The sequence below is a fragment of the Bidens hawaiensis genome, unplaced genomic scaffold, assembly GCF_021521415.1.
Source record: "Bidens hawaiensis isolate Kalapana, Puna unplaced genomic scaffold, B.hawaiensis_p1.1 tig00011793_1, whole genome shotgun sequence".
NCBI lineage: Eukaryota > Viridiplantae > Streptophyta > Magnoliopsida > Asterales > Asteraceae > Bidens > Bidens hawaiensis.
This window is the reverse complement of record NW_027491937.1, coordinates 668707-788845: the sequence shown is the minus strand read 5'-3', so window position 1 is coordinate 788845 and position 120139 is coordinate 668707. Positions and strand designations below refer to the sequence as shown.

The window sequence follows — 120139 nt, the reverse complement described above, 5'->3', positions numbered from 1 at the left end:
CTTGGAACGGTATTATCATCTTATCATCTTCTCTCTAGCTATTTCTCTTAATATACACATATATTCAAGAGCAATTTAGTCTGATTCTCACGCCGGAGGGGTGGTCACAAGGAGGTACCCCCCCTGTCTCAGTGACGAGCTCACGGTGTCTGTTTTGCAGGTCATCAGAAGAATAACCATCTTGCCGGACCTAACCCTCGTGGGAAACATCTACTTAACCCCCAGATTATCCGTAATCTGCCCGGAGTCACTTAGTGTTTCTTCAGTGTATAATATTAAATTAAAGATACAAAATTAATAATCACATTAACTGGAAATTTAAATTAAACAGAATAATAAAAACTTATATATATGAATTGAGAAGTCTCGCATAATTCAAACTGAATTCACGAGTCTTTATTGTTAAAATATGTGTTGATATTTTTAATAAAAAGTAATGTATACATTAAGCAAAATTATGTTTTAGGTTTTATATTATTGTAAAAAGTCATTAATGTATGCATTATATCTTGAGATGTAACTCATGGGTCAAACCATTTTCACCAATGACCCATGGATAACATGGATTAAGGAGAAGAGAGATTAGAAGATTAATATGGAATTTTAATCTAGGAATGAATATGGTTATGACACCTAGACATCATTATTTTTGTTTATTAATATTGTAAGATGTTAATATTGACGATACGATCACATGTCCTATTCCTTGCATTTCACATCAATTGTACACATAAAATAATATATAGTGGCTACAATTCAAAGTCTAGTGTGTTGAAGTTTCAACTGAACATGTAAATAATAACAAATATATTAAATAAAATGATAACTGAAAGAAAACTTGATAAATCATATTTGGCCAATTAAATGTAGTTTTAGATTAAAAAGGAATAAATTTATAGTTAATGTCAAGAATATGGTTTTAGACATTTGATAAAGTATTAAGATGAATGGTTATGCTTAGTACTTATGGGACGTCAAGAGGTTAAGGAAGGTGATCACAGTTATGAATATGATTAAATATTTTAAATGATGTATGATATGTTACGGAATGCATGTGAAGAATGTGATGTTAAGGGGTTAATGTTGTTTTTGGCTATTTCTAAGCGTATTGAGATGTTTCTTCGGTATATCATTAGTATATGAGATCGACGTAATGAGCAAAACAATTGTGTAAGGCTGAGGGTAATGGGGGTGATCGGTGGGCGCGGCCGCCTACGTGGCTCGCGAACACCGCTACACCCCTCACGTGATCGGGGGCGCGGTTGGCCGCCGTGGCTGGGACCGCGGGGCTAACTAGCCGTTGGAGACTTGGTTGACTGGTCAACCTATCCGTTGGCCAGTCAAATTTTTTTTTTACCTATAAATACAAATCCACACTTCCTATAAAAACTCAAACCACACATTCTCTCTACCAAAACTTCTCTTTATCTCCATATTTATAAATGACATCGTCGTCATCGTCTTCGTCTTCCTATTCTACCGAAGAAGACAAACTCATTCGTCAAGCAGTTCAAATGACGATAAGTTTTTTGAGAGATCATTTCAAATGGTGAACATTTCAAACGGGTACTACCTCGTTGATGGTATTTACAACGAATGGGGGATACTTGTTCAAGCTTATGCGTCTCCAGTTTCGGACAAACGAAAGTACTTCACGAAGAAACAAGAATCGGCAAAGAAAGATATTGAAAGGGCGTTTGGAGTCCTAAAGAAAAGATGGGAAATGTTGGCGAATCCAATAAGATTTTGGATAAGGGAGAAGATAACGGAAGTCGTCATCACGTGTATAATCCTACATAACATGATACTAGAAGACGAGGGTCAAGCTATTTGTCAAAACTACCAAGGTGATATTCCAAGACAAGAATCGACGATCACCAATGAACAACGACTCGACAACATAAATATCATCAAGAGCGGTGAGTTACACGGCAACGTTCGGCATGAGTTGGTCAAGCATTTGTGGGATAGAAGACCCGATAATCTTGCATTAGACTAGTATCAACGTAATGTTTTATATTATTATTAATGTAATGTTTTATATTATTATTAATGTAATGTTTTATATTATTATTTAATGTATTATTTAAAATAATTAAATAATAAAAAACTGGATCAAACCCCTGATCACCTGGACCACTACACCCTCTGGAGCTTGGTTGATGGGCTTGATCCATGGCCATGCCATCGCCTACGTGGCGCTAATATATTAGATCACGTTGGGCTCAACCAAGCCACACTACCATTAGCCTAGGGGTGTTCAGTATTCGAATCTAACTCGAATAACTCGAAATTCGATTCGACTCGCATTCGAATTTGACGGTTCGAATTCGATTTTCAGTCATTCGAATTCGATTCGGTTCGCACTCGATTTTAGTAATCGAATTTCGAATCGAATACGAATTTATGATTATAAATTCGTATTCGATTCGAAATTCGAATTCAAACTATTCATTTTATTAGCTATTCTGAATTCGAATCGAATCGAATTTGTCGAATCTATTTCGAATTAGAATCGAATTCGAATCCAGCTTCAAAATTTCAAAATTCAAACAATTCGATTCGAATTCGTTCGAATATTCGATTCGTTGAACACCCCTATATTAGCCTAAGTTCTACACCAACTTCTCTAGCTTATAGAATTATTATTCATTGCAGTAAGTCCATTCAAGTAAGAGTTAATATTCTTGTCTTTAATAAGCACAAGAGTCGTATTCTAGTTCTTTAGTTTAACCCGTCAACTTGTCACAAAAAAACCTCTACTTTTACGGTTATAATATTATATATTTTAGACATTTTTACAAGATTATTAGTTTAAATGGAAAGAAAAAACAAGTGGCAATGATAAAAACCTTTAATCAGGTACACAATTATGATTATTTTACTTATCCTCAAAATCACAATAATTGATCTATGTCGTTTGTATGTTCTTTGAATTATTTAGAAAATAAATTTTAAAGAAAGTGACAGGCATTGCATGTTCTCTATAATTCGTCTCCTGATTATTGGCACATGAGTTTGGGATAAATTTTCGATTTTATTCTTTTTGTGGATTAATTAATTATAAAACAAATACAAATTTTAATAAATGGTATTTGTTCCATGATGATTAAGTTTTATTTAAGAGGTAAACAATATAAGTAAGCCATCGTAGGGTTGTGGGGGCGTGGCTGCGTGGTTGTGTCGCATGGTCCAAATTCCTAATAGTATCGCAGCCGTGGCCCGATGGGGACCTTCTTGCCATGGGCATATAATTTTATAAAACAAATTGTTTTCTTTAATATTACCACTATGATTAAATGTAAAACAAAAGATGTCTTTTAGTTATACTTATACGTCCGAGTTGTTAAAAATTATCACGATGCGTCTATACTAGTTATACCAAGGCGTTTAAACTTTAAACAAGTTACAACGGTGCGTCAAAGTTTTCTAAGTCCAATGCATAAACTAAATGTGTGAATACAATTAAGCATCCAAACTGTTTCAACTGTGTGTCTAAAGCTCAAATGTAATTTAACAAACTGAATCCGTTTGGTAATTTGAGTATTAATATGGTATTTAACAAACGCATACACCATTGCAGTAAAACACACACATCGCATTTTCAATACTATGCACGCTTCACATGAAAAGTTACCTTTGACTAAAACCCGACTTCTATTTATAAGAGCATCCGTAGTGCCTCGGCATCCCATGGACTATCACATCTATAACTTCAAGCTAAAATCCCATCACCTCACTGACATCACCATCTCTCTCATAATCTATATTCTTATAAGAAAATCTCCAACATGAGCCAAAACCCGAGGTCTGGATGACGTGGTATATAACACGATAACCGACACCGCGACGTTGTGAGCTCAAGTTCAAGAGCTTGAATATTTTTAAAGCAAACAAGAGGGCAGGTCACCACTCTCACATCATTTATACTTAAAATTTTAATAAATTGTTAATGTGGTTTATGAAGTTTTATACATGAATATTTTTTAATAAAGTTTGAAATCTAATATTACGATTTGTATATGTTTGAAGATGCTTGAAATTTAATTCAAGGTTAGAGAAAATGGAAATTTGATTTTGGATTTGAATAACAAAAATATGATTATAATTTATAAACTAAAAACTAAAAAGAAAGAGAAGAGTTTACCTTTGCTTTGCCAATTACCACCTATGACATAACGAAAATATTTCGTCAAACAATGACACGTCACCAAAACATGCGAATCACAACTTGACAAGTCAGCCATTTACCCAACACGTACGGACCAATTTTTTTCACTTATTCCAACATTTTATTTTTTCACTATATAACACACGCAAAAGCCATCCCATACATGCACATCGCTGTATACACTACACATTCAACATTTCAATACCTCATATTTCTCTCTCTTTTAATTTTCCATTTAACCATCGGCAAACACTCGAATTAAACCCCATGGCGTCAGCCGATCGCGTCCCGTTAATGATGCCTGCACATCATCCCATGGTTCCGAGGCGAGTTTGCGGCGATCATTGACGCGCTGTGCGGCCACCTTTCGCAATTAGAAGGCGGGAGGTGTGACTACGAGTCCGTGTTCGCTGCCATACATAGGCGTAGACTCAATTGGATCCCGATTCTCCAGATGCAGAAGTATTTTTCCATCGCTGACATTAGTGTTGAGCTCCATAACGTGATTCAGAATAAGAAGAAGACGAGGCCTGAAAATGCTGACAAAATCGTAAATGAAAATATAGCCGAAACCGAAACCATGGAGATTGCGTTTGAGTGCGATGATAATGATCGAAACGACGACGTTCAGGTTGTGGATGGTGATTGCATTAGAGATGACTTACCGAATAGTGAGGTTACAGATACAGGTAAATTCGATCTATCTTATTATTATATGCATCTATAAGACTATAACTACGTGTTTTATATAAACAAATTGTTTAGATCTGTTTTCTCTGTTTCGAATGGTATACATGATTTTGCACATACGCTATATTATGATTATTAATTTTGTAGCATCATTGATTATTATTTCAATTTAATAATATTAGTTTACAGCAACTAGGATAGATTCATCTGTTTTTTTCTTTGGAGTTTATTTGATTGAATTCTCTGTTTTCAATATATTAATTTTGAGACTTTCATGCTATTGGGTGCAAACGAGTCAAGCTGATCACGAGCTACTTGACTCGATAAAAGGCTCGAAACTAGTCGAGATTTTTTTAGGTGAAGCTCCAAATGCTCAATTAAAGCTTCTTAGTTATTGAGCCTGAGCTCGAGGAAAAGCTCGTTTTGATTCATTGAGTCTTAGAGAGACTCGTATATTTTTAAGTTTTACCTCGTTTGGACTTTTGTGGTTATATGAATTAATTTCACATTGCACCGTCGAGTTTTGTCTCATTTAAGGTACACAAGCTTGAGCCGAGTTTGAGATTGAGTTTGAAAGATGCTTATTGGCTTCTTGGTGTTTTTAAAAAGCCAATAAGTTAAAATGTGTTTGACAATTACAAAAATCTTTTTTGATTTAGCTTTATGACATGATTAAAAAGCAGTTTTTCAAAAGCCCTAAATCCTGGCTTTTTAAAAAACTAATAAGCCAATAAGCATTTTCAAACTCAATCCCAAACATGCTCAGTTTTAGGTTTTTTTTCAAAATATATATAAGTAATTTAAAAACGTATATAGATTCATTAATAATAAATGAGCCAAGCCTAAGCTTATAAAGCAACTCATGAGTTAAGCTCGAATTTTAAAAAAAGAGCTTGAATCGAGTGAACTTTGCTGTGATTTCGAGAGTAGTCTAGCTTTCAAACAAAAACAAAAACCATTTATTTTTTAATTTCACGAGTATTTCGTGTTCAATATAACCAATATTTTAGTCAAAATATTCCACCTCATTTTCGCTAATTATATAACTTCTTGCGTATATTTTATTTAAATGATTGATTTAACAATTAACATATCCACATGGTATGATAAAAAATAATATTAGCTCTAATTTTTTAACATATATTGTATTGATTGAGATTCCTTTTTAGTGTTTATGGGGTGTCATAATATCATGAAGCCTGCAAATTAGATCCGTTATAATGGATGGCATCACATGTGTCATGTTATTTTGGTGGTACCGTTAGAATTTGGTGCAAATTATATGCTCATCCCTATGTGATAACGATTCCATTGTTAACCAACTCTCCTTGTGCATTTGAATTGGACCAAGTAGTTCCTCCACTATCAATGGTCTAGAATGTACCCATAAAAGAATAATATTTGTTCCCCATGAAACTTTTAACCAAACTTTTATTAATTTCCCATTAAAGTTAATATTAGAGTAAACAGTGGTTTTCGTCTTTATGGTTTGTTTATATATGTGGTTTTAGTCCAATAGTTTCAAATTTGTGATTTTCGTCCATGTGGTTTCATTTCACTTGCAATTAAATCCGACCCCACTAACCTCCTTAAATCTTATCGTTAAACACATCAGCGTGTCCCTCCAGTGAGGGGTAGTTTTGTCCTTTTTCTCCCCAAATAATCCCCAATCTTAATTCGCAAGCCCCTCACGTGAGGAGTTGGGGTGTATCTGGAAAAAAAAGAGAGGATAACGCTGCCCCTCACGTGAGGAGCATGTTGATGGGTTTAACGACTAGACTTAACGAGGTTAGTGGAGTCGGGTTTAATTGCAAGTGAAATGAAACCACATGGACGAAAATCACAAATTTGAAACTATTGGACTAAAACTGCAGATTTAGACAAACCACATGGACGAAAACTGCAGTTTACTCTTAATATTATAATATAAAATATGTAATAATAAGATATAAATGTACCATTCAGAAGAGTTGGCGGCACAACTTGTTGCCCACGTATCTGCTCTATGTTGTAATTGAATCCTTTTATTCATTACTAATATATATATCTATGTAGAATGTATGGATGATATTGATACAGATAGAATGATATTAGTTTCATAAAAATATTGAAGATTGTTAACATATGAATATATACATATTTTTGCTGTAGGATCTCAAGAAGTTCAGTTAATAGAAGAAAACAATGATATAAGCTCAAACCAAGAAGACGACTGGGAGGCTAGGCGTGCGCAGATCAAGATGACAAAAGGGTTCGTAGCCAAGGAGTCTGTAAAAGGACATATGGCGAGTTCTTTTTTTCGCAAGTCATTTGTTGTTTTTTTTAAGCATAATGTGTGACGCATAAAATTAATGATTGATTTTTGACTAACAGGTGAATGTTGTAAGAGGTTTGAAGGTTTATGAAGACATACTTAATGATTCGGAGCTGTCTAACCTGACCGAATATGTGAATGATCTACGGGTTGCTGGTCAGAATGGTGAACTCTCAGGTGGACCCCGAATCGATTCGTGATGCTTTTATAGTTAATCTAGTTCTTTCCCTTTGGGACTGAAGTTTTGAGATAGTAAGGGATTGAACAGGTTTGACAGTTATTGCATTTCCTTATAATTATCTTAAAATGCACTATCAATCATAGTATCCAAAAGTTTTTCTAAACAACAAAACATTATATAAACTGATGCAAATACTTTTGTTAACTGTTACATTTGTCTTTTGTTTCTTAAACTAAGAGAATTAATTCTTGTTTTTGCTTAACTATGACTAGGCGAGACGTTTATCAAGTACAATCAGCAGTCGAAGGCGATTAAGAGAGAACTCATTCAATATGGAGCTCCTATTTTCGGTCAAGTAAAAGATGATGCTATAACTAAATCACAAGATAGTAAGCTTCTTTACTAAGTTAACGTTTTATATCATTGATCGTGTTTTCGGTTCATTGTAACTAATTATCGATCGATATGTGTGTAGGCCAAATCGAGCCGATCCCAGCTCCTCTTGAAGATGTCATTGACCATCTGATTCAGTTTCATCTTATTTCCGAAAACAGAAGACCAAACAGCTGCATCATAAGCTTCTTTGATGAGGTATTAACCATTTTTTGTAATGCTCTTAATTAATTAATATGTGGGTTCATATAAAGTTTACAGTTAAGACATAATATTAATGCAGGGTGAATTTTCACAACCTTTCTTGAAACCACCTCATCTGGAACAACCTATCTCCACTCTAGTTCTTTCCGAAACAACAATGGCGTTCGGACGCACTCTAGTATGTGATAATGATGGAAACTACAAAGGGCCACTCATGCTTTCTCTAAACAAAGGGTAAGTTTAGTTTATTTGATAATAAATTGTAACATATTTAAGTTGTTGATGTTAAATTTTTTAACTGCACAGATCACTTTTGGTAATGAGAGGAAACAGCGCTGACATGGCACGCCACGTCACTTGTCAATCTCCAACTAAAAGAATCAGTGTAACATTCTTTAAAGTTCGGATAGACCCGTGTGAGAACAAAGTGATAACAGTCTGGCAACCGGATGCACCAATACCAAACGGAACCGTTAAACCCTCTGATCCTACAACGGGTGCAGTCCCTAAATGGGGTGCTCTCCGTGCACCACAGCTGCTTATGTTAGCCCCGGTTCAGCCAATGGTCATGAGCCCAAGAAGGTTACCCCGTGGCGGCACTGGTGTCTTCTTACCATGGACCGTCAGGTCAAGAAAGCCCACTAAGCATCTACCTCCTCGAGCCCAACGGGATCGTCTTCTTGTAGCTGAATCACATAGGGTCGAACCCGCTTCTGATTTGGGCATTAGTGTTGCTTGAGAAGATATAAAATCTGAACCAATTTATGTTTTACCACGCGGAAGCTAGAAACTAGAGTCTACGGACATGATTAATTACACTTCATTTTATAGTTAGTTAAGTTTAAACAGTGTGAATCATATTTGTATTAGCATTAAAGAAGTTTTCACTAAGTAATATTTTCTATATTATACTCTACATATGCAGTAACTAAAATTACTAACTTGACTACAAGACGAGAGGCTAAAACAAGATCGAGGTTGAGGATTAAACACGACGTTTTCACTTGCAGATACATTCCCACACATGATTCTTTTCGCGTTCTGTTTCATAGGAAAGATCTAATAAACTTGATCTAATGCAAATTATGCAATGCGCTCATTGCAAATCAACCGAACCACTTTTTGCTCATTCGGGCTCGGTTCTGGCCTTTATGGATCAAACAATGATTCTGTTTATCGACCTGGTTTTGTCACTCTTCCAATGTATGTTTAGATGATCGGTAAAGATCATACGGGGCCCACAAGTGATCAACCGTGCAAGGTTTCCTCGAGTCTAGTCTTAACCATGGTTTACCTTTTCCGCTCCAATGAAGCAGGCTAATCGGACCGGGGTGCAAACTCCTGCACCTTCCTTGAATGTTGTCACCACCTAACCCATGTTGGTTCCATCTATGATCAATTCCTTTAATGTTCCCAGCAAAAACAAGCAAAAATGGTGGCAATGAACCCAAGTGATATATCCTTTGTTGCTTTTGCACTGCCATCCATTCTTCTACTTTGTATGAATATCCACCTTTCCTCCATTTATGAACATCTACAACCATCACTCCCGTGTTAAAATAACACGCGTTTCGCCCCCTAAATGTTTTCGATAATGCGGGATCCATCCAGAAACTATTTGTGAAGTATCGTCTAAAGTTTGCCTTGCAATACTCGGGTGCAGCGAGTACCTTACCTTCCAAGTTAACCCTCCACAACTTCTTAATGTCATCAACCATCACAATGTCCGAGTCTAAATAGATCACACGGCTCACATTCGTCGGTATCATGTCTGCTAGGTAGACTCGCGCGTAGTTCAATGGTTGGTCTAGCGCGTGACGAATGGATTTTGAAATCTTCCCACAAACCTTTTTCGAGTCAAATTTATATATCTTGAACTTAAGGTACGGGAATGTCGTTTTGATGGTGGATTGGATTTCGTCGTCGCAATGTGACCATAAGAAATGAAAAAACAGGTTTTCGGGACAAAACGAATGTTGTAAAATGGATAACACGGCTGCCACGGTCCCACGAAGGTAGTTCGAGTCAAGAGTCATTGCCACATGGACAAGTTCTTTGGTGCATTCATCCCCGTTGTGAAACACGGGTGCTTCACGAAAGAGGGGAAAAGTTTTGGAAGGTTTTCGGATGAAGCTAAGGCGGACATTGGTGGCAGCGGTGGTGGTGGTTGTGGTGGTTGCTAGTAGGATTATAATAATGGTCGAGGCGAGAGACAGGAGGCCAATGAGGAGTGAGGGAGAATTTGATCTCCGTAAGGCCATCCTGTCTTTGATATTACAAATAAAACAAAGACAGGATAATGCACGAAATCAGAATTATTAGGAGAAAATATTTGACGCAGCCAAGAAAGACTGGTTGAGAGAAACTTTAGGAGATTGTCAAATTTTTTGATATGTAGGATTTGGATCAATTGGTTTGTGAGGAAGACCATATTATTCGGAAACAATAGATTTGTGGTTCCAAAATTTCAAAATTATGACTTTCTAGCCAACAATTAAAGTTTCTTGTTTATCATTATGTTGGTTTAATTACAAGTTATTTTTAAACATATCATTTGTAGTAGTTTGGATGCATCATTATATTTGCACACTTCATGAATGGTAAAAGTTTGACAACTTGGATGCTCTGTTGTAATCAATATAAACACACTATTGTAATTAGTTAGACACAACATTGTGATTGACTAATTTTAAACCACTGTTACATGTTACAACTAATTTAGACGTACTATTACAATAATAATGCATCAACTCAGATAAAGATAATAAATCTTTTAATTTATGATATGGTTCGTATACAAAATAGTGTAGGATATAAAATTATTTGAGTTTCGAATGTTATATAAGAGTCAATTTAAATAAAAATAGAATTAAAAATATCATCATCATCATCGTACTCAGTATATCTCACCAATAGCAATGCTATGGTAGGGTCTGAGGAGGGTAAGATGTAGACAGCCTTACCTCTATCCCATAGGGATAGAGAGGCTGCTTCCGGTGAGACCCCCGGCTCGATAGTAGTTTTGAATCAAGCCTTGGACATAAGACACATAACACTCAATCATCGGGACACCGGCTGATTGGTGCATGTGCCCTTGTCTTTCGGCTATCAACGCCACCACATTAAAAATATACATTGATTTTTTATTCTGCATTCGAATGTGTAACTTATTAATTTTCTATTTATTTATTATTTTATCATCGCTTAAAAAAAATCGATCCAAGCCGGTACACAATTTTTAACTTTTATATTACTATGGTATTCTAACATTTTAAAGTATTAAAAAGCCGAATCATGTTTTCTAAAAGTATCAATAATCCCGAATTCAAACATCTAGGATACTCATTACGAAACACTTTTCCTGGCGTTATGATTAGGTGATCGACTATTAACGCCGGCTAGTGGCTACATCACGTCATGACGTTATGGCCCGAAGTTATCATTATGGGTGAAATGTTAACATAGTAATGAGGATCAAACTTTGAAATTGTGGGGCCATCAAGCTAGTGACCAATTTAAATTATTATTATTTTTTCTTTTTTTTCTTATTTCATTCACTATCCATAACTAGCTAGTTAATGACTTAAAGTTTGTTAAGAGGGTATGCCCAACCACTTTAGGGGTCTAAGACAAATGAGAAATTTGGGGTCCTTACCAACATTTGAAGAGATGAAATTACATAATTTATAATTTTTATTTTTAAAATTAAAGAGTTACTATCATGTTTTATATATAAAGTTTTAAGAATTTTAAGCTTTATTTTAAACTTTATATATCTATAAAACATCCAACTTTCTTTTATCTTTCCCAACAACGACGGTGCAAAAAAATTTATATATTTCTCAAAGAAAATACATATAGAAAATAGTGAATGGAAAATTACTATTGAGAAACAACAAAAAAAATGCATTTTGAAAGAGTTGATCTTTGTGTACTAACCTTTAAAGGATTAAAACACATGCACTTTAACCACTTCAGCAACACATGGCATAATTTTCCAATTATATATTTCTTTTTTACCTTAAGCTGTAGCTTTATCCGACATTACTATTAGGCCGACCCTACTTGTTAACTCATAACACCCTAATTAACAAGTGAATAGGGCTGACAATTTATACATGATACATGAATACACGATATGTACCTACACGACTTCAACAGGTAACAAGTAAAACCTTAATAGGTTTCGTGTACTAAACAAATAGACACGAATTTACCTGTTAATTTTCGTGTACATGTTAAGTACCTGGTTAGATTTTTATAATTAAATATATGTATAATTATAAGTTATCCTAAACGCTAAATTCCTAAAACATTCTCACTATTTGTTTCTCAGCCGTCACTACTCATCACTTACGAACATTCCCTATCCGGCCTTTGTTTCGCTAAACAGGTTGTCAAATATGTGTTTCTAAACAGCTCTTACCGTGTATACCAGGTAGTAACATGTTCGTGTTTGGGATACATGTACACGATAAGTTTTTGTGTCGTGTACATTATACACATTTCGTGTTCGTGTCTTATCATATTCGTGTTCTATCATGTACAGGTATACACAGATATGCCAACCCTACAAGTGAGTTAGTTAAAGCCCCATTATCTACGACGTAACACTTTAACTAACTCTTGCTTCTTAAACCACACCGCACAACCTTAAAATAAAATATAATAAAAATATCGCCCGAATCTAAGCGGTACATGCGTTCGAATCTTGAACCCTTGCCGACCTCGTCTTCTCTCCGATTGGGGCTTTATAATAATTAATTATTATTAGAATTATAATTACATTAATCCGTCAATTGTAGATCCACTTATTGACTTTCACTTGTCACTTCTACTACGCTACCTCAGCCAATCAATCAATCAATCAATCTCAAGGGTTTATATATAAACCTAGATTGATTGATTGATTGATTAAGTTATGTATCATCGATAGCTGACGATGGGGAGGTTTCTCGGTGGCTTTATTTTGCCCTCACTCTTAATCACAGGTATCACTTTAAACCTATATATTATATTAATTCATTCCTGCATTCCACCTGTATACCCTAAATGTTAGTGGATTTTAGATCGCTTAATGTAGTTTCAAGTTGAAATAGCATTCAGTTGATGCTTCAATGTTAACTGTTTGTTTATAAGAGGAATACATTGTTAATGGACTGTAAGTTGGACTATAAACGTTGTTTTTTTCGGTTGAAGTCGATGCATTAGGCTCGCGCTTCATTGGAAAGAACTATACTGCTAGGATTAAGCACACACAAACTGCACACGGACTCCGAAGCAAATATCTGATACTTGAATGCTAACTGTTAACTGTACTGACGATTGTTTATACCTGAATGCTTACTGTGAACTGTACTGATGATTGAAATAACAAGTCATTTGGCAATTGTTGTTTGATGATTGCTTATAGGAGGAGTACATTTTCAATGGACTGTAAGTTAGATTAGAAACTAGAGACACTGTGTTTTTTATTAGAAATAAATTAATGCATTAGGCTCATGTTAGGATTAACCACACACGGGCTGAACACAGGCATAAAAGCAAATAAATGAACGCCGATAAATGCGGTTTGGTCAACGTGACCTATGTTCACGGACGGCAACTAGGATATTCTTTTATTTCGGTGACAATCAATTACAAGTACATAGAGATCGTTATGTAGAGACCAGAATTAGTATTAATAACTTAGTGAACAAGAAAGCATGGGATAGGGCCAGCTGTTCCTTCCCTCTTCTCTTGATTGATCTAAACTCGGCCCAAAAGGCCTACGAACCTTACAGTTACTACTAGATACTTGTAAGAAACAAAATGAACTTAATATCAATAGTTCCATGGTTTCTCAATGGGAGTATTTGGATGTGCAGCTAAATTGAAGTCACAGTAATGAGCTTTTAGCGTTTAGTAAATACTGATAACAGATTATGATTTTCTCATTGCATCTTTAACGTTTTTTTTTGCTTTTGCAGCTGCTTTACTCAATTGGAGTTTGATATCTGTTGGCAATTTGCTAACTTGTCTAATTATTCTGTTCACTCCTCCAAAAAGAGGTGAGTAGTTTTTTTTTTGCCTTTTATTTATCTAAATAGTTCCAGTAAACAATATTTATTTTTCAAGTTCATAACTCATGATGCTTATGTATATCCTTTTGTTATTAGGGTTTCATGTAAGAGGGAGAACACTACTATGGTCGATTGTTATTTTTTCATTTCTTGTAATTTTTTCACAAATTGCATTTCTTATCACATGGGCCATCGAGTGTGGAAGCTGTGAGGCAGAAGTACCTTGGTGGGCAAAGCTTTTAGGATTCATGATGTGAGATTTTCAATTTTTGGTTGAAGTATTTTATTAGCATTATTCGCATGTGTCATAATAAATCTGTTATGCAGACTAATGAAGTATGCTTTTTCAGAGTCGAAACATGGAGATCACCCATAGTGATTTATCTTTTGATCTTGCAACTGTTGGCAGCAGTTATCGCTCTTATTGAACTCCACGAAAGCAGATTAGGGTTGTTTAGACAGGCGTCTAGAGTTTTTGGGAGGTTTTCATTAGCTTTTGATGGAATAGGTTAGTAACTAGATGATTTAGCTATTGGATTGTAAACAAAGGTGGCAAGATGTGTGGGTTGGGTAACGGGCCAGGTCAAGTTCAGTTGACCCGCAAACTCATATGTTCACTTTTTTTAAATATAATTAAAACTTTTAATTATGATTTCAAAAACAAATAGATTACAAGAATCCAAATTTATGAATAATAACAACTTTAGGCCTTTGTATTCATTACAATTAGTTTTCAAGCGACTTTCAGCCTGTTTGACCAGTTTCCCTTTTAGCTATATATATATATATATATATATATAGGGGTTGGATCAAATACAAATGAAATTAACGTGCTAAACGTGAGAATCAAGTAGAGTAATTATATATACAAGTAGAGTAATTATGTAATTACTCTATGAGGTAATTACATTATTACTCTACTTGTATATGTAATTACTCTACTTGATTCTCATGTTTAGCACGTTAATTTCATTTGTACGTTAACCTTCCCTTATATATATATATATATATATATATATACTTTTTGACCCATTTGAGATAAAACAACCCAATTTGACCGTTTAATAAGTAAAGGGGTTGGAATTGCCACCTGAAATTTCAAAGTATTATTTGAAGATTTCTCTAACTTTTAAGCTTTGAATTTTAAAGGTTCACATGTGAAGGTTGGTTTCTGTTTGCTATTACCCGTTGTTCAGTTGGTTGCGGGAATCAGCAATTCTTCTTGGGTTTCTTTGCCTTTTTTTGTTTGTAGCTGTTTGGCCCTTGTGGATTGGTCCTTACAAGCAACTTCCATGGCCTTTTTAGGTAAATTTGCATCATGATTTGTTAATCTTGTTATAATGAAGTTGATTCTAGTTAAGTAATTTTCATCATATTTTAACAATAGATTTTTTTTCTTTCGATATCTACCTACTTCCTTTTGCAAATCTTGTCATCACTCCTAACAATTATAAGGACAAAATCATAATTAGTTTTCGAAACACACTTAAAAATTGATTATTGTGATTCGAAGAATGAGAATCATATAATCAGGTATTCAGGTGCTTAAATTTTAAGGATGTGCGTGCCTTCAACTCATTTTTACCCTAAGCAGTTAGAAATCACTATCAAAACTATATTTTGACAAATATTATATCTGATTATTGTGATTTGATGAACCAGAATCAGATAATTAGGTACATAAAGTTCATGATAGTTACACAACTTTACATGTATGTTAATAATCAGATTTTTACAACAAGTTCTTGCCTGCTTCTCCAAAGTTGGATATATTGACTTTCAACTACCCAAAAATTAGAATAACTTCAGTTTATTCGCAAAATTTAAAACTGCAATAATCACTCTAGACACACATTTAAACACCCCTTGTAATACTTTATATAATCAAGATTTCTTGAATTGCTGTTCTGATTATTACTCACGTTTTGGCTTCCATTCATTTACAATTTGATGAAGGTGGGGAAGCCTCTTTGGTACTATGCAGGATTCAATATTTTTTTGCTATATGTGTACCAACTCCCCGTAGGGTTCCCAAAGTTCTTTAGTACAATATGTGATTTCATCGGCCTCTACAAAATACCAACAACTTTTGAATGTACACAAGTTATTTCGCGTATTTCACTGATCATATATTGCTTCATGGTAACACAAATTTTCTCCGTTACCATTTCAAATTATGTTTTAATTTTCAAGCTCGTAATATTTTAAGTTGGCTTCTTTGTTTAATGATTTAAACAGTTATCTTTTGTCAAATTTGATTTGGAAGAAATGGATTCAATCATGTCCGTGAGTGAAAGAAACTTGACTGAGCATCTTCTACCCTTAAAGAACACTTTTTTTGTTCGTGAATCAAGGTGCATACTACATATAATATGAATTTAAAACTTTTTAAGTTTTCCTCACAGTTTTCTTAAATAAATATGACTTTGATTAAGTTTTTTGATTTGATGTGATGTTATATGCAGATCCGGAGTAAGACATACCAATGTTTTGTTAAGAGGTGCCGTTTTTCGGATATTCAGCATTAACTTCTTCACATATGGTGTCCCGGTAAATATCCTTAATATACATCTGCTTATAGCAAAAGTAAAGGAAACAAAGTTGAAGACAACTAACTTTTGAGTCCTTTTTATTTTAATCCTGATCATTCTGATGTTAAATTGATGACTTAGGGGTGTTTGGATATGGGTTTTAAACTAAATTTTGCAATGATTGAGTGCTTGGGGGTAATAGTGATTAAGGTTATGATTAGGTGTAGGGACAAGTGTATATTACCTACTTACACTCTCTTTATTCTAACTGCTTATCCAATTCAATTCTGAATCTTCAAGTTACAACACTTTCAAAATGTACACCCAAACATGTATGCACATCAAAAACTAGTAAGCAGCCATATTTGTTGCTTCTTGGCCTAAATGCTGTTCTGATTTCGTGTTTAGTCAAGTATAAGTTATCTTTATGTTTATATGTTAATTTTTCAGTGATGAACTTGACAGGTTTTGCTTTGTGCTCTTTGTTTGTGGAGCTTCTATTTCGCAAGCGTATGCGCATTCGGGTTACTTGCATACGTGGGTTACATTATATTTGCTTTCCCATCTTTATTTCGGTTGCATCATCTAAACGGGCTACTCCTTGTATTCATTCTCTTATGGGCTGTCAGTACATACATATTTAATGTGGCGTTTTCTTACCTCCATTGGGATCTTGAAAAGGTAATTTATTTATTTTTTCTAATTTCATCTCCTTTTTTGTTAGAGGTGGTAATTTTGACCCGTTTACTTATGAATGGGTCTATATGGTTTGTATATTTTTTTTTTCTCAAATGGGTTAAATAAACAATTCTAAAATGGGAACGGGTTGAACATGCTAAACTGGTTGAAAGTCACCACCTCTGCTTTGTGTGATTAGAAGGATCCTAATGTCGCCTTTTGGTTTTTGTTTCTATGAATTGGCGTAATCAGGATATGGAGATTTGGGAAATGGTGGGATTATGGCATTATTCTATTCCTGGATTTTTTATACTTGCTCAATTTTGTCTTGGAGTTTTGGTTGCCCTTGGGAATCTTGTTAACAACTCTGTTTTCCTTTACATCTCCGATGAGGAGGACCGCCAAACATCAAATGGAGATACCACTCAGGAAGGTGATATTTTGTTAGATATTGTTTCATCTGGGTTTAATGCTAAAGCAATAGGTAACATCAATTTTTAATGGAGTGGTCGGGTTAAGTTTTATCTCTAGCAGGTAAAATAAAATAAAATAGCCAAAGAAGGAACGGGTCAAAGTCTAAATAGTGTATTTTGAATGCATAAAACTTCATTAGCCATTTTACTAAAAGCCTTAAATCATCATTGAAAGAAATAGTTTTTAACTTTTATAATCTTATTTGGCAAACTAGTTATTTATTTCTTTGCATGTGGTTACAGCTACAGTTACGGAAGATACAAAAGTACTGATTGTGGCTACAATTGCTTGGGGACTAAGGAAATGCTCTCGTGCTATCATGCTAGTGCTAATATTTCTCATTGCAATGAAGCCCGGTTTCATTCACGCTTTATACAGTATGAGAAATTTGGACTGTTATTAATTTGCTTATTTTTAATTAGTCTTGCATGAAAAAAAGCTCTAATTATTTTTAAACTTGTGTTTCCAGTGATATTCTTTTTCCTATATCTTTTAAGCCACAGCATCAGCAATAAAGTAAGGCATACTCTTCTTCTTTTGTGTGAACTTCATTTCGCTTTGCTGTACTCTCTTCAAATAACTCTCGTGTCTCGAGCTTTGGAGAAAAGTGGGTCCCTGTGCTTGGAAATTTTATCTCAACTTGGTGAGACTTTGATTATTTTTCGTTTTTTTTGTTACATGTACATGTGACAACATTGACCCGTTTACTTAATAATTTGGATTTTGGATGTGTTTCATCTCAAACAGCTCATATAAACATGGATATAAATAGCTGTTTTCATTCTCAGGTTTCTATGAACAAAATAGCTCGTGGGATTTTGTGGAAATAGCATTGCTTGCATGCTTCTGTGCAATTCATAAACATGGATATAATATGCTGTTTTCATTCTCAGCAATTGTGCAGCACACGCCATATCCTCCAGTTGGATTTAGCATCTTAAAAGCTGGTTTGAACAAATCAGTTTTGTTTATGATTCGGGAACTGCTAGAAACAATGATGATAATCCATCCCAAGGTTTTTTACTTTGTCCTACATTAAATTATAGCAATTTGAAGTCACATCAATTAGTTTTAACATAATATAATCATCTTTAAGATGGCAATCTAAACATCCCTGAAGCATTATCTTATTCTAACTATTTCTTGCAATAACAATCCATAAGTCCACCTAAGGGGTGTTTGGATGTGCTTGTAAACAGTGAACTGATTATTGCGATTTAAAATTACAATGATTAGTTGAGTGTTTGGGTAAACTGATTGGTAGTAAATCATTAGATATGGAATAGTTGAGTATACATGTAGCTAGAAGAGTAGCGATTATTGACATAAATGTGAAATTACCTAACTGGCTCTCTTAATATATCTTAATACAGAGAGAAAAGTGGCTTCATATCTCAGTGCAATTGGGCAGAAATTTCTCTCATTATACCGATCATTTGGAACTTACATTGCTTTTGTAACAATACTCATCACAGTTTATATGGCAAGGCCCAATTTTGTATCATTCGGATTCATTTTCCTTCTTCTATTCTGGATCACTGGTAGGCAGCTTGTTCAAAAAACCAAACGCCGCCTTTGGTATCCACTAAAGCTATACTCAATCGTGATGTTCATTCTCACATATCTTTTAAGCATTTTTCCTGCTTTTGAATTATGGGTGTCCACAAAATTCGATCTTTATACATATCTTGGATACAATCCAGAGGCCTCGTTGTTAACAAACGTTTATGAATCGTTAGCAATAATGATTGTTATGCAACTTTATAGCTATGAAAGGAGACAAAGCAGGTATAGAACATTAGAAGATCCAAACCGGATGCAATTCGGGTTTGTCGGGTTTGTTAGACGGCTTTTAATATGGCATAGTCAAAAGATATTGTTTGCTGCTATGTTTTATGCTGCTATATCTCCAATAAGTGCTTTTGGGTTTTTATATCTTCTTGGTATCGTGTTATGTTCCATTTTACCCAAAGCTTCACGTATCCCGTCAAAAACGTTTCTTGTTTACACGGCGGTTCTTGTGACGGTTGAATACTTGTTCCAGATGTTGGGTGGATTTGTGGGTTTGTTTCCGGGTGAAAAATATTACAGCTTGTCGATTTTTCTTGGGTTGAAGGTGTACGAGCCTGGGTTTTGGGGGGTGGAAGCGGGTCTGAGAGCTAAAGTGCTGGTGATTGCTGCCTGTACGCTGCAATATAACGTTTTTTATTGGCTAAAAATGATGCCTAGTTGGTTTTCTGGTATCGGTCAATGGGACGAACCATGCCCGTTGTTTTTTTCTGAAGAAGATGTGTTACGAAATGTCGATAGTAATAATGCAACGGCTAGTATTTCAAGTGGTGGGAAAACCGGGATGAGAAGCAGTAGTTCATGGCCTTCGGTTGGTGATTCGGGTACTAAAACGGATGTAACTGAGAGTAACAGTAGACGATACGTACTTGGGTACTTTTTGGGGAGTGTTAAAGAGAGCCATAAATGGAACAAAAGACGGGTTCTAGAGTTGAAGAAAGAACGATTCAGAATGCAGATAACTTCATTGAAAGTATACTTGAAGTTTTGGTTGGAAAACATGTTTATACTTTTCGGGCTCGAGATCACCATGCTTGCATTGCTTCTTACAAGTTTTGCACTTCTCAATGCAATTTCCATTCTCTATATTGCATCACTCGTCGCATGTGTGCTTTTAGGTCGCCAGTTTATACGAAAAGCATGGCCACTATTCGTGTTCTTGTTTGCTGCTGTACTTGTGCTAGAGTATTTTGCCATGAGATGCCATGATTGCTGGCGGAGTTCTGATCAATATTTTAGCTATTGCTGTGATTGCTGGCTAGGGCTCACTGTTGATGACCCGAGAGTACTCAGCAGTTACTTTCTGGTCTTCATGTTTGCATGTTTTAAGCTTCGAGCTGATCGGTTCGGTAGCTTCTCGGGCTCGTTCACATATCGCCAAATGATATCTCAACGGAAGAATTCATCCGTGTGGCGGGATCTCTCTTTTGAAACCAAGTCAATGTGGACTATTCTTGACTACTTGAGACTGTACTGTTACTGTCATCTGTTAGATCTTGTTCTCGCGTTGATTTTAATCACGGGAACGCTCGAGTACGATATTTTACACCTCGGGTATCTCGCCTTTGCTCTGATTTTCTTTCATATGAGGCTCACAATACTCAAGAAGAAGAATAATATATTTAAGTGGCTAAGGATGTACAATTTTGCTGTCATCGTTCTCTCACTGGCGTATCAGTCTCCGTTTGTGGGTGCTTTCAATGATGGGAAATGTGAAACCGTGGATTATATCTACGAGGTTATCGGGTTTTATAAGTATGATTACGGTTTCAAGATTACATCCAGGTCGGCTTTGGTTGAAATTGTCATTTTCATACTGGTGTCACTTCAATCATATATGTTTGCTTCTGAAGAATTTGATTACGTGTTTCGGTTGAAGCCGAGCAAATTGGCGCGATTGTATGCGAACAGGAAAAGAAAGCTGCTTGGAAAACTGCACAGTTACAGTACATCCGTGAAGCTGAGGAGATGAAACGACAGCGTAATTTGCAAGTTGAAAAGATGAAATCCGAGATGCTTAATTTACAAACCCAACTTCAGAGCTCTGATCCCGCGCCTGCACCAGCAGGGAGCACCGACTGTTCTCCCTTACGTGAGGGATTAAGGAGACGAAGAAGCACTGAGCCCACTGCTTTAAACCTCGATAATGAAGATGCAACTCCCAGGAAACAAAAGTCTGATGCTTTTGTTGACTCGTATTTTCCTTTCGAAAGTTTGTCGGCGGTTGCTTCACCCAAGAAAACATCGGTTTCTGAAATCACTGAGGTTGAAGAGGACGTATCAGATATGCATATTAAAAGAAAGGCACCAAAGAGAGAAGCTTCGTTGAAATCCGCTGTACAGTTGATAGGTGACAGTGTTTCTCAAGTACAAACAATTGGGAATCAAGCGGTTACGAATTTAGCAAACTTTTTCAACATTCCTCGTGAAAGTTCAGATTCCGATCCCGAGTCAGATGTTGCCGCATCTTCAAAAACTGACAAACGTGACCAAACGGAAGGTTACATGGCTTTTAATCGTTCAGTTTCTGTGGAATCTGATAAAAGTGATTCACCAAGAATACGCATTGGCCATATCTTCCAACATATATGGGCGCAAATGCGGTCTAACAATGATGTTGTATGCTATATCTGCTTTGTTCTCGTGTTCCTTTGGAATTTCAGCCTGCTTTCAATGGTGTATCTTGCAGCTCTGTTTTTGTATGCACTTTGTGTCAACACAGGACCGAGTTATACATTCTGGGTTGTAATGCTGATTTACTCTGAGTTCTATATCTTGATTCAGTACATGTATCAAATCATCATCCAACATTGCGGTTTCACAATTCAATCAGCTTTTCTCTCTGAATGGGGTTTTCCGACAAAAAAGATAACTTCATCATTCGTTATCAGCTTGTTACCTCTGTTTCTTGTGTACTTATTCACCCTAATTCAAAGCTCGATAACCGCCCAAGACAGTGAATTGGTTTCATTAACGCAATTTGGTAGTCTCATCAGGGGGATCACGTATCAGAACGAGCTTATTCTGAATCCAAACTGGAGGGAAACCACACGGAAGATCATTCAACTTGCTAAAAACTTTGCAAAGTTGATCATCAGAAACTGTACCCGATACTGGAAATCATTAACCCAAGAAGCTGAATCGCCCCCGTATTTCGTCCAGTTATCGATGGATGTTAGGTATTGGCCAAAAGACGGGATTCAACCCGAAAGAATCGAATCGAGAGTGAACCAAGTTCTTAGATTTGTTCATGATGCAAGATGTAAAGAACCAAATCCAACAAGTTGCCCTTGTCCCAGTATTATTCAAGTTCAAAGCATTGAAAGAAGTGAAGAAAATTCAAAAATTGCATTAGTGGTTTTTGAAGTGGTTTATGCTTCACCGCCGGAAGAGTGCACACTAACCGAAAGATACAAATCACTAACCCCAGCAGCCGATGTAGCAAAAGAGATAACCGAAGCACAAAATGCAAATCTGTTTGAAAAGCCGGGTTTCCATACCGGATTATTTCAGTTATCGGTGGTGGAAAACGAGAAATCGATCTTTACGCCTATACATTCGGTGCTGACTTGGCGGTTTTCTTCTTGGTTGCGATCTTCTATCAATCTGTTATAAAAAACAAAAGCGAGTTGCTTGATGTTTACCAACTTGAAGATCAGTTTCCAAAGGAGTTTGTGTTCTATCTTATGGCTATTTTCTTCTTGATCGTGGTTGATCGGATTATATATTTGTGTTCGTTTGCTACCGGAAAAGTGATATTTTACCTGTTTAACCTTATCCTTTTCACGTATTGTGTAACGGTTTATGCTTGGAATACAAAACCTTCACAACCAAATGCAGCTGGCTTTGCTCTCCGTTTAATTTATCTCACAAAAGCCATTTCGTTTGCATTGCAAGCAACACAAATACGGTCCGGTGTTCCTCATAAAAGAACGTTATACAGGCAGTTTTTAACTAGCAGTGTTTCAAGAGTTAATTATTTGGGGTATAGACTCTATCGGGCCCTACCATTTCTTTATGAGTTAAGATGTGTGCTTGATTGGTCATGCACCACCACATCTTTGACTATGTATGACTGGCTTAAGGTATGTTTTGAAAGCGATTATCTGATAATTACAGCAAAGCTATATTATATCAGTAATCAACTTTGTTTATTCGGTTTGTAGTTGGAGGACATAAATGCAAGCTTGTACTTGGTGAAATGTGATTCTGTTCTGAACAGAGCAAATCATAAACAAGGAGAAAGGCAGACACGAATGACTAAATTTTGCAATGGCATATGCTTGTTCTTTATATTGATCATTGTCATCTGGGCTCCTATGCTTGTAAGATGTTGATCATTATTGACTTTATAATAGTTAGGGGAGATTTCACATGGTTTATATTTAATTTACTTTTGTTTCTTGACAGATGTATAGTAGCGGGAATCCAACAAACATTGCGAACCCCATCAACGACGCAAGTATTCAGCTCAGCATAAAAACCGAGGGTGGAAGGTTAACATTGTATGAAACAACTCTATGTTCAATCACCCCTTGGACTGCTTTAAACTCTTCAGTTGACCTTGACCCACGCGGTTATCTTGAATCATATAATGTAAATGATATTCAACTGATTTGCTGTCAAGCAGATGCCACCAATTTGTGGCTTGTCCCAAGTGTCATTCAAGCCAGATTCAGTCAGTCAATCGATACAAACATGAGTATGAAATTCAATTGGATACTCACTCGAGATAGGCCTAAAGATAAAGAAGTCGTGATGTTTGGGCAGAATTTAGATCCGCGTGATCTGCCTGACCCGTCAGCAATTAAACAAGTTCTAGAAGGTTCTAGTAATAGTTTTAGGGTAAACGACACGTATCCTCGGTATTTTCGTGTTACAGGCTCTGGGGAGGTCAGAGTGTTTGACCAAGAGGTATATATGTTATATTATTATATGTGCTTTATCTGTATTTTTTTTTCTTGTCAGCCGTTTTACTTGATGGATATGAATTCATGATATTTTACAGGCAACTGGTGTAGATGGGGCGCTTTTTTTGAACCGTGGCGAATCACAATGGTGGTCCTTTTATGATATTAGTTTGTTGAACTCAACTGTGTGTGGAGATTTGATGGGACCCATGGCGATTGTTGTGTCAGAAGAAACGCCACGTAAGCGTTGTGTTAATATGTAGGTTTATAAAGCTGTAAGTTTTATGTGACTGACGGATATATTTTCTTTTCAGAGGTTTTCTTGGAGAGACATTGAGTAAATTCAGTATATGGGGTCTGTATATTACATTTGTGCTAGCAGTTGGTAGATTCATACGACTACAATGCTCTGATCTGAGAATGAGAATCCCATTTGAGAACCTACCTTCTTGTGACAGGTACCGGTTAAACTAACGGTGTAATGGCTCCACATCAAGTGGATCCATGTGATGCAGTTTCATGTGGGGCCATTCGCCATCGTGAATTCCTTTTGCAGCTGTAGGAAACTTATATTTTTATATGTTGGACAGGTTGATTGCGATTTGTGAGGACATATATGCTGCTAGGGCTGAAGGCGAGCTTGGAGTTGAGGAGGTGTTGTACTGGACATTGGTGAAAATATACAGGTCACCACACATGCTGCTAGAGTACACAAACCCTGACTAGCGTTAGAAAGTCAAAGTCAAAGAGGCTAACTATAGAATCGCTAACATTAAGGTAAATCCCAAGCTTTAGGCAAACATACACAAGCAAAGACAAGAGTGTATCAATCCATTTATTAATCTTGTAACATGTATGTGTATAAGTCGATAAGAGATTCCCATTGAGTGCCTTGTAACATATATAACACAATTGTTTTGATGTCAGTCAGTTAATGTTAATCAAAAGTGTATCTTAGACGAATGCTGATTTGCAACACATCTAGCGTATCAACCGTCTTTAAGTTGATTGTTAACTAAACGCAATTGGTTGGTTTGGTTTGATGTTGTAGAATCAACGCTTGGTTGGTTTGGTTTGATGTTGTAGAATCAATGCTTGGTTAGTTTGATGCTTTGATGTGATTTTGTTTATTAGAATCAATGTACTTGGATGGTTGGTTTCGCAATGTTTTGTTTGGTTTAGTAGAATCAGTACTCGGTTTGGTTTAGATCGGTTGGTTGGTTTCGGTAGAATTACCCTGATTTAATTATTTAACAAAGGAATGCACATACATAGTGATTATTGGATTAAACTAAGGATAAGCAATTAAGTGTGTTGCACACCATCTAGATACCACTTTGATTTTACTTATTCCAGTTTTAGTAAAAAGAAAAACTTCAAAATTTATGAAATGAAAAGGATTAACTTGGTTTAAACGGTTAAGCCTTTGATGAAACAAAACAAACGAAAACAAAACTGGAGGACTCATAACCTTGTTTTTAGAATGCATGAAACGCTTAATGTACAGTAAGCTAGACACGAGACGAAAGCGCTAAGCTTACGACACGAGATGAAAGCGCCAGGCACGAGATTAAGCAAGCTAGACATGAGCCGAAAGCACTAGAATCACTTGAGGCGGCTGGTGGAAAACTGCCCAGTATAGCATGCCCATAGCAAAGAAAACAAGAAACATAAATGGATTCATAATATAGTCGCAGGATCATCAAACCACATACGAGTTACCATATCCTGGTTCCTACTAACAACTCACGACTACAACCCCTTTACAACAGATTCCAGTCCAATTCGGCCGTGTCATAAACACAATGCCAAAACATACAATACCATGGGAAAAAAACATAACAGTCATTTTAGGTCATAATAAAACCTTAAAAACACACTCATAAATGATAAACCAACCAACCAACTAACCTCCGTTTTAAGCTGTTTTTTTAGGTTTCTTAGCACTCGGACTTTTCTTCTCAATATGGTCCGGAATTGTGTCAGCCATTACCTTAGGAGACGTGAAGCAGAAATCAGAAGGCGACACGTCGCTGTACTCCGGGTGTTCTTTCAGGTAGGTTATGATTCCCGGAGCTGCCCTGACCCTTGCACCATCAGGCGTGACGTACTGCACATCCATTTTAGAGTAATCTCTTCGCAAAACAATGATTCTTTGAAAACCTTTTGGGGTTTTCGGGATGTTGGGTTTATCCATGACCCATGTTCTAGAAGAATCATACTCGATATCAGCAGGAGTATCGCACACAATCCCTTCAAGTTTGTTGCAAACAAACGGATCCTCGCTTTGCTTGCTTCTGTACTCTTCAAACAGTTCCTCGGTTGCTATGGTCCTCCATTTGAAACACTCGTTACACTGAACAGCAAATGTGTCAACCGAGCTTTGAGGTGGGCCCCTTGTTTTCTGCATAAATTTTGTTCATAATTTATATCATAGACTCACATTCACACGAACATATAATGTAGGTTTGTGTTTGCTTCCAATATGTAGATTTCTTAATTCAATTGACCAAAAAAAACACACAATGACCAAAATCCACTGAAAACCATAAGTTTCGATGATAAAACATTAGAAATTGCAGATAACAGAGACATCAGAAATCTAGTTTTCAAGTCAAACATGCCATTTGCAGAGAAGCTTGAGCTCGACTAGGCTTGTTTGACTTATGAGAGCTCGAGCTTGAGCACTTTTTCTAAAGCTCAAGTTCAGCTCATGTAGCACCTTAAACCAATGTGGTAAAAGTAGGTCTACAAGGCCAGGTTCTCCCCAAGTAATCGATACAAGGTATAGCGCCGAGGCGACTTTCTTTAACTCCGCGCCTTGTTACTAAGAATCGATCAAAGGTGATCAACCTCAAGCCAGAATCAGAACTAGTCGGTCAACTTGGGCCGATTTTAACTTAAAAGTTAAAACATAACTTGTATTTCTATAATATTAAAGAACAAATCATGTTTTTAATTAATGAATAGCAATTTTTAAGAATAATTTAGTATTTACAAACGTATTTCTCTTATTTATATTGATATTCACCTACTTTTTCATAAATATTAGTAAGTTTATAATATTTGACATATATATATAATATCCAAAAATTAATATTCTTTATATTTGTCATGTCCGAGTACTCTCCGGTACACCCAACTCCCCAGTAGGCCGCCTAGGGTTCGCCTAGCGACTTTTACAACCTTACCTTAAAACAATCCAAAGCTAGACTCAAGCTCGACTCAACGAGCCTAAACGAGCTTCTCATATAAAGCTCAAGGTTTATTTGAGGCCCGGGTTAAAAAAGCTCAAACCTTTTATCGATCCGAACACGATTATCACATCTTTGTGTAGGATATACGAAAGTCATGTATACATTTAAACATATAAAAACAATTAAGTCAAACAAACAGAAGAACAATTGACAATTTCTAAAACATGAAACACAGATCGGATTTGAAAAGCCCTAAAAATCTAAATAAAATTCGTACGGAAACCCTAAAATGGCCGTACAATGCTTCTTCTTGTTTCTCAAAACCACAAAACAAAATTGACAAATGGATTTAATTAATAAATGAATTGAATGAACCTTAGCGGATGATTTGGTCGGAGTCTTGTTGGCCGCCGGTGACCCATTTTCAGAAGCCTCGTTGTTCTCTTTCTCTATCTCTTTCTCCATCATCGTCAGTAGCTCAGTTCTCCACACGTGTGCCCCTGGTCGTACTTACCTACCTATATTCTTTTTCCTTTGGACATTAGTGGTTAGGTTTCGTAACGGTAACGACAATAAACCTAAAAAAAAGTATAAGTACGTGATAGTATTGCTAACCCGAAATCTGTTTTGACCAAAACATGTTCTGGCCTGAAACTCAGCCCAAAGCAAACTTATTCTGACTTGACTTGTGAACCGATTTTTATCGAGGTCTACTTCTAACTACTCCAAGAAAATAATATATACCCATGACATAATTTGAATCTACCACCTAGTCACGGTTGGACCTGAACACCACATGATTATTCGTGAATTGAAATGAACGCGAACCGCTTAACTGGAATTCTTTTTATTTGTTTATATATAAACTCTAAAAGTACAAGTTTAAAATATAGAATAGAAAAACCCTACATGTTCTAAATGGTTACCGAGTACAGAAATCCATAAACCAAAAAATCTTGGTACCCGTACCATATAGACTGGTATGGGTACAAGTACTAAACGAATATGGGAGTTTTGGAAAAAATCTCATCCCTACTCATGATAAGATTTAAATATCGGTCTTCTCTTCAAAAAGCAGATGTCTTTACCATCAAACCAAATCATAAATGACAGACACGTAATTGGCGTAAACCTAAACACCAATTGAAATGAACACGAATTGTCTAACTAGAATTCTTCTTATTTGTTTATATGCTTATACGCTAGAATTACAAATTTAAAATAAAGAATATGAAGTATATAAAACAATCACTTTGATTTACAAATGTTGATTTGGATTTATCGTTTGACACTAATATCTTTTCAAACGTATTATAGGAAGTATATAAAACAATCTAGTGTTCCTCTTTCGGTTTGTTACAGTCACTGTCAGAATGCAAGTTTCATCCACTGATTACATTACACATACAAGTATTTAGTATATTTTGTAAGAATAATAAATGTATAATTGGTTAATATCGGCAAGCCCAACAACCTAAGTGAACTTCTTTGGTTGGGCTCAAACGATAAATAAGTTCTATCCACGGAACCAAATGATTATACATTAGGATATGGGCTTTGGACTTCGATTGTGTGTTCTTTTAGGCATTGTAATATTCTTTAATAGTGTTAGTTTTTAATTTTTTTTTTTAGTTGTTAGTTTTATTTTTTTTTGTGGCAGTTTCATAGAATAGTATTCAAGTTTAAAAAGTGTTGCAATTAGGTCACTCAACTTTAAAATTTGTTTCATTTAAGTCACTCAACTTTCAACTTTTATTAAATTAAAGGTTTTAACATGTTTTTTTAGCGTTTTTTCTTTTTTGTTTCACATAGGAAATCTTTTAATCTTTTTTTTTTTGGATGTTGACATTGAGTGACGACGTGAATAGTATTTTTATTTTTAAATTTTAATATAATTAACGTTTTTTTATTTTTTTTTAAAATATAACTACATATATTGCAAATTCCAACCCCCGCATCTTATCCTTCATTTTTTTATTGACTCACAAAAAAATCGGTGAAACTTGATATGAAGAATTAGTGACCCGATTTGTAAAAAATATGCATGAGTGACTTAATTAGAACACTTTTAAAAGTTGGTTACTATTCTTTGAGATATTCCCTTTAAGTGTATTCATTTTAATTAGAATTTAGAAAACAAATTTGAATTAAAATATTCAAATTCTAGTTGATTTAAATAAATAAATTACATGCAAAAGGTTAAATAAATAAATTAACTAATATATATGTAACAGAAATATGTAATTCGAATATTTGGGATGAGTCTGTTTGGAGCTTATGAATTGGATTCGGAAACAAAATTCGGAATTTGGATCATATGCTAACCCGAATTACAATTCATAACCGGAATTCTGTTTAGTATATTTTCCGATTTTTCAAGTCCCAATTCATCAGTCAATGACATAAAATTCTTAACTTCTATTTTACACATAAATACAAGCAAAGCTAAGAGATTCAGATTTAGACCTAGAAGTTGTTCATAACAAGATAATGTGGAAGACGGTACCTAGTCCCAAACTTTGGTTGGTATTTTCTTCTTCAAGTATTATTATTTTTAGTAGTTGCATGTATGTTAGATCAACAATAAATCAATAAATACGACTATATTGGTGGGGTTATTTTTGTCCATGAGAAAACCCAACAAGATCTTAACCTTCATGGGATTTTTTATCTATATTATTTTTTATATAGTATTAAAGAAAAAGAAAAAAAAAGATATTATTATTGTTGTTCACGGATGAACACAAAAGTTGGAGTTTGGTTTTGATGGACTTTTGGGCCCCATAGGCCATAACTAGATGGTGAATTTACGTGGGCTTCAAGATTCAATAAACAAGGTTATTAAGGTTTCCTTGATATTGAGTTGATTAATTTTTCCAGCCGTCAAAACACAAAGAATATTATTGTCGAATATTTCTTTGGAGAATACCTCTTCTGCTGTTGACCATCTATTACGAAGAGAAGTTTAGTGCTCCAGGTTTTGGTGTTTTGTGAAGATAAAAGACGTTCTAGAGACCGGGTATTTTCTCGTTGGTGTTACCTCTTACTCGTTTGTTTTATTTCGTATACTTGAAGATTGTTTGTACCAAGTATATGATGATTTGTGTATGCCTCTAGTTTTACCTAGAGAAGAACTTTGTATTGCTCATTATTGGTGATAGTGAATTTAAAGCGGCTCTAGTAGTCCCGTGGTTTTTTACTCTCGTCTTGAGAGGTTTTCCACGCTAAAATTATTGTGTCATTATTTACTTTTAGTATTTACCCTATTTGTTTGCATCCTCATTGGTTCATTCGGGTCGGGAAAAAGTTTAGCCAAACAAAGATTAGTTCCGCACTTTTGTTTACCGTTCGTGGTTAGATGGTCGTTTTTCCCAACATATATGTTACCATCCATACGTATAATAAGAGCATGATAAGATGTTTCAATTTAAACTAGAGACGTTGTAATATTTTAAGCAAATCTCATATCGTTATAATACGTTTGGGTGCCAAAAAAATATACCATGCCTTATAACGCGTTTTGGGTGCAATGAATAAGCATACTGGTGTTCATATACTTGGTAAACATTTTAACTATTTTTATATTATATAGATTATTCAAGCCTACATTCTTCCCTCCTTGATCCTGTTGATGACTCATGGGATAATTTTATTTTGCCACCTGTATTGTTTTAAGTGTTAATAATACACGTTCTTAAAGTCAATTGGGAAATGGACTGCTTAGATTAGATAGATATATAACAATCTACCTTTAATTACTTATCGAACATGTGGCGAACCTTTCCTTATTATATAAAGAAAACATGTACCCTGGCGTGAAACAAGGATTCAAAGGAGAATAATAAATTCTTACGTGTCACATAATTTCTATCCATAGATGTAATCTCTCATTTTAATATTACAATAAGATACTTATCATGTGGAATATAATGATTTAAAATATATATTCTTTTGATGAACTTGGTCCGTAACAACGAATTTAGGCATGAACCTTTGACCATTCAAGTTTTTATTTTAACACGTGTAAGAGGGGAAATTTGATGTATACCACACAATCAACCTTGAAGATTCACTCCTTTATTCTTTAGTTAGGTTATATATGTCTAATGGTCTCACATTAGTGAGTAAAAAATGTTGTTAAATAACTCAATTGACAAGTTCTTTGAATTTCACTAAAAAAAATTGAAGCCAATGAGTTCAAATGTGTTATAATCATCACTTTGTGAAATGCGTTTGGGTTCTTATGTCACAAGAACTCACTATATATATTATAAAGAGAGACGAGAAATCAGACGGATTATAAGTGATTGTAAACGCTTATAAATCATAGAAGTAAGCTTAGACGATGGTTTTGATATCAAATTTCCTCCCCTCTTTGTTTTCTTCTTCTTAAAGGAAGCACACATAATAAACTTTGTATGTCATCCACAGAGAGAAGAAATGTGTACTCTCTTTTTCAAATGATATAAAAAAAGGAAAACCAATAACAAGTTTGATCACATATACATATAATATCTAGCTGAAACACGATTTTTTATATATCAATACTATATATATGCAAATTAAAAATAAAAAAAAAACAATTGATTTTATAATGTACTTCTATATAAATTACAACACATAAAAAGTTATTAAAGCCTTAAAAGAAATAAAACTTAATAAAAATTAACATTTTTTTTCTATTTTATCCCTGTAAATACTAGAATATAAATTAATGTTTTCATATAATAATAAGGTTATGTGTAGTGGAGTGATCTTGGGCAAAAATCGTCTCAAGGTCGCCCTCCACACGCCTTGCACCACGCGACGATTTTTTTTTTTGGGGGGGGGGGGGGGGGGGGGGGTACATGTCGTCCTTCAACTTGGAAATCTAATATTATTATATATTTATTGGAGCGGTTTTAACTTTTAAGCTTTAGGCTATAAATCAATACACCCTAAAATTAAAATCGCTTACTGACGTGACATCACATGTTAAAATCGTCTCTTAATATAGTCCATTCAATACACATTACTTAATTATTATTATTATTATTAATTATTATTATTATTATTTTTTGAACGACCAACTAAGTAACGCCGAGTACTTCGTACGCGGCCCCGATTGGCCAAAGGTAGCCCGAGCCGGCCACTATTCCGGACGGACGAAGCCCCTAGTGGTCCACCCTATTGAGGGATTCACCGGATAAAACCCGACCCCCACACCCGTCTAATGGCACGATAGCGAGGAGCCGGTAAAACCAGGTGAGATCAGGACTCGAACCCTGGCAAGCCAGGGTCATCCCTCATATCTCCTATATAAGTTGATGATAGTGAAGTTGAACCCCCTAACTCTCACTAGTAAAGTGAGTGCTCTACCATTGAGTCACATCCAACTTATAATAATAATTATTATTATTATCATTATTATTATTATTATTATTATTTTCCATCATCTCATTTTTTACTAGGACTTCGGCAACGATATGATAAGTGGGGACCATGCGCCAACCAATAAAATTTCGACTATCACTAGATCCAAAAAATGGTATTCCTACCACTTATTTCCACAGGACCCACCAAACACCTCGGTTATATTCATAATAATTTTTATTTATTTATTTATATTGTGTGTATTATTCATTAAACGATCCTTTCCAAAAAGATATAGGTTTAACCGTTTAAATCATAATCTTAAATCTTAAATATATATAAAACAAACATTCATATTATCTTCTAAGTCGTCAGATTGTTTTATTTATAAATGCGAAATCTTATGCATTTGACCCGAATTCAAGGTTATGGGTTACACCAAACCCATATCGCCTTTAAATGTGTTATAACATCTCATTAAATTAAAAATTAATCTCATCAAATATTTGATATGAAAATCCTATAAAATAGAGACAAACTAAAAATTAGTATCCGACTTAAAAAAATGATATTATTTATAATTATAAAACAATTTTATAGTAAAAAAAGAAAAATAAGTGGGTCATGGGTCTCATCAAACCCTATAGCTTTTAAAAGAGTTATAACATCTCATTTATTTGTGAAACTCTTTCATCATCAAACCCTAAGTATATTATTAATTTTCTTACAATAAATAAAATTTTAAATGCAAAAAAATATATATAAATTTTGATACGTAAAATGTAAAACAAACCCCGTAATCAAACCCTAATTTTATTTCTCAATATGAATTTAGTTACACGATTCTTTTTCTTTTAAGTTTAACGTAAATGAAAAGTTCACAAAATAATATCCAAATTCTAGAAAATGAACATAAACGAATTAATATAAAAATTAAGTCGATAATTCATTCAATGTTTCATTAAATAACTAACATGACCCGACATAAATTAATCAAAATTGGTTTAGGTATATTATTAAATTCTTACAATAAATAAACTAAAATCCAAAAAAAATACATTCACAATATTAAAAACTAAAATATTAGAAACGAAAAATCAACCCACGTAATACGAGAGATAAAAACTAGTATATATATATAAACGAAACCTCTCTATTTTCTCTCAATCCACCAGATTAATTTATTTGTAAATGGTGGTTTCTCACGCATTTGACCCGAATTCACGGGTATGAGTGTCACCAAACCCAGATAGCCATTAAACAAGTTATAGCATTTCATTATATTAAAAATTAATCTCACCAAATATTTGATATGAAAATCCTATAAAATAGAATATACAAAAAAATAGTATCCGATTTTTTTTTAAAAAAATATTATTTATAATTATGAAACAATTTTATTAGGTAAAATTAGTGGATCATGGGTCTCATCAAACCCAAATATCTTTTAAACGGATTATAACATCTTATTTATTTGTGAAACTATTTCATCATCAAACCCTAAGTACATTATTAATTTCCTCACAATAAATAAAATTAAAATATATATAAATATTAGATACATAAAATGTAAAACAAACCCCGTAATCTAATTTCTCAATATGGATTTACTTACATTAGCGATTCTTTTTCTTTTAAGTTTAACTTAAATGAAAAGTTTCACAAAATAATATCCAAATTATAACAAATGAACATAAACGAATAAATATAAAAATTAAGTGAATAATTCATTAAACGTTTCATTAAAAATGAACATAACTCAACATAAATTTATCAAAATAGGTTCAGTATATTATTAACTTTTTACAATAAATAAACTAAAATCCAAAAAAAAAAATACATTCACAAATTATAAACGGAAAATTTAAACAACCCCATAATACGGGAGATAAAAACTAGTATATACATAAACAAGTAGAAAATATATTTATACACTTTATGAGTAAAATAATTCAACATTCTTTTAAAAAAAGAAACATTAAAAGTGAAAAGGAAATTGGTAAAGACTAGAGAGTCATGTAATAGAAAATGAATTTCATGAATATATCCATCATATAAAACACATACATATTTTTTTTAAATAACATTCGTCTAAACTTTATAATATTTCAATGTATTTTAATTATCAAAGTGAATTGTATTTTACAAGTTTAACTACTGACGAAATGCAATACTTGCGGAAATTCACTAAATTTAGATGTAGAAAAACCTAATCCCATAATTCTCAAACAAATGTTACAACTTACAAGTTAAGGGGTGTTTGAGATTCCTTATATTTATCTCCTTATAACTTATTGACTTTTGTAAGTTAAAATAATGTTTGGATAATGTGACCTTTTTAAGATTTTAAAGAAGGAAAAAAGAATTTTGATAAGTTAGGATATTGTAACTTATCTAAAGCTCCTTAAATAAATCAAAATGAAGTGTAAATAAGGAATCCCAAACATGACCTAAATGTTCAAACAACATAATATAATTACTTAAAGACCAATACAAACACAAACATAAAACAAACTTAATACACTAAAACAAATAGTTTACTCCTAATTTTATCAAATAAAATAGTTTTCTCCGAACATGTCAGCCTATATTTGTTAAAGAAGCTGTCACTTTTTTTGACAAAGAGCTTCGAGCGACGATTGAGGATATTGTGGTATGTGGGGGTCCGTTTTTTGGTGGTTTTCAATGGAGACTAGTCTCTCTCTCTATCCATTTTGGTGGTTTAGGGTTATATTCAGCTGAGAATGTTTCAACCTATGCTTTTGTAGCCTCGAGAACACAATCTTGGAAGTTACAAGACCACATTTTGCGTGATTGTGGTGTTGATGGGTTAGATTATGACTTTGGGTGTGCGATGGATTGTTTGCACAACTCTATTCCTGATCTTGATCTTGGCGGGTTCGCTAATAAGGACGCCCAAAATGCTTTAGCTAGTACTCTTTATAGTAAAATCGTCCAAGGTTTGGGAGAAAAGTTTGGCCTGTCCTATCGTCAGAGAGCGGTATTAAAATGTCTTCAGGTGTAAGGCCCCGTTACCGGTAGCCCTACTTTCGTGTTGGATTTACTCATAAACACAGTTCTAAATATCAGAGTTAATTAAAACATTTACGCGGAATATAAAACTTTCATAAAACATTACATAATTCATAGCTATTCTCAAACATTCTTTGTCTTTCAACATTAAAGCATTAAAATTAAAGCATCATAAGTCTTCAGATGCCAGACTCTTGTTCAATGCCACGTGTCTCCTCAAGCAAGCCGCCTCATCCTATTCACCTGCGTGCATACTAAAAGTCAGCTACGCTGAGTGAGTTATAGTTAATCATACACTATACAATACACATAAACTTATATTCTTTCATTCATACTTTCATACTTTCATCCTTTCATACTTTCATTCTTTCTTTTGTATTAACTTACCTTCATATCTTACGTTATAAAGAACATTACGCCCTACATTCCTCGAGTATTATTAGGGCTCGGTACCCTCCTTCCTCGAGTATTATTAGGGCTCGGTACCCTCCTTCCTCGAGTATTATTAGGGCTCGGTACCCTCTTTCCACGAGTATTATTAGGGCTCGGTTTCCCTCTTTTCACGAGTATTATTAGGGCTCGGTTTCCCTCTTTCCTCGAATATTAGTAGGGTTCGGTTCCCTAGTTCTCGAATATTAGTAGGGTTCGATTCCCTCTTCGTTACCATACAACCATACATCATACCTCGAGTATTATTAGGGCTCGGTACCCTTTTCGTAACCATGCAACCGTCATTTCCTTCTTTTATTAACTTTATCACGTTCATACACATAAGCATACATATCATACTTACCTTACACATAGCGTTACAACCTGACAGTACGTGCAATATCCGAAGATCGTTCACGTACCATTAAGCAATCATTCATACATATCATATCATTCACATAAGGCATACACTTACCTCTTAGGATAAGCGTATTAACAAACATATTGAGTATGCACACAGCCCCGAAAACATAACACATAAATGGGGCTAGAAACTCACCTGAACACGGTTACGTTCACCGTTAATCGTAATCCCTTTCTTCAGTTGCACACGGCTGACTGTATAACAAGTACACGTATCAAACAACTATCACTACTCATATCATCTTTCCAGTCTTAACTACTACCCACAACGAACGGGGGTCCGGGGGCAGTGCCCCTGGCAGCGGGGTCTAGGGGCGGCAGCCCCTAGCAGGGTCCAAGGGGCAGAGCCTCTGGCTGGGGTCGAGCTGCCAGGTCAGCTTGGAAAAATTTTATTTCCATTAACTGTCTTAACACATTTTTCATTAGGTTTTTAATTTATTTTCTAATCGAACTTGGCTTTAGGCGAAGTTAAACCTTAGGCGAACTTAGCTTTAGGCGAAGTTAAACCTTAGGCGAACTTAGCTTTAGGCGAAGTTGTCATCAGGCGAACTTGGCTTTAGGCGAAGTTATCAATTAGGCGAACTTAGCCGTAAGCGAAGTTATCAATTAGGCGAACTTGGCCCCAGGCGAAGTTATCGCTTTGAAGGCGAAGTTATCGCTTTGAAGGCGAAGTTGCCCAGATGCAGACGAAGTTGCCCAGACAGCCGCTGTTTGGTTTCTGTCCAGCATTTCGAGCGTTTTTAACACCCTTGCTATGGTTCAATATCACCCACTACGCTTCCCGACCATTTTCGGTCGTTTATACACTAAAAAGCTTGGATCTTTAAACTTCAAAGATCAAGAATCATACCTTTTTGAGCTTGTTTGGATCTTGTTTACTTGTTATCACAACTAATCTCTCTCTCTCTCTCTCTCTCTCTCGGATCTGCCCGGTTCTTCCCTCTTCCCGGCCGCCGGCAAAGTTGTGTGGTGTGTGTGTGTTTTGGAGTGTGTTAGAAATAAATGGAATGAAAGATATTTTGGGTTTAGGGGATATTTATATCCCTGAAATCCCATGGATCCAAGGCCCATTCTCATTTAACCCATCTCAATTAATCCAAGTCCATGGTCCGCTCCTTACTCGATATTAATTAATAACGCAAAATCACTAAACATAACTTCCTTTAATCAACATTAAAATTTTAGGATGTTACATCAGGCTCCTCATGCTCAAGACTTTTTGACTGTCACCCCCATCAAAGGGTTATGTTAGCACATATCAACAACAGAGTACCGAGCCATTCTTAAATATCGTTTATTGATCCCCCCGTTCCCAGTTGATGAGCCATGCCCAGTCTGCCGTAAAGTTTGTTTAGATAATTTTGATGAACATGCAATTTATTACAAAGAACTCCCCGAGTTTAAATATAGACATGATTTGGTCATGGATGTCATTTGTGATGTGTTAAAACAGGCGGGAATCTCAGCAAAAAAAAAGACACTCATGTGAATTTCTTGTCGGATCCGCGTGAATGAAGGTCTACTATCCGACCAACGAACATTCTTGTGTTTTGATGGGCCGGTTGGGGGGGGGGGGTGGAGCATGCTTGTGTGGACTTTACAGGGGTGTCCCCTCTTGTCGGGCTTAGAGACACTGAGTTTGTTGTTAGGCAGACTGTGCTAAATGCAGAAGCATGAAAAATTCCTAAGCACGAGAAGGCATGTGTTGAGAATCAACATGCCTTCATTCATTTTGATACATTTGGGTCCCTTACCCCCGATGCTGCTACCTTTTTAAAAATAGTTTAGCCGGTCGTGCACAGTAACTCAACGACGACGAGGAATGATAACTTTGTTTTCAGTAGGATCAGTTTTGCAATTCAAAAGGGGGTGACGGCGCAATTGTTGTTCGCTTGCCTGGCTTTCTATTATAATTGGATATTTTTTAGTTATCGAGAATAAATTGTGCAATAAAAAAAGAAGAAATAGTGAGTACCCATGTATCAACCACCAACTATAATAACAAAACTATTTTATCACCAATTCACCACAATTATTACCCTTTTCACCTGAAACTTGAACATGAATAGAGAAACACTAATTCTTTTCGAAATCCAAAGTGTCTAGAAGTTTCTTTAGTTCTTGATGCTGAAATCGTGTGCGCATATCTTTACCATTAAAAGCCAACTTCCCCAATCAAGAAAGTCCACCACTGATTCAAACATCTTCTGTCATCTGATCTCACTGAAATCCCCAAAATCTGACTTAAATTACCTTTTTTCTGTCATGCACACCATCTGTTCGACCTTTTGTCTCAACCAACTTTCTTGACTTTTCACTCTTGTTCTTTCTATCTTCCTTAACTTCACTGCAAATTAAGACTAACAGACTGATAATCTCTAAAAAAAGATCACACCCATATAATAAATTAACAACCTTTCGCTCTAATGATATCGGCTTCAGTCACTTGAAACCGATTTCAAGACTGTGAACCCATAATAAAATTTGCTTTGTTTTAAGGGATTTGAGTCATTTGACCATGAATCCTTACTACCCAGTTGTTAAGCAAGAATACCCTTGTGTTACAAGTGGTGGGATAGTGAAAGATAAGCAGCCTGTGATGGAACACTTGCCACAACCAATTGAAGGTCTACATGATACTGGACCTCCACCTTTTTTAACAAAGATATATGATATGGTGGATGATCAAAGTTTAGATCACATTGTTTCTTGGAGTAGAGGTGGTCAAAGCTTTGTTGTGTGGGATCCACATGCTTTCTCTACTAATCTTCTTCCTAGATACTTCAAGCATAACAATTTCTCTAGCTTTGTCAGACAGCTTAATACTTATGTAAGTCTCTTCTTTCAATTATTATTATTGCTAATTGTATTTAATCATCTTTTTTTTTTCTTTGAAATTGAATATGAATTTGATGTGGACTTTCTTGTTTTGGTTTGTTTGTTATATTTGATTCATGTGGTGTTAGTTAGATTCTTGATAAAATTTGTTAATTGATCTTAACACTAACAGGGCTCTCAGTTTCTCACTTTCGCACTTTCTGAAGGTCAAATATGTACATATTTATGCTACAGGTTTTTTAAAACCATTTAAAGCATCATACTTGATAATTTTATTTATTTATTTATTATTTTTTTAACAAAGTATGCAAATTGTTGCATTAAATGGTTAAAAGTTTGTAAGTATGCTTGGCCTATACAATTGCATATTTTGGTAAAATAGCATGTTGCAGTATAGATTTAGGAGTAGATTGAATTTTCTTGTGGTTTACCTGATAATAAATATATGATTACCAAGGAGAAATAATAGACTTTGACATGGTTTTGTCACTTTTAGTGGATGTATATGTGTTCTCTAATGTGGTTGAAACGAGTTAGTTTCATATTTGAGTGCAGGGTTTCAGAAAAATAGATCATGATGTATGGGAGTTTGCAAATGAAGGATTTTTAAGAGGCCACAGGCACAATCTGAAGAACATTAAACGAAGAAAGACGCCTTCTCAGCATCTGGTTCCACAACAAGCGACGCGTTCATGTGACGAGGTCGGAATTTTTGGAATCGAAAGTGAAGTTAGACGTTTAAAACGTGATAAACAGATTCTTATGACGGAATTAGTGAATCTAAGACAACAACAGCAAAATAACCGGGCCCATCTTCAAGCCATGGAGTTGAGACTACAAGGAACCGAACGGAGGCAGCAGAAAATGATGAGTTTTTTAGCAAAAGCGATGCAAAGTCCCAATTTTATCGAGAAGTTGGTTCACCATGGTAAAAGGAAGGATCTTGAAGATGTCATCATGAACAAAAGGAGACGGTTAATTGACCACGGTCAAGGGTCAATATTTATTAAAGACGAACCTAAAGAGTTTGAATTGTCTGAGCTGGATGAACTTGCTTTAGAAATTCAGGGATTTGGTAGAGCCAAAAGAAACCAGGAGGAAGTATTTAATAATCTTGATGGATTAGAAAGCGGAGAGAAAGAACTTGATGAAGAATTCTGGGAGGAGTTGTTTAATGAAGAATTCGGGATACCTGAAAAGGGTCAATAAAGTCAAAATGTGGATTTCTTGGGTTCGGACAAGAATTCCGAATGGTTCAAATATGCGTCAATAATCTCTTCATTGATCTTCATTGTGTTTAAAAACGTTTATTCTTGATCTTTGTAGTTAGGTACTTTGGATGATGATGAAGATATGAAGATCTTGGACCGATTCAAGATTACTAGTTCTGATATTGGTTGGTTGACTTTTATATGATTTTGTATAAAAAAAGAATATATGTACCTATTATCACTTAATTCAGTTTTTCTTGCCATTTACAGGATACAGATTCATGAAAAGCACTACTCTCGCCAAATTTAACCTTTTTTTCGTGTTCCATCTCCTAAGTTCTTTTTTCGTAAATATTATAAATCTAATTATTTCATATAACTTTACCTTGATTATCAGATTGGAAGCATTTACTTGGCCAGATTAATTCAAGTGCTTGTTCTGATATAATAAGGTTAATATTGTTCTTACTACCGATAAGCATCGCTAAGATTTCTTGATTTTTCATAAGCATGCTATATGCTGCCCTTAATGAAATTCATTCTTTGAAATATATCACTGTAGATTTGCACTGAAGAATACCTAACTTGAAGATTCTATGGCTGCAATATGTACATGTAGTAGTTAGTTGACTTTTGATGGCTGCTAATACTATACTTGGATATGTCAATTCAGACATAATATAAAGAACAATAATGTTGTGGGACCCATGCAAGCAATAATGCTTGGGGATTGCATCAACTATGTAAGGTCAGAAGCAAGAAGGCTTGACAACTTAAATGTAACCCTTAAATTTTTATAACAAAATAGAGAAAATCTATATTTTTTTTAATAAAAATAGAATCATAAATCAAAGAATGTATATAAAGAATTTTATTATTTTCAATACGTTACATATATATTACGCCTCGGTTATTGGTTACTTGTAATATAACAAGTCCATAAGCATAGTTATTCTGCAGGATATTTCAGCCTCAATTGGGATTGTCATGAAGCTTAAACTGACAAATAAAAGAGTAATAGACATGGTACAAGTTAGAAAGTAATGCTATATTTTTAAGTTTAAGAATTATTGGTTGCATTTTGATTGTATGGTTGTATCAACCATGTATCATTTGAACCAATCAAATTGGTTTTATATTGCATTCCAATAGATAAATGTACACTTGTCATTTTTTAAACCAGGAGCTTCTGATTTCATGATATGGTTATAGTGTGCTTCCATTTGTTCTGTAATTATTTTTAAGAAATGATAGGATGGGAAGAAAGTTGGTTCCAGTGTCACTTTCTTTAGGTGGTCCTTGTGAATATGCCAAATGATATGGTTAAATGCCTTGGCAATGTGACATTATGCAATTAATGTGAAGGCCTCTTTTACACATGTTTAAGAAGCACTTTAACAACTCATGGTGTATGACTTTGTGATTTGACTAAATATTGTAGTTGGTAACTTTTTGTAAAAATATTGTATGTTTTAAATAATTTGTCACTATTGTTTCTTGTTTTACCTTTTAAAAACTAATAAGATCGCATTTAGAAACCCCGGATTCAAATCAATAATAAAAACTAATTCCGGATTAGTAACCCCGGAATAAGATTAATTACTACTCATAATTTGTAAAAGAAGTTCATATATGATTTATGCTCATTTATTAATTCAAGTTTTAACATATAGTTTAATGTATCTTTGATTTGTAATATATCTTTTTTGAAATTATTATCACTTTGTATGGATGGGAAAAAAGTTGGTTCTAGTTTCACTTACATTAGGTGGTCCTTGTGAATAATGCCAAGATGATATGGTTAAATGCCTAGAAATGTGACATTATGCAATTAATGTGAAGGCCTCTTTTGCACATGTTAAGGTGCAGTTTAACAACTCATGGTGTGTGACTTTGTGATTTGACTATATTTTTTTAATTGAATGTTTAATATTTATTATAAATTTAAATATAAGGTTTGGTTTTTTTTTTCTTTTTTTACATTTCAGAATTTTTTTTACTTTAATTGAGTTGTATATTATAACTGTAAAAAAGCTATAACACAAAGGAAACATATAAAATAAAGCTAACAAACAATAGGATGTCACTCGTGGGCTACAAAAAATAAAAAAAAAATCCTTCTTCACATGAACATCCCACTGTGAAATTTGACAGTAAATTTTATGAATATAATTGACTAAATTTTGTCAAAATAACTGCCTTTAAAAATTGTCAACATATTTGACTTTAAAATTATCTAGCTATTTACTTTGTGTAGCACATATCACATATGTATAGTGAACAACCTATCCGAACCAGAATTTCGTTTTGGACCTATGTACAACCCGACCTGATTGTTTTCCAATGATATGTTTAGACTTTAGAGTTCACAAATCTTATTAATCAATTTGATGACTTGAGTCTTAAAAAACAAAAACTTGAGATTGTTTAACACTCAACGAATTGAGGAGTCAATACTCACATGACTTGATTAGAAAGATGTATTATTTTGGTGTTTATTGTACCATAGTTATGTTTGGCAACTTATAATTTACACTAATGCACACGTTTTATTTTCCTAATCGACATTTGAATGAGCTTTTTTTTTATTACATTCACGCTTAAGATTATTCATAAAAAAATGGATGGACATCGACATGCGACAACAACTTTATTTTATGTGGACCAATGGTCGTGCAAGGCAACACAAACATTCATCAAGTGCCACAACACGATCATTATAAGTGGTTTGGGTCATATCAGGCTCAACATACCAAACACATGTAAAGCATGGCCTATGTGTTTAACTAATTCACGACCCGTGTGAGTAACTGGATAATATTGCGTGATCAAGAGGGCAGAAATGTCTTCATGGTTGAGAGAAAAAGAATTCAGTGTATAAATTGTTGATAGAAAATAGCTTGCATTATATATGTACTTAACACGTAAATAACAAAGACATGTTGAACCGACCAACTCATGTCCAACACCTTTTATTAAAGGTGCAAACACTAGCTGACCAATTTTATGAATATCGGTTACTAATCGTAACCAATTATTGATCAAACGGTCAATATTGATATCGTGAATGAAAAACTAACTTATCTGACCGGTTAAATAACTGGATTTTATATATAAAAAATTAATTAACTACTAAAAATATATAATAAACTTACTTTATTAAACTAAAAAGGAAAATAAACGACAATATAGGTAAATAGAAAACAAAAACATAGATAAAAGAAAACAAAAACGGCAATACATTTTGTTTGATGGTATATAATCATCGATATCCGTTGTTGTCAACATGCCTTTGTCTTTAATTGTTCGCTCTGGAGCCTTTGCCTTCATTTTTGGTTTCATTGCTTTGCAAAGGAGGTTTTGTCATACGAGCAAAGTGGAGTTGGACGCGACTCTGAGGAAGACTAAAATTTAAACCAATTTGGACCCAAGTCTCAATGGTTTTTACATTTAGATATCCGTAATTATTGTTAGTCCAATTTGGACCTACTACTACTATCACCAGTGGCGGATGCACTTGATGGACGGGGGTGTAGACCCCCAGTCAGTTTTTTAGATTTAGTGTATTTTATGAGAAAATAGCCTTTAAATTCAAAGTGTCCCCCATTAATTTTTTCCCATGCCCCCATATTCCTGATCTTTCCATTCGGACCAAATTCAAGCCCAACTAACAACAAAATCATTCCCCTTCTGCTTTACCATCTTTATAGCTATTCCGGCCAATGTTTTAAAAATCGGTTCAATTCGGCCGGTTGAATCGGTTAAGCCGGATTTCGCACAACAAACCGGTATTTTGAGCCCGATATTTTTGGCCGGTTTGCTATAACATTCTACCGGCGGTTTTTCTTAAAATACCGGTTTTTACCGGCAAACCGATTTTAAGTCTGGGGAATTTTTTATATATGCGGCCCATATTTTTATAAATTACTTTTAACCCAACAAATAGTATTCAAACGTGTAAACTTTAAGACTGTTTATTAAAATTGAGTGCTTTTGTATTATTTTTTTTTAATATGGATTAACTTTTAGGTTATTTTTTATTATAGAATCATTTACATTTTGATTATTTTGGAGTTGAAGTTGCATATATTGGAAATTATAAGGAAAACTATTTAACCGGTTGTATCATTTTTTAGCTCAATCCGGTATGATTAAAAAACTGATTTTTAAAACATTGATTCCGGCTGACAGAATGAGTAAAAGTCAACATTTCAACAACTATTAACCTTGTTTTTCTATTATTATATTTGAAATTTACTGACTTACATATATTAATTGCTACATGTTCATAAATTTTCTTTCATAAATACTTATAATTGTGAGAAAATCATAACTATATCTAACAAGTTTGTATTGAACAAAGAGACAAATTTCCTTACATAGGTTTATTTTCTTTTACCATTTTTTTTAACCCTCATCTAATAAATTTTCTGGATTCGCCACTAACTATTACCACTAGCACCACCACCGCTACTACTACGTTAGTATTTCCCTTATTGACATAAGTTTAATAAAATTTCAGGGAAAATATATAAAATGATGTAACTTATCCTCAGATCTCACATCACATAGGTTATTTGAACACAATGTGCTCCTATACGACACGTATGTGTATAAAATTTTGTCATTTTATGTCGAAGAGTGTTAAGTGTTTGAAGCTGTACATATACATGCACATGTCCCCATCTTATCATGTCCCCCATCTTATATTAGTGTAGAATTGTTCACACACTTGCCAATAAAATTTGGGTGCAGGAGAGGAAAACCATTGGAAATTTCGTCGTACAAATTCTATAGTATTTATTTATTGGGGAGGCTTCAAAGGGTTCCGGCACCGAAGCGATGATGTTGAAGCAGGTTCTTCTCAGCTTCATAAGAATCAGTAATCTAGTAATCTTCTTCTTCTTTAGCTAGATCTATTTCACATAAATGTAATATATATACTGTTGTACCCATGATTTTATTGTTTAGAGTGTTATAATAATGAACTTACAGTTCTCACATGTGGGTAAATAAAAGGAATTAATCGAAAGAAAATGAGTAGCTTAAGCAAAACTGGTTTGGGTAGGTAGGTCAGAATTCAAATTGCGTTTATTTCTTTTTGGCTTAGGTTATGATTTACTAATAGGGGCCAGGCAATATTTTTTAAGTTAGAATTCATATGACTGAACTGAACAAGTATTTCTGCATGTGCACTTTGTTTGTTTGTTTCGGCAGAAAATGAACGCGCTGGTTGCGTGAGAAACTTAGAAATCAATCCATCCCCATCATCTAAGAGGAAAAGGGATTCAAGTTCTTTTGACAATGATGAGCCTGAATCGTCTAAACGGCCAAAGGATGACGTCTTCATCAATTATTCGTTTGAAGCGCTTATGCTCAACGGTTTTGCCATATCTGACCACACTGTGCTCCCTGTTGGTCACGATATGCGTTTAGAGCTGTTGAAAGATATCGAGGATGTATGTTGTTGTATTCTCCCCTCATTATGCCTCTTCTGTAAGAAGCCTCGATGAGCTGGTCAGTATTATGGACGGCTTCAACAAGTTTGATGAACGGAAAGTTGTTCCGGTATTCTATAAGGTGGAGCCATCTGATGTTAGAAGTCAAAAAGGCCCTTTCATGGCAGCTTTCCAAGCTCACCACACCAACACTAACTTAGATCCTGACAGAGTTCTAAAATGGAGACAGGCCCTAAAGAATGCAGGCCAATTGTCTGGTCTTACCTTGCAAAATGGGTAATTCTGTTTTTTGCCCTTGTCTTTAGTTATTGCTACAAATAAGTTATAGCTTTTGGTTAAAGTAACCAAAATGAAAAGATAAAAGCCCAAAATTGTTCATATATTAATGAGTTTCTCTCTGAAATTTGGCAGGGATGAGGTGAAATTTGTTTTGGACATTGTCGAAAAACTTGAGAAGATGCTGACACCACAACGGTTGCATGTTACAGACTACCCTGTTGGGATAGGATCTCGGGCTGAAGAACTCATCTCAACATTAAGTTTAGACCAGAAAGATTCTGTTTTGGTTGTTGCAGTTTCTGGATTTAGCGGGACTGGTAAGACAACTATTGTCAAAGAGGTGTTTAATAGAATTGCTCCAAGTTTCGATCTTAGTTGTTTTCTTGCGGATATCCATTACATCTGTCAAGTTCCAAATTGGAAGGTTGAGTTGCCAAAGGCGCTCATATCTTGTCTGACTCGTGAAAATAAGTTTTCAATCATGAGTAATCATAATGAAGGCGTTACAAAGATAAGGAGGCTGGTAAGTCGTCGGAAGGTTCTTTTGGTTCATGATGACGTTGATAACTTTCAGCAGTTGGAATCATTAGGTATTTTTCCTAAATGGTTCTTTGAAGGAAGTAGAATAATTGTGACAACAAGAGATAAACGGTCCCTTGGTAATATACCATATGCATCATACCATACAAAGTTGTTGAATAGAAGAGAATCTGTGAACCTCTTCACTCATCTTATGTTTGTAAGAGACGACTCAGTAAACAAAGAGTTCATAGAAGAAGTTGTGGGTCGTGCCTGAGGGATTCCCTTGGTTCTTAAGGTGTGGAGTAGCCATTTTAAACAATATGAAAGGGAACAATGGCCAAGCATATTGGAGACACTAAAAAGAATCCCGCATGGTGATGTTCAAAAGCAGCTCAAGATGAGTTATGACTCATTTACTCCAAGAGTCAAAAAGTTATTTTTGGATATTGTTTGTTTCTTTGTCTTGGAGATGGGTAAGGATAAGGATGAAGTTGTGAAGGTGCTACAAAATGCAGACTCGAGATTCTTCCCAAATAATGAAATTCAATATCTAGTTGATAGAAGACTTGTTGAAATAACACCAGACAACACATTGTTGATGCATCGTATGATTTGGGAAATGGGACTTGAAATTGTCAGACAAAAAATGATGATGAAAAAATGATGATGAGCCTGGACAACGTACTAGATTATCAGATGAAAGGAATGTGATGCGTGCATTGACAGGATGGTCGGTATGATATCTTTGTGTTCATGATATATATGTACACTTAAGTAGCATACCGAAAGTAGCTATATCTCTCTTTCCCCTTCATATTTTAACAGGAAACAAAGTCAGTTGAGAGCATTGCATTGAATTCAGAAGAGAACACGCTGGAAGTAACTGTTCAAATATGATCTTGAAACAATTTAAAAGAAAATTGAAGGGGTTAGGTGTAAGTTTAGTTTAATTAATTAGTATTTTAATGTTTAGAGTCATCTAGTTTGAATTAACTGGTAAGATAATGTTTGTATATAGATTATAATTGAAAGAAGTATTTGAGTAAGATCAGAGTTTGAATTAATTGGTAAGATAATGTTTGTATATAGATTATAATTGAGAGAAGTATTTGAGTAAGATCAATATAGTTTTTCTAGTAAAAATAGAGGGTTTAGGGTAATTGTAATGTGTGGTTTTCGTTCTTTATAATAGTATTGAAAAGAGTCGAACAAGTTGTTTAAATATCGAGTGTTTTGTGTTCAAGTTTGGGGCCAACCTTGGAGGCTTTTAGAAAGATGAGCAACCCGAGGTTGGTTAACGTTTAGTTTAATGAAGATTCTAAGATTAATAATGAAATGACTCACTTATGTTTCAAATAGTTGAAATACATGACATGTATTCATAGACAACCAAAAACAATATGAAAATAGATTATAAGCCCACACAAATAATCATACACTTACACAAAGCATAATATTCATACACAGCCAAACACATTCTAAAAATATATTATAAACCTATCCAGATAATCATACACCTACACAAAGTATAATATTCCTACATAGCCAAAAACAATGTAAAAAAAGATCAGTAACCTACACGGATCATCAGTTTCCTACACTTCAAATGGTAATATAAAAAAATGCACGATACTAACCTTTGTAGTTTGTCCCTTGTGACTAGCAAATCTAGTATAATATATAATATGTAAACATGGTAATAGATTATTATGAATGCATATGAGAAAATTAAAGATACTTTAATGCATGCATTTGTTTATTTTAATACTATAAGGAAAGAATAACCAATATATCTTTTTTCTTCAAATTAGTAAACATTTCTTTTCATTTTATTACAAAATTGCCATTATTGTTATTTACCATTGATTACACATAATCAATGGTCCAGATTTATTTCTCGTATTTCTCGCATTAAAATGACTTCTGCCTTATATATATATATATATATATATATATATATATATATATATATATATATAATGTTAACGTACAAATGAAATTAACGTGAGAATCAAGTAGAGTCTTTATATATACAAATAGAGTAATTATGTAATTACAACATAGAGTAATTACATAATTACTCTACTTGATTCTCATGTTTAGCACGTTAATTTCATTTGTATTTGATCCAAACCCTATATATATATATATATAGGGTGGGGTTATAATAAGAAGTGGAGTGTGTCTAAGAAGTGAAAGAAATAATCTGGCGTGTCAGATATGTTGATCTGACTGTGGATATGAAAAGTGTGTTTATTGTGTGGTGTGTTTTATTTTAATTGCGGTGTGTTTTATTAGATTTAATGGTGAAAACACACTTTCTACACTTCTTAGGAAAAATCTACTTCTTATTATAACCTTGCTATGTATATATAATGTTGATAAATGCCCTCTTAGAATTTAAAGGCTTCTCCACTGCTCCGCCTTCTAGCTTCTTTTGCTTATTAAATAGGCCCTGGGCGTAACTGAAAACCGAATTAAATTGCTCCACGTCAGCAGTTGATTTGGCACGGTGCTGTCTCCTTGAATACACCTTTATTTCCCTCCTGCCTCCCGGTAAAGCGCCTTGTCCTCAAGGCGAAAATTAGGGAAATGTTCTGCTAGCAAATCATGAGATTCCCGTGTAGCTTCTTCGAGGGGAAGATGACGCCATGAGATTATGAGTTCCAAGAATGGTTGGCCAGCTTCATAGACCCAATGATGAGTAATAACTAACTTGGGTTGTAGATCCATTTCTCAATTTTTTTAGTGATTGGTAAAGGAGTCATTGGTTGAGAAGAAAACGAACTGCGAGCGGGCTTAAGCATGGACACATGAAAGATTGGGTGTACTATGGCATCATGGGGTAATTCAAATTCATAAGTTGCTGATCCAACTATGCGCTTGATACGGTAAGGACCTTGGGGATAACTTCTCGTAGTTGCGTTTAGCTAAACTCTTTTGGAGGCAAGGTTGGATTTTTTAAAAACACATAATCACCAACATGGAATGATAGTTCACGTTTCTTGGAATTAGCTTAGTTGCGCATTCGATCTTGAGCTTTTTGAAGATTGGTTCGCAATAACTTCAACATATCATCCCTATCAAAAAGTTGCTGCTCCGACACAACATTCTTTGTTTCCCCAACAACATATGAAGGGAGATGAGGAGGTTTCCTGCCATAAACGACCGAAAAAGGTGTTGTGCCCGTATTTGTGTGGTAGCCGGTGTTATAGGAATGTCCTGCCCAAAATAAGTATTTACTGCTATGTATAGTTTGAAAAATGTTTATTGGCTTTTTGATTTTTTCAAAAAGCCAATAAGCTAAAATGTGTTTGGCAATCACAAAAATTCTTTTTATTTAAGTTTTTGAAAATGTTAAAAAACAGTTTTCTAAAAGTCTCAAATCATAGCTTTTCAAAATGGCTTTTTGAAAAAGTCAATAAGTCAATAAGCATTTTTCAAACTCAATCCCAAACATTATAATATTTTTTATACCTTTATCATTACCATTAGCCTATGTTTATCCTTTATTTATTACATTAAAAATCACTACATTTATTCTCTCATTTTCAATTAAATAATATTTTTTTATACTCTTATCATTACCATTTCTCTTTCCTTCACTCACAATCACTTTCAAAATATATTAAAAAATTATAGGGCATGAACGATAACTTTTTAAATATACAGAAAAATTACTGCATTTCTCTCTACTCCACTCACAACACCTTAAACCACTCCTTACATTATAAAAACTTCACTCACATACATTAATTGATTGAATGTGAATCCTCTAAGATCATTCCCATAACATCCACTATCTCTACATTCAAAATTATACTTAAAAACATTACATTTTCTCCCTTTTCAATTAAATAATACTTTTTTATAACTAATCATTACCCTTAATCTCTCTTTCAGTCACAACAACTTTCAACAGATATTAAAAAAATACAGGGGATGATCGGTAGCTTTTCAAATATACAGAAAAATCATTGCATTTCTCTCTCATCTACTCACAATCCTCTAATGCACTCCCTATATTATAAAAACACCACTCACCAAATTTGGTGGTTTGAATGTAAATGCTCTAATATCATAATAACAATCAAATACCAACATTAAAGTGGTTTTGTGTGAGCTTCTAAAACTTCTTTATTTGCTATTTGTTTGTATCTGAGAGAGAGAGAGAGAGAGAGAGAGAGAGAGTATTAAAATAAATATATATTATTTAGTTTTTTTAGATATCATTTAGTTATATTTTTTTAGCTTTTTAATATATTAACAAAAATGTTAAAATTAATATAATACCCATCACATGTCCCACATCTCCTACGACTTAACCGGATTTTTGGATGAACGTTTGATACGTTTTTTTTATATAACTTTTATTTTTATTAAAGGACAAAGATCGAAATTAACCTTATAAAAAAACCTTATTCACAATTCCTCCCTCAATATTAAAGGACCAAAGTTTGTATGTATAAAAAACTAGGTTAGTTACCCGTGTAACACACGGGTTGAAATACATAAATTTATTTAAATAATAACATAATGTCAAATACAAATGTTCAACATATATAAAAAGGTATTATACGGTAAAGTAAATTACACATTACATAATATAAAAATAAAAAGTTAGAAATTTTAATAATCTCTAAATATTTATTCGTACACAATATTTATAGTTTTGTTTGTAACTTTACTTCCTATATCAAAACTTAGTAGTTTCACATTGTTTGTGTTTTTAACTCTTGATAATGCAACGTATAACTGGCCACGAGTTAAAATAATTTGTTTAAAAAACAAAGCAACCATCTATAGCGACCGACCTTAACTTTTATTAATCTTAAATGCAAAACAAAAAATAATTGAAAATTTCATTCTTTGAAATTCATCATTTTATCTAAAGGTGTAGAAAATTTCTTTTAAAGAATAAGGGGGTGTTTGGTAGAGGGAATTGAGGGGTGAGAAATGGAATTGGAAATAATTCTCTTGTTTGTTTATGAAAGAAAGAGGTGAGAAATGGAAATAAACCATTTCCATTTCTCTGATTTTGTTTCTCTAACAAAAGAGGAGAATTGGATTTCTCGACGTTCATTTCTCCCATTTTCCTCCTTTACCGTATTCTCACTCAATCTCTCTATCTACACACTTTAATTATTCTTCCATTCGTTCACCAGATTCATTCATTCACACTACTACATATGGCGTCATTTTCCGGCGTTGGACTCCTCCACCTTCCGCCGTCATCCGTTTGCTCCGATAAAACGGCGTCGTTTGCTCAGCCGTCAGTCTCCATCAACTCGTTTGCTAAACCTAGACGAATTACTCTACGCTCATTCAAATTGAAGAGTAGTAGGTGTAACGAGGCTTTGTTGCGAGCTGGTACTGGTGGTATATTTGGCGGCAAGAGGTATCGATCGTCGTTTGTTGTTCGGTGTGATGCTTCGTCCAATGGCAGGGTAATATATTATTATTATTATACTGTTTTGCTGTTAATTGTTAATTGAATCGATGATTAGGATTGATTGGATTAAGGATATTATGTGGAGTTTAGCATAGTTAGGGAATTAGGGACTAATTAATAGTTGAATGAATGATAGAAACTGAATTTGACTTCCTTAAGACTATAATTAGGACTGGAAATGAACTGTTCGTGAATTGTTTTACGGGAAGTTTGTTTCGTTTAATGAATGAAGGAGCATGGACAAGGAATTTCGTTTGATTCATTAAACGAACGAGCATGAACAGAGCCATGTTTATTCAATTGTGTTTGTGAACATTTGATAAGGTGTTAGTTTACGTCCGTTTTTTGCTAATGTTTCTTTGTTTATGTTTGTTTATTAAAGGGTTTATATAGTTTTCATGACTTGTCTAGTCTTACCATATAAATTTAAGCAAAATTATTAACTATGAAACACAATTATATTTGAGTATTATGCGATAAGTTTATATGTAAATTAACATATGAATATGAATGTTAAGAAAAACACCAACACAAACTTGATAGCCAGACCGAACAGTTGTCATTGATCATTCTCAGTTAGCCAAATCAAAAAAAAATTATGTCTGTTCATTTGTGTTCGTGAATGAACGAACACGAGCTAAAAGTTTCGTTCGGTTAGGTGTTCGTGGATTATTTGCTTGCCCAATAAAAGCTTAATGGGACGGGCATGACCAAGACCTTGTTCAGTTTTTTACAGCCTTAAGTATAATGTATATTTAATAGAATAGGTAGATGGATAGTTGATATTTTCCATGATATACTTATTGACAATGGGACAATTGTATTCACAGATTACTCAACAAGTATTCACAGAGATGGCATGGCAAGCAATTGTGTCTTCTCCTGAAGTTGCAAAGGAGAACAAGCATCAGATTGTGGAGACTGAGCATTTAATGAAAGCTCTGCTGGAACAGAAGAACGGGCTAGCTCGTAGGATATTCTCCAAGGCTGGTGTGGATAATACACGCCTCCTAGAAGCCACTGATAAGTTCATTCAGCGCCAACCAAAGGTGATAGATACGGCGTTCTGTATTAATAATTATATGACACTTAAGCTGTTGCATGCTCTCACCTTGGTTACTTTATATGGCAGGTTATTAGTGAGTCAGCAGGCTCAGTGTTAGGGCGAGATTTGGAAGGCCTGATGCAGAGAGCTAGGGATTACAAGAAAGAGTATGGTGACTCATTTGTTTCTGTTGAGCATCTGGTGCTTGGTTTTGTGCAAGATAACCGATTTGGGAAACAGTTGTTCAAGGAGTTTCAAATCTCATTGAAAACGTTAACTAATGCAATAGAATCAATCAGAGGAAAGCAAACAGTAATAGACCAGGGTACATACAGTTTATTCATGTTTGATCATATGTTCTTGTTAATCCAAGTGATCCTAATATGTTTTTGAACTTCAGATCCTGAAGGGAAGTATGAATCATTAGAGAAGTATGGTAAAGATTTAACTGCCATGGCTAGAGAAGGAAAGCTTGACCCTGTTATTGGAAGAGATGATGAAATACGCAGATGCATCCAGATTCTCTCAAGAAGAACCAAGAACAATCCTGTGCTCATTGGTGAACCAGGTGTTGGAAAGACTGCAATTTCTGAAGGGTAAGTTACTAAGATAATACCTTTTTGTAAAACCACAAGAATCCAATGAAGACTTGAAGCCTTAATTTACTCTACTGCATTTGACAGGCTAGCTCAGAGAATAATGCAAGGTGATGTGCCTCAAAGCAGCTCATTTGATTGGTAAAGATGTGGATCTAGGACGTTCTTTTCTTGCATTGACAATAGAAGAGAAAATTGAGATGGTCGAGTTGTATACCGATGGTTCAATGGGATAGTTGTGTATGGTTGAAGTATGTTTTGTATGTGAATTGGTTTTAACTATGGTTGATGTTTTTTGCTTAAAAACTATGTTTTGTATGTGAATTGGTTTGATCAATGCATATTTTGGTTGGAATTTATGCATCTTTTTATATGTTTTTTATTTTTTAATAAATATTTGTTATGAAAAAAATACTTGTGCTAATGATAAAGTTGATATAATTCTCTGTTTATTTCCTATGTACCAAGCAAGAGAAATGATTCTCAGCTATATTTCTCTACTGAAATCTCTGTACTACCAAACAGAACAGTCAATTCTCATTCTCCAGACCAATTCCCTTTCTCTGCAATTCCATTTCTCTATTCCATTTCTCTACAATTCCATTCTCTTTACCAAACACCCCCTAAAAGTGTTAGTTCCAGTATTACTTCTGGATATGATTTTCGCTTCTATAACACGGTTATCATATTGTATTTTATTTTCACATGTATTTTTGCCTCAACATCGTCTTTCAGGACTAACCTATGACTTGACAATCATAGATTTTCAGGCCATCTAAAACATCAAGAAACTAATAGTTTCTTGTAATGTATCATTTAATGCATGATAGATACCATATGAATAATGGTAATATTTTTCATCTCCCGAAAACATGGATAACAAACATTTGCTAATTTCTTGAACGACCTCATTTTTTGATGCAAGTATATCTCGTTCACTAAATAAATCTATATATTTGAAATCTTTAATAATAGAAGGATATACAAAGACAATTTATCATCTGATTAACAGTGTGTTAATGTCTAACATTTTCATTTCTAAGGTAAGAAGTTGATTTATCCTTCTGAAAAACCAAAACATGTAGTCTATTGTTTATATATTTATGTGGAATTTTAAGATGATATACTTAACATAAATGATGAGTTGATTCAATAGTCAATTTAAAAAAGAAGCTGTAAATGTCGCTTTTTTTAACCCACCCGTGGACCGAACCATGCTTGATACTTTAACCAGTTATAAATTAACATAAACACATACATCAATAGTGAATTTGTCTTTTAAGGGTTTGAAAAGAAAAAAAACATGTAATTTAGTAAATATCATATATATTTAATAAGTTAAAGTTTATTGAATATTAAATTTTAAATTAATTTTTTTCTCTTCATCTAATAATACCATTTTTTTATAAAACCTTAATATTAATTAACTAATATAATATATTTAAAACCTTCATTTTTGTAATCATTATTTAAAATCAACGTTAATTAGTTAATTATAAAAACCTAATATTAATAACTAATACAATATATTTATATAAAAAAAATAATATATTTATGTTGGTATTAAGTTTTTAAATTAGGAAACAATTATTAAAAAGAGAAAATAAAAGATTAAAAAGAAAAAAATGAAATAAAAATTATTAATAAGAAAGAGAAATATATTTAATATGAGAGAGAGGAGGAAAAATTTTGTAAGGATCACCATGATGATGACATGTGTCACTTAAAAACCTTGTTTATTATATAGTATAGATAAAATGTTTAATTTAGACGATTTTAGAAGTGAAGTTTGATCTATCCCCTCGCCAAAAGGCGGTGTTTGAATGCCTTCGGGCTCCTCGGGCTCAGGATTTTCTGAGGGCCATCCCCATTGAAGGATTAGGGCAACGTATGTCGGGTTTGGAGTATAGGGCTATCCTTAAGTACCGGTCAATGATCCCTATGTTCCCGACTGATGAACCTTGCCCAATTTGTCGCAAGGTCTGTTTGGATTCTTTTGGTGACCATGCAGTGCATTGCAAAGAATTGTCTGGCTTTAAATACAGACATGATTTGGTTAGGGATGTTCTGTGTGATGTTCTTAAATGGGAAGGAATTTCTGCTAAAAAGGAGGCCCCTGTTAACTTTCTCACGGATCCTCTTGAAGGGAGGTCTACTTTACGATCGGCTGATATTCTTGTGTTCGGGGGGCAGGAATGTCTCCTCTTGTTGAGCTCAGGGACCGTGGGTTTGTTGTGGATCAGGCTGCGTTGAAGGCTGAATCGGGCAAAGTTGCTAAACACGAGAAAGCTTGTTTAGATAATCAACATGTCTTTCTACCATTTGCCTTTGATACATTTGGTTTTCTGGCCCCAGAGGCTGTGAAATTTTTGAGTATGGTTCTGCGCGTCGTACTCGGAACCTCTTCAGCTTCTAGGTCTCAAAGCTTCGTTTTTAGTAGGATTGGTTTTGTTATTTAAAAGGGGGTTGCGGCGCAGCTTGTTGTCTGTTTGCCTGCCACTTTATTATAATCGTCTTACAGTAATTTATAAATAATATCTTTTAAATTACTTGAAGCTTTTCCACCGATGACTTTGATCGAAGTCAAAGTCGAGTACAAAGTGACTACTGGTTCGAAGCTTTACACACAACGATTGAATTGCATCATCCGTCGTCTCATTTCATTGGTTTGCTTCTCAGAATTTGTTAAGGTAATCCGAATAACCGTTCAATCAACGGACTATGAATGTCAGTGGTCGAAGAATCTAGGGTTTTATGTTGGTAAAATGTGCCTGATTAATTAGTGCATTTGTGTTAGCAGCAAACAACTCTTAAGTGATGCTCCTTTTTAATTGCAAAGTGTGCAGAATCTACTATACTACTATTTTATGTCATTCTGTATATATTATAATAATAGTTCATCTATTGTGTATACGCAATTACAGTGAGCTTTTGAGATGGTGGTGTCATATGCATCATCATCATCATCATCAACTACAGCAAGAGTATCACAGGGTTATGATGTTTTCTTGAGCTTCCGAGGGGAGGACACACGCTCCGGTTTCATCAGCCACTTAGACAAAGCCTTAATTCAAAAGGGCATCACAACCTTCAAAGATGACAGGTTAGGCTTAGTTGTTATTAGGCAAAACCCAAACTGAAACCCAAGTCATTTCGTTTTTTTAATATACAAACCCATCGCTTTTCGGTTATTTTCAGTATCGGTTCGGTTATAATCGGGTTATTTATTTATTTTTTCAATTTTTGGGATTCCTTATTTAACCTCCTTATAAGGAGGTCAAATAAGGAATCCCAAGCACCCCCTTAGCGTAGACATTGCAAAAAGACATTTTGAAAATAAAAATGATGATTTTAAGCTTGTAAGAACTTATTAGAGTACCACATGTATATTGAATTCAAAAAACAAAAATAGGCTCGTGTTATGTGGAATCATACGAATACAAAGTTGCTAGGGTAGTAGAGTTAAAATTTCAACAAAGTTCTTAATCAAAAAACACTAAAATTAGGCTCGTGTTATGTGGAATCATACGAATACAAAGTTGCTAGGGTAGTAGAGTTAAAATTTCAACAAAGTTCTTAATCAAAAAACACTAAAATTTTAGTACCAATCTTCATTCTTCATCTTATTCATCTTCAAAGTATAGTCTCAATCTTCATCACCATCAATCGGTTCGGTTCGTTTTTTTGAAATGGATAACCGATCCGAAACCGAAAATTTGGTTTCAAAAAAACAAAAAATTTAACTATCGGTTAATGCTTTAGTTCGGTTAATTCGACTTTCTACTCACCCCTATGACAGGTCACTTGAGATTGGGAATTTTATTGCTCCTGTGCTCCTAGAAGCTATAGAAGCATCAAGATTTGCTGTAGTAATTTTATCCAGCAAATTTGCAACCTCTAAATGGTGTTTGGAGGAAATCACAAAGGTTGTGGATTGCATGGAGCGAGATAAGCTGATTGTTATTCCTGTTTTTTACCATGTGTCTCCCTCTGACGTACGCCATCAAAGAAATTGTTTCAAACAAGGCTTTGCCCATCATGAAAAAGATCCTGGAATCTCACCACAGAAGGTAGCAACATGGCGATCTGCCTTTACAAAAGTAGGGCTTATCAAAGGATTCCACGTGACACCAGACAAGTAGGTTATCTTATTAACATTTTATATTTATATATTGTTTAGTAGAGGTTATTATGAGATGCACAAATGAACTTTATGATCTGTTTTTATTATTTCCAAAATTGGATAGATGTACAGTGTCCTAATGTAATTGACATAATTCTTCCAACTTCCTGCACGAATGAATCAGAAATCGTAAGTGAAATCATAAGGAGAATCTTGCAGGACATGCGAAATGCATCGCCGGTAGATCTTAGTCTTCTTACCGAAGGTCTAGTTGGAATGGAATCTCGAGTAAATGAGGTGGTTAGAATTTTAAACATGGAGTCTAATGATGAAGTTCGGTTCATAGGGATTTGTGGGATGAATGGGATTGGGAAAACTACTTTGGCTGAAGTTGTCTTCGAGTGCATTCGCAATGCATTCCAAAAAAGTAGCTTTATCGGAAACATCAAGGACATCTCCAAGGAACATGATAGTGATTTATGCAAGTTACAACAAAAAATCCTTGATGATGTTCTAAAGGATGAAAGCATACCCGTGAGAAGTGTTAAACATGGGCAAACTCTGTTGATGACAAAGCTACGTGATTTGAAGATTATAATCGTTTTGGATGATGTGAATCATGCAGACCAGTTTATGTATTTGGCTGGTGCACGTGAATGGTTCGGGCCCGGCACCAGAATCATAGTAACAACAACAAATGCAGACTTGCTAATTGCATATAACGTAAATGAAATATTTACGTGTGAAGAATTGAATGGCAAGGAAGCTCTTGGACTCTTTACTCAGTCAGCATTTCGAGATGGACGCCCTATGCATGGTTATGAAAAGCTGTCTGATGATGTTGTGAAGTATACTGGCGGTCTTCCAATAGCTCTTACTGTTTATGGTTCTCTATTATGTGGAAAAGAGGAAAATTATTGGAAAGAGATATTGAAGAAAGTTCAAGAATATACACATAAAGAAGTTCTTGGAAGACTTGAAGTAGGTTATGCGAGGCTAGATAGAGATCAGCAGCATACCTTCATGTATATTGCGTGTTTCTTGAAAGGGAGAGACATAGATTTGGTAAAAGATATACTAACCGATGTGGGTTTGTACCCTGAGTGTGGAATTACTGATCTTATAAACAAGTTTCTCATAACTATCAATTTTGATGATTGTGTGTGGATGCATGATCTGCTCCAAAAGATGTGCTGGGTAGTTCTTCGTAAGGAATCACAACAATACAATGGAAAACAAATTGCAATCAAGTATCTTCAAGATGTTTTGGATATCCTCTCATCCAAACCAAATGTTTGCTCAATGGCTTTCTACAAAATCATAATACTGTTATCCTTTTGATCTTGCAAACTGATTACTATGATACTTTTCAAATTTAAAGTTGTCAAGGCTATGTTTCTGGTTTTAGCTCTAAAATATTTATGCTGCGACAGTTTTCTAATAGTTGTAACAGGTGGCTGACTCATTTGACAATTAGGATTCAGTTTCACCCTATGCAGTCAATCTCGGTGGTATATCGGTGGTATCTCGGTTATCAGTCCTCATGTGAAATATCGGTCAAAATATCGGTCAGAATCTCGCTACCGATAATATCGGCGATATTGACCGATATTTGGCCGATATTGACCGATATTTCACCGATATTCCACCGATATATCACTGATATTCCCGATATCAGTGTTTTAAGTCTTAATTTTCAACTTTTAGTGTTTAATGTTGGTGGTTTGAGTCTTAAATCAGTTTCTACTTGCTACAATTGTAAGTGTTTTGCAACTTTCAAAAGGATAATTTGTTAATAGTAGGAGAGTATACTGAATGGTTAGTGTTAAAGTGTTATATATATAAATTTTGCATGATATTATTACCGATATCCCACCGATATCTCACCGCGATAACCGATATCTCAAATATCGGTCCTTGACCGATATCCGATATTTTTCCGCATTAACTGCTTAGGTTTCACCACAACATAAAATATAGTAATGCTTTCTGTGTAGTCAAATAGATATGCCATTTAACACCCAAAACTCCGTAAGTTACCACACGTATTCTCAGGACAGAGTGTGAGAGAATTAGATGACTTATCCTGTTTTACTGTTTGTTTGTACCAGGAATCAAGAACAATTGAAATCATTAACCAAGAGCCGTATAAGGTTGATGTGAATGATTTCATTGATGATCCATCCTGCTTTTCAGAGATGAGGAAACTAAAATTTCTCAAAATTAGTGGTATACACTTTCCTCAAGGTCTTAGTTATCTTTCCAATGATCTTCGAATTCTGGAATGGTATGGCTGCTCATTAAAGTCCTTGCCTCAAATGTTTGAACCTACACATATTTATCAACTTGAAATGTGTTATAGCCAACTCAAAACGCTCTGGGAAAGAAAACTTGTAAGTCTTGTCTTTATAATCGTAAGTAAATGGAAGCTAGAAATCTGAAATTTTTATCTCACTTAACAGGATCTGCCTAATTTGAGATCTATTGATCTTAGTTTTTCAAAGGATTTGACCCAAATACCTGACTTGACATCAACACCGAAACTTGTGAAGCTAAATCTTAAGGGCTGCACTAAGCTGAAAGAGCTACACCAATCAGTTCTCTCTCACAAAAGGCTACAATTCATAAACCTCAATGGGTGTGCACATCTTCACAGCCTTGGAAGAAGCAATATGGAAATGGAAATGGAAGCTCTTGTGACACTTATTCTTTCCGGGTGCTCAAATCTTGAATATGTTCCCGAGTTTGGAGATAACATGAAGTGCTTAGAGCATCTGTATGTAGATGGAACTAACATCAAAAGGTTACCAGAAAGCTTGGGGAAATTGTGTAATTTGAGGAAGCTTGATGCAAGTGAAACTTTTATACAAGAGATTCCTCTGTCCGTTCATTACCTGAAAAGATTAAGATTTCTACGTGCTCATAAATGTCAGCTTTCACCGCAAAGCAGAGGTTTTCTTTTTACAAAGATGGACATGTTATCATCTGGTTTAAGGGAACTTGACTTAAGTTATTGCAATCTATCTGTGGTTCCTAATTGCATTGGTTTATTACATCGGTTAGTAAATTTGGATCTTTCTGGTAATAAAATAGCTTCTCTGCCCGCCAACATCAGTCTCCTTTCAAATCTGAGAATGCTGTTTGAACTGCCCTAAAGTAGCTGAGAATGAAAGTGGCAGTCATCTAGCAGAAAGAATATTAAATAGTTACTTTCTGCTCTCTCCCTCTCTCTCTCTCCCCCCCCCCATAGGCCCGGAACTTTTTAAAAATTTTTTTTATGTATATATATAATTTTTTTTTAAAAAAATATGTATTGTTAATGTTTAAACCCAATTACCCAATTCATAAAAGCCCATTTTTATGAAATATATATATATTTTTTGCACAAATCATAATCCAATAAGCCCAAAACTTTTAAACGATTCTCGGAACGGCTGTGTTATAACTGAGAACCATTTGCCCCATTTACTTACTTTCTTAATGATATAAAGTTTTCTGCAACTACGTTCAAAATATTGGATCACACCAGAAGCTGTATTTGAGATTGTTGGCGTTGGACGTGAAATTGCATCAGGTTTCAAGCTGCTAAGAGCTAATGAAAGTTTGACCCTTGAAGGCCCATGGATTGGAGTTGCTATATGTGCTGTTGTAGCTTTACACCACATTGATGCTGCTATGGAAACTAAATACATGGTAACAGCACATGTTCATGCTGGTGAAAAACATTGGCGGATTCCTGTCCCCATAAACTTCTTGGCAGCCGGATTGGAGAACCAATTGGTTTTCTATTGGACAAGAGCAGATGACCTTCAAAGGACTCTAGATTTAGGTCAAAAGAGCAGCTTTAAGTTTTCGTTTAGTGTGGAGCCACAAGGTCAGTAACAACTTTATTTCGTATTTAGCACATAAAAATTTGACTGAGGCTGAAAATGGTTTAAGTGGAAACTATGAAATTTAATGCAACTTTAGGAGACAACACATTACTTTTTTTTTCGTGAGATCAGGCACCAATTTAGATATTAGAAACACATACATGTGTAAAAGGATCCATGTAATGGTGTTCCCTGTAAATGTTTCAGGGTGTGTAATGGTAAGGTAATTGAACCAGTAGAGATTCACACACCTGCAGTAGTTTACTTCATTAAATGTGTTTCTTCTTGCGTCTCTTAACATGATCATGATGGCACACGATTACATTTACCAAATAGGGAGTACATGATATCTAACAAATAAGATGCATAATACTAAAAGAATGAATATATACTTATTGCAGACTGTAAATTGCAAGTTCCTAAATTTGGAGTCCGTTTTATCCATAAGGAAGACATTATGCAGCTGAAAAAGCTTGAAGATTCTACAACTGATGTGGTGAACCATCTGTTTGGAGCTACCTTCACTCCTATTATGCATTCTAGTGAAGATTTAATATGCCTCCGTTGCTGTCAATCTTCTATCAACCATAACCTCACCAGGAGCATCACAACATTCATCTGTGACTATGGAAAACGAAAGTACGCCTTGGTTGACATGCATAAAGTTGTTGAAAGCTTAATTGAAATCAACCAAGAAGTTTTAAGTGAATGCAAAGAAGAATGGAGTCATACAGAGTTGTTTCCTTTGTTTTATGACTACTATCGAATCATCCACGGAACTTCTGAACTTTACGACGACTTTTTAAGGTTGCTGAAACATGCATCTAACAGCTGGTTGAGTGTAAAGTTGGCATTGGAGCAAATTCTGGCAAAAAGTAGAACAGACACGGATTACAGTTACAGAGAGATGCTAGAACAGCTTAATGATCTTGAAGCTTCTGAAGGTATCAAATTTTCTGATAATTTCATCACAACATTTGCATATCTCTGTAAGCAAACACTTGCTTTTTCAAGACACTTTAATGAAAAGCTCGAAGACATTGAAAAGTTCAAGTCAGCGAACACATTGGCGAAAGTATCAAGTATAACAATTGCAGGTATCTTTTGTATTCTGACTACATATATGTGTAGTGACAAGCTATCGCAAGAGACGGAAGGTGCAGGCTCATATTCTATGTGGTTGCATTTGATCCATGGTCTTTTAAACAAGCAGGGTGAATGGTTTCATAACACGGGAAGTTATGGAAGGGAGTTGCAAATCTGGGAATTTTTAGATTGCGCAATCGTTGTACAAGAATTAAAGATGGAGATGGCTCGGTTTGCTTCTTTTAGTCATCAGAATGAGAAGGAGATGATTATTGTAATAAACAAGCTTGAGAAAATGATGGATAACATCTCAGTGACCATTGAAGATATGTGTAGGCATGCTCATCTGTATAGCCTTGATGTAAAGGAGGTGGGCATTACTTTGAATCAATTTATTGTAAATAGTAATTTACAGTTTTCTGTCAGTGGAGTTCGGTTCATGCTGCCCGGTGAGGAACAACAATGTGAAAGCCCTATGAGCAAGGCAATGAGCGTTATGTATCGAGCAACTTTATCTCTAATTCAATCTGGTTTACAGTGGTATATATGTGCATGTGAAGAAAAAGAAGCAGACGGTTCAAGCCTCCTCTCCTGTCATTCCAGCATCCATGACAACACCAGCAACATATTAAGAATACGCACTCACCACTATCCCATAGAAGATCATGTATTATACCTGAAAGATGTCCAAAAGGTAATTACATGTCTGCATGCAATCAACCAAGAAGGTTTCACAGTCTTGAGTGTATTCAAGGAAGAATGGAAGCATCATCCACAGGTATATCATTTAGTGAATGACTACCATAAAGTCTGCCTTCAAACATCTCAGCTTTACAATGATTTTGTGAGGTTGATGAAAGGCCAATGTGTCATCGGGTTGGGTGCAATCTTGAGATTGAAGGAAGTTGTGGTAAACTGTAGACAGGATGAAAAGATGATATTGGGTTTTGATGATGATGGAAGTTTCACGCTTTCTGGTGATTTTATGAAATCGTTGGCAGATATATGTAAGCAAACAGTTGCTTTTACAGGACAGTTCAATGAAGAGATCCTAGAGTTGAAGTCAGTGAAGGTATTGGCCAAAGTATCAAGCGGACTTATTGCATGCGTTTTCAGTCTGATGACTGCTTATATGGTTGATCTCGGACCCTTCCAATGGACGGAAGAGAAACCTTTGACTTCTTTGTGGTTACATTTATACCGATGCTTTTCATGGAAGGGTCCTCTAGTAGAGATCGGACAGACGGTTAAAAATGATATTTTGGGCATTGATTCCTGTCTATTTTTTATGAAGGACAAAATTAAGTCTTTCCCATGTGAGGTAAGAGTTTTATATTTATGATGAAGATGATATGATGCTTTTATTAGATATTGCTGCGGAGAAAATGCATGAGTTGTCAGTGACCATTGAAGAATTAAGTAGGCATGCTGATACATTAAATGATGATATAATGAAGGCAGGAATAAGTTTGGAATTATAGTGGTATGGACACCATCTCACCAATTGGTGTCCTGGTTAATAATTTGTATTTATTAATTTACAAAAAAAAAACTAAATACATAGGTGTGTATAAAAAATATTATGAATGTCACGGTATAAATTTTAACAAAAATGGATTTAAAAAATAATAATATATATTTGGTCTCGTAAACGACTTTAACACGTGTCTAAACCTGTAAATTTGGTTACAAGTATATTTACATTTTTCGAACTATCCAATGGTGAAGAATTTTGTATATTTTTTCAATTTTATGTTTATATATATTAGTTATAAATCAATGTTTTCAAATTAATTAGTTGGTAACGTTTATGCAATATTAATTTTAGTTATATTAAATTTTAATTTTCTCTTAGATATATGAATAGTATTATTTTATTTGAAAAGAAAAGGAATTGGTGAATTGAGAAGTATGCCCTTGATATTGTTGAAAAAAGTGGACTTGAGTGGGGTGTGATGTGGCATTAACGTGACAGTGGGAAGATTGGTGAACTGTGGTCCATAGTTCGATACCACATAGCCTAAGCCACAATTTGAAGTCGTCTGTTGAAAGCAAACACTAGATCATGTTAATTAGCAACAGCTGATTTCATGGACCAGTAACTTTTGATGCGTTGTATGCTGGTAAATATGTCATTTTTCATAATAAGTGTTTAATTAGTATTCTTCGAGTTTTAAAGTTTTAAATCTAGACCCGCTATCTAACCCAAATCTCTCACGGTTTTTTCAGGTTCGGGTGTTTTGGGTTGGGTTTCGATTAAAAGCGACAAATTTGGGTTGGGTTTCGGTTAAAAGCGACAACCCAAGAAACAATTACCGTTCAGTTTTTTTTATATGGTCTCTGTTATGAATCCACCGACGAATTGTGCAAGTTGTATGACACCTTTTTCACAATTGTCTAAATTATGGTCACATGAACACTCCAAGTAAAAATATAATAATTTGAGTTTGTCGACAATTTCACATTTACGTAGTATAAATAATACTACAATGTAAATGAAATATCATCCCCAGTACACATTCTCATCTTTTCCTTTTATCCTCTTGTTTCTTTGTTCAAATATTACTTCAATAATATTGTTGTAATTAAGGCTAATATCATAACACGTTATCAGCACGAGCCGCTTATATGCTAACCAAGAAAGGTAATAGACACAAAGGTATCTACATAAACATCATAAACACTTCTTTAATTATGTACATTAGATATATATCTATGAATATACATATACTAACTAATATACTAAGTAATAGCAATAATGTGTATAAACATTGTTATTAAAATTTGATAACTATTTTAACTTTTATTTATATATGCACACTAATATCTCATTTAGAAGTTAGATTTATTTACACTAACAATTCTATTCTTATTATTGTGCATACTAATTATATATTTTACAAAATAAACTGTATTTAATATCTTATTTATTATCTTACTTTAAAATAATTAATATTATATATTATATATATATATACACACACACATACAAACGGTAATGTTACCGTTATAAACGGTAATGTAACCGTTGTAAAAATGTTATAAATTTTCACTATAAATAACCAATCATTAAACCCCATTTCATTTACAACAAACATTCTTTTTATTAAATTTATCCAAGATAAAGTTCTCAAAATGATTCACCCGGTTTTGTTGTTGGTCACTATAATGCTTATACTACTTCTCATTCTAATTTTTAATCTCCCATCTGAAGATTTCGGCATTTTCTTTTTCTTTTATATGTTTATAGCTCTACCAATGTATTGTATCTCATTGTTGATTGATATATATGGATTCTAATATTTATCTTATTATTTGCTCTATTATGTTTAGCAACAAAATGTCAAATATAGCAAAACTCGAATTCCCTGCACTCAACATTTCTGGAGAAAATTATATGTCTTGGACAGCAAATGTCAAAAGACATTTAAAATCTATGGATGTGTTAGACACAATCCAAGAATACAATGATTGCTCTGACCAGGATAAAGCAAGAGCTGATGTTTTCATCCATAAACATATTGATGAATTATTACAGCATGAGTATTTTAATAATGATAACCCATATATGATATGGGAAGATTTGAAAAGCAGATTCGGTCATCTAAAGGAAGTTTTACTTCCTACTTCTAGAGATGAATGGAACAGTCTTAGGTTCCAAGATTTTAAGAGGGTAAATGATCACACCTCTGCTTTATACCGAATTTGTTCAAAGCTAGAATTTTGTGGGTATCCCGTAACAGAGGAAGAAAAGTTAGAGAAAACTTTCTCCACGTTTCATGCATCAAATATAAACTTGCAAACACATTATCGTTAGCAGAATTTTAGGAGATACTCTGATCTAAATGCATTACTCCTTGTAGCAGAGAAAAATAATGAGTTATTGATGAAAAATCATCAATCTCGTCCCACGGGTTCATTAGCAATACCAGAAGCACATGTTGCTCACAAAAGTTCTCATAAAAATTCTGATCATAAATGGGAACAAAGTCGAGGACGAGGCCGTGGACGTGGACGTGGACGTGGTCATTTTGTGTAAGGCCCCGTCACCGGTGGCCCTACTTTAGCGTTGGATTTACTCATAAACGCAGTTCTAAATATCAGAGTTAATTAAAACATTCGCGGAATTTAAAAACTTTCATAAAACATTTCATAACAAAACACGTCTTGTCTTAAAACATCATTTTGTCTTTCAAAATAAACGAAACATTAAACTTAAACGTCTTGAGTCTTTTGATGCCAGCCTCTTATTCAGTGCCACGTGTCTCCTCAAGCGAGCTGCCTCATCCTACTCACCTGCGTGCATACTAAAAGTCAGCTACGCTGAGTGAGTTCTAGTTAATCAAGCAACTTATCATACAACCACTTCATACAATATATACGTATCCGAAGACACATAGTCCACTGTCTAACATGCCACTGTTTAACCACTTAATTACCCCTATAGCTTAGCCTCTTAATTACCCCTACAGCTTAGCCACTTATGCCACTTTATGCCACGTGATGCCACCTTAATAACGAAGTCACGTATAGGCTTACCCTACCACGTACTATCGTCATGCCACTAACACTCTTACTAGACTCTGCCACTTCTATCACACTCTACCTCTACTTGTCTACAGCACTCTTTATACCAATACAATATTTACATAATAAGCAAGTCGCATCATAGAATACATACACACTAACAACCACTTGACAATCACTCTCCTTGACGATACGTGCAATATCCGAAGATCGTTCACGTACCGACAAGCATTACATAATAGCTACTTGTATAACATCTATACACTTACCACTTAAGGTATGTGTATTCACACTTTCGCATCTAACCTGCTTAACTTACCACTTGGCCTCTTATTTACACCTACCACCTTGCCACTTTGCCACTTTAATAACGTATAACGTTATGCCACTTTGCCACTTAATAACGTATTACGTTATGCCACTTTGCCACTTTAATAACGTAAAACGTTATGCCACTTTGCCACTTTAATAACGTAAAACATTATGCCACTTTGCCACTTTAATAACGTAAAAACGTTATGCCACTTTGCCACTTTAATAACGAAGGCACGTATAGGCTTACCCTACCACGTACTATCGTTATGCCACTAACATTCTTACTAGACTCTTGCCACTTCTAACACGTTCTACCTCTACTTGTCTACAACACGCTTCATATCATTTACATAATAAGCATGTCACATCAACAATCATACACACATAATAACGATGGCACGTACAGGCTTTCCCTATCACGCGCTCACGTTATGCCACTAACACCCTTTCTAGACTCTTGCCACTTTTAACACACTCTACCTCTACCTGCCTATATCACACTTCATATTAGTTCGGTATTTACGTAATAAACCAGTCACATCATAACATTCGTACACACTATCAACCACTTGGAATTTACTATCCTTGGCGATACGTGCAATATCCGAAGATCGTTCACGTACCGACAAGCATTATAAAATATATACCTCATATAACATCTATAGCATACACTTACCACTTAAGGTAAGTGTATTCACACTTCACATCGAGTATGCACACAGCCCCGAAAACATAACAAGGAAATGGGGCTAGAAACTCACCTGAACTCTGCTTCTTCCTCTGATAGTTGTAAATCCTTTCTTTAACTGAGCTCGGCTGACTGTATAAGTTACACGTATCAATACTCGCCTGATCTAATCTGGTGGCCTAGTATTAGCTTACTTTTACTTATTGTTTTAATCTATTCTCTAATCGAACTTGACTTTAGGCGAAGTTAAACCTTAGGCGAACTTGGCTTTAGGCGAAGTTGTCATCAGGCGAATTTGGCTTTAAGCGAAGTTGTCATCAGGCGAACTTGGCTTTAGGCGAAGTTGTCATCAGGCGAACTTGGCTTTAGGCGAAGTTGTCATCAGGCGAACTTAGCTTGCAGGCGAAGTTGTCATCAGGCGAACTTAGCTTGCAGGCGAAGTTCATCAGGCGAACTTAGCTTGCAGGCGAAGTTGTCGTCTGCAGCTACTGTTCGTTCTTAAATCCCTTAATCACCTTCGTTTCTTAACCAAATAACTCGATTTAGGTACCCACGGGATCGTCTGACCAGCGCCTACAAACCCCAACCATCAAATCGACCTAACATCGATGTTTAAAGGGTGCGATTTAGGCATATAGGTTACGGGTTCTTTTTATCAATCGATTAACCCATCAAATCATAACCATTTTCAGTAAGATTAGCTTTGTTGGATTCGTTTTTACCATACAAACTCAGATCTATCATTTCTCAAATCAAACCGAACCTATACGAACGATTTCTAACTATAAACGTACCTTGAACGAGTCGAACTACGAACACGGTTAAGCCTTGATGTTGTTTTGGTCCGTCACGACGTTCCAGCACCAACAAGCTCGGGTTTTCGCCTTCGGATCTTGGTTCGGGTCGTGTGTGTTTTGGGTGTGTGTATGGAATATGTGAGAATGAGGATTAAAGGGTGATTAATGGTATTTATATTTAGGGATCATGGGCTTAAGCCCATGGACTCTCCTTCCTTCTTTCATAACCCAAGTCCATAACCCATATCCATTACCCAGCACTAGCCCGACCCATACTAACTCCTACTCTATTTATTTATTTCCCGATAATCCGAGTAAACTTTCCCTCTATTATTAAGTAATAAAAATAATATCATTTTGGAAATTTCGGGATGTTACATTTTGACAAAAGACATTTTAATGATCGTAAGCATCCATTCAAATGGAACAATAACTCTTACGGTCGTGGTCGTGGCCGTGGTCGTGGTCGTAACCAGAGAGCCAATAATTATCATGTCCCACACAATACCAATTCCAACCACCAAAATAAATGGAATGAAGCTGGTAGGTCCGAAAACAATGGCACTTCATGTTTTAGATGTGGAAGTACAAACCACTGGGCAAAGGCTTGTCGCACAGCTCCACATCTGTGTGAACTGTACCAAGCCTCTCTAAAAGGAAAAGAGAAAGAAGTGAACCATGTTGATAACTTTAATAATATCAATGCTGAGCTGAGCGTTGAAGACTTTGGGGTAGAACTTTGAAACAAAGTTGCTTGACTACTATAATTAAATGCAGTTATTAAGTGTGTTCTTATTATCTTTAATTATGTAGTTTCTCTTTCATGTACTACTTGTGTTTCAATTAAATAAAGTTCTTATTAAAATAATATCATATGTCTTCGTTATACACTTATTTTTTTTCTTAATATTTTTCAAGATTTAAAATGAAAATCACCGGAGCACAAAATCAAACAAATGAAGAAGATATATGTATAGCGGATAGTGGAGCCACGCATACTATACTTAGATCTAAAAAATATTTTTATAAACTGAAACCAACAAAAGGGATCATCAATACAATATCAGGTCCTACAAACTTGATAGGAGTGGGAAAGGCTAATTTAGCATTACCAAATGGTACAAAGCTCAAAATAGAAAATGCTTTATTTTCCCCAAAATCAACAAGAAATTTGTTGAGTTTCAGAAACATATATCATAATGGATATGATACTCAGTCAAGGACTGTTAGTAATGAAAAATATTTGCATATCATAAGCAAAGATCAAATATTGGAAAAATTGCCAATGCTCCATTCTGGTTTGCATTATACATATATAAATGTGCCTCAAGCACATATGGCAGTCAAAGAAAATTGTTGCGATTCTGGTATCATAAACTTATGGCATGACAGATTAGGCCATCCAGGATCCACAATGATGAAAAGGATCATTGAAAATACACATGGGCATCCACTGAAAGGTCAAAAGATCCACAAAATAGATAAAATTCCTCAATGTACATCTTGTTCTCTTGGAAAATTAATTACAAGGCCTTCGCCATTAAAAGTCGATAAAGAAACACCAATGTTTCTTGAAAGAATTCAAGGTGACATATGTGGACCAATTCATCCACCATGTGGACCATTTAGATACTTCATGGTCTTAATAGACGCATCCAGCAGATGGTCTAATATCTCTTTATTATCGACTCGTAATGTTGCTTTTGCAAAATTTCTTGCTCAAATTATCAAATTACGTGCACATTTTCCGGATTATACCATTAAAAGAGTAAGGCTTGATAATGCGGGAGAATTTACATCACATGCTTTTGATGATTATTGCATGTCTGTGGGGATTGTTGTAGAACACCCTGTTGCTCATGTACACACACAAAATGGCTTAGCCGAGTCGTTGATCAAACGCCTACAGCTAATAGCTAGACCATTAATAATGAGGACAAAACTCCTTGTTTCTATTTGGGGTCATGCAATTATGCATGCTGGATCATTAATCCGCGTGAGACCAAGTGCAAATCATAAATACTCTCCCACACAACTTGTTTCTTGAAATGAGCCAAATATCTCTCATCTTAGAATTTTTGGTTGTGCTGTGTATGTTCCTATTGCACCACCACAACGCACAAAAATGGGTCCCCAAAGAAGGTTGGGAATATATGTTGGATATGAAACATCTTCCATCATAAGATACCTTGAACCTTTAACAGGTGATGTATTTACAACACGTTTTGCTGATTGTCATTTTAACGAGACAATGTTCCCGACATTAGGGGGAGAAATGAAAAAGCAAGAAAGAGATATATCATGGTGTGTGCCATCATTGTTACACCTAGACCCAAGATCAAAACAAAGTGAGACAGAGGTTCAAAAAATAATACATCTACAAGAAATTGCAAATCAGTTACCTGATGCATTTACTAATATAAACAGGGGCACTAAATCTCATATACCAGCTGCTAATGCTCCAGCTCGAGTTGAGATTCCAAGCAAGCAAAACCATAATAATGCACCTCATGAATCTCAAAAACGTTTAAAACGTGGAAGGCCAATCGGTTCAAAGGATAAAAATCCTCGAAAAAGAAAGGGTTCTGAGAACGATACTGACCCTAAGGAAGGAATGATTGACAAAACCTTCCCTCAGGAAAGAATAAATGATATAACATTCCCTCAGGAAAGAATAAATGATATAACATTTCCTCAGGAAGAAATAAATGATTCCAATAAAGAATTGTCAATAAACTATGGTAAATCACATATAATGTGGGATCGGGATGAAATGGAAAATATTGATGATATATTTTCTTATTCTGTGGCAAGCGATATCATGGAAGAAAATGATGACCCTGAACCAAAATCTGTAGATGATTGTAAAAATCGACAAGATTGGAACAAATGGAAAGATGCTATGCAAGCTGAATTAAACTCACTAAACAATCGAAAGGTTTTTGGACCTATTGTCATTACACCAAAGTCAATAAAACCTGTAGGATATAAATGGGTTTTTGTGAGAAAACGAAATGAGAAAAATGAAGTTAGAAGATATAAAGTAAGACTTGTAGCTCAAGGTTTTTCTCAGAGGCCAGGAATTGACTATGAAGAAACGTATTCTCCTGTCATGGATGCTATTACGTTTAGATATTTAATCAACTTAGCAGTCTCTAAAAATTTAGAGATGCGCCTTATGGATGTTGTCACAGCTTACTTGTATGGATCACTAGATAGTGACATCTATATGAAAATTCCTGAAGGATTTAAACTCCCCGATGCAATAAGCTCAAAGCCTAAGGAAATGTATTCCATCAAATTACAAAGATCCTTGTATGGACTGAAACAATCTGGAAGGATGTGATACAGTCGTTTGAGTGATTATTTGATAAGCAAAGGATACACAAATAATCTTATTTGTCCATGTGTCTTCATCAAGAAGACAACATCAGGATATGTGATCATAGCTGTGTATGTTGACGATCTAAATTTAATTGGGACACAAAAAGAAATTAATGAAGCAATTGCTCTTTTAAAGAAAGAATTCGAAATGAAAGATCTTGGAAAAACCAAATATTGTCTTGGTTTACAAATTGAGCATATGCATAATGGGATACTTGTGCATCAGTCAACTTATACTGAGAAACTCTTAAAACGTTTCAATATGGACAAAGCAAATCCTCTAAGCACACCGATGGTTGTTAGATCACTCAATGTTGACAATGATCCATTTCGTCATTGCGAAGATAATGAAGAGATTCTTGGTCCCGAAGTACCATACCTCAGTGCAATTGGAGCACTTATGTATCTTACTAACTGTACAAGACCTGACATTTCTTTTGCAGTTAATTTATTGGCAAGATTCAGTTCATCCCCTACTAAAAGACATTGAAATGGCATTAAACATATTTTTTGTATTTAAAAGGAACTGTTGATTTAGGTTTATTTTATCCTAACGATTCAAAAGAAGGGTTAGTTGGTTATGCAGATGCAGGTTATTTATCTGATCCCCATAAAGCAAAATCTCAAACTGGATATGAATTTAAGAATGGAGGAACTGCGATTTCATGGCGTTCTCAGAAACAAACACTCATTGCAACATCTTCAAATCATGCTGAAGTCATTGCATTGCATGAAGCTTCAAGAGAATGTGTATGGTTAAGATCTATGTCACGACACATATTGATTTCTTGTGGACTAGAGAAAGATCGAATTCCAACTCCTATCTATGAAGATAATGCAGCTTGTGTCTCGCAAATGAAGGAAGGATATATCAAAAGTGACAGAACAAAGCATATACCACCAAGATACTTTGAGTATACTCGAGACCTTATTAAAGACAATCAGGTTGAAATGAGATATGTCCAGTCCAGCAACAACTCAGCTGATCTTTTCACAAAAGCACTTCCCACAGCAACATTCAGGAAACATGTTCATGATATTGGCATGCGCCATGTACGAACAATGTAACGACCTGCAATTTGAGGGGGAGCTATATACTGCACTCTTTTTCCCTTAGCTAAAGTTTTTTTTCCCATTGGGTTTTCCTTTAGCAAGGTTTTTAATGAGGTAGTACTTCAAGACCCCGAAGTTTTGAAAATGTATCATCCAAGGGGGAGTGTTATGAATCCACCGACGAATTGTGCAAGTTGTATGACACATTTTTCACAATTGTCTAAATTATGGTCACATGAACACTTCAAGTAAAAATATAATAATTTGAGTTTGTCGGCAATTTCACATTTACGTAGTATAAATAATACTACAATGTAAATGAAATATCATCCCCAGTACACATTCTCATCTTTTCCTTTTATCCTCTTGTTTCTTTGTTCAAATATTACTTCAATAATATTGTTGTAATTAAGGCTAATATCATAACAGTCTCCCTTTTTTTTCTTTTCTTTTTTTTTTTCTACTGTTTAATATTTACATGGGTTCTTCTTCTGCCAAAAACATAAACTAGAGTTGAAACAATGTGTTTTAGCCACCAAAACTAGAGGGAGGGTACAACACAAAATGGGTTGATTATAGGGGAAAAAGAAGAAAAAACTCGATGCTATAATTAAAAAAGTAACACGTAAACCACCCAGTCAAAAGCAATTTTAACGAGCAATTAGCAGAAACGACGTCGTCTTCGGTTTAATCTCCAAAATAATCAGGAGACCCCATCGGTTTCAATGCTCCTTGTTGGAAATTTTAGTATAATAATTATTGTAATATATTTATGGGTTGAGTTATAATAAGAAGATTAGTTTGTTGGAAACAGGATCAAATACATTTTATTCTTAACATGAAAACGGTGAGAACCAATTTGTTGTTATGATTAGGTTTATATTTATAAGTGTTTGCTGCTATTTTTTGTTCGTATTTGCTAATTTTCGATTATGAGACGTTATAAGTATTTACTTATTTATATTTTGTTGTTATTATTAGATGTTTTCTTTTGCTGTTATAAGTATTTGTTGGTATATGCTATTATTATTTTGTTCTTGATTTTGATTCTTTTGTTGTAATTTTAGGTTCTTTTCTTTGTTATTATAAGTCATTGTTTATGTAGATTGATATTGTTTCTTACGTTCACATTTTTAAAATAAATTGCCATTATTTCCTACGTACTCATGTTAAGATCAAAATGTACATGAACCTTCCCTTATAATTATGGGTTGAGTTATAATAAGAAGATTAGTTTTCCTATGAAGGATAAGAAATAATCTTGTCCATTCATTTTAAAATTGAATGGTTGAGATTAGATTAAAGAGATCATCAAGTGTAAATCAAGGGTAAAGGCATTATAGGGATAACACATTTGTTAGATTTTCTCTCTCCACATGCAAGACACATGTCAAATACCCCTATCATTTTAAAACGCTCATAACTTTTTTATACGACATTTTTTTTTCAAAACAATTTCACCATAATAACGAGTGTTTTTTTATCTTTTATATGAGTACCTATTGCTATATAAAAATAAAAAAAAAATTCGTGGGTTTTTTACAAAGTGTGTTTTATCAAAATTGTGTTTTATAAAATTGTGTTATACAAGTGTGTTTTATTTTTTCATAGTGTTTTTTGCATTGTGTTTTTTACATTGTGTAATTTACTTGTGTTTTTCATTGTGTTTTTGTCATTGTATTTTTATTTTCATAGTATTTATTCCATTATGTTTTTTTACATTGTGTCTTTTTTATTGTGTTTTTATTTTCATAGTGTTAATTCCATTGTGTTTTTCACATTGTGTCTTTTTCACTGTGTTTTTCATAGTGTTTTATTTTCCGACGAAATTTCTGAAGACTTTTCTGGCAAGATGGTGGCGGTGGGCGGTGGTGGTTGTAGGAGACAAGTTAAAATTTAAGTGGGTTTTAATTAAGTGGGTTTTTGAAATTAAATTAAGTGGGTTTTCAATATTAAGGTATTAGACAAAAATACCCTCCTTCCTAGCCTTCTTAGGATAATCAAACTTCTTATTTGATCTTTTCTCATATAATTATTATTACTAAATGTAACTATTTTCGAATGAGAAATCGATAAGTTGGAAGAGTTAATTGAATTATTCAAGTCTCATAAGTGTTCGCATTCAAATTCAACTTAACTCTTATAGTTAATGGTGTGTTAACTCAAGGCTTTTGGTTGGGACATGAGTTATGATTATATACTACCGTAGGTTTTGGAACTTTTTTTTGTTAGAAAAATTGTTCATGCAATCTCACACACAATCAAAAGTATTTCCTGACTTTTCGACCTTATGTGTTGCTAGGCTAATCCCGGCAGTACAATCTGCCTAGGCTGTTGTACATTGGGAAACATACGGGTTCACCTGGGTGGCCCGAAAATATGTTTTTGTGGAAACACGTTTTACACGTGCCTCAGTCACCTTGTTTCTCACTTTGTTATTTCTTTCTAATATGTTTGTATTTGGTTTCTATATTGTAATTTTCATTTCTTGTTCTTGTATTGTAAATATGGATTATTATTAATAAAATTTCCAGTTCTAGTTTATTTTATGAACGTTTTTCCTACAAGCTTAAAACAGATTTTCGAACAACCATTCATTGTTTAAAAAAATAAAAAATAAAATTGGAATTATATATTTATTTTTTCTTTCGGTCTCTATTTGTTGCCGTTAAAGTTTGCTTTGGTTTTCCACCTTTGGCTTTTAGTAAGCCTATTGTATTATTTCTACATTTTCCTAACATTAGTGGTTGGTTAGTATCATTATTATTTGTATTTCTCTTTTGGTTCCTAGTATGCATTGACATACCTTATCAAGGGCGAGGAGGGGTCGTGGCCTCCGCTAAAATTCGCTGAACAAGGTTAAACTTTAAGCAAATATAGACTTTCCCCTTGACCCATTCAGATAATTATAATCCGATAGTGAGGGGGAAGACGAGAGGTGGAGAAAGGGGTGTCTGCAAGTTTTTTATGGAGGTTTTCCAGCAATGTAGATAAATTTCGGTGAACATTGGGATTGCAAAGTTAAAGTTATGCGCCACGTGGCGCCCAGTCACTTTTACACCTTTTGTTTTTTTTTTTAATTTTTTAATAAGAATAATCAAATAACAATAATATTTTATTAAATAAATATTATATTAAAATAAAAAAAACTACTCGTCGTCGTTGTCGTCCTCATCGTCTTCGCCCTCTTCGTCATCGTCGTCTTCGTCCTCGTCACCGTCGCCCTCTTCGTCTTCATCGTCTTCGTCATCGTCGTCGTCGTCTTCATCATCGTTTTCATCATCGTCTTCATTGTTGCCCTCGTTTGATCATCGTTTTCACCAGGCAAAGGCCGATACATCCAAAGATGTTGGACCAAATCCTCCATTAGTGCGTTATGTATCTCTCTTGACCGCACGAAATCCGAGTTTTCGAGTCTTTGCTCCATACTTGCCGGAGTCCGTGGTGGATCGGGGTCCGGTATGAAAGTTTGACATATTGCTCTTCCCTCGTCCTCGATGATCATGTTATGCATTATGATACACGCATATATAGCACATTTCATTCTTTCTAAAGAACATAGACGACAAGGATTTTTAACAAAATGCTATCGTTGTTGAAGAACACCAAAACACCTCTGATATCCTTTCTCGCAGACTCTTGCACTTTCTTAAAATACTGTCTTTTTTCATCCATCGGGTCTCTGAATGTTTTAACGATTATCGCATACTCTGGATATATTCCATCACCCAGATAGTACCCATGATGGTAGAAGTTATCGTTAGCCCAAAACGAAGCGACGGGAACGGCCCCAGATATGTAACTCTCCATCACAGGAGACTACTCTAAGACGGTTATGTCATTGTTGGAACCGGGAACACCAAAGAATGCCGACCAAATCCAAAGGTCGTATGAAGCAATCGCTTGAAGCCTGACCGTTGGTCCCTTTTGGTCACCTCGTGTGAATTGACCTCGCCATGTAGTTGGACAATTAGCCCATTCCCAATGCATGCAATCTACACTCCCTATCATGCCGGGGAAACCATGCACCCTTGTATGTGCCTCGTAAAGACGTTGTAGATCGTTACAGTTGGGCTCTCTCAGATAATGTGGTCAATATAGTTTCAATATTCCTATATTTTACACAACTTTTATAAAATAAATGATTAAAGTAAACAAGTGATAAAATTATTTAAAAAAAAAAAACAAAACGTATCGGTAACAAAAAATACTCCAACGTGTCCCGAGTTGTTTTATCGGCCATCTTTAAATACTCGTCGTTGATGTCGGCCGTGTTTCTGTAGGCGAGCACGCGTACGGATGACGTAACCTTCTGAATAGCAGTAAATCCTAGTGTCCCTCGACCATCCGACTTTTTCTTAAAGTAATCAAGCTCACACTCCAAATCATTGGTGATGCGCATAATAAATTTTTAGACATCCGAAAACGACACCTAAAGGTCTTCGGGTTCTTGTATCTCGGCGAGTCGCAGAAGTAATCCGCATCAACTGGTTGTTGGCTTCGGTACGATCTCGTTCGATATATTCTCTTTTTAAAACGGGGGGTGGTGGAGAGCTAATCGCACTCGTAACGGAACTCATATAAGTTGTCGCGAGCATAATCGCACTCGTAACCGCCTGTTCCTCCGCGTCGTCGTCGGCTTGTTGGTCGGGCCCGAAAAACCGTTTATATATAGATAGAGGATCCATTTATATAGTGAATTTTGTGTGAGGAAATATAGAGTTGAAAGAGATTTTTTTTAAGTTTGATGAGTTTTGATTAGGGATGAGATGTTTTAATATATAGGAATTATTATTATTATTATTATTATTTTTAAATCCCACGGCTCCTCCAACGGCTCCTCAAACAATTACTTTTTTTTATTTTTGTACCAATTACAACGTTTTGTGTATAACGTTTAAAAAAAAGTCCCAAAACGCGGGGAGGGGGGGGGGGCGGTGTACCCCCGACGTTATACTCCACAACGCCAACTACAACGTTGGACTACGGATGGTCTAACAATATTCAGTGTAAATATTATATTAAGTCCCTTAATTTAAGAGAAGTTATAAAATTGACCTTTTAGTTTGATTTTAACTTTAAACAATCTTAAATTAGATCACTGTGTTTTTTTTTTAGTTTTCGGTTTTAATTTTTTTAATATTTTTGTAACCCCCTGCTAAGAATGTCAAGTTCTGCCCTTGCTAGTATGTTGCTTCGACTATCCCCATCAACAATCTCAAAATCTCAATATCACATTATAAAATTAATTTCTCTCTCTTCAATCTACAAAATTTAACCCACTCCAATCTTTTACTCCCATTAACAACCCAATCTCATGCTAAGAATGTCAAGTTCTGCCCTTGCTAGTATGTTGCTTCGACTATCCCCATCAACAATCTCACAATCTCAATATCACATTATAAAATTAATTTCTCTCTCTTCAATCTACAAAATTTAACCCACTCCAATCTTTTACTCCCATTAACAACCCAATCTCATCCTTTTTTTTATTAAATAAATTCAATTTATAATTAGTTTTGATTAACTATATAAATATAATTAAGTAATTATATATTTTTTTAAATATAAAAAACTTTAGAAAACTAGTGGTTCAAATAAGATAATTCAATAATGGTTAAAACTAAAATTTTATATAAAAAATACGATTTTTTAAACAAACTCCATTTTAACGAAATTTATACCGGAATGCTCACAAAAAAAAACTAAGTAAGACTGTGTTTTTAGATTTTTTTAAAAGTCAAATATAATAAGTTATAAAACAAAAATCAAAATATATATATATAAATAAATGTTATGAATTAAAAAGGAAAAATTAAAATAAAAAGTAACCAATGGAAATGGAACATGTCTGAATGAGATAAACAAATTGGGTTTGCAATCTGGTTTGCCATTCTGATCGAGATTGCCCCCTTTACTCCTTTTTTCTTTTTTTTTATTCTCAAAATCTCAAGATTGCAATCTTGAGAATGCCAATGGTTGTATTCTTCTGTCATTTGGGTTCGGAAAAAAAAATCAAACCAAGATAAAGTCCTTTTAACGTATATTATCATTACTTGCCCCTTTATTTTATTGACTGGATTTATAAATATGGCTATGTAAGGATGTTTTTTTACCATACATTTTGTTTGGTGTAAATTTTGTAAGTTTATTCAATGGTTTCTTAGAATTACTTTTCACTATTATGACCGACATAGTTTTCTAGAATTGTTCTTTTACCATAATTTGTAATTCCACATGTCAAAATTTTATTGGTTCTTATAATTCTTAGGAAATTCTTAAAAATAAAAAAATATTTTTATTTTTATTTATATATTTGTGTATGTATGTGTTATACATTTTAAAGAATTGTAAACGTCAGATAATCTAACATTATTAATATAAGTTATCACATTGTTAAAGAATCCAACATTTAAAGACAAATAGAGAAATATGACAATCTAAAATATATTTCTAACTTATACCATGAAACAAAAAAGACATATTAATCAAAACTTCATCATCTACTGAAGTCATATGTTGTAAACTATGAAGCGTAAACATGTAGATGTTGTAACATAAGTTGTGTGTTGTAAAAATAATATTTATTGAAATTATAAAACATATAGGTACGCAACATAAAATAAAGAATGCTAAAAATATGAATATAACAAGGAGATACAACAATTATAATTTTTATTAATACGTTTAATAACGCAACAATAAAATCCATACCTCATGACTAAAACCACCATTTCAAACCAAACATCCAGTCCAGACGTTCATAAATAATTTCTCAAAATCCAAAAAATAAATAAATAATAATAATAACAAAGTCTCAAAATTTTAAAAAATAACAATGAAGATAATTAATTGCCTTTATTACTCAATAAATGGTGATTATAACAATTTATTTTGAAACATTCTCCAACTTAGGAATTAATGTTTAAAATTAAATTATTTATTAGGTGGATAATTTATTTATGAAAATCATATACTTGGCATCCTATGCGGATAACCTAGTTAAAGAGCATGTAAAAAGATGTGAAAATATGTTTTGCTTTAATTGTATAAGTAGATTATATAATTGTGTGATCGTACAAACGGTTCGCAGTTTTTGAACATCATAAAAATATGGAACATATGGACAAATAAAGAATAGAAGCAACATCTTTTTTTATTTCCAGACTATGCATATATAAAAGTTCTGACTGTGTAATATATATTTATATGCATTTATTTATGTTTTACAGAGTCTCAAGAAGCTAAGGATTCTTGACATGAGTGGTTCATGGTCATTAACCAAGACTGACAATTTCTCTGGACTTGAGAATCTTGAGGAACTTTACTTTAAATATTGCAAAAACTTAAAAGACTTACACGGCTCTATTGGTGACCTTGAAAAACTGGCTATCTTGGATTTAAGGTCATCCATATCGTTAAAGAGGATCCCTTGGGAAATGATAGGCCACCAAACATCTCTAAAGAAACTTTTTATTGGTAATGATAGTGCTCCCAGCATGGAGTTTGTACATGATGAGGCTAACAGCATTTGTTGTACTCTTTAAAAGATTACCCCATAACAGAACTAAGGGCATGTTTGGGATTGAGTTTAAAAAATGTTTATTGGCTTATTGACTTTTTCAAAAAGCTATTTTAAAAAGCTTGGATTTGAGGCTTTTTGAAAATTGTTTTTTAACACTTTTAAAAAGCTAAAATGAAAAGGATTTTTATGATTGCCAAACACATTTTTGCTTATTGGCTTTTTGAAAACATCAAAAAGCCAATAAACATTTTTCAAACTCAATCTCAAACAAGATTTTTTGGATGCAACATATTAGGTGAAGTTGTAAGCCTGGCATGGTTGAAACACTTGTACTTGCGCAATACCATTGCCATCCTGATAGCCTTCTGCAACTCCATGATCTGAAGACAATAGAGTTATACAATTGTAATTACTGTAGGAACCGTTCGGTATAAAATAAATAAAACACTTTTAATACGATTACAATACAAAGAAAGAACAAAAAACACCTATCTAGAAAGCATTAAATTACAGTACAATTACAACTGAAATAAATCAAAGTACAAAGAATTGGGTAGAAGTAGAAGTTGGTGACCGAGGATCGTGTTGAACACGGGGCCCTTAAAACAAATTCCGAGTCTCTTCTCGTTTTGTTTTCCAGGGTACAACGGCCGGATCAGTATGTACTGCCAGAGTTGACTATGCACCCGAATTGGATCGGTTCGTACCTTCTTGGTTGTGTTGGAGAAGATGAAGAAATGTTAGAGAATTTGCAAGCTCTTCAAGTTGCAAATTAGTGTATCAAACCCCAAGCCTTGCCTTGGTATTTATAGTGGAGCTAGGATCAAAGACTCAAAACTAAACAATAAATTGCATTAAACGTCTTTAATGCTTTTTATTATGATTTTGAATTCAATCCATAACTCCCGTTGAATAATAAATTGCATTAAACGTCTTTAATGTTTTTTATTATGATTTTGATTTTCCAACCACTCATCTTTGAGCTTCGATATCTCATTCATCTTTAGCTCGGTTTTGGACATGGTTTGACTCGTTATGATGCTCTCACATAAAGGATAACAAACCCGTAAATAATTATTTATAATACGCAAATATAAATATAATTATTAATGTCCAAAATTAGCAAACTCATTTTTTGCTAACATTTTTCCAACAATCCCCCACATGAATGGAAATCGATCCGCTCATGCAAGTTTCAAACGATGCAATTCAACGGTTGAATGTTGCAGGAAAGGTAGGTGTTACCCTTTGAACCCTCCTTTGTGAAGAATACTTAGCCTCCTGGCGGTGTGTAGACACGATGTCTTTGAACATACCCCCGTAAGTGTAGACGACATTACACTTCACACAACATTGTCCCTGGTTTAGTCAACCCCTCACTGTCGTGTCCTATTATGGTCCTGGAACACTAGCCTGGTTCCGCAAGAGCTCTAGGATTTTTGCCCCAAAATCCATTCGAAGCGACCCTACTTCTCTCTCACGTAGGTGATTCCCGCTCGAATATTTAAAAGCCATAGGTTATTCTTTATTTCTACAAGTCATTAACCTTTGTTATGCTTATCCTCGTTTCATGTCATTGATTAGAATGGACTAGGACGCATGCATGCGCAACGGCCTTTAAGTTTGGTTTGGGGTACTCCCCCACAGTGACTACCCTTGGTTTCATGATTAAGTTTTCCCATTGAACTTAGATCTTGGGATCTCCAGTCAACTAAGTTAGGTTTCCATCATGTCCCCTTTTTCCATGGGCTTCAGTCCCATTCCTCTTGACGACTTATAAACTAACTCTTTGCTTAAGCCTTTGGTTAACGGGTCCGCAATGTTATCTTTTGACTTCACATAGTCAATTGTGATAACACCCGTTGAGAGTAGTTGTCGTACCGTATTATGTCTTCGTCGAATATGCCTTGATTTGTCATTGTACATTATGCTATGGGCTCTACCAATTGCTGATTGACTGTCACAATGTATGCAAATAGCCGACAAAGGCTGTGGCCATATTGGAATATATTCCATAAATTGACGAAGCCATTCCGCCTCTTCGCCACACTTATCTAAGGTGATAAACTCCGATTCCATCATGGATCTAGCTATAACAGTTTGCTTAGACGACTTCCAAGAAATATCCGCACCACCAAGTGTGAACACGTACCCACTTGTTGATTTAGAATCTTTTATATCCGAAATCAAATTCGCATCACTGTATCCTTCGATTACAGCCGGATCACGGTTATAATGGAGTCCATAGTCTCTCGTGTATCTCAAGTATCTTAGCAACCGCGTGATACTTTTCCAATGTTCCTCGCTTGGATTACTAGTGTATCTACTTAGCCGACTCATGGCATAAGCTAGATCGGGTCCAGTACATGTCATAAGATACATTAGACTACCAATTATTCTTGAGTACTCACGTTGAGCAACCCCCTCGCCTCTATTTTTAAATAGATGGTGGGTCGTATCAATTGGTGTTGACGCGACACGCGTGTCATCCTTATTGAATTTCTCAAGAATCTTGTCCACGTAGTGAGATTGACTCAAAACAAGACCGTTTTGGGTTCTAGTGATTTGTACCCCAAGAATCACGTCCGCGAGACCCAAGTCTTTCATGTCAAACCTCGCTTTCAACATGTCTTTTGTTGATCTGATCATGTTATCATTACTCCCAATGATAAGCATATCGTCTACATAAAGACATAATATCACATATCCTCCCGGCGTCTCTTTTACATAGACACATTTGTCACACTCATTTATTTTGAAACCATTGTCAAGCATGACATGATCAAACTTTAAGTGCCATTGTTTTGGAGCTTGCTTCAAACCATATAAGGACTTGACAAGTTTACATACCTTGCCCTCTTTTCCTCGGGCAGAGAAACCCTCGGGTTGCTCCATGTAAATCTCTTCATCTAAATCACCATTTAGAAATGCGGTTTTTACATCCATTTGGTGAACTTCCAAATTGCGTAAAGTCGCGATAGCAAGAACCAATCTTATGGAAGTTATTCGCGTGACAGGCGAGTAAGTGTCAAAGTAATCTAGACCCTCCTTTTGTCTATACCCTTTGATTACTAATCTTGCCTTCTACTTATCAATACTTCCATTAGCTTTCATCTTCCTTTTGAATATCCAACGATATCCTGGTGATTTACAACCCGACGGAAGATCTACTAACTCCCAAGTATGATTTTGCAAAGAATCTATCTCATTCTTAATTGCTTCTTTCCATTGAGGTGCTTCCGAGGATGTTACCGCCTCGCGGTAGGTATTGGGCTCACCCTCCACCATATAGCTCATGAAATCCAAACCGAAAGACTTTTCAATCCTTGGTCGTTTACTTCGTCTAAGCTCACCCTCGTTTTCCTCGGGTTTTTCATGTCTATCATGAACCATATCATCAAACGCTCTTGATGTACTTACTTCATCAACCGATTTTAATGAAGTTGGGTGTGTTTGTCTTAAACAAGGAAACACACTTTCAAAGAAGTCAGCGGTCCTCCATTCCACGATAGTGCATTCATGTACATTGGGATTCTTGGACTCATGTACAATAAACCGATGCACATTACTATGGTGTGCATATCTAATGAATATGCAATCCACAGTTTTGGGTCCTCTTGTCAATGCCATTGGTGATGGGACTGTCACCTTGGCTAAGCACCCCCACACTTTCAAGTATTTATGTGATGGTTTCTTACCCATCAATAACTCATACGGAGTCTCGCTTATTTTCTTGCGGGGTATCATATTCAAGACATAGTTGGCCGAGAGAATAACCTCCCCCCACAGGTCATATCTCACTCTCGAGCTAATCAACATGGCGTTCATCATCTCTTTCAAAGTGCGATTCTTACGTTCAGCAACGCCATTTGATTGTGGAGAATATGGTGGGGTTCACTCATGTATTATGCCACTTTGCGCACATAATTCCGCGAAAGGTGAAACATATTCACCGCCCCTATCACTACGCACAACTTTTATTCTCCTTCTAAGTTGATTCTCAACTTCATTTTTATACAAGGTGAACTTGTCTATTGCTTCATCCTTACTTTTAAGTAAGTATACATGGCAATATCGAGTAGAATCATCAATAAACGTGATGAAGTACTTGTTCCCACCTCTTGTGGGAGTGGCTTTTAAATCACACACATCGGTGTGAATTAAATCAAGGGGTTCAATTATTCATTCAACCGATTTGAAAGGCTTTTTCGTTATTTTGGATTCAACACATGTTTCGCATTTGGACCTTGAATCAATTTTAAACTTTGGAATGCTGTTTAAATTGATTAAGCGACGAATTGAATTAAAATTTACATGTCCTAGTCTACCATGCCAAACACAAGAATTTGAAGATTCAAGCATGTAAACAGAAGTAGTAGTTTTATTCATTGAATTCTTAACGACAGTTACATTCAATTTAAACATATAATTGTCAGCATAACCCTTGCCAACATACATTCCTTTTTTAGATAAAATAACTTTGTCCGATTCAATCACCAACGAAATTCAAACTTGTTGAGCATCCATCCCGAGACAAGATTCTTACGAATCTCGGGAACATAGAGGGTGTTGGACAGTGTGAGCTCCTTCCCAGAAGTCCACTTCAAGACCACATCGCCTTCCCTCATGATATCCGCAGTCGCATTATTTCCCATATAAAGCTTTTGGTCACCCCCGCCTCTTTAAAATTCTTAAAGAATTGTTTGTCGCCGCAAACATGGCGGGTTGCGCCGGTGTCAACATACCACCCTTTGGGAGCGCCCCCCACAATGTTGACTTCCTCGATGACAGCTGCTTCCTCGGTTATCATTGCCACGAGAGGATTGCCATCCTCGTCTACCATATGCGCGCGCGCTTTGGTTCCTTGCATTGGTTGGCATAGTGCCCCACGCCATTGCAGTTGTAACATGTCCCTCGGAAAGGTGGAGGCTTCTTTTTCACAGCCCCTTTCTTTATGCCAAGGTTCATTTTTTGCTTTCCCTTTACCGCCATTACCTTTACCCTGTTTACCCCCTTTGGATGATTGTCCATGCTCAACTAAGTTTGCCTTGGCGGAAGCATCCACCATGGTAACTTTTTGAGCCACCTTATTGTCCTCCTCAATACGAAGACGAACAATAAGATCCTCCATGGACATCTCCTTTCGTTTGTGTTTAAGATAATTCTTAAACTCAATCCACCATGGGGGTAATTTCTCAATCACCGCTGCCACTTGAAATGTCTCACTAAGTGTCATTCCCTCGGCATGGATATCGTTAAGTATAACTTGCAACTCTTGGACTTGGTTTATCACAGTCTTGGAGTCAACCATTTTGTAATCCAAGAAACGAGCGACAACAAATTTCTTTGTTCCCGCATCCTCCGTTTTGTACTTCTTCTCTAAAGACTCCCATAATTCTTTGGCGGTCTTTATTGAAGCGTACACGTTATACAACGAATCCACAAGGCCGTTTAACACGTTGTTACGACATAAGAATTCCGAATGCTTCCACGCATCTACCGCGCTCAATGCTTGAACGTCGGTCTCCCCTTCGGCGTTCGTAGCCGGGGGAGAGGATTCTTTCAAGAACCGTGCTAGGTTCAAGGTGGTCAAATAGAAAAACATCTTTTGTTTCCACCGTTTAAAGTGCAGACCCGAGAACTTCTCGGGTTTTTCAGCGTGATTAGCCATGGTGGACGCTCCCACCACGGTGTTCAAAGGGTACCGGTAACGGTTTCGCTTGACGGTGTTGCCATTTTTCCTGAGAAAAACAAACTTCGCCCCGTTAATAATTCAGAAAATATATAGTGGACGCTCCCACTTTAATTAAAAGTTATTCAAAACTTTTATTACAATTCTTGAATTACTCAAACGAAGGTGTTTTAAGTCCAACTTTGAAGGGACCAACGATGAGTTTTCCTTGAAAACAATAAAGTTAATTGTAACCGGATTTCGGGTTTACCAAAGTACTCCTTTGAATAAAACCGAATTTTTTTTTAAACCGAACGGTGTTTTAAAAAATTTGTTTTAAGATTGTAGGAACCGTTCGGTATAAAATAAATAAAACACTTTTAATACGATTACAATACAAAGAAAGAACAAAAAACACCTATCTAGAAAGCATTAAAAAAACAGTACAATTACAACTGAAATAAATCAAAGTACAAAGAATTGGGTAGAAGTAGAAGTTGGTGACCGAGGATCGTGTTGAACACGGGGCCCTTAAAACAAATTCCGAGTCTCTTCTCGTTTTGTTTCCCAGGGTACAACGGCCGGAGCAGTATGTACTGCCGGAGTTGACTATGCACCCAAATTGGATCGGTTCGTACCTTCTTGGTTGTGTTAGAGAAGATGAAGAAATGTTGGAGAATTTGCAAGCTCTTCAAGTTGCAAATTGGTGTATCAAACCCCAAGCCTTGCCTTGGTATTTATAGTGGAGCTAGGATCAAAGACTCAAAACTAAACAATAAATTGCATTAAACGTCTTTAATGCTTTTTATTATGATTTTGAATTCAATCCATAACTCCCGTTGAATAATAAATTGCATTAAACGTCTTTAATGTTTTTTATTATGATTTTGATTTTCCAACCACTCATCTTTGAGCTTCGATATCTCATTCATTTTTAGCTCGGTTTTGGACATGGTTTGACTCGTTATGATGCTCTCACATAAAGGATAACAAACCCGTAAATAATTATTTATAATACGCAAATATAAATATAATTATTAATGTCCAAAATTAGCAAATTCATTTTTTGCTAACATTTTTCCAACAATTACCTCATGCAATCGATTCCAAACCTACCAGGAAATGTTACATCCATTAATGTGTTAGAATGTAGAAGTCTGGTGAATCTTCCTTGGAACATTTCTGAGTTAAAATCTCTTAACATTCCTTCAATTTACATGCTGCCCCAAACTTGGAACCGGAGATCCTCACTTTCTCATGAAGGTCACGGGATTAACGAATCTGACTCATTTGACAATGCTATACTGCAGTGTCTCACAAGTACCCGATGAGATTGGGAATTTGATGTCATTAAAGGAGTTAAACCTTTCATCCAACCCATTCTGTAGCCTTCCTGACACCTTAAGCAACCTTTCACAACTGCGTTACCTCAACATAGAGTAGTGTCGGCAATTAAGGCTGCTTCCACTTCTTCCACCAAACTTAACATATATAGATGCACGTTGGTGTCCGTCAATAGACGTGACGTCATCTTCTTGTGTATGTACTAAAGTGTGCAAGGTATGCAATCCCTCCCTGGCAAATTAATTTAATTTGTAATAAACTGTTTTCTTTCATTTTCATGTGACACACATTAGTGATCCTGACAACAGGAATCACCCTTCAGTAATAAATTAACGATCTCCCTCCCAAGGAAGGAGGAGGTTCCCCACTAGTTCAGTTATCAAAGCAGGGGAGACGTTTTATCTTTTGTAGCACCACTGCACTTGGACAACATCTGTGGTATCATCTTGTGTGCAAACACTCCCTCATATCACGACAGCGGAGTCATCATTCCTAAAATGTACAATAAAACGAAAAATACAAGTCATCGTTTCGTAAAGGAAGATCCAGATCATTCTGATGATTCCATGTGTTTCATGTATTATCCGCTTGATGATACAACACTAATGGTGGAACCCGGTGACTGTGTAGTACTCAAACTTCCTCAGGGATCCGTTACGAGTTGTGGGTTACGTTTGATATATGAGAGTGATGTCGTGGATTCTAATTTAGTTTTTCAAACTCCTTCTGAACCCACACCCGATATCACCTCTGAGATGCTTGCTGGTATTACTCAATTAAATGGCATATCTAATGATTCCTATTCCGATTCACATGGCGATGATTTTTCCTCTTCCGATGATGAAGACGAACTCTATGATTCCTAAACTTGTATTCACTGCAGTTGTAAAAATATATATTCAATCATCCAAGTTGTGGATGAATTTGAAATATTGATTTGTGCTTTTTAATTAGTATGACATTCTTTCTAAATCAAGATTCAAGGGGATTACGTTCACTGAAAGCCATCTGGATTGAGTCATAATTCTCTTTTCACAAGACAACCCCAAAATACACACTATTTGAGAATAAATTTTCATCTTGGGCATGTTGTTGGAATTAATTACCGACCGTCCTTAATTATCCGTGGCTTGCGGTACAAGGAAGGGGTCTTTGAGTGCAAGTAAAGTTAGTTAAGGATAAGAGATAATTATCAAGTCTGGATTAATTATCTGAATTAATTGTTTTTAGCAATCCTAGTTATAGTCTAACACGTATAGGTATGGATTGTAATCTAAGTTTTTGAGTTATTTTTCTTAGGTTATAAATACCGAGTTATAGTATGGATTGTAATATAAGTTTTTGAGTTATTTTTCTTTGATTAATAAAAGCATTGGAGAGTTATTCCAAAAGTTCGATCGTTAATAATCTGATTATCAATTCACCACGTGAATTGGTATCAGAGCGGTTACCGCTCTTGGAGTTTGTCAATCAAAGTCGTGATTGATAAGGAGGAGACCAAAGCTCAAGACATCAAAAAAAGTTGTGATTGATACGGAGGGTTTGGTTAAGCCGCGATTAGAGTTGAAGCCATGTTCAAGAAATCGATAATCGGTTGGTGGCGATCGGTGGCTTGAGGAGGAGTTATTAGTCGGCGCACATCGGAACCGAGTTGGTTTCTGATCCGGGTGATCGGCTGGCTAAGAGTGTTCGACGCGAAACAGATTTGATCAGAAATTGTTTGTGTGAGTTTACGATTAAATAAATCAGAAGAAAAGTGTTTTTTTTTGTTTTTTTATATATATAAGTTGAATGTGGCTCAATGGTAGAGCACTCACTTTACAAGTGAGAGGTAGGGGGTTCAAACCTCACTATCACCAATTTATATGGAGAAATGAGGGACAGGGCTCGAGTCCTGATCTCACCCGGTTTTACTGGCTCCTCGTTGTCGTGCCTTTTGGCGGGCGTGGGGGTCGGGTTTTATCCGGTGAATCCCCCAATAGGTGGACCGCTAGGGGCTTTGTCCGTCCGGACTAGTGGCCGGCTCGGGCTACCTTTAGCCAATAAGGGCCGCGTTAGTTGGTCCTTCAAAAAAAAGAAGAAAAGTGGTTTTACTTTTCAATCCAAGTTGCATGTCATTTAATTGACTTTTGTGGTTTTCTTGGGATTTGTGAAGAATATAAGTTGCAGTTGACTTTTCTTCTAACGAGAGATTCAAGTAAACATTTAAAAGAAATTTAATTCTTTCACACAATTCGGTTCTACAAGAGGTATTTGTAATTGGTGTATTATCGAACAATCGTGTTTGGTTCTAAAAAGTTGTTTGGGACTGATTGATTTGTTCGTATTGTTCCGAAGGACTGGGACTAGAGCAAGGGGTTGGACAAGTAGGTTCAATTCATATTTTATACGGGTTGAACGAGTTACGTTTTTAACCAAGGATTTGAAGATGTGCTCGTGTTTTGTTTCGGGAACAAAAGATGATCAAGGAAGATTGATGTTTGCTCGATTAGATGACCGGAATCACAACTAAAGGAGTGGTTATGCGTTTTCATACGACCGAGCGAATGGTCGGGGACAAGGTCACAGAGGTAGTCGAGTTCGGGGGAGCCGAAGAACACATCTATGGATCAAGAAAAGTTCTAGTGAGATCAAGGCCAAGATGGTTGTGAAAACCGAGAAGGTCAAGTTCATGGGTCAAATCAAACAGGGTCAAATCAAACATGCTCGGAGTTGAAGAACCACTTATTTAGAGTCATAAATTAGGGGGTGATTGTTGAAAGTAATTTCAGACTCCAAGTCACAAGTCGGTGAGCTTGAGGGATCAATATTGACAAGTCGGTCATAGTTGGTTATGGTTCCTAGTTATGTTATGTTTCCTAATTGTACTGTGATTATAATAGGTAATGTCTTTGATAGCAAGTTAGGTTAGTCCTATATAAACATGTCATGGTTTGACATAGAATGTGTGTGGTGTGAGATGCAACCGAGTTAGGGTTCATCTAGATACACACGAGATGTAACCGAGTTAGGGTTCATCTAGAGTGTGGTATGAGGCGCAACCGAGTTAGGGTTCATCCAAGAGGCACGCACGAGATGTAACCGAGTTAGGGTTCATCTAGATGTAACCGAGTTAGGGTTCATCAAGAGTCAAACCGAGTTAGGGTTTGATATTTTGTAATCAGTTTTTTGAGTTAGATTTTCTGATTAAATAAACGAGAGTTAGTCGTGTAGTTTGTGTGTTGAAACCGTTTCCCGATCAAACACGCTTTCGAGCCAAGAAACCACTTAGATTTTATTCATGGCGATTTATGTGGTCATTAAACCGGACCCACTTACAAAAATACTTAAAACGAAATAAAAACTTTAGCCTAAAAACTAACCGGAAAAGGAAACAAAAAAAAAAGTAATAACAAAAAAATCAGTTAGTCGTTACATAATACATATAGTTCGTTAATCCTCTTTTCACCTCCATTCCCCTGTTTTTGATGTATCATTGATTCCACCAAAGTTTCAAATTCAATTCGTTCACAATATTCAATCACATTGCCATAATTTTATCTTTTAATTCCCGGCCAATTTGCTTGATCAGGCTTTTGATTAAAGAATCAAATTTGTTCCTCAATCCCATATCCAATACCGTAGATAGATTTCGAACAATCAAAATCGATATTCCATACGCCTGTTCAGGTGTCAACCCCCCCGTGGCACGGAGTTAATTTGTGTTTGATTCATTATTCAACCATCATTCACATGCCCTTTATTTGTTACAAGTCAGGAATAATAATAACAATAAGAAAACTGGGGGGTTTTGGTTTCGGTTTTGATGGATTCAAAGCCGTGCCTACATCCGGCTCCAATGTATGTCCCACTGGACGCCCGTTGGGACACAGATGATGACGCGCCTGGCCCTCGCTGTGGCCACACTCTTACAGCCGTTGCACAAACCAAATCTCACGGTCCTAGATTAATATTATTTGGTGGTGCTACCGCCATTGAAGGAGGCGCTGCTGGAGCAGGAATCAGTAATCATCATTCTTTTATTATTTGCATGTCTTTTTTACGGGTCATGCTATTTGATTTCACACGACCATTCCCAAAATACTTAGACGGCCATTTCATCAAATAAAACTTTGAAAATTATTGGTCAGAACGCCTTTTTAAATAATATCCGGACAACCTGTTTTGACCAATATTCGGACGGTTGTTATGACCATAACCGGTCAAACGTTAAAAATATTTGATCAAAGGGCTGGACGGCTGTTTGAAACGGTGTGGGATTAGACGTCATACATGTGTGTATAGCCGGTCCAATTTTAATACATGCAAAATGATAATTTTCGTTAATTTTGGTATTCAGGATTAGCCGGGGTGACAAATTCGGTTCATGCCTATGACATTGTTACTAAAAAATGGACCAGGTTGGTTTAATGCGCTTTTCTTGCATTTAACTTTGTTAATTTGCTAAGAAAACAAATTTATATGCGTGAAAACTTGTTTAGAATACGACCTGCTGGAGAGGCCCCTTCACCTAGGGCTGCTCATGCAGCTGCTGCTGTTGGAACTATGGTTGTCTTTCAGGTGATTATAAACAACATGTATGACCTAAAATAGGGTTACATGAATGAAATTTTCTTAACTGTTTATGAATTATGATTAAGTTGATGCTGCATTGCTAGGGAGGCATAGGTCCTGCTGGCCATTCGACAGATGATCTTTATGTACTCGACTTGAGTAATGACAAATACAAATGGCACCGGTAACCTTGATTTAATCCAAATTTGTACTTACATTTTAAATTCTTAGGTTTTTTCCCCTTATATGCCAGTTTGGTTTCTTGTCTTTTTGAGTGCAGAGTTGTTGTTCAAGGGCATGGTCCTGGTCCTCGTTATGGTCATGTCATGGACTTAGTTTTCCAACGATACCTTGTTACTTTTAGTGGCAACGATGGTTAGTGAAATTCACATTTTAGCAAGCGTTCTCTTTATTAGTGTTCACAAGTAGCATAAAGGTACCAAGTTTTCCAGTTGTTCAGGAACATTTAATTGTATTCTTTTTCTCTAGGAAAGAAAGTGCTTTCAGATACATGGACTTTGGATACTGCTCAAAAACCGTACGCATGGCTGAGGCTAAATACAGAGGGAGATACACCTTCAGCTAGAATGTAAGAATGTATTTAAATTGCGATTATAGTATTGGAACATGTCAAGGGATTTGTGTAAAGACTTGAATGATGTTACATTTATATATGTTTTAACAAGACACATTATATGCATTTTGTACCTGTTTGTATTTACCCTCTGCAGGTATGCTACAGCTAGTGCTCGCTCGGATGGTATGTTCTTGCTTTGTGGTGGAAGAGACACTTCAGGCGTGGTACGAACTAGCGTTTATGTGTATTTTTTGTCTAATTAAGCTTTAGTTAGTTGTTATGGTTCCATCACATGTAATACATCGTTCACATACTCATGCATATATGAAATGTAAACTTAGAACTCTAATATTTTACTTAACTATCAATGATTGCCATTAGATAACACATACTATAAAAGGTGTTTATTTGTGATGAAGATTGGTTTTGTTTGTGCATATACAGCCCTTAGCAGATGCTTATGGACTACTTATGCATAAAAGTGGGCAATGGGAATGGACTCTTGCTCCTGGAGTTTCGCCATCATCAAGGTACCAACATGCTGCGGTAAGTAATAGCTTTACATACAAGACATGCCTGTTGAAACCATCATGTTAATGTTTATTTTTACAAGGTATTTTTGTCATCAGGTTTGTGTTGGCACTAGATTGCATGTTACGGGAGGTGCTCTTAGGGGAGGGCGTGTGGTAGATGGTGGAGCAGCCATTGCAGGTTAATTTTGATCGATGCTTAATATTTGATTCAGTTAAGTAAAATACCGAGTCTTTGCAATGTGATTACATTTTACAGTTTTGGACACTGCTGCTGGAGTTTGGTTAGATAGACATGGCTTGGTGACTTCTTCACACAATGGCAATGAACAAACTGAAGATCCGTCTTTGGATCTCATGCGTCGTTGTCGGCATTCCATGTCATCAGTTGATTCTTGTTTATATGTCTATGGTGGTCTTAGGGCAGGTATGAACTTAACTTGAATTTTATAAAGCTTTTGAGCCCTGATAGATTTCTTTTCGTGTACGTGTTGCAGATGTGTTGTTAGGTGATTTTCTTGTAGCAGAGAATTCACCCTTTCTTACGGATGCCAATAATCCTGGAGTAACATCGGAAGAAAGGGGTTCAAACACGACAACTCCCAGGGCGAATAATAATTGGTGCCCATTTGATCCTGTATCTCATGATGATGGATCTGAAAGTCACCAATCCACTGACTTAAGGTTATGTTCGATTTCCCTTCTTTGGGTGGACCTACATGGAATTTAAACTATTTGTATAGTCTTACAATTTTAAAAACATGAACTTCTATGTATGTATGCAAAAACTTTGTATCCTTTGAACTTTTCAATAATAAAACACAATCATATATTTGCAGTGTAGACAAAGAATCCACTCAAACGCAGGCCGGAGCTAATGCTGCTTATTTAACATGGCAAGCTGCACAAGCACATATTGCAAATCCTAACGACGTTATGATTTCAAATGTGAATTCACAAACTGTGCTGACTAACTCAGAGGGTGGTGATGGGGTTCGAAAAGTGCAACTTCACCCTAGAGCCGTATGTGTTCTCTTTGTCATGATTTATGTGTTGGATCTTTTTCATTTAGGCTAAATGAGCATGCTCTCTATTAATTTGCTGCAGGTTGTGATTGCTAGAGAAGCCATAGGAAACCTTGGTGGGTTGGTAAGGCAGTTGTCGTTAGATCATTTTGAAAATGAGAGTAAACGTATGATGCCTTTCCCGAATGACATGTCTAGCACTGCAAAACGGTTCACGCGGCAGAAGTCTCCTCAAGGCTTACATAAAAAGGTAGTCATTAGAAATTGTGTTTATTGTGTAGTTCTTTTTTTTTTCTTGATAATTTAAAGGCGTTAAGATGGGTAGGTTGGATCGAAACGTTAAACAAAAACTTCCTGCCACATGCAATGTTTGACGCGTTTGACAATCTACTCTTTTGGCAAGATATTCTGATGTGACCCGAAATTGGGAAGTTGTAATATGAAAAGTATAGATTTAATGTGATTTTTCAGGTGATTGCTACTTTACTTAAGCCTCGAAACTGGAGTCCACCTGCAGACAGGAGGTTTTTTCTGGATGCTTATGAAGTGGGAGAGCTTTGCTATGCAGCTGAGCAGATATTTTCGCAAGAGCCTACAGTTCTTGATCTGAAAGTTCCTGTTAAAGTGTTTGGTGATCTACATGGACAGTTTACGGATCTGATGCGTCTGTTTGATGAATACGGATTCCCTTCCAGTGCTGGTGACATAACGTACGCTCATACAACGTGTATTCGTGCATGCCACTTTATGCTTCCAACACGAACTTTATGACATATATTCTTACTACCTTTCAGGTATATTGATTATTTATTTCTTGGAGATTATGTTGATAGAGGACAACACAGCTTGGAGACAATCACTTTGCTCCTTGCTCTTAAGGTAAGCTTCTTATTATCTCACTTAGTGATCTATTTCAATATTGATGGCCAGTCGGGTCGTAACCTGATAATATACCTTTTTTACTGTTATTCAGATTAACTATCCCCAAAATTTTCACTTAATACGCGGGAATCACGAAGCTGCTGATGTAAATGCACTCTTTGGTTTTCGTCCTGAATGCATTGAGAGGATGGTATGCATGGAACCTTTGGAATGTTTTTTACTTTTTATAAGAGGCATGCTTATACGTAATTTTGTATGCGATGTGTAGGGAGAGAACGATGGAATATGGGCATGGAAACGGTTCAATCAACTGTTTAACCATCTTCCACTTGCAGCACTTATAGACCAAAAGATTATATGTATGCACGGTGGCATAGGAAGGTCCATTCATTCCGTTGAACAGATTGAGAAAATAGAAAGACCCATAAATATGGATGCTGGATCCGTTATCTTGATGGATTTACTATGGTATTATATAATATTCCGTAACAATTTAAAGTTCAGAATTCGGTATAGATGAAACCAAATAAAAGCATCACTTTGTTGATACACGTTTTTGTTGCAGGTCCGACCCAACAGAAAACGATAGTGTGGAAGGTTTGAGACCGAATGCAAGGGGACCGGGCCTAGTCACCTTTGGGGTATGCTAACGAAGTTTATTCATATTAAATGGCTGATTATTTACTTTAAATGGTTGAAACTAGCTCCCTCTGAATGAATTGTAACTACTTGCAGCCTGACAGGGTTACAGACTTCTGTAAAAGAAATAACCTTCAGTTGATCATAAGAGCACATGAATGTGTAATGGATGGGTTCGAGCGCTTTGCGCAAGGACAGCTAATTACGCTTTTCTCTGCAACAAACTATTGCGGTAACCGATGGTTTTGTTGGTTCGGCGTATTGGTTATTTGTGGCTTGATGACTAGTTTAATTGTGCTAATTGGATTTAGGGACTGCCAATAATGCTGGAGCTTTGCTAGTGATTGGCCGAGGGTTGGTGGTTGTTCCAAAACTGATTCACCCGTTGCCACCGCCACTTGAACCAGAAACATCAACGCCTGAAGAGCGCCACTGGATGCAGGTAATGGTTTACGTGCTATTTGAAGAAACTAAAGTTTGTGGGTCAATCCGAAACCGTCTTTGTGATTCATATGATCTTTGTTGGATATTATAGGAGCTTAATAATCAAAGACCGCCAACTCCTACTCGGGGTCGGCCCCAGCCTGATCACGATAGGAACTCACTTGCATATATCTGACAACACAAGTTCATACTTCTGCTTTTATTTCAAGTTTTCAACACCTTACAGATTTTCTACCAAAACAACAGATTATGACTGTATTTTACAGGTATTGCCACAAGGGAATCTGTACCAATTTTCTTGTTGATAGAAAGGGTTTCATTCATACGCCAGGTATCGCAGTACATTCCTACAAGGTGTTCATAATGATTCGAAAATGGTAGCACAGATTTGTGTATTTAGTATGTAACTAATAACATAATAATAAAAAAGATGAACATATGATAACTTACTTTGTGTGATAGACTGATGTATGTCAGTATGCGACAATTACACATGATAAATTGATAGTTACATTCAAATATTTGTCATTATGAACTTCTCGTTGTTTGAAGGTGCTTCGATGTGACCTGAGAATCTAGGGGTGAGCATATTTGATATGAACTTTCTTACCAGTATTATTGTTGTTATCAAACATATAAGTTAGTTATATTCTAGTAATTGTGAACACACACAATGGTTCACAAAACACCTATAAGTATTATTTCAATTATAGCTAATTTATATGATCTCCAATACAATAGCATTTTATCGATCTCCAACAAAGTGGTATCAGGGAAGATACCGATCAAAGGTTATTAGGTTGTATACATATCAGAAGATAATTTCGATCCGGATGAAACTGAAAAATACGAGACAGCAAGATCTTTGGATAAAGACTTCAAACTTGTGCTACAGCAGAGGCATGGATGATGAGTTGTGCATGCACCATGCTAAAAGGTTGCATATATAGACAGACACAGACTATTATGTTGAAAGCTTGTATAGAGGCTGACCATTAACAAGATCGTTTAGAGTCTCTCTATACACAACAAGAAAAAGATCCTACAGGGGCAATACCCATTGGGACGACATAAGTCGTCTCTATAATTCACCCTATTCCGGTTTTTTAAGCTAGGTAACCCTATATATATAGATACCACATGTCGTCACTCGTCCCTATAGGGTGAAACTAAATCTTTCTGTTCTAATTCGATAAATAAGAAACCCAAATAAGAAACCGAGGGCCGTTTCTGAGATCACTTATAATTTTGGGGTATGGGATGAGTTAAAAAAGGCCTCATGAAATCACGTTTTCAATTATGTGATAGATACTTTGACAATTTATCAATATGGTGGCCTTTTCAAAAGCCTAAAACGGATCAAAACACAATAACAATAATAATAATAATAATAATAATAATAATAAACAATTTGAATGGCTCATATAAAACACCAATGAAAGTTTAAGTTTTTTTTTCAATTAAAAATTGAGCACCATTTGTGAAAATTGAACTTATGACTTTTGATTCCATAATCAACCACTCTTTTTATTCAACCAATGAGTCATTTAATAATATTTTGTTTTTAAACAATATTATATATAAAGTATGAATATTTTTTAACAATTATGAACTCCTAGTTAAGAGAGTGGCCTGGGTCCATTGCCCTCCCGCCCTTCCTTTGATTCAGGCCTAACATTTTTCCACTTGTTAATACGACATGGCATATCAATAACATTTTTTTTTATTGTATGTAATTAATGATCAAAATAAAAAATAAATAAAATATTCTAAGAGTTTGATAAACTTATTTTTTTCTCATTTAGACTGCAAAATTTCCACCATTCTGCAATTAAAAAAAAAATAATCTAACCTATAGAGACGATATGGATTATGTCATCTCTAAAAAGTTTGACTCGTCCAAAATTAGCGCAACAATTATCACCAATCCACCAAAATAATTTTCAAAACTAAAGAAAGAAGTATTTAACCTATAACGAGTCTTCTCTATATGGCTTTATAAAATTGTTATTAGTTGATTAGTAATTGACAAAAATTACAAAAAAAAAAAAAAAAAAAGCTTTTCACTTGTATGGCTCTACAGCTTAAATTATTAAAAGAAAAATTCATTTATAACTTTTTTGGTTGTTTTTGTTCTTGATTGATTAATATAACTGATTTACAACTAATAAAAACTATTATAATTATTATCAAAGAGCTAAAAATAATAGTAATAGTAATTATTATTACTAATATATTAGTTTTATAATATATTAAAAAATAGTATGTAATTGATCAAAGTAAAGAGAATAGGTAGTGATTTTAGTAATTTTAAAATTTGAGATAGTGGAATGGATGTGAAAGCTTTTATATGATAAAAGTTATATTTATGTGGTTTAATTCTATTTTTGATTGATAAATAATATCAAAACAAACATATTTCTTGTGTTAAGTGTATGTGTTAGCATGTGACCATCATGTTCTGTTCCCGACTAATCATATAGAGAGAATGTGACAATCGAGTTAAACTTCCCAAAAGGTCATATGGCTGGGAGAGTGACAATTGGACTCTAGCCTACAATTGTTGTGAATGCTGAAATCACATATTATATATACTAGATAAATACCAATACGTTGGTGTCATAAGATATCCATATTTATTATTATTATATATAACAATTGACAAGTTTGGTGACGCTGAGATACTCGTCAGTTGTTTTTTTTTTTCGGTTTCTTTTTTGCTATTTCTTTTATTGATTTTAGTTCTAGTATCGTAGCGAAATAACGAAGGCCGACCAAATGTCAATTTTGTGGTTTTTGTTTGATTGACTTCCGGTACCGTAACAAACATGATAGAAACCGACTAATTCCGTCTAGACTCATCGCCTCAATGTCCGGGACCGACAACGCTCGAGTTTTACGAACGCCCAAGTTTACCGATGGACACCACTGATTCGTGCACCTCAGTATATATATTATCCATTTTTTTCGCTCTGGTACCGTAACGAAAACTGACTGAATGGTAATTTTTTTCCGGTATCCTAACGAACGTCACGGAAACTGATCGAATTCACGTAGACTTACGGCATTTTGTTTTAAATCTGGTACCGTAACACACGTAATGAAAACCAACCGAATGCCAATGTTCTTTTTTTGTTTTAGCTCCGGTACCGTAATGAACGTGACGATAACCGGTCGAATTTGTGTGCACTCACCGTCTCAACGTCCGAGATCAACAACACTGGGGCTTCCCAATATCCGGGTTTTACTGACCGATACCATCCATTAGTCCACCTCAATTATATATATATATATTTTTTTTTTTATGTTTAGGTTTTAGTTCCGATATCCTAACGCACGACACCAAAACCAACTGAATTCAAGTTGATTCATCGCCTCAAAACGCTGGGAACGTCAACACTTGAATTTTATCAACCGGTAAAACCTTAGTTCATTACGAAGATTAATTAAAACAAATTGCAATTCCAATTACAGATACCCTCAACCGGTAAAACCTTAGTTCAATATTATTCATTTCAACCACTCAATTTTTATGTCATTTCGGACGTTGTTCGATTAGCTTTGATGCCCTCACTAAGTAGAATACAAACTCAAAAATAATTATACAATTCATATACAAATAAAATTATTAATGTCCAAAAATTGTAAAAACTCGTTTTCCCTATATATTTTTCCATAAAATTGTATCAAAAGCCCAATTATTCCAAAATTCATATTCCCATAAAACAAACTTAAAACAAACAATAAACGTTCAAATTCAAATCACTCGGCAAGACTGACAACAACATGTTTTTATACTTAATAATAAAAACAGCGTAAACACAAACTTAAACAAACAATAAACGTTCAAATTCAAATCACTTTGCAGTTCTTCATCTTGGACCCATCCTTATCAAAATCATATTCCATGGCTTCTCAAGTTCGTTAGTTGACTCGCATAATATTCCATGTCCCACATGTCTTGTTTCGTTATTATTGGATCAACCCTTGATGATCCACCTCACAAACAATAATATATGTGCATCAAAATCTTACATGTTTTCGAAATTTTGTGTGCAGTTGCTACTCCTCCGAACAATCATGGAAACGAATCGGAAGCTCCATCTGAAAATAGCTGCCATATTCCTCCTCCACAAAACACCAGAACCCTTGCTACCAGTACTATTCAGAACCTAATGCAGTCAGTGGATGATGCTTTGTCTCATTACATTCAAGAGATGTACCTAATCACCGACATCCACGTAACACGATCTATCCTATATATCCAGGTTCCGCATACATGGATAAGGAACCTGCATACACAAAGCATTGTTTTATGTAACCAAAATCACATTTAATTTTAATCAACTGAAGAAGCTGTTGAAATGATCAATACCTGGGTTTTGGATACCATGGGCAGCTATTTCGGTTTTAACACCGAGATAAATTTCTTTAAAGACTTTGTTAGCCAAGGATGAATACATCATCATCATCATCATCATCGTACTCAGTATATCCCACCAATAGCAATGCTTTGTTAGCCAAGGATGAATGATGAATCCTATTCCAAGATTTATGCTTCCTGGTTTTTGTTGGAGTAAAATGGTAGAACTTAAAATAGTGATAGCCCACATACATGGGTACCACTAGTTTATTGATCGGAATCTACTCAAGCACAGTATAAAGAAAGATGAAGCAAAACACCAAACACAACAGCGACAAAAGGAAGACGGGGAGAGATATATTCGTGAGCTAGAGAAAATCACTAATATATAGGGAGCTTTTGGTTTATGACCATTGAACAACGTTCACTTTGTTCATTATATTTAATTGATTTGTGTGTATATATAGTAAAGATTTTGAAATTTGAACGTTACAAAAACGGTCAATTTTTGTTGATTCTTTTTATTTCAAGATAATTTTGAATTTTGAACGTTATAAACACGTCATTTTTGTTGATTATTATATATTTACATATGATTTTGAATTTTGAAATTTAAATCATATTTTTGTGTGGTGAACATTATAATTTGAATTTTGCAATATAAGTTAACACCCTTAGTTAGGGATGAGATTGGTACCGTATCAGTACTGACTAGTCCGGTCCCAAAAATCGCAAAATTTTGGTACCGATACCGTACCGGTATTGAAGGTAAAAAAAATCAAGAAATACCGGTAACGATACCGAAACTCAAAACTTTGGTACCGATTTCGGTACCGGTACGGGTTCCAATCGATACCTGAATTTGCTCATCTATAATCTTAGTTACTAAACGGTCATTTTTAAACTACACTAACTTTTGTGATGACACTTCCTTTTAATTTAGAAAGTTACGGGGAATATAAAGTGACACCCTTAGACCATGTGTAGGCATAAAGCTCTACTACCAGGGGTTATGCGCCATGTGGCGCCCAGTCAGAGATATGGTTTTGTACAAAAACAGGTTGTAGTCATAACTCTCCACATCCAGGGGTTATGCGCCACATGGCGCCCAGCCACTTTTACACTTTTTGTTTTTTTTTAATTTTTAATAAGAATAATCAAATAACAATAATATTTTATTAAATAAATATTACAAGAAAATAAAAAAAAAACTATTCGTCGTTGTCGTCGTTGTCGTCTTCGCCCACTTCGCCGTCGTCCTCGTCCTCCTCATCGTCCTCATCGTCGTTTTCATCGTCGTCGTTGTCTTCATCATCGTCTTCATTGTTGCCCTCGTTTTGATCATCGTTTTCACCAGGCAGAGGCCGATACATCCAAAGATGTTGAACCAAATCCTCCTTTAGTGCGTTATGTATTTCTCTTGACCGCACGGAATCCGAGTTTTCGAGTCGTTGCTCCATACTTGCCGGAGTCCGTGGTGGATCCGGATCCGGTATGAAAGTTGGACATATTGCTCTTCCCTCGTCCTCGATGATCATGTTATGCATTATGATACACGCATACATAGCACATCTCATTCTTTCTAAAGACCACAGACGACAAGGATTTTTAACATAATGCCATCGTTGTTGAAGAACACCAAAACACCTCTCGATATCCTTTCTCGCAGACTCTTGCACTTTCTTAAAATACTGTCTTTTTTCATCCATCGGGTCTCTGAATGTTTTAACAATTATCGCGAACTCTGGATATATTCTATCACCCAGATAGTACCCATGATCGTAGAAGTTATCGTTAGCCCAAAACGAAGCGACGAGAACAGTCCCAGATATGTAACTCTCCATCACAGGAGACTGCTCTAAGACGGTTATGTCATTGTTGGAACCGGGAACACCAAAGAATGACGACCAAATCCAAAGGTCATATGAAGCGATCGCTTGAAGGCTGACCATTGGTCCCTTTTGGTCACCTTGTGTGAATTAACCTCGCCATGCAGTTTGACAATTAGCCCATTCCCAATGCATGCAATCTACACTTCCTATCATGCCGGGGAAACCATGTACCCTTGTATGTGCCTCGTAAAGACGTTGTAGATCGTTAACGTTGGGCTCTCTCAGATAATGTTGTCCATATAGTTTAAATTTTCCTATATTTTACAAAACTTTTATAAAATAAATGATCACAGTAAACAAGTGATAAACTATTTAAAAAAAACAAAACGTACCGTAACAAAAATACTCCAAGGTGTCCCGAGTTGTTTTTTCGGCCATCTTTAAATACTCGTCGTTGATGTCGGTCGTGTTTCCGTAGGCGAGCACGCGCACGGCTGACGTAACCTTCTGAATAGCCGTGAATCCTAGCGTCCCTCGAGCGTCAAGCTTTTGCTTAAAGTAATCAAACTTACGCTCCAAATCATTGGTGATGCGCATAAATAAATTTTAGACATCCGAAAACGACGCCTAAAGGTCTTCGGGTTCTTGTATCTCGGCGTGTCGCAGAAGTAATCCGCCATCAACCGGTTGTTGGCTTCGGCACGATCTCGTTCGATATATGCTCTTGTTGAAACGGGGGGTGGAGAGCTAATCGCACCCGTAACGGAACTCATATACTGTGTCGCGAGCATAATCGCACTCGTAACCGCCCGTTCCTCCTCCACGTCCTTGGCTTGTTGGTCGGGCCCGAAAAACTGTTTATATATAGATGGAGGATCCATATATAGTGAATTTGGTGTAAAGGAATTTTTATAGAGTTGAAAGAGAATTTTTATAAATTTAATGAGGTTTGATTGGAGATGAAATGGTTTAATATATAGGAAATAATTTTTTTTTTAATTCTCCAACGGTCAAAAAAGCAACGGTCAAATTTGGATTTGGTGCCATTCTCAGCGTTTTATATACAACGCAAGAAAAGTTGAAATCAACATAACGCAGAGGGGGGGGGGGTGTACCCCCCGCGTTTTGCTTCATAACACTGGTGGCAAAGCCACCACTACGGGTGATCTTAGTTAATAATTTCACACATAATTATATGAATAAATAGTAACTATGAAGCTAATTTACAAATGAAGCTTCACCAACCATAAAAGAAAACTATCATCTAAGATAAACAAAGCTAAAAATTAAGTGTAATTTTAAATTCGTGTTGTTTGAGAATTCATGTTCAACACATGTTACTTAAAAATATTTCATGCCCTTCTTATACGAACACGTCAGACTCTCGGGATACAACAACTAGCTGAATAGTAGGTGCATTAACCATAAATTAATTGCTTTTAACACAAATTTATGAGACTAGCCAAAACCTCTAATTGAAATATGTCAAGAATTACGAGTCAAAACAAAATATCCATATTTATTCATTACAAATATTAATTAAAAAATTGCAATTCCTATTACAAACACCAAAGTTCAATATTATTCATTTCAACCACTCAACTTCGAGCTTTGATACCTCATTTAAGTAGAACACAAACTCGAAAATAATTATTTATATAATTCAAATATAAATAAAATTATTAATGTCCAAAAATAGTAAAATGTCGATTTCACTATATATTTTTCCATTAATTTATATCAAAAGCACAAATTATTCCAAAATTCACATTTCCAGAAAACAAACAATAAACGTCCAAATTGAAATCACTCTACAATACTTACAACAACATACAGTTACTTAATAATAAAAACAACATAAACATAAACATAAACTTAAAACAAAAAATAAATGTCCAAATTCAAATCACTTTGCAGTTATTCACCTTGGACCCATCCTTATCAAAATCATATTCCATGGCTTCTCAAGTTAGTTACGACTCAAATTTTGCTGATTCGCATGATATTCCATATCCCACATGTCCTGTTTCAATTATTATTGGATCAACTATTGATGAGCTATTTTTTCTGCCGTCAAACTAAACTCAAATGGCTCCTGTTATAATTAATATATAAACCTGTTGTAGGAATTTGAAAAATTAATCAAAAAGCCCTAAAATTTCAAGGAAACGTTTCAGAAACTTCTACGACGCCGTACCCAAGCCCGGAAGCTTATAACATCCCGTCCCCTATTTTCAGAAGCGGCCGGGAAACGTTTCAGCGGCGTTTCCCAGCGTACCCGTCCCCACGCCGTCCCGGGACGTGGATTCCACTCTGTTTCACGTTTCCTTGCTTCCTAGCCTAAAACTCTAAAAGTGGATCAAATTGTGATGCACCTAAACAGCGGCACGACTTCGTTATCAAGGAATCTGGGATTTAAAGAATCTGGATATAGGGAACCTGCACACACAAAGCATTGTTTTATGTAATCAAAATCACTTGTTTTTGAATTGTAATAATCTAAAGAAGTTGTTTACATAATACGCTTGTTTTGGATAACGAGGGCAGCTCTTTCAATTTAAGCATCAGGAGCAATTTCTTTAAAGGCTTTATTAGCCAAGGATGAATGACGAGTCCTGTTACAAGATTTACGCTTCCTAACTTTTGTTGGAGCAAAACGGTAGAAGTCAAAATAGTGATAGCCCGCATACACGGGCACTACTAGTTTATTGTGGAATCTACTCAAGCACAAGATAAAGAAAGAAGATGTAAAACATAAAACACGACGCCAACAAAAGGAAAACGTGGAGAGATATATCAGGAGATAGAGAACATCACTAATATACAGGGAGCTTTTGGTTTATGACCATTGAACAACGTTCACTTTGTTAATTATTCCGATCGATTCATGTATATATAGTAAAGATTTTGAAATTTGAACGTTCTGATTCTTTTTATTTCGTGATAATTTTGAATTTCGAAATTTGAACGTTATGAACACGTCATTTTTGTTGATTATTATTTATTTAAAAATGATTTTGAAGTTTGAAATTTAAACCATCTTTTGTGGCAGTGAACTTTTTATTTTAAATAGTTATTAGCAATATAAGATAACACTCTTAGTTACTAAACAATCATGTTTATTTGTTTTTTTGTTTTTTAAATATACTTTTGAAATTTGAATTTTGAACCACACTATCTTTTGTGGTGACACATCCGTTTAACTATTTTTTTTAAAGGTACTGGTAATATAAAGTAACACTCTCAGTTAATGATTCATGTTCAACACATGTTTCTTAATACATATTACGCGCTCTCGGGGTACAACAACCAGATTACAGTAGGTGTGTTCATACGACTTTCGCACTCGAGAAATCACCAGGGCTTATTGGTGTTCTTGATATTGTGATAAAAGTTGAATGAAGTTTGTGAATGAAGAACTAGCGTACTCTTCTCTATTATACGAGGAAAATAAAATATATGACTTTTCTTCTCTACTTTTGCAAAAGTCTTCTACTTTCCACCAATTTCTAAGGTCTAGTATTTTTTTCCCTCCAAAGTAAAATGAACCTTGAAGTTCATTTGATATTTGCACACATAGAAACCAAAAGCCCATGTAATAGGTTGCATTAACCACAAATTAAGTTGTTTTAATATAGATTTATGAGATAAACCAAAACCTCTATTTTTTAATTGAATTGCATCATGAATTATGAGTGAAAACAAAATTTCCACATTTATTCAAGACCAAGATTAATTAAAAAAAATGCAATCCGTGTACAAACACCAAAGTTTCATATATTCATTCCGACCACTCAACTTTGAGCGTTGATACATCATTCATCTTTGCGATGTTTCGAATGTTGCTTGGTTTGTTTTGATGCTCTCACTAAGAAGAACACAAACTCGGAAATAATTATTTATATAATTCATATATAAATAAAATTATTAAATGTCCAAAATAGCAAAAACTCATTTTCACTACATATTGTTCCATCAAATTATACCAAAAGCACAAATTATTCTAAATTTCATATTTCCAGAAAACAAACTTAAACAAACATAAACGTCCAAATTAAAATCACTCTACAATACTGACAACAACATAGAGTTGCATAATAATAAAAAGGAAAATTGGTTTTTATTGGTCTCAAGTATCGTCTTTTGGTCACTGCAAGTCCCAACTAACGAATTGGCTGCTGGCGGTCCCAAATTTTAACGTATTTGTTCCTAACAGTCCGCGACTAACAGAATTCTAACGTCGTTAGTTTCAGGTCGCTGGAAAAACGTTTTTTTTTTGCCGGAAAACACACATTTTTCCCGAAAACTCAACAATTTTGTCCCAAACATTAGGAACGTTTTTCTAGAAAGCCCCAATTATGAGGTCGTCGAAACCCTATAATCATCGTCTAAATAAGTTGATGGTGCTTAAGTGATGGTGGTTGGTTGGCGTTGAGTCAATTGGTGGTGGTGGCGGTGTTCAGATGGTGTTTTACGGCAAAAAATTTGACTTTCCCAGCAAAAAACGTTTTTCCGGTGACCTGAAACTAACGGCGTTAAGATTGTTTGCCGCGAACCGTTAGGAACAAATACATTAAAAGTTGGGACCATGAGTGACCAATTCGTTAGTTGGACCAATAATGACCAAAAGACAATAGTTGAGACCAATAAAATCAATTTTCCTAATAAAAATAACATAAAAGCAAACATAAACAAACAATAAATGTCCAAATTTAAATCACTTTGAAGCCCTTCATCTTGGACCCATCATTATCAAAATCATATTCCATGGCTTCTCAAGTTCGTTACGACTTAATTCTTGTTGACCCACGTAATATTCCATGTCCCACACGTCTTGTTTCGTTATAACTGGATCTCTCCTTATGATTGAACTCACTAGAGAGACTCCGGTGGCTAACTCTCAGTCACGTGAAAGGAACAAGATTCCTCATGCGACCAATCATCATGAACAACTAAGTGTAGTTACAATCACGCCCTCGTCGGCAAGTTTAATGATATATGGGGTGTATTAGTCGAAAGAAATTTCTTTAAAGACTTTGTTAACCGGGGATGAATGACGAATCCTATTGCAAGATTTATTGTTGGAGCAAAATGGTAGAACTTAAAAGAGTGATAACCCGCATACATGGGTACCGCTGATTTATTGAGGAATTACTCAAACACGAGATAAAGAAAGATGAAGCAAAACACAAAACACAACAGCAAAGAAAGGAAGACGCGAAGAGATATATTTGTGAGCTATAGAAAATCATTAATATATAGGGAGCTTTTGGTTTATGACTGTTAAACAACGTTTACTTTATTAATTATATTTGATCGATTGGTATACATACTAATGATATTGTATGATAATTATATATTTAAACTTTTATATAATTGTATTTTATTTATTCTAGTAATTATATGCATATATTAATTTTATACTTAATCATAATATTTATTCTATTTATTTAACTATATTATTACCTAAATATTATTGTTAAGGATATTTGAGATTAAATTTATTTAATTAAATTGTTTAATTATAAAATTGATTGTATTTTGAAATAATTTCTTTAAACAAAAGATAACTAATATTGGTCTACAATAATCACAACAGTAAGCAATCGTTCAATCAATAAATATTCTACTCATAACTCAAATCACGTCGAAATCCAAATCTATTATACATGTTATACATGTTATGATTAATCTTATTACCATTAATAATTAGCAACCCTTGTCAATGCATCCCGAGAAGCTCAGTCTCATTTATCATATTTTCTATCACCGTTTCCTCTTCACTTATATTTCGTTCATCCGATCATGTGAGTATCACATTCCCCCTTTTACACTTATTTTACCGTTTTGGGGACGTATGCGTTACTATATATTTTCCTATTATCTAATACACAAATTGCAATTGTTTGTCACTTGTGTTTAACAATTTATACCTTACTTGTTATGTGCTTATATGCTTTATGTGAATCGCATTCGGAGAGGTCCAGCATAATCATACGACAGTCGTATAGCCTTTTATCTGGCATTGTGTTTATCGACAACTCATTATTTACTTGCTCATTGGTTAAATTGCTTATCTCATTTGACACAGTTTGCTCTTTCATATTATTATTATAGTGTCTTAAATCTGGTGTTTTACTCACTCAACCTCGTGTTGACAAATCTATTGTATTTTTAACGCATATATAGGTCATCGTGTGATGTGATGTTCAAACTGAATTGGAAGAAAACTTAGGGTTGCATGTTAGAGAGAAGATAACAAGAGCATGATTATACTTTGTCTTTATTTATGTTAATTATGAATTGTTATATTTGTTATTCGAATCTTGTGGGAATATTTGAAATTAAATAATAGATATTGTCACTTTAAATATTTGCATGATAGTACATTGAGAGTTGTGAGCAGTCAGCTCGCGCCCCGGCATTTCCGCCTTAGGTTAGGGAGTGGCATAAAACACAATGACATATTGTCACACCCCGACCAAAGGCGGCGGAACATGCCGGGGTGTAACGTATTGATTGGACAGTAACTCAAAAGACACTAATTAAAGCGACAATAAACATTTAATTTCATTAATATTAAACACGTACACCAATTCGATAATTATAACAATTACATCATATTTTTGTATGTTGAATAATATCCTAAGGTCAAACTATTGTCTTCAATCTTGAATAATATCAACTACTTGTACCTGTAACATGTATGAAAATAGAGTTTGTCAACACGAATGTTGGTGAGAATACATAAGTTTTAGTTGAGTTATATATAGAGATAAAAACGACAATTCATATGTAAATGATGAGTATTACAATTCTTATGAAAATGCAAACAACTAAATAGATGTGGACCCGTTCCTATTGATACGAAATCAAAGTACTCGGGTAAGTGTATGATCATACTATATGAGGATAGATGAGGATGAGGTACCAACCACCAAACATAAAATAAACAATTAAGCACATAGAGCATTATCATAGAGCATGCAATAATCACACATAAACATATATTGAATTGTGTTATGAATAGACCAGTAAATAAAAATGAGTAATTTAAATAGGGTATACATGTCACCCCCAAAATTTAAAATATGAAAAAAGGGGATATGTAAACTCACATTTGAGATTAAAGCCAAACTTGAAATGACAACCGAAAACACGTTAAAGAAAATGAACGATCGAACCTCACTAACTATAAATAAACAAAATATAATAATTAAAGACTGACTAATGGAGTTTTTGGACAACAAACGGTTCTGTTTTGATTAAGGTATTTAAAATATCAAAAAATTTTATTATTAATCAAGACTTTCCAGTCTACTAAATTAGAATGTTTTGAACAATTTTCATTTAGAAAAGTTTTGCAAATTCGTAACATAAATAGGCCAAAACAGCCATGTAAATCAGGGGGTACGAATCTGCGCACTGTTTTTAAAATATTTATTGTGAATTCATAGAAATGAATTAAAATGCGTAAAAATAGTTTTTAGAACCTTATTTCATTTAAGTATATCATAGAATTTGGTATTGCACTTATTAAGCTTGTTATAAACAAGATATGCTTCTTTCTTTGACATCTATATCTAATGTTAAAACTGAAATATTGCTAAAAGCAATATTCTAACGATTTCGAAAAGGATTTTGATGGAATAAAATTGTGGACTTTTTTGGATATGATTATATAACATTTATTAGCATATATCATCAAAAATTCTTGGGTCCTTTGAACAAAAAAAAATAATGATTCAAAACAGAAAAATAAAGATGTAAGAACGTTTCAAGTGTGACCTTCGTGTAATCGATCATCTCCTTGTGTTCTTTGTCTCATCCACCCTATACACCATGGTGTATGGATTATGTGAATTCCTAAACATGATTGTGTTATGGTCATATGACCATTTGATTAACTAGTATGAACAAGAATTAAAAATAAATAGAAATAAGATGAAGAAGATTTGAATAATTAAAACCATACCTTTGAAATGGAAAAAAAATAATCTCTTGAATTTGTCAAAGAGTGGTGCAAGAATGAAAGGGGTGGGAGTGGGTTCTTATTTATACTAAAATTAGGAGGTTATTATTTAGAATGTTTTAATGATAGGAGAGTGATTTGGGGGATGAGGTTTGACCAAAATTTGAATGGTGTTGAAAGATATTTTTCATCTTTTAAAAATAAATAACTTTAGGTAAAAATAAATGTGACAAAAATAAATGTGACATAACTTGATTAAAATGATGTACTTTGGTTATGCATCAATAATGTTATTATGTGATATTTGAATAAAGAAAATAATCATGAGTGTTATAATTTTTATTTATATTCATATTAGTAATCATTAATATTATTAAATAACTTTAGGAAAGAAAAACTATTACGTGTGAAATATGTAACATATGGGTATTAATTAAATCACATCAAAAATTTTAAACGAGTTGGGTTTTCGGGTCCGAAAATTGACGAATGTTACACATATAACACAGTTACCTGAAACGTAAAACACAATGATAGATACATATAACACAATGACCTGAAACGTAAAACACAATGGAAACCACATATTACACAATGACTTGAACGTAATACACAATGAACATAATACTATTTTTCTCAAATTAAGTGAATGTCACATGTCAATTCCGAACAAAAGACAATGAACGTATTACAGAATGACTAAAACGAATGATAAGTAGAAAGACAAATGTTGAGCACAAAGACACAATGACGAACAAAAAGTCACAATGATGTAATCTTTGTTTTAATTTTTATCTTTAATATGAGTATCAATTGAAAAACACAATGACCAAAATCTATAACACAATACATTGAAAAACCCAATTAAAATACACAATGAACAACCAAATAACATAATATCAAAAATCCCAAGATTTTTTTTATTTATATATATATAACAATATGATATTCATATTAAAGATAAAAACTCTTGTTATTATGGTGATTTTTTTTAAAAAAAAAAATATCGTATGAAAAAATTATTGACGTTTTAAAATAAAGCGAAAATTGACATGTACATTGCACGTAGAGAGAGAAAGTAATCATAAGTAGGTTATTACTTTAATATCACTTTTATCAATTTTATTCTTAAATTAATTGTCATCATCCAAATCTAATATTAATGAATTAGATTCTTTCTCACTCTTTTCATTTTTGTTATAATTTGTAGTTTGACCTTACCCAACATCTATATTCTATATAAAACAATAACACGTTTTGTTAATATGTCGAGCTCTCGTTAATCCTCACAAATTATTTAATTATTATTTTATTTATTTTAAAATGGTAATTCATTAATACTATTTATTTGTCATATTAAATATTGTATCTTTTTAATTCCGTACTATTAACAACTTACAACTAGTTATAACTTACAGGTGTGGAACTGATTAATCGGAAATGGAACCGAACCGGTTTGAAACTAAAACCATTTTTGAAATCTGTTTGGTTAAGAAATGTGTAAACCACTATACGAACCGGCCATCCGGTTCGGTTTGGGAACTAGTTTTTTTTATGAAACCGGTTTCAGTTTAAAACGAACCGAACCGTTTGATCGGTTTGAACAAGTATTTCTAAACCGAACCGGTTTGGAACAAACCGATTTGATTAGGCGTTGACTTAACCGATTATGTTTTGGATAAATACATGGGTTTCTAGTTGATGGGCCAAGTGCGATTGTAGCCTACACACATAAATGCATACTTTTTTTTTAACTTTTATCATCGGGAAGATTTAAACCCAAATACTCCCAACCTTTTAGTTTTTAAACGGTTTTGCATTGTTAATGGCCACCAACCCCATTGGTACATAAATTTTATACTTCGTAGGTTAATTTAAATTTATATCACCCAACCAAACAAAAATTATTGTACAAGACATATATCAATAAGAGGCTAATAGCACTTGAAAATAACATTATAAGTTACATCCAGCCCTCTGCTGTACCACAAGTTTACTGGAATCCCACAGCACTCTCTTCACACCAATAATCTGCTCATAATGACCATATGATGTGCCCGTAGCATGACATGGGTGCGGAAGGCTCGTCCATTTATCCACCTTTAGATAGGAGCCAGATTCCTCATTTAACCAATCATCATGAACAACCAAGTGTGGTTACAATCATGCCCTGGTCCGCAAGTTTAACGATATCTGGTGGTGTATTGCAGCAGCCTATAATAGTGCCAAATCTGGGGTACATGGTATGCGCAACAGTGATCCAGATGGAGATGAGTCAGCAAATGTTCCCGCCATACATGGGAAGTCCTTAGAAAGGTCGGGTCTTCTGTTAATAGACTTTTAGGAACTTTACAAACCCTTAGGATCCCAGAATGTTGGTAAAATGGTGATGTTTTTTTTCTTTTTCTTTATGTGTGCAGATGCTACGCCTCCGAACAATCATGGAAATGAATCGGAAGCTCCATCTGAAAATAGCTGCCATCTTCCTCCATAAAACACCAGTGCCCCTACTACCCCTAATGCAGTCAGTAGATGATGCTTTGTCTAGAGATGTACCTAATCACCGACATCCACGTAACACGATCTATCCTATATATCCAGGTTCCGCATACATGGATAAGGAACCTGCATACACAAAGCATTGTTTTATGTAACCAAAATCACATTTAATTTTAATCAACTGAAGAAGCTGTTGAAATGATCAATACCTGGGTTTTGGATACCATGGGCAGCTCTTTCGGTTTTAACACCGAGAGAAATTTCTTTAAAGACTTTGTTAGCCAAGGACGAGTGATGAATCCTATTGCAAGATTTATGCTTCCTGGTTTTTGTTGGAGTAAAATAGTAGAACTTAAAATAGTGATAACCCGCATACATAGGCACCACTGGTTTATTGATCGGAATCTACTCAAGCACAAGATAAAGAAATATGAAGCAAAACAAAAAACACAATAGAGACAAAAGGAAGACGGGGAGAGATATATTCGTGAGCTAGAGAAAATCACTAATATATAGGGAGCTTTTTGTGACCGTTGAACAACGTTCACTTTGTTAATTATATTTAATCGATTTGTGTGTATATATGGTAAAGATTTTGAAATTTGAACTTTACAAAAAGGTCAATTTTTGTTGATTCTTTTTATTTCGAGATAATTTCGAATTTTAAAATTTGAACGTTATGAACAAGTCATTTTTATTGATTATTATATATTTACATACGATTTTGAATTTTGAATTTTGAAATTTAAATCATCTTTTTGTTTGGTGAACATTATAATTTTGAATTTTGCAATATAAGATAACACCCTTAGTTAGGGATGAGATTGGTACCATACCAACCAATCCCTAAAAATCCAGGTCCCAAAAATCGCTAAATTTTGGTACCGGTACCGTACCGGTATTGAAGGTAAAAAAAATCAAGAAATACCGGTACCGATACCGAAACTCAAAACTTTGGTACCGATTCGGTACCGACGGTACCAAATCGGTACCGATTTCGGTACCGGTACGAGTTCCAATCGGTACCGGTCCTGAATTTGCTCACCCATACTCTTAGTTGCTAAACGGTCATTTTTAAACTACACTACCTTTTGTGATGACACTCTCTTTTAATTTAAAAAATTACGTGCAATATAAAGTGACACCTTTAGTTAATAATTTCACACGTAATTATAAGAATAAATAGTAACTTTGAAGCTTCACCAACCATAAGAGTAAATTATCATCTAAGAAAAACAAAGCTAAAAGTTACGTGTTAGGAAATTTAGTGAAAAAGTTGTTTTACATTAATTTTGAATTCACAAATAGTTGTGTGTAGTTCTAATATATATATATATATAGATAGGGTAAGGATCCTAAGAGAACCCTTTACAAATTGAGAACTTTGACAACTATTTTGGACTACTAAAAACACCTTTAAAAAATTATTTAAAAAAATCATAAAACAAAAAATAATAAAAATTTTAAAAAAGTAAAAAAAAAACAAAATTCTTATATTTTATATTCCGGTTTCACTAAAAAAATAAAAAAATAAGAAAATAAAAAAACGTCGTATTATACACATATGTATAATTTTATATAATCTTTAGTTACGTAATATACACATATGTACAATATCATTTATCATAAATTATACACATGTGTACAAAAAAACATGTAAATGTACATATATGTATATATTATACATATGTGTATATAATTTAGCTAACCGAGTTTTTTTAATGAAACCGGGATGATAAAATAAGAACTTTGATTTTTTTACTTTTTTGATTTTTGTGTTTTTTTTTATTTTATGATTTTTTTATTATATATATATATATAAAATTATGGGTTTGCGATCTTGTTGCCGAAACTTTCAAAACAACTAAATAAGCTAATTTAGTTGTGTTTTGTAGGGGTAAAATAGTCTTTTGGTAAAAAAAGGTAACAAAAAACGTTAACAAAATGAGCGAAAATAACGTAATTTGTCCCGACGTTTTAATTATATAACACTACGTGTAATTTTTAAATTCGTGTTGTTTGAGAATTCATGTTCAACACATGTTCCTTAAAACATTCTATGCTCTTCTTATACAAACACGTCAGACTCTCGGGGTACAACAACCAGCTGAATAGTAGGTGCATTAATCACAAATTAATTGTTTTTAACACAAATTTATGAGACTAGCCATAACCTCTAATTGAAATATGTCAAGAATTATGAGTCAAAACAAAATATCCATATTTATTCATTACAAATATTAATTAAAAAATTGCAATTCCTATTGCAAACACCAAAGTTCAATATTATTTATTTCAACCACTCAACTTCGAGCTTTGATACCTCATTAAACTAGAACACAAACTCGAAAATAATTATTTATATAATTCAAATATAAATAAATTATTAATGTCCAAAAATAGGAAAAAGTCGATTTCACTATATATTTTTCCACTAATTTATATCAAAATCACAAATTATTCCAAATCACATTTCCAGAAAACAAACAATAAACGTCCAAATTGAAATCACTCTGCAAGACTTACAACAACATACAGTTACTTAATAATAAAAACAACATAAACATAAACTTAAACAAACAATAAATGCCCAAATTCAAATCACTTTGCAGTTATTCACCTTGGACCCATCCTTATCAAAATCATATTCCATGGCTTCTCAAATTTGTTACGACTCAAATTTTGCTGATTCTTATGATATTCCATGTCCCACATGTCTTGTTTCATTATTATTGGATCAACTCTTGATGAGTTTTTTTTTTCCTGCCGTCAAACTAAACTCAAACGTCTCCTATTATAATTAATATATAAACCTATTTTAGGAATTTGAAAAATTAATCAAAAAGCCCTAAAATTTCAAGGAAATGTTTCAGAAACTTCTACGACGCCATACCCAAGCCCGGAAGCTTATAACATCCTGTCCCAGATTTTCAGAAGCGGCCGGGAAACGTTTCGGCAGCGTTTCCCCGCGTACCCGTCCCCACGCCGTCTCCGGGACGGGGACTCCACTCTGTTTCGTGTTTCTGTGCTTCCTAGCCTAAAACTCTAAAAGTGGTTAAAATGTGATGTACCTAAAGAGCGGCACGACTTCGTTATCAAGGAATCTGGTATTTAAAGAATCTGGATATATAGATAGGGAACCTGCACACACAAAGCATTGTTTTATGTAATCAAAATCACTTGTTTTTGAATTGTAATAATCTAAAGAAGTTGTTTACATAATACGCTTGTTTTGGATAACGAGGGCAGCTCTTTCAATTTAAGCATCAGGAGCAATTTCTTTAAAGGCTTTATTAGCCAAGGATGAATGACGAGTCCTGTTACAAGATTTACGCTTCCTAACTTTTGTTGGAGCAAAACGGTAGAAGTCAAAATAGTGATAGGAATCTACTCAAGCACAAGATAAAGAAAGAAGATGTAAAACACAAGATAACACTCTTAGTTGTAATCACCAGGCTATTCGTGTTCTTGAGATTGTGATAAAAGTTGAATGAAGTTTGTGAACGAAGAATTAGTGTACTCTTCTCTATTATACGAGGAAAATAAAACATATGACTTTTCTTCTCTACTTGGTTGCAACAGTCTTCTACTTTCCACCAATTTCTAAGGTTAAGTATTTTTTTTCCCTGTCGAGTAAAATGAACCTTGAAGTTCATTTGATATTTGCATTCGTAGAAACCAAAAGCCCATGTAATAGTTTGCACTAACCACAAATTAAGGTGTTTTAGAAAGGTCGGGTCTTATGTGAATAGTCTTTTAGGAACTTTACATGCCTTCGAGACACAGAATTTGTGTTATATTACCCATAGGCTCCCAGAATGTTAGAAAGATGAAGCAAAACACAAAACATAACAGTGAAGAAAAGAAGACGTGGAGAGAGATATCTGTGAGCTATAGAAAATCACTAATATATAGTGAGCCATTGGTTTATGACCGTTGAACAATGTTCACTTTACTAATTACAATTGATTGATTGATTGATTGGTGTGTATATCATATAGATTTTGAAATTTGAACGTTACAAAATCTGTCCTGTTATGTTGATCATTTTTTTATTTTGAGATAATTTTGAATTTTGAAATTTGAACGTTATGAACACATCATTTTTGTTGATTATTATTTTTTTACAATGATTTTGAATTTCGAAAATTTAAATCATCTTTTATGGTGATTAACTTTTTAGTCTGGAAGAACATTTTAGTTTAGAAATTAATTAGCAATATAAGATAACACTCTTAATTACTAAACGGTCATTTTTGTTGATTTTTTTGTTTTTTACAGATAATTTTGAATTTTGAACCACGCTACCTTTTGTGGTGACACTTCCCTGTAATTTAGAAAGTTTGGCAACATAGAGTAACACTCTTAGTTAATAATTCTGCATATAATTAGAAGAATAAATAGTAATTATGAAGTTAATTTATAAATGAAGCTTCTCCAACGTACCATATGAGAAAACTACCATCTAAGAAAAACAAAGCTAAAAGAAATACATTTTAGAACATTTAGTGGAAAAATTGTTCTGCATGCATTGATTTTGAACATTGAACACAATGTGTGCAATCCTAATATATATAATTATTAAATTATGGGTTTGTGAATTTCTTGCCAAAAATTTCAAAACAAGCTAAATAAGCTACTCTAGATGTGTCTGTAAGGGTAAAATAGTCATTTGGTAAAAAGGTAACAAAATGTTAACCAAATTAATGAAAATGATGTAATTTGCTCCAACTTTTAAATAAATAATACTCGTTGTAATTTTTAAATTCGCGTTGGTTGAGGTTTCATGTTCAACACATGTTCCTTGAAACATATTCCGCACTCTTCTTATACGAACATGTTAGACTCTTCGAGAACAACAACTAGAACAGTAGGTGCGCACATACGGCTTTCTCACTCGAAAGCACCGGGCTTATTGGTGTTCCTGAGTTTGTGAAAAAATACGGATGAAGTTGGTAAATAAATATTTTAAGAGTGCCCCTCTCTGTAGTACTCGGAAAAACCATGTGAATTTTATTCTCTACTCGGTTGCAACAGTCTACTGCTTTCTACTAGGGATGAGTTTGGAACAGTACCTGTACCTGTACCTGATTGTACGTGTACCAAAAATCAATAAAAACATGTACCAATACTCGTACCAAATTTTTCGGTATGGTACGGGTATTTCGGTACGGTACCCGTTTTTGTACCACTTTGTTTTTTTATTTTCATATCTTTGACGATTTTGAAACCGATACCGTACGAGTAACAAACAACCTGAATTAGTCCGGATTTCGGTACTTGCACATGTACGTGACGAGTGCCAAATTAGTACAAGTACCAACTTGGTCGACGATTTAATGATAAGATAGTATTGAAAAACCTTAATTCGGTCGTCAACTTTAAGTGATTTGTTTGTTGGTTCAAGTCCTCGATGTTATATTATTTAATATTGAAGAAACCTTTGGTACTTGTTCAATAATAACATGGTTGGAGATGTTATTTTATATATTAAACTAGGTTATTAGCCCGTGTGCTACACGGGTGGAATACAAAACTCGTCAATTAAACGCATATATAATCTCAAACGATAACATATTTTAATATGTTTTTTTGACACGCCTACATGATTTATAACTGTTAGTTATATCCAAACGGAAACATAATATTGAAAGACTTAAACTTACAAAGAATGACATTACATAGTACAATGTTTAGAAACAAAATTTTAAACTTTAAAACATAAACTACTAAATATTTTTTTATAAACCATATTTGTTGTTTATTTTTGTAACTTTACATTGCTTATCTAAATAAGCATTTTGAGACTAACATTGACTTCTGTTAATGGTCATAGAAAAACAAACTGTAACGAAAAACTATCTTCTCTTTCTCTTGAACTAAACAAAAGTTTTTAATATAAATGCATTAGACTACTACGAGTAATGTAAGTGTGATAACCAATATTAGTACCTAAATTTACTCTTACTTCGATAGCACGCCTACCCAAATGTGTTTGCATTTTTATCCTCTTAAAACTCTCGATTTTTTTATAGATTATGAGATAGTTGTTTAGGTTTGATAAATATATTGGGGAAACCCACACTTTGCGGGCGTGAAACACATTATATGCTTTATCAAGTAAAATATAGATAAAGATTATAACTATCATATTTAGTCGTTAACTAAAATATTCATGACCACTGCAATGTGTACAGTAACCAAACATGCAGTTGATCCACCAAACTTTGACTCGATGGTCAGATTTGACCAGGAAAGTCAAACCTTTCCTAATATCACAATTGACCAAGAGGTGGTCAAAATTGACCAAAGTTCCAAAATATCAAATTTTCCCAAAATAATACCAGCTTGTAAGAATTCACCATCAGCCTATATACAATAATAATCAACTGCTTCTCAATTCTCATGATAACTAATATTTTTG

The 120139-nt window shown here is 34.7% G+C and overlaps 9 protein-coding genes and 2 pseudogenes across 12 annotated transcripts; 8 read left to right on the top strand and 3 right to left on the bottom strand.

Annotated features, from left to right (window-relative positions):
* The first annotated feature begins 1546 nt into the window (after positions 1–1546).
* LOC143539093 (RNA demethylase ALKBH10B-like) lies at positions 1547–8832 on the top strand. Its single transcript, XM_077032508.1, has 8 exons — positions 1547–1847; positions 4483–4860; positions 7013–7146; positions 7235–7352; positions 7629–7745; positions 7832–7947; positions 8033–8187; positions 8260–8832. The coding sequence occupies exons 1-8, from the start codon at positions 1547–1549 to the stop codon at positions 8690–8692; spliced, it is 1752 nt and encodes a 583-aa protein (XP_076888623.1). The 3' UTR covers positions 8693–8832.
* Positions 8833–9008: 176 nt separating this feature from the next.
* LOC143539073 (putative galacturonosyltransferase-like 4 pseudogene) lies at positions 9009–10420 on the bottom strand (annotated as a pseudogene).
* Positions 10421–12895: 2475 nt separating this feature from the next.
* On the top strand, positions 12896–25156 carry LOC143539092 (piezo-type mechanosensitive ion channel homolog; annotated as a pseudogene). The gene is made up of 19 exons (XR_013136373.1): positions 12896–12944; positions 13923–14003; positions 14112–14268; positions 14366–14523; positions 15165–15335; positions 15976–16157; positions 16254–16369; positions 16481–16565; positions 17012–17227; positions 17477–17657; positions 17947–18075; positions 18168–18341; positions 18487–18713; positions 19072–23352; positions 23434–23592; positions 23678–24181; positions 24276–24436; positions 24492–24635; positions 24768–25156. The product of XR_013136373.1 is annotated as a piezo-type mechanosensitive ion channel homolog (transcript).
* A 700-nt stretch (positions 25157–25856) lies between these two features.
* LOC143539053 (methyl-CpG-binding domain-containing protein 4-like) lies at positions 25857–27894 on the bottom strand. Its single transcript, XM_077032472.1, has 2 exons — positions 27750–27894; positions 25857–26581 (listed from the first exon to the last, which is right to left on the bottom strand). The coding sequence occupies exons 1-2, from the start codon at positions 27840–27842 to the stop codon at positions 26096–26098; spliced, it is 579 nt and encodes a 192-aa protein (XP_076888587.1). The 5' UTR covers positions 27843–27894; the 3' UTR covers positions 25857–26095.
* A 10926-nt stretch (positions 27895–38820) lies between these two features.
* Positions 38821–41490, top strand: LOC143539072 (heat stress transcription factor A-7a-like). 3 transcript variants are annotated; one of them, XR_013136370.1, is made up of 4 exons: positions 38821–39441; positions 40005–40845; positions 40931–41112; positions 41223–41490. XR_013136370.1 is itself a non-coding variant. In XM_077032495.1 (2 exons), the coding sequence occupies exons 1-2, from the start codon at positions 39130–39132 to the stop codon at positions 40656–40658; spliced, it is 966 nt and encodes a 321-aa protein (XP_076888610.1). In that variant the 5' UTR covers positions 38821–39129; the 3' UTR covers positions 40659–40899. The 3 variants fall into 3 exon arrangements, 1 of the variants encoding a protein (XP_076888610.1); XR_013136369.1 differs by lacking the exon at positions 41223–41490 and having other exon boundaries at positions 40931–41147; XM_077032495.1 differs by lacking the exons at positions 40931–41112; positions 41223–41490 and having other exon boundaries at positions 40005–40899.
* A 4637-nt stretch (positions 41491–46127) lies between these two features.
* On the top strand, positions 46128–47557 carry LOC143539052 (disease resistance protein Roq1-like). The gene is made up of 2 exons (XM_077032471.1): positions 46128–46395; positions 46531–47557. Exons 1-2 carry the CDS (start codon positions 46187–46189, stop codon positions 47192–47194), a joined length of 873 nt encoding a protein of 290 aa, XP_076888586.1. The 5' UTR covers positions 46128–46186; the 3' UTR covers positions 47195–47557.
* Positions 47558–53226: 5669 nt separating this feature from the next.
* LOC143539091 (chaperone protein ClpB2, chloroplastic-like) lies at positions 53227–54158 on the top strand. Its single transcript, XM_077032507.1, has 4 exons — positions 53227–53421; positions 53505–53742; positions 53818–54013; positions 54101–54158. Exons 1-4 carry the CDS (start codon positions 53227–53229, stop codon positions 54156–54158), a joined length of 687 nt encoding a protein of 228 aa, XP_076888622.1.
* Positions 54159–56949: 2791 nt separating this feature from the next.
* On the top strand, positions 56950–61291 carry LOC143539090 (TMV resistance protein N-like). Its single transcript, XM_077032506.1, has 5 exons — positions 56950–57116; positions 57813–58153; positions 58210–59429; positions 60248–60529; positions 60599–61291. Exons 1-5 carry the CDS (start codon positions 56950–56952, stop codon positions 61289–61291), a joined length of 2703 nt encoding a protein of 900 aa, XP_076888621.1.
* A 328-nt stretch (positions 61292–61619) lies between these two features.
* On the top strand, positions 61620–82159 carry LOC143539089 (uncharacterized). The gene is made up of 5 exons (XM_077032505.1): positions 61620–62010; positions 62410–64371; positions 64463–64551; positions 81091–81263; positions 82024–82159. Exons 1-5 carry the CDS (start codon positions 61812–61814, stop codon positions 82157–82159), a joined length of 2559 nt encoding a protein of 852 aa, XP_076888620.1. The 5' UTR covers positions 61620–61811.
* A 3848-nt stretch (positions 82160–86007) lies between these two features.
* On the bottom strand, positions 86008–87054 carry LOC143539088 (uncharacterized). The gene has a single exon (XM_077032503.1). The coding sequence runs from the start codon at positions 87052–87054 to the stop codon at positions 86008–86010; it is 1047 nt and encodes a 348-aa protein (XP_076888618.1).
* Positions 87055–91733: 4679 nt separating this feature from the next.
* LOC143539071 (serine/threonine-protein phosphatase BSL1-like) lies at positions 91734–97237 on the top strand. Its single transcript, XM_077032493.1, has 21 exons — positions 91734–92402; positions 92738–92798; positions 92880–92958; positions 93057–93136; positions 93233–93327; positions 93442–93541; positions 93684–93753; positions 93974–94075; positions 94159–94240; positions 94319–94486; positions 94557–94743; positions 94899–95082; positions 95167–95334; positions 95556–95794; positions 95879–95963; positions 96058–96156; positions 96235–96434; positions 96532–96607; positions 96702–96837; positions 96917–97047; positions 97141–97237. Exons 1-21 carry the CDS (start codon positions 92204–92206, stop codon positions 97222–97224), a joined length of 2625 nt encoding a protein of 874 aa, XP_076888608.1. The 5' UTR covers positions 91734–92203; the 3' UTR covers positions 97225–97237.
* Positions 97238–120139: the final 22902 nt, after the last annotated feature.

Bases quoted from the DNA above. Each gene is read 5' to 3' on its own strand.
- LOC143539072 (XM_077032495.1), top strand. From the start codon at position 39,130: ATGAATCCTTACTACCCAGTTGTTAAGCAAGAATACCCTTGTGTTACA. The intron at 39,442-40,004 runs GTAAGTCTCTTC...ATTTGAGTGCAG, and splicing joins TCAGACAGCTTAATACTTAT to GGTTTCAGAAAAATAGATCA.
- LOC143539090 (XM_077032506.1), top strand. From the start codon at position 56,950: ATGGTGGTGTCATATGCATCATCATCATCATCATCAACTACAGCAAGA. The intron at 57,117-57,812 runs GTTAGGCTTAGT...CCCCTATGACAG, and splicing joins ACAACCTTCAAAGATGACAG to GTCACTTGAGATTGGGAATT. The intron at 59,430-60,247 runs GTTTGCTCAATG...TGTTTGTACCAG, and splicing joins TCCTCTCATCCAAACCAAAT to GAATCAAGAACAATTGAAAT.
- LOC143539053 (XM_077032472.1), bottom strand. From the start codon at position 27,842: ATGATGGAGAAAGAGATAGAGAAAGAGAACAACGAGGCTTCTGAAAAT. The intron at 26,582-27,749 runs GTTCATTCAATT...AAATTTATGCAG, and splicing joins CGACCAAATCATCCGCTAAG to AAAACAAGGGGCCCACCTCA.
- LOC143539088 (XM_077032503.1), bottom strand. From the start codon at position 87,054: ATGGCTAATCACGCTGAAAAACCCGAGAAGTTCTCGGGTCTGCACTTT.
- LOC143539052 (XM_077032471.1), top strand. From the start codon at position 46,187: ATGGACGGCTTCAACAAGTTTGATGAACGGAAAGTTGTTCCGGTATTC. The intron at 46,396-46,530 runs GTAATTCTGTTT...GAAATTTGGCAG, and splicing joins GGTCTTACCTTGCAAAATGG to GGATGAGGTGAAATTTGTTT.
- LOC143539071 (XM_077032493.1), top strand. From the start codon at position 92,204: ATGGATTCAAAGCCGTGCCTACATCCGGCTCCAATGTATGTCCCACTG. The intron at 93,754-93,973 runs GTACGAACTAGC...GTGCATATACAG, and splicing joins GAAGAGACACTTCAGGCGTG to CCCTTAGCAGATGCTTATGG. The intron at 94,241-94,318 runs GTTAATTTTGAT...TACATTTTACAG, and splicing joins TGGTGGAGCAGCCATTGCAG to TTTTGGACACTGCTGCTGGA.
- LOC143539091 (XM_077032507.1), top strand. From the start codon at position 53,227: ATGGCATGGCAAGCAATTGTGTCTTCTCCTGAAGTTGCAAAGGAGAAC. The intron at 53,422-53,504 runs GTGATAGATACG...TTTATATGGCAG, and splicing joins TCATTCAGCGCCAACCAAAG to GTTATTAGTGAGTCAGCAGG. The intron at 54,014-54,100 runs GTAAGTTACTAA...TGCATTTGACAG, and splicing joins AAGACTGCAATTTCTGAAGG to GCTAGCTCAGAGAATAATGC.
- LOC143539089 (XM_077032505.1), top strand. From the start codon at position 61,812: ATGGAAACTAAATACATGGTAACAGCACATGTTCATGCTGGTGAAAAA. The intron at 64,552-81,090 runs GCAGGAATAAGT...TATGTTTTACAG, and splicing joins TAAATGATGATATAATGAAG to AGTCTCAAGAAGCTAAGGAT. The intron at 81,264-82,023 runs GTCATCCATATC...TTTGTTTTCCAG, and splicing joins CTGGCTATCTTGGATTTAAG to GGTACAACGGCCGGATCAGT.
- LOC143539093 (XM_077032508.1), top strand. From the start codon at position 1,547: ATGGTGAACATTTCAAACGGGTACTACCTCGTTGATGGTATTTACAAC. The intron at 4,861-7,012 runs GTAAATTCGATC...TTTTTGCTGTAG, and splicing joins TAGTGAGGTTACAGATACAG to GATCTCAAGAAGTTCAGTTA. The intron at 7,353-7,628 runs GTGGACCCCGAA...AACTATGACTAG, and splicing joins TCAGAATGGTGAACTCTCAG to GCGAGACGTTTATCAAGTAC.